This window comes from Engraulis encrasicolus, chromosome 19 (assembly GCF_034702125.1).
Source record: "Engraulis encrasicolus isolate BLACKSEA-1 chromosome 19, IST_EnEncr_1.0, whole genome shotgun sequence".
NCBI lineage: Eukaryota > Metazoa > Chordata > Actinopteri > Clupeiformes > Engraulidae > Engraulis > Engraulis encrasicolus.
Window position 1 is genome coordinate 3,988,583 of NC_085875.1, and position 144,179 is coordinate 4,132,761.

The 144,179-nt window shown below is 45.6% G+C and overlaps 4 protein-coding genes across 11 annotated transcripts; 1 reads left to right on the top strand and 3 right to left on the bottom strand.

Moving 5' to 3' along the window:
* Window positions 1–321: 321 nt before the first annotated feature.
* Window positions 322–66,823, bottom strand: LOC134434842 (uncharacterized). 2 transcript variants are annotated; one of them, XM_063183469.1, is made up of 14 exons: window positions 66,223–66,823; window positions 60,607–60,648; window positions 59,677–59,848; window positions 59,292–59,372; window positions 58,825–58,905; window positions 55,969–55,999; window positions 52,451–52,649; window positions 51,539–51,598; window positions 45,954–46,001; window positions 16,393–16,564; window positions 6,104–6,196; window positions 5,773–5,857; window positions 3,499–3,697; window positions 322–2,716 (listed from the first exon to the last, which is right to left on the bottom strand). In XM_063183469.1, the coding sequence occupies exons 1-14, from the start codon at window positions 66,769–66,771 to the stop codon at window positions 1,085–1,087; spliced, it is 3,444 nt and encodes a 1,147-aa protein (XP_063039539.1). In that variant the 5' UTR covers window positions 66,772–66,823; the 3' UTR covers window positions 322–1,084. The 2 variants fall into 2 exon arrangements, with proteins under 2 accessions (XP_063039539.1, XP_063039541.1); XM_063183471.1 differs by lacking the exons at window positions 322–2,716; window positions 3,499–3,697; window positions 5,773–5,857; window positions 6,104–6,196; window positions 16,393–16,564 and adding exons at window positions 39,997–42,484; window positions 43,429–43,627; window positions 43,918–43,948; window positions 44,268–44,348; window positions 45,217–45,382 and having other exon boundaries at window positions 66,223–66,802.
* Window positions 66,824–69,738: 2,915 nt separating this feature from the next.
* Window positions 69,739–77,591, bottom strand: mgst3b (microsomal glutathione S-transferase 3b). Its single transcript, XM_063183475.1, has 4 exons — window positions 77,275–77,591; window positions 76,265–76,387; window positions 75,383–75,455; window positions 69,739–71,447 (listed from the first exon to the last, which is right to left on the bottom strand). Exons 1-4 carry the CDS (start codon window positions 77,398–77,400, stop codon window positions 71,347–71,349), a joined length of 423 nt encoding a protein of 140 aa, XP_063039545.1. The 5' UTR covers window positions 77,401–77,591; the 3' UTR covers window positions 69,739–71,346.
* A 195-nt stretch (window positions 77,592–77,786) lies between these two features.
* Window positions 77,787–87,283, top strand: rsrp1 (arginine/serine-rich protein 1). 7 transcript variants are annotated; one of them, XR_010031946.1, is made up of 6 exons: window positions 77,788–78,053; window positions 83,948–84,635; window positions 84,952–85,157; window positions 85,509–85,646; window positions 85,826–85,903; window positions 86,235–86,765. XR_010031946.1 is itself a non-coding variant. In XM_063183472.1 (5 exons), the coding sequence occupies exons 2-5, from the start codon at window positions 83,954–83,956 to the stop codon at window positions 87,042–87,044; spliced, it is 1,119 nt and encodes a 372-aa protein (XP_063039542.1). In that variant the 5' UTR covers window positions 77,800–78,053; window positions 83,948–83,953; the 3' UTR covers window positions 87,045–87,283. The 7 variants fall into 7 exon arrangements, 3 of the variants coding, with proteins under 3 accessions (XP_063039543.1, XP_063039544.1, XP_063039542.1); XR_010031944.1 differs by having other exon boundaries at window positions 77,787–78,053; window positions 85,509–86,000; XR_010031945.1 differs by having other exon boundaries at window positions 77,787–78,053; window positions 85,509–85,903.
* A 2,818-nt stretch (window positions 87,284–90,101) lies between these two features.
* Window positions 90,102–98,227, bottom strand: syf2 (SYF2 pre-mRNA-splicing factor). Its single transcript, XM_063183476.1, has 7 exons — window positions 98,168–98,227; window positions 97,472–97,570; window positions 97,101–97,226; window positions 94,238–94,355; window positions 93,162–93,252; window positions 92,851–92,949; window positions 90,102–90,921 (listed from the first exon to the last, which is right to left on the bottom strand). Exons 1-7 carry the CDS (start codon window positions 98,183–98,185, stop codon window positions 90,756–90,758), a joined length of 717 nt encoding a protein of 238 aa, XP_063039546.1. The 5' UTR covers window positions 98,186–98,227; the 3' UTR covers window positions 90,102–90,755.
* Window positions 98,228–144,179: the final 45,952 nt, after the last annotated feature.

Here is a 144,179-nt window from a genome sequence, read left to right on the forward strand (position 1 = left end):
GTATCATTACAGAGTCTTAAACCCATCCATCTTCCTGGATTTGAATTGGTTTGCTCACAGGGAAACTGAAAGGACACTTACCAGTAATGCACAGGGCAGGGATGGGACAAAAAAGGGCGTCTTAGTATACCTGAGCGTTTGCGTGACATGTTATGCATGCAGCCTTTCTCTGCATAAGCAAGCATTGTTCATGGGTACTCCTGGGTATTTCTGAGTGACCTAGTGTCTAAGAAAATACAAAAGCCCAAAAGCATTAATTCCTGAGGAGTGTCGGCCAACCGGGAAATGATCTTTGTGGCAGATCACAAGTCCAGGCGGTGCTCCTTGTCAGCAGAGCATACAGCAGTAATGACAGACACATTTAGTTTCTGTGCAAAATATTTATAGAAAAAATTAGGGTCAGATCGAAGAGACACACTCAGGGACAGCAGCAAAATGAGGCTTCTTTTCACAAACCAAAATCAAACCCATTCTCCACCCAATGTTGTATTCTGATCAACTCATGTGCATCCAAGCTATTTTCTCTCCATCAGAACAAAGTACAGTAGAATAAAGTAAACATTTCTTGTATATAAACTGTCCACAACATAGGACATGGCAAATCCAATTCAGTAAAAATAATATGTCTGTTGGATACGCGTCTTTCTTTTTTATTATAAGGGTATGTGTCCTTATGTGTTCTCTTGAAATTGAAATTGGAATGAAGCCGCAGATACTGACGAATATACTGTACACATAAAGGCCACACTGGTTTCCTACAGCAGGTGATGTATGGTGTGAAAATTACTGTGAACACGTTAAGTAAGAGTTTGAAAACAAACGTATCAAGATCCTTGAAACAAAAAGGCAGGCTAACAAAAAAACTGAGGTAGGTGGATTCTTATCTAAAAATAATGACATCAGAATAATCAAGTAGTTTTTCAGTAAAAGCCAAAGTAGTGTACCAAATACCAGTACAATTTTCTTAACATGTAACGAATAAGACTTGTCATCATGCAAGGCATATAACGAGTCTGCCATACCTAAGTGAACTTTGGATGAATTGCCGTCAGTTCCAGAACCTGCAAATGCTGCAAACAAAAGCCTACTCTTGGTTCTCCTGTTCAGCTGTGGCTGTCTTGGGTCCGTGGTGTCGCTGGACGTGGTTCTTGAGGCTGACGTTGTGGTTGAAGCTCCTCTCACACTGCTGGCACTTGAAGGGTCTCTCGCCTGTGTGGAGGCGCATGTGTGACTTCAGGTGGCCACTCTGGTTGAAGGAGCGATCACACACTTCACAGGTGAACGGCTTCTTTCCAGTGTGAAGCAACTTATGTCTCCGTAGATGATTCATCTCCTTAAATCCCTTGTCACAGTACTTACAAAAGAACCGGTCCTCCGTCCAGTGAGTCTTCCTGTGAACGCTTCGACTGTGGCGGTCCGCGAAGCGTTTGGGACATTCACGGCAGTAGAACTTCAGTACTTCTGCCTGATGGCTTTCCTCGTGCTTGACTTTGTCCACCGTTTGTCTGAACCCCTTGAAGCAGAACTGGCAATACACCAGGCGTTCCTCTTTGTGGATGTACTGGTGTGTGTGTAAACCAGCCTCGGTGCGGAATCGTTTCTCGCAGGTCGCACAGATGAACGGCTTCACCTTGTGTTCGCAAACATGCACCCTTGCAGTATTGCGCTTGATAAAGAACCTGCCACAGTCCGTGCAGAGCTTTCGTTGCCACTGGTTATAGTGATGCTCTTCCATGTGAGACTGCAGGCTGTAGGGGTCGCTGAAATACACGGCAAACGGCGGCTTGCTCGGTACAGACTCGAGTTCACAGCCTGTGTTGCCATCTTGGATTTCTTCATTTGCACTGTGTGGACCCTCACTAGTGGCACCCAATTGGTTGTTTTTACTGTGTGGAACTTCAGTAGAGGCACCTGATTGGTTGTTTATACTGAGTGGACCCTCAGTAGTGGCACTTATTGGTTGGATATGGCCAGTCTCGTCCTGGTTGTCATTGGTGCTGGTTGGTCCCTCAGGACTTCTACTGGCCTCTTCCAGGTGACTAGTGGTGAGTATACACTGGAGACTACAGTCGATCTGTTGGCCACTCGATCGTTCAGCTTCTCCCTCAGGTGTGTTGGTGCAAGAGGCCTCTCGAAGGGGTTCCTCAGAATCGCAGGTGCTCTCGTCGCAGGTTCTTCTCATGCCAGCGGTGGTATGCTGAAGATTACAGTCAACCTGTTGGCCGCTCGATTGTTCAGCTTCTCCTCCCTCAGGTGTGCTGGTGCAAGAGGACTCTCGAAGGGGTTCCACAGAATTGCAGGTGATCTCGGTTCCTCTGATGCCAGTACAGTCCTCGTGAGGTTCTGTGTAGCCACAGAGAACGCAGCAGTAGAGCAGAGGGTGTTTGTGTCTGAGGCAGCTTTTGCTTACCTTCAACCTGCACTCACTGCACCACACCAACAACTCAGAGGCACATTCCCCATCGTCGTCATCATCATCATCATCATCATCTTCTTCTTCTTCTTCTTCTTCACAACTGGACCCTTCGCTGTCATCGGAGGACTGGCGAACAAACTCCCTGGTAAACTCCTCTACGCCTGGAGCCCACTCTTCGTCGCTATCCTTCCTCTTCCTCTTTTTTCCTGTTGGCTGTTTCTCCTCTTCTTCCTCTTCCTCCATATCCTGATCACTCTCCTCTTCCTCTACTTCATTTCCATCCTTCTCCCGCACTTCCTCCTGAATCATACAAAGTCATTTTAGTTCATTTCTCTGTAACACTTTAGAATAACTACCTATTCACAGCTTTATAAACACTTCATTAACATTTAATAAGAATGAACATTTAACAACACATATACAAATGTTTGTAAATGACTAATAACCAAACTATGACTGCACAGTGGAGTGGAAATCAACTTCTACTGTATGAATTTATATGGTTTCATGCCTTCTGGTGTTTGGAGGAGAAACTTCCAGGACTGATGCGACTGCGCTGTGTCTGCTGTGTTAACATAGTATTTCTTGCCCATTTGTAAACATTTTGTTGATAATTACTTTAGATACTTATTACTAATAGGTAGTTATTCTGAAGTGTTACCCATTCATCTGATACAGTGTTAAGGCCTTCAGTTTACTTGACATATCTGGTAAGTCATATTTGTGCTCAAATCCTACAGGCCAAAAATTATTACACAACCTTTGATTCATTAAGATCTCAATTAATTTTCTAAATGTATTAGAACTTATAAATATCACTGGATCATTTTTTCATCCCCTGTGTTCAAACTAACATGCAGTCTACATTAGAGTCCTATAGTCTACATTATGAGACCTACAATACTGGTTACTAGTGGAATTGATAGCAGCCAATGTAAGTGAATATACACAAATATCAAGGGAATTGTGTGCAATTACATTTCGCATTGTCAGCAATGCCTGGACCAGAACGAAGGTCAGCTTGGAACAGGAGGTGATGAATTCATTCATTCATTCATTTAAAAGCACACACTAGGACTTACATTTTGAACATCAGCCAGTTGCGAGTGACTCGCCCACGTCACAGTGAATTGACAGGTCCAGCACATCTGTGCGACGGAGAAGACAGCTCCCTCACGGTGAGTCACCAGGCTGTACGCTTCACCTTTGCACCTCAAACACCTGTCAAACAGCTGCAGCAGGCAGGACACTTTCACAGTCGCCTCCTCATTCAGACCAGTCCTGTAGACACAAACACATAAACATCAGGGCTTGATATTAACTTTTGCTCAACAGTCGGTGTGGCTAGTAGTTCTACTGAGTGACTAGCTATTCAGTCTTTCTACTAAAGGAAGATCAGTGCCATGAACTTAGTGAAACTACACTGTGTTCAGAATTATGCACACCTGATATAAGGTGTTGGGCACCTTCGACCACACCCCCATCTTATTATACAAATATGCATGACCTGGAATGCTTAAATCCAATAGGTTTTCATGTTCATATAGATTGCTGTTGGGAAATATGCATAAAAAAGACAATATGGTCAAAAAACATGTTTGCCTAATAATTATTAGGCAAATTTGTTTTCTTCTGAGAAAATCGGCCACAAAATAGATCTAACAAACTCTGAAATGTCTATGAACAATTTTGAAGTGTTCTAGTGGGATGTGGCTGTCTTGAAATTAGCAAGATGTTGGTCACATTCGCACAGAACCATCAGATGCACCGTTACAAAGTCATCAGTCTCTTGAGAAATGTCACTGCCAAACATTGAGAAGAATTTAATGTGAAACTACAAAAAATGTATTACCCTGCGGTCCTATCATATTCCAGAACAGAAACCAACACTGAGTGTCCAGAAGAACAGGGTATTGAGCGCTCAGAGACATGGCCAAGGTAAGAAGGGATGACACCAGACAACCATTCAACAAGTTAATTAAGTCAAGACTGGGTCAAACATACCTGGGGAGTTTTCAAAAGGTATTATGGACTTGGGAAAGTGACTCTTGACAGACCGGGTGGATGAACCCATGCATATTTTACGAAGACAATGGTATTTATGCAGTAATCTGCTGGTATTAGAGTGGAACTCAGGAACTGATCTGAGTGTGCACATTACTGATCTAGCCATAGGCTCATCAACCTGGTCCATTAACAGTCACTTTCACTAGTTCATAAAACCATTGAAAAAACTGTCTACTCTAAAGACATTTCTTGACCCAGTCTTGACTTAAGTTTCTTCTTGAGTGGTCTTCAGGTTTCAGCCTGTTTTACCTTGGCCATGTCTCTGAGTGCTGAATACAATGTTCTTGTGGACACTCGATGTAGGTTTCAGTTCTGGAATATAACAGCACTGCAGGGTAATAGTTTTGTGGTAGTTTCATCTTCAATTCTCCTCAATCTGGCAGTTACTTTGTGAGCACAGATCATGTGACACTGATGGCTTGTAACGGTGCATTAGATGGATGTGACCAATATTTCAAGACAGCCACACCCCTCTAGAAGACTTCAAAATTGTTTATAGTCTTAACAGAGTTTGTTAGATCTCTTTTGTGGCTCATTTTCCCAGAGGAAAACAAAGTTGCCTAATAATTATGCACACTCATTTTGCCCTGATATAGGGTATTGGGCTCCTTCGATCACACCGTCTCTTATTATACCAATATGAATGACCTGGAATGTTTAAATCCAATAGGTGTTCATGTCCATAAAGGGTGGTGGCGGACAATATGCATAAAATGGACGATATTGTCAAAAAACTTGTTTGCCTAATAATTCTGCACACAGTGTATTTTAGACAAATAGAATGAGTATGATCTTTCTTGTTCATAAATATAACCAACTGATATTAAGGGGCAAACAACAGGATAAACTGTTATAAGTCCCACCCAAGAATAGGATGCCTGCCAAAATTACTTTATCCGATTTTTGGCCGGTTGACAGGTGACAATGTCAAGCCCTGATACACATACAGCTGACTCACAGTAAACTTTTTGAACTGGGCAATCATAGCAACCACTGGAAACGGGGGATAAAAATCACTGCAGACAAATAGAGTTGAGTTCTATTTATTTTATTTTAAAGTTATTGCTGGGATTGGAGCCGTCTCACCACCCAGCCGAACCACCATTTGGTCATACATTTCCAAAAAGTTCTGTGCAGAACCTGGACTAAGCTCAGACATAAAGTTCAGACAGACAGACAGACAGACACGGCTAGATGTACTGATACTTGTCTGAATGACACACTACACCTCATCATAACCCACGTACACACACGCACACACACACAAAATCCACAAAAAAAGGACTTACTTGTCTGACTTGAGAAAGGACAGATTCTGGTTCTCTGTAACAAGCGAATTCTTCCCGCTTAGTCCAAAGATCTCGAACCCCTGATCTGAAACACAGACATGCTACCAGGTTAACTAAAAGCCGGACTGTGAGACCAGTCAGTAGTGCACTGATCTGTATGAGGTGTTGGGAGGGAGGTTACTAAAGTTCTAGATGTGCTACCGGCTGGCATGCATTATATTATATTATATTATATTTATTACATTAAAGCATTTATAACAGTTATTATAACAGTTGAGAGAGTGTGCGCGCGCGTGTGTGTGTGAGTGTTAATGCGGGAGGTGGTGCGTACTTTTTGGTCCAGTTAGCTCATTTTTGGCCATGGAAAGGAGAAGGTCTGTGCCGTTGCCCAGGGACATCACCGGCATCGCAGGAGTCTGGGTTTCTGCAACACACACACACACACACACACACACACACACACACACACACACACACACACACACACACACACACACACACACACACACACACACACACACACACACACACACACACACACACACACACACACACCAACTCATCAACTGATGCGAGAGAAACAACCTGCTACTCAACGTTAACAAAACAAAAGATATAACTGGACGTCAGGAAAGTCAGAACCACCAACACATATCAAACTCATCATCAATGGCAGTGCTGTGGATGATGTGAAGTCTGTGAAAAGCACAACATTCATTGACACACCACCTCTACCAAAAAGGTAGACAACACTTCACTTCCTGCGGAGGATGAGAAGAACTGACCTCCCCACATCTGCTCTCACCTCCTTCTACAGGCGTGCCAATTGAGAGCATCCTGACCAGCAGCCTCTCTGTCTGGCACGGCAGCTGTCTAGCTGCAGACAAGAAGGCACTCCAGAGGGTCCAGAGATCACCCCTACCAGCCATTCAGGAGTCAGGACCTTTACACTTCACACGGTTTCAAGAGAGCAGTGAACATCATCAAAGACGAGAAGAAGGAAGGTCCGCACACTGTTGCTGCTCCCAGTTTATTATACACAACGTTTCGACCAGTCGGGTCTTAGTCATGTGGGGCTCAATTTATTCTCAACCGTATGTCTCCAAAGGTCTCCTCACAGAAGGTCTCCTAAAGGGGGCGTCCACCTGACATCACATGGATCCCGGATAAGTACGAGCTTGAAGTACAGTTAGGGCCAGAAATATTTGGACAGCAACAGAATTATCATCCTTTTCCACCCTATACCCCACCACAATGGATTTGAAATAAAACAAACAAGCTGTGCATTAACTGTAGACTCTCAGCGTTAATGTGAGGGTGTTGAAATCCATATCGCATAAACAGGAATGAAATAGCAACGCTTTTTGTGTGTGTTGCCCACTTTTCAAGGGATCAAAAGTAATTGGACAGTAGGATTGTCAGCTATTTTCCAGTCAGATATGTGTTATTCCCATACTACACCATCACCAAGATACAATACAAGGTCTTAGAGTTCATTTGAAGTGTTCCATTTGCATTTCCATATATTTTTACGGAATATCCATGAGATCCAAAGTCCATCTGTCACCATCAGTGATGCAAGCCATCATAAGGTGGAAAAAAATCAAAACAAACCCATTTGAGAGATGGGGAAACATTGAATATGATTAATTAAAGAGTTCAGAATGTTGGAAAAAGGAAATACCAGAGCAACACCAAATTAGCTGGCAGATGTAACGGTCTCGCCCACTACATTTTGGCTTATAGTCGGGCAGGATTGGCATAGGAGCAGAGACACTGGTTTCATTTTTTTAGGTTTTTGTTTTGTCACTCTTTGTAATAGAAATTTGTCATATGGTCAATGGTTGAATGAGTGTATGTATGTGGTTGGTTGAAAGTGAGAGCACCACTGAATAAGCGCTGTGAGTTTGTGTTTTTCCTGTAGAAGCGGAGCAGCAGCCGAGGTTGGGAGACCGCCCCTCTCTCGGGATTTGGACCAGCCATCCCTGTGAGTTTTTGCATTTTCCAAATTTGTCTTGATCGGTTTCCGCAGCATGTCGCGGGACGCACAAGAGGTTAGGGATGAGTTGGCTGAGGTAAGAGCCGAGAATGAGCGCTTAAAGGCCTCCCTCGCCCAGCGGGCCACAAGTACGAGCACAGTAAATGGTAGCGCCCCGGCAGGGCCCGCTACAGAACGTTTGGTCTTTGTCCCAAGGGAAAAGAAGTGCCCATTGTTTAGGGGAAATGGGGGCATAAGTATCGAGGCGTGGAAGGAGGAGGCGGAGGCATGTATGCGGGCGCGCCATTTTTCTGCTGCCGAGAGAGCCTATTTTCTTTACGATCACTTGGATGGCGAGGCACGGGATGAGATCCGCTATAGGCCGAGAGAAGAAAAAGAAAACCCAGAGAAAATCTTAGAAATTTTACAGGAGCTTTACGGTTGCCCACAGTCATACGTGGCCTTGCAGGAGGCGTTCTTTTCGAGAAAACAGCAAGAGGGAGAGACACTGCTAGAGTTTTCAATCGCATTAATGACCCTTATTGATAAGGTTAGACGAAATGCGCCTGAGGGAATTCTTAACGCTGACGTTCTTCTGCGTGATCAGTTTGTGGAGCATGTTAACGAGGGCGCCTTGCGTCGTCACTTGAAGAGTTTCATTCGGACCACGCCGTTAGCCACTTTGATCGCGGTGCGTAAGGAAGCCATGCGTTGGGAACGGGAGGGCGCCGCCGAACCGCAGCGGCCGCGTAGCTTTTCCTTGTCTTCACTTGATCGCTCCCTTGGGGTCCCTGGTACCTCTTGCGCCGTAAGCATGGATCCCCGTGGTGGGGCGCCGACCAGATCTGATATGGAGAAGTTGCAGGCCGACATGGCGAAGCTCATGGAAATGGTGCAAAATCAACAGGCTCAGTTGCAGCATTTTTCTCGGGGTGCGGCCACACAGGGGGAGCCACGGAGGCGAGGTCGGTCTCCTCGGGAGGGACCCCTTGTCTGCTGGCGCTGTCGTGCGACAGGCCATATTGCTGCGGATTGTGACGGAGAACGAGTGGTGGGGCCCCCACAAGCACCCTCCCGTAGAGGCTCCGGGTTTTCGGAGAATGGGCCCCTCCAACCGAACCAGCCCTCGGGAAACTGACGCCCACCGGACTGAGGAGTCACAGTCCGGGGGGGGCCTCTCTTGGCTCACGTAATGCCCTTCACCCTCCCAATGCCGCCGAGGCGTTACTTTCTAACTGTCCACATCTGCTCGTCCGGATAGGTGGGGTTCAGGTCCCCTGTCTCATTGACACTGGGTCTATGGTGTCCACCGTCACTGAAAGTTTCTTCGCTGCCAACTTCGAATCTTTGGGGCAGGAGCGTTTACGCTCATGTCACTGGCTGCAGCTCCGAGCGGCCAACGGCCTAGAGATTCCTTACTTGGGCTACTTGGAGCTGAATATTGAGCTTTGCGGGAAGAGTATGCCTGATTGCGGTGTTCTGGTCGTTCGCGACCCCCCAGGGGGCACGGCTTCCGTGGTCCCTGGGGTTCTTGGTATGAATGTTATCGGCAAGTGTTATAAGGAACTTTTTGGGCGGCACGGTCCCACGCTTTTCGATCTCCCATCAGTGTCAACTGCCCCTCGACCGGTGCTGAAAGCGCTGCAACACTGTCATCAGGCTGAAATCCGGCCCACCCCCGAGACCAGCGGCGTGGTGAATGTCCGGGGCCGTGCGCCATGGCGGGTTCCGGGGGGGACCATGAAGTTGATTCCTGCCACCTGCCCTGAGCAACATTCAGGGCTTGGAACCCTCTGAGCCGACGGACCGGGGGTTGCCCGGGGGGTTGCTGGTGTCCCCTGCCTTGGTGCAGGTGACCCGTGGCTTGGTGCAGATCCCTGTAGTTAACGTCGGTTGTACGGACGTCCTGCTGTACCCTCGTACTAGACTCGGACAGGTGAATGCTGTGTCGATCATCAGCTTGCCACGGGACGTGGTGGAGGTCCGTTCCGTGGCCGCCATTACTGACCCTCAGGCGCCTGCCCCGTCGCCTTTGGAGACACAAATCCGCGCAGTGGACTTGTTACCCCTGCCTGCCGAGGAACAGGCTGAGGTCCGGGCCCTGCTTCTGAGGTACTCTTCGGTCTTCTCCGCCCATGAGGGCGACTTGGGTTGCACTTCCCTAATCTCGCACGACATCCCGCTGTTGGATCCGACACCGGTCCGGCAGCGTTACAGGCGCATTGCCCCCTCCGACTACGAGGCCGTAAAAACCCATATCAACCAGCTCCTCCAGGCGAAGGTCATCAGAGAAAGCAGTAGTCCATTCGCTTCTCCCATTGTCCTAGTCCGGAAGAAGGATGGGAGCTTGCGACTCTGTGTCGACTATCGCCTGTTAAATGCCCGAACTCGGAAAGACGCCTTTCCGCTTCCTCGGATCGAGGAGACATTGGACATGTTGGCAGGTGCCCGCTGGTTTTCTACGATGGACTTAGCCAGTGGGTACAACCAAGTCCCCGTGACAGAAGGTGATCGGGCCAAAACGGCATTCTGTACCCCCTTCGGGTTGTTCGAATGGAACAGAATGCCTTTTGGCCTGTGCAATGCACCAGGTACATTTCAACGATTAATGCAACGTATGTTCGGCGACCAACAGTGTCATTCCGTTCTACTGTATCTTGACGACATCGTGATCTTCTCGTCCACCGTGGCGCAACATCTACAGCGCCTGGAGATGGTCTTGACCCGGTTGCAGTCGGAGGGGCTGAAGGCTAAATTAGGGAAGTGCGCGTTCTTTAAGCCGGAGGTTCAGTACTTGGGACATGTGATCTCTCAGCACGGTGTCTCTACCGACCCTGGCAAGGTGGAGGCAGTGGCCACATGGCGGCGACCTGCCAATGTGTCGGAGCTCCGATCATTCCTAGGCTTCGCCAGCTATTATCGACGATTCGTCGAAGGATTCGCAAAGCTGGCCGCGCCGTTGCATCGATTGGTGGCCACATTGAACGGGAGCCGTTCCCGTCAGCCCTCGGGGCAGCAGTTTCTTGATGCATGGTCAGAGGATTGCGAAAGAAGTTTTGAGGAACTCAAGGGGAGGCTCGTGTCGGCGCCGGTACTGGCGTACGCGGACTTTAGCCGCCCATTTATTCTTGAGGTCGACGCCAGCCATTGCGGACTGGGCGCGGTCCTCTCGCAGGAGGTGGACGGCAAAGTCCGACCGGTGGCATACGCCAGTAGAACGTTAAGACCTACAGAGAGGAATATGAACAATTACAGTTCTATGAAGCTCGAGTTCCTCGCCCTAAAATGGGCCGTCACCGAGAAGTTTCGCGAATATCTCTTGGGCCAGAAGTGTGTCGTGTACACTGATAATAACCCCCTGAGTCACCTCACTACTTCCAAACTCGGGGCGGTCGAACACCGGTGGGCCGCACAGCTTGCATCATTTGATTTTGAATTAAAGTACCGCTCGGGTAAATCTAACGGTAATGCGGACGGCCTGTCGCGGCAGAATCAGCCAGACCAAGAAGACGTGAGTGACCTGGTTCCGGGTACAGCGGTCCCTAGATTGCTGCAACATGTAGCGGCTCAGGGAGATGGCGGCACCGCCTCTCAGTCCAGTGTCTCGGGGTTGTTCCCCCACGCTTTGCCGGTTCTGCGCACTCTGCAAGCAAGCGACCCCGGTGGTCAGCTGCAACCGGCCGCTGCCCGGGGGGGTAGCATCACCGCCTCTCAGTTGGTTGTTTCGGTGCTGCCCTCCTACCCTTTGCCGGACCTGTGCGCTCTGCAAGAAGGAGACCCTGTTATCCAGCCGATTCTGGCCTTCTGGAAGGCGCGTCGGCGGCCTACTCGTGAGGAACGGGAAGCTCTGTCACCCTTGGCCTTGATCCTGTTGCGGCAGTGGAAACGGTTTGTGGAGAACGATGGAGTCCTTTACCGGAGAGTGCTACACCCCAGTGGCCGTGATGAGTGCCTCCAGCTGGTTTTGCCGGCTGCCCTGCAATCAGAGGTCCTAAACCAGCTCCACGAGCACCATGGCCACCAGGGGATTAATCGAACACTGGAGTTGGTTGGGCAACGGTGTTACTGGCCCCGCATGTTTGCGGAGGTGCGCCGATGGTGTGAAAAGTGCCTTAGGTGCCAAGAGTCCAAAGGGGAGCCTCCTCTAGCCGCCGCGCATATGGGCCACCTACTGGCATCTCGGCCCAACGAAGTGGTAGCTGTGGATTTCACGCTTTTGGAGCCCACGTCGGGGGGGGTGGAGAACGTTTTAGTCATCACGGACGTCTTCAGTAAGTATTCCATCGCCGTCCCCACCCGGGATCAGCGGGCCTCGACGGTCGCCCAGGTCTTGCTTGTGGAATGGTTCTACCGGTTCGGAATTCCTGGTCGGCTCCACTCCGACCAGGGGCGCTGTTTCGAGGGCACCCTGATTCAGCAGCTTTGCGGGCTGTACGGGGTCCAGAAGTCCCGAACCACCCCGTACCACCCGGCCGGGAACGGCCAATGTGAGCGATTTAACCGCACTCTACACAACCTCCTGCGTACCCTACCGGCCTCTCGGAAGCGCGACTGGGCAACTTGCCTGCCGCACGTAACCTTCTGTTATAATACCACCCCGCATCAAGCGACAGGAGAATCGCCACACTTCCTTATGTTCGGCCAAGAGCCACAGCTACCCGTAGACTTCCTCCTGGGCCGAGTTCGGCCACCGGTCCATGGTCGAGTGTGCGACTGGATACAGGAGCATCAGGCCCGGCTTCAAGTGGCATTTGATGGGGCTCGGGAGCGTTTGGCCGCAGCGGCGGAATATCGCAAGGACAGACACGATGCACGGGTGAAGACTGCTGTTTTAGAAGTAGGGCAACGGGTATATGTACGCAACCTCGGCGTGCGAGGTCGAAATAAAATCCAAGATGTGTGGAACTCCCAGGTACACATGGTGGTGCGTACCCCTTCGGAGACCGGAGCCGTGTACACGATCGCCCCCGTCAACGATCCAACGAAGCTGAAGCACGTTCACCGCAGCATGCTGAAAGGAGTGGTGGGCCCCCTGGGGTCGGGCCCCCCGGGGTCGGGCCGACCAGGCGAACCTACCCCTGTCGACTCAGGGGAGCTATCGAGCGAAGAAGATATCCTTCTTGGGGAGCAGGTGGGCGATGCTGACTTGGGTGTCCCAGCAGAGCCCCATGCACCCCAGGGTGGCACCTCAGGAGGAAACGAAGGGCAGCGTCGGACTTCGCAGGCTTCCCCCAGCAGTTCGGCCGCTCAGCTACCCGGTCGTGGCACTAGCAGCAGCGAGGTGCCCCCACGCCGGACTTTCCGGTCTAACGCGGGACAACACTCTAATCCCCATCGGCTGCCTGGTGGGGCGACTTCAAACTCTTGATGGAATTTTGGATCTGGGAGTGGGGGGGAAAGCGTACCTGCATCGTCGGGCCGACGATTCAACATGTGGGGGGTAGATTGTAATGGAGCGCTGCTCCTTTAAGGGAAGTCTGACGCTGCGGCACACGTCACCACGCCGCTCGTAGAGGCTTATGGGAAGTCTCTTCATAAACACTGCCAGTGGCTAGTATTCGGTAAGCCTGCAAAGTTCCCCTTTGCGCGTTTCATCGCCACCGGCGAATGCTGTGGTTGCTTCTCCCCTCGCCGTCGAGAGGAGTGCGGTGTCCAGTTCGGATCTAGGAGATGTGGACCATTTCTTGTCCTCGTGAGTATGTGGACCATTTCTTGTCGCTGTTTATGTGCTAGCCAGCAGCCAGTGGCTAACTTCGCGTCTGCTGTGCTATAGGTTGTGATTCCAACTTGGCGTCTCTTACTTGGCTAGAGTGATCTCTTGCTTCTCCACTGGCAAGGACTTCGGTGGACAATACCAACGGTTACCTTGCGCCTTTCCCGTCTCCTGCACGCCGGTATGTATTATAGTGGGTTAGCTTGTGCCTTTACCCAGCTCTGACTGTTTGTTTTCTTACCATGGTTGCTAACGACGGCCATTATTATGGTTTCAGCGTGTGGTCGCTACCGGCGCCTTGGCCGTGTACCCCTGTATTGGCACTCCGACTGTGAGAATTGCGCTGCGCATCGGTGCACCCTCATCTCCGGGTAAGGTAACCTCTCGGCAGCAGAATCGTATGATAGTGGGTGTCCTGCTAGCTTGGCTAACGCTCTCCTCCTCCCTCGCAGGTTGTATCTGTGTGGCCGTGGTCAGACACACCACGCGTTTAGGTGCACGAGCGGCGATTTTAGCCCCGGTTGTGTGGTGCCTCTGGAAGCCAGGAACCCGTATCTCGGCTGCTGCTCCGGCCTTGGGAAATTGGACATACGTGCGTGTGTGTGCGTTGGCGCGCTTTAGTTCAGTGTGTGTGTGTGTGTGTGTGTGTATGCGTGTGGGCGCTCGGCTCGGTGTGAGCTAGTGTGTAAGCCATTCCACAGTGTGTGTGTGCGTGTGTGTGTGTGAGTGACGAGTGAGTGTGGGGATACCTAGGGGACTGCACTGAGCTGAGCCTCTGGGGTGGGTTTACCTCATGTTTTGATTTTCGTTTACTTTCGTTTGCTGTGCCTAATTTCCTTTTTTCATTATTTCATCCAATTATCTAATTTCTTATTTAACTGCATGTATTTACTGGATTTTGATTTATTTTGCATGGTTTGCTGATTTCTTGTTGTTTCTGTTTGCCGTGAATTATTTCTGTTTGTTGTGAACTATTTCTTTGCTTTTTCTTTTGTTAATCCTGAGGTGTGCCATTCGCCCCATTGTGTTAGCCGTGCCAGCCCCTAGTGGCAAAGTCTGCCAACCTGAGTGTGGGTTCTAAGGCCTTAGGCCTACCAGGTGTGTTGTCTATTGTGAATTAGCGAACATACTTTGGGGCCGGTGTTTACAGATCCGCGGGTGTGGTGGCAGCACACCCACCCCTGCACTTTGTGAATTGTGCGTACCTTTTTATATTTTATTGCAAAGAGTGAGAGAAATATATTTTTATAACGCAAAGAATAATAAAGATTTGAATTATTAATTGTCACCACTGTCTCTGCCTCCATTGTGCACGAACCTGTGTTTGCCTGGTAATCTATTGTGCGGGTACATTGTGTGTTGGTCCGGGGTATCTGTAACTACCCCTAATTCATTTCCTCCGGGGGCTCCACCCCCGGGGGTGGCGTAGTCGAACTACTTCCTGTAACGGTCTCGCCCACTACACAGACATGGAAGACAAATGCTGTGGATGACAGACAATATTCTGTATCTGGTGAACAAAAACACATCTCCCAACAGTTGGCCAGATGTAGAACAGTGTCCAGGTGAACGGTGGAGACATGTCCAAGGCAACAATCCAGAAAAAGATCAAAAACATTGAGGAACACTTCACTATAGGAAATACAGAGGGTTCACTAAAAGATATAAATTATTGATTGCATAAGAAATAGCAATACCAGATTTGGCTTTGCCAAACAACGTCTTAAAAAGACTATAGGTTTTCAGCTACATCCTATGGACAGAGGAGACACAAATCATCTTGTACAAGGGTAATGGGAAGAAATGAGTATAGAGAAGGGAAGGAACTGCTCATGATTCAAAGCATACCACCCAATCAGTGAATCATGGTGGTGGTAGTGTCATGGTGTGGGCATGCATATCTGTCAATACGATTATCCCCTTGTATTTATTGATGATGAGGACTACCGACAAAAGCCACAGGATGAATTCTGAAGATTTTCAGGCTATATTATCATGTCATATTAAACCTAATGGTTCTGGACTGATTGGACAATGCTTCGCAGTGCAGATGGACAATGACCCAAAGCTTCATCTGAAAGCCACTAGCCATTTCTACCCCAGAAAAGTGGAATATTATTCAATGGCCCAGTCAATCACCTCACCTGAGTACGGTTGAGCAAGCATTTCACTTGCTGGAGGCAAAACTGAAGGGAAAATACCCTAAGAATAAGCAGGAACTGAAGTCTGTTGCAATAGAGAGCTCACCATAGCATCACCAGGGATAAAACCCAGTGTCTATTGATGTCTATGGATTGCAAATTACAGGCTGTAACTGACTGGAAAGTATTTGCAACCAAATAATTAAAAATTGAAAGTTTGATGTATAAATACTAGACTGTCCAATTACTTTTGGTCCCTTAAAAATGGGGTGGCACTGATAGAAAATGTCATAATTCCTTCACAGATTGCTCGATTTGGACGCAAACACCCCCATATTAAAGCTGAAAGTCTGCTGTTAATGTCCATCTCGTTTGTTTCATTTCAAATCCATTGGGATGGTGTACAGCACCAAAAACATGAAAATTGTGCAGATGTCCAAATATTTATGGCCCTAACTGTATCTTACTCTAATAGGCCTGGACCACTTCAAATTCATCCGAGGGCCATTAAAGTCCTCCGAGGGCTGTACTATGAACACAAACCAGGATTTTCCCCTTCACTTTAGGCCTATATTGAAGGCAGCCACATATTAAACAAACACCACCTTCTCTAGGTTCCCTGAATATAACTTAATTGTATTACAAATGCATTTTCTAAGATTCCTTTACAAAATATGTCGTATTTCATGTGAAGATGAATAACATTAAAATTATATCAGGGTCCGGATAAAGCGGCCCTCGAGACATAGGTTCCCCACCCCTGCTAATAGACGCTCTTTGCCATGTACCTTTGCTGCGGAAATTTGGACCAAGCGTTCTCATGGAGAGCTGGGTTGTCACAGAGGCGACTGCAGGACGCTCGGTTTGGCATGCCACAGGTTTAGTCCTCATGAGAAACGGCTGGGGCACAGTAGAGCCGTCCGCATCCTCCTCAGTCTTCACCTGGACATCCTCTTCAGTCTTCACCTGGACACACACATTACATTATTACATCACATTGCACTTAGCTGACTCTTTCATTTATTCAAAGCGATATACAGTTATTATTTGTCAGGGTATTGGTTACCGTCCCTGGAGCAATATGGGGTTAGTTGCCTTGCTCAAGGGCACTTCAGCCATGGATGGAGATGGGAGGTCAGGGGGGATTCAAATCTGCTGGAACCCCTAGATCAGCGGTTCCCAAACTTTCCCCCCGTGCACCCCCTTTTACATTTCAATGTGTTCCGCGCACCCCCTAAGCGAATGTTGCACAGCCGCACATTTTGGGCAATCCTCATTTCCAATCGACCTGGCATTTTTTTCTGCCATCATTACAATGAAACTTGTTGCATGACAGATACAGATGGCTCCTTCCAGCATACGATTCATCAAACAATTAAAATTACCTGACGTTCATTAATGTTGGATAAAAAAAACACATCCACCATTGCTGTATTCAGCTCGTGCACCCCCTTGTGACAGGCCGCGCACCCCCAGGGGTGCACGCACCACAGTTTGGGAAACCCTGCCCTAGATTGAAAGACCAACTCTCTAACCACTAGGCCACAGCTGCCCACACACAACAGACAAGAGTGAGTGAACGAACAAATAAACAAATGAATGAATGGTTTGTCTGGCAGGCAGAATCTCTTCACTGATGTGACTGCATGTCAGCAATGACTATGATGATGGCGACACCTTTGAGATTCAGACATGCATAATGCAGAGCATGCCAACGACACTCTCCCTATCCCCCATTGACAGACAAATGCCTAAGGATTATCGCCCCATCACACACTGCAGACCCTTTGGTCTCTCAATCTGTCAAATGTCTGCATTGAGCACCCCATCATGCCTAAAACTAGAGCTGGGCAATATGGAAAAAAATATACATCACAATATTGATTTGGCCTACTTAATTTCATGGCAACAATTAATAAATAGTTAATACCACAATTAGGCCTGCATATTATGTTTTCTGTCATTTTCTTTATTTTGTCTTGTTTCATGTTTCTTTAAAATTAATCTTTCCACCCTTCTCTTTACAGTTCGGTCTATTTAGGCCTACTTGCCAAGTCTTGGGCTAAACAGTCCTTCCCAGAAGTTCTGTTGCCTGTCCATGTTGTAGGTATTCAATTAATGAATTGGCTTCAGGAGTCGCTCATGAAAGCGAACCCTCCCAAATGATGTAGCCTACAAAAAGACATTTGCACCGGAGAAAGATTAATCAGAACACAGAATGGGCAGGTTTTGGATAGACAAGTTTTTGGTGCACCGAGCACGAACGCAAATGCAGGCTACTCAGTGATGTATAGGCTAGGGCAGTGGTTCTTAACCTGGGGTGCGGCAGAAATTTCAGGGGGTGCGCAGAATTTTGATTCTGTTGAGGTTGTGACCAAAATTCTGCTAGCAAACATCATAATAGGCCAACTTAAGATCAAATTAAAACTTATTTTGGTCCCCATTTAAAGTAATTATGGTGTTGATTAATGTCTCAAGCAAGAGTCATTGTAATTAATCACTTAAATAATTCTTTAGTGTGTATAGTGTGTAGAAGTTTGGGTTGGGGGTGCGCGGCTTGTCTTCGGCACAGGGAAGGGGGTGCGTTAAGACACAAAGGTTAAGAACCACTGGGCTAGGGGATGGGCGTGAGGAAAAGTTTGGGAAGCACATCTGTGGAGGCCCAATTGGGAAACTCAAACTCCCATTTGTCATTGTGACAAAGCACTACAGCATACAAGTGTTCACTGCACACAACGAAATTGCATGTATACCTCACCCGTGAAAGGGGGCAGGCAGCCCCCAATGGCACCCCAAGGGAGCAGTGCGGCGGTACGGTAGAAGCCTACCATGCTCACGGTACCTCAGTCACGGAAGAGGATGGGGGGGGGTGCACACTGGGTAATTACTCCCCCAACTAGGCCTACACTAAAACTAGATAGAGCTCTGCAGGACTTTGTCCATTTACAACTTTATCATGTTTGAAGCAAAGTTGCACGGCTAACATGGCTGATAACAGATAAAGACTAATAATAGCCGAACGTATGACTTACGGTGTGGAGGACAGATGATGGGGCAGCAAGACTAGGCACTGATCCAGACTTCAGTTTCAGCAGTTTGGCAAAACCTGCCCTGTACTGCCCCAGGTTATGAAAGCATTCCACAGAGAAATGTTTCGCGCAAATATAAACGTTCCTGGGTAGATGTACATGATCAGCGTAGACAAAATTAAGCCACTGCGTTTTCGTGGGCTCGGATGATGGAAGCTGAAACAGGTTTTTCTCTTCATCGTCACATCCAGGCACCGTGCAGTTGCCGTGGAACAATCGCATGGGAGCCATGGTGCCTTCTCCGGCCTAGACAACACCACCGCACGTGGCAATATATGGGTTCACCGTAAGCAAGATGTTGTGAGGAGGGGCAAGACACGGCAGCCAACCAGGTGAGACATTTTCTTGACCGACATCAGTTTCCAACAATCAGAGGTCGAGTTATGCACCGCTTGTGTCGGGCTGCGGGCAGTCAGGAGAAAATAGACAACACATTTCAGAGAATCATTGATATTTGCAATATAAATTCAATCTTGTAATTTGATTTTTTTTGTTCAATGAGGCAGAAATGTTGTAAATGTGTAGGCCTGTTGCTATAAATGAAAAAGATGCAACAGACCTAACCAGTCACTCTTACCTAATAAATAAACAAATATGCCGCTTTTGGAAATAATAAAAAATAATAGTAATAATAGCCTAATGATATTTTGTCTGATTTTTGAATGGGCCACACGTGTTGCTCTGCCTAGACTGAGTGTGGGGAAACATAACTGATTTCTCAATGGAGGGTGGGGTGTCAGAGAAACACGAGGCCACAAGAAAAAGGAGAGCACAGTATTAGTCTGAAACGGGGGAAGGATTGGGATACGACCCAGGCTGGACCTGACCCTTATAGCTGACTTACAATAAAACATAAGCACAATGGGATGGTTTGGCTGATGGAGCACACAATTACACTGGTTTGTAAAACAAACAAAAAAAACATTATTTATTATTGTATCATTAGTCCTAGACCCATTGTCCTGGATTTGAATTGGTTTGCTCACAGGAAAATCGAAAGAACACATAACCAGTAATGCACAGGGCAGGTATGGGACAAAAAGGGGTATCTTAAAAGTTATGCATGCAGCTTTTTTGGTGCAAATTGCGAAAAGCAAGCGTTGATGCACCTGGGTATTTCTGAGTTGCCCGGTATCTCAGAAAATACAAAACCCAAACAGCATTAACCCCTGAGGAGTGTCTGCAACCGGAAAAGGACCTCTGTGGGAGATCATGTCCAGGCGGTGCACATTGTCAGTAAAGCACACGGCAGTAATGAGAGACTCATTCGTGTGCAAAGTCTTTTATAGAAAAAAGTTGAGGGTCAGCGCGTAGAGATGAAAGACACAGAGCACACTCTGGGACTGCAGCAAAGTTTTTCTTTTCACAAACCAAAATCAAACAGTTCATTCTCCTCCCACTGTTCTGATCAACTCAGGTGCATCCAAGTTCTTTTCTCTCCATCAGAAGGTACAGTAGAAAAAAAGTAAACATTTCTTGGACATAAACGGTCCACAACATATGACAAGGCAAACCAATTAAGTAAAAATAATGTGTCTGTTGGACAGTGTCTATTTTTCTTTTTTTATTAAAAGGGTATGTGTCCTTGTGTGTTCTCTTGAAATGAGACCTTGAGTTTGGAATAAAGTAGTTGATGATGATCATGCTGATACTGATGAATATACCGTAACATAGTGTTTCTCAACGAGGGCAGTATAGCCCCCCAGGGGGCATTGGGGAGACCTAGGGGGCGTTGAGAAGCATAAAGTTGAGAGGGGGCGGTGCTTAGTTGTCATTGAGGGCATTAGTCCATTTCTTTTTTTCAATCAAGGGGGCATTGGCAGGCTTATCATTAGGTCAAGGGGGCGTTGGCGGGCTTATTATGAGGTCAAGGGGGCTTTGGGAGGCTTATCATTAGGTCAAGGGGGCGTTGGCAGGCTTATCATTAGGTCAAGGGGGCGTTGGCAGGCTTATCATTAGGTCAAGGGGGCGTTGGCAGGCTTATCATTAGGTCAAGGGGGCGTTGGCAGGCTTATCATTAGGTCAAGGGGGCTTTTGGAGGCTTATCATTAGGTCAAGGGGGCGTTGGCAGGCTTATCATTAGGTCAAGGGGGCTTTTGGAGGCTTGTGATGGGGTCAAGGGGGCATTTGTTCAAAAAAGGTTGAGAACCACTGCTGTCACACATACACACAGGCCACACTGCTTTCCTACAGCAGGTGATATATGGTATCCAAATTACTGTGAACTGATCACGTTAAGTTTAAGAATTTGAAAACACATATCAAGACCCTTGACTCAAAAAAGCAGGTTGGCAAAAAATGTGAGGTAGTTGGATTCTTATCTCAAAATAATGAATTCAGAATAATCAAGTAGCTTTTCAATAAGTCAAAGTAGTGTACCAAATACTAAAAAATTAACACGTAACAAGTAAGACTTCATGCAAGATATACAACAAGTCTGCCAGAACTAAAAAACAAGTCAAGAGAACAATAAGATCCTTGAAACAATGGTAAGAATCATTTTCTGAGGTAGATGGCTTGGCTGCACGCACGCACGCACGCACGCACGCACGCACGCGCACGCACGCACACGCACACACGCACACACGCACGCACACACGCACACACACACGCACACACACACGCACACACACACACACACACACGAGATTGCTGATTGCCATCTTAAAGTGGTAGTTCGCTATTTTAGACATTAAGCCCTGTTTGTGTGACTTCTGGGGTGAAGTAGAGATGTTCTCATCACAATTTTGACATTTGGTGCTGAACGGAGCATTTGGGTATCCAACACTGCAGCCCCCCCACCTTTACATTGACTCCAATAGAGCACTCAAGCAATCGATTATAAAATGGCATTAAACTTTTGTTTGAGAAGACATGGAACTCACCGTGTGGTCAGTGGTAGACAGCGATAAATTGACCTGAAAATTGCTGCGAAATATGCCTTCTAACTGTTGTTTAGCATTTGGCGGACCTATTTTTCCCCAGACGCCGTTGAATAGCAGTAGACATCCAGCCAGTAGGTAGCGATAGTGTGTTGTTTATGTAGACATCAAGGAGCAAGGTAGAACGGCTATCTTTGAGCGGGACTGGCTAAAAAAACTACAGCTTGCATACAAACCATAGATAGTAACGTAAACAAACGCACCCCCATTTCCGGTCGCGCGGAGTAATACTAGTCAAACCAATACAATCAATGAAGACGGACAATAATGAATATATCTTCTCTGGAAGCGTATTTCGCGGTGATTTTCGAGCCAACGTATCGCTGCCCACCTCTGACCACTCGGTGAGTTTCATGTCTCTGCAAACGAAAGTTTAATGCCATTTTATGATCGATTGCTTGAGTGCTTCATTGGAGTCAATGTAAAGGTGGGGGGGCTGCAGTCTTGAATACCCAAATGCTCCGTTCAGCACCAAATGTCAAAATTGTGATGAGAACATCTCTACTTCACCCCAGAAGTCACACAAACAAGGCTTAATGTCTAAAATAGCGAACTACCACTTTAAAAGTGTCTGATACCCATAAATGCGACAACTAACTGGGTTACGGTTAAATTAATAATTTCACGTAAACACTTTCAAAAACTTCCAGTTGGATGTTCCACAACTTTCAAGCAGTTTGGATGTTATGGAACATTCTGCTGTTCTGGAACACACGTGGAGCATGCCTGAAGACTCCTGCCAGACTTCTCAAAGATCAATCAGTTCTGAAAAGCATAACATTTGCGTTGACTGTGTTACTGTTCTCCAAGTCCTGTTAAGCAAAGCAAAGTTCTGATATTGTCTTTTCAAAGTCTATGTGGATGAACTGCGGTCAGTTCTGGAACCTGCATGCATGCTGCAAACAAAAGCCTACTCTTGGTTCTCCTGTTCAGCTGTGGCTGTCTTAGGTCTGTGGTGTCGCTGGAGGTGGTTCTTGAGGCTGACGTTGTGGTTGAAGCTCCTCTCACACTGCTGGCACTTGAAGGGTCTCTCGCCTGTGTGGAGGCGCATGTGTGACGTCAGGTGGCCCTTCTGGTTGAAGGAGCGATCACACACTTCACAGGTGAACGGCTTCTGTCCAGTGTGAAGCAACGTATGTCTCTGTAGATGATCCCTATCCTTAAATCCCTTGTCACAATACTTACAAAAGAATCTGTCTTCCGTTGAGTGAGTCTTCCTGTGAACACTTCGACTTTGGCGGTCCGCAAAGCGCTCTGGACATTGACAGCAGTAGAATTTCAGTGCCTCTCCCTGGTGGCTTTCCTCATGCTTGACTTTGTCCACCGTTTGTCTGAACCCCTTGAAGCAGAACTGGCAATACACCCGGTAATCCTCTTTGTGAACGTACTGGTGTATGTGTAAACCCGCCTTGGTGCTGAACCGTTTCTCACAAGTTGCACAAATAAACAGCTTCACCTTGTGTTCGCAATCGTGCGCCATTGCGCCGTTATGCTTGAAGATCTTGCCACAGTCTGGACAGAGCTGCCGTTGGCTGCTGGGGCGGTCATGGCACTGGTCTATGTGAGACTGCAGACTGTAGGGGTCACTGAAGTACACGGCAAACGGCGGCTTGCTATTTGTAGACTCAAGTTCACAGCCTGTGCCGCCATCTTGGATTCCACCATTTCTGGTATTCCTTTGGCTGTTTGCACTCAGTGGAATCTCACTAGTAACATGTGGCTGACTGCTTGTAGTGAGTAGACCCTCAGTAGTGCCACCTGATTGGTTGCTTTTAGTGTGTGGAATCTCAGCAGCAACACTTGATTGGTTGCTTAGACTGTGTGGACCCTTGCTAATGGCATTTATTGGTAGGTTATGCTCAGTCTTGTCCTGGTTGCCATTGGTGCCGTCTTGTTTTCCACTACAAGCCGGTCCGTCAGTACCTCTACTGGCCACTTCCAGGCGACAGTCAGCCTCAGGTGTGCTGGTGCCACAGGCCTCTCCAGAGGGACAAAGGGGTTCCTCAGAGTAGCAGGTGCTCCTGGTTCCTATGTCGCCCGTATGGTTGGCGTCACAGTAGACGCAACAGTAGAGCTGAGGGTGTCTGTGTCTGAAACAGCCGCTACTGGCTTCCACCTCACACTCACGGCACCACACAAACAACTCTGGGGCACGGTCACCATCATCGTCATCATCTTTGTCAGAATCTTCATCAATGGACCCTTCGTCATCATCGGAGGACTCTCGAGCAAATTCCCTGTTTAACTCCTCCATGTCTGGAGCCCAGTCTTCGTCGCTGTCCCTCCTCTTCCTCTTTGATTTTCTTTGTCGTTTCTCATCCTCCTCATCTTCTTCCTTATCCTGATCGCGTTCTTCTTCTTCTTCTTCTTCGGTTTCCTCACTCTCCTCCTCCTCTCTCTCTGCCTCCCGATCTTCTTCCTCCTGATCTAGTCCTTCTTCCTCTATGTCCTTCGCTTTTTTTTCCTTATCTGCTTCTTCTTTGTCTCCTGGTGCCTGAATGAAACAAAAAAGTTTTAGTTCAATGGTCTGAATGTAAAAAGGTGTCAGTATGGTAGACATGTCTGATAATGCTGTCGTGTTAATAATGGAGAAAGAACTATATTGCATACAAGTTTCAAATTGGCAATTGTTACCAAATCATATGGTACAATCAAATGCTCACACGTGCACGCAAACACACATGCTGTGATAAATGGGGGCACATATCCTGTAGGTGGCGGTAACACAACATCTATGAAAAACACAGGATACCAGACTTAAGCTAGATTTATGCTTCGGATGCATATCCTCTGCGTCCATCCGTCCTGTGTCTATGTGCGACCATGCCCCCCGAGCAGAGGCTCTGTGCCTGTCATCGAGCGCCTCGAAAAAATCCTGACTAGTATTCATTGGACGGACGCGGAGGACGCAGACAAAAAGGAGATTGGTCGTCTCGCTACTTCCTTATTCTTGTGGCAGCGAATGCCGGTAGTTTGCGAGAGCAAAGCTAAATTCTGTTAAAAACTATATTAATGCCTTGTGTGTAAATGTGTGGAAATACACAAAGCTACAAGCTAAGTAACAAACAATGCATCAGTTGAACACTCGTGGCACAATGCCTGCAGTTTTACTACTGAGTCCCTCCACCGAATGTAAACACACATTGGCAGAGTCAACTGTTTGTGCTTGCATTTTCTGCACGTGAAAACAGACTGGGTATGTCAAATAATGATACCAGTACATTGCCTTTGCAGTTTGTGTGAAAATACTTAGCTAACTGGGCTAGAAAGCAACATTGCTTAATAATGACTGCAGCGATTGCACTTGTTGATTTCACATAGAAACCGGAGTGAGGACAAGTAATTGTGGCTTCATCTCACAACTTAAGATAAGCCATTTTTTAATATTACACTAAAGCCAATGGCCTTCGTGTTTTAAACTAATCATATGTTCATATTTAGTGTTAGTTGTTCAATCAGGTTATTAAATTGATGTATTTTATAATGTGTAGAGTGGAAATCATGTGGGGTTATTACAATGTGTGGATTTTGAGTAAAGTAAGCATAAACTATGGTTCTGCAAGAGAGGGAGTCTTTTCATTTGGGGGGTTAAGATACTGAACCGTCTTCAGGCGGTGTGAAGGCAGAAGGACTTGAGGCCGCAGTAAAAAAGATACCAGGAGGTCACCATGACCTGGTTGGCTGTAACAGACTGGTTCCCACCTCAAGATGTGCGAGTACCGGTTTTTAACTGTATTAATCTTGAACATTGTGTGATGATGATCCATTGGTATGCTGGCACAAGTTATGTTGACATCACCCCTTCGTTCTATGACGGAATGTGCACTGTTGAGGTGGTGGGCTATGGCCTTGTTTCGGAGAGGTGTCATATGCTTGTGGCCTAAAGACAAGTGACCTGTTGGACATAGGAACAGCGTCTCCAAGGACACGTGGTACTGTGCCAATCAGAGGAGCAGGGGCACGTGAACATGTGAAGGATGACTGGAAGTGTGTGTGTGTGTGTGTGCGCATGTATAACCCTAGCATCTTTGTCCATTTTCTAGAACCAGGACGAATGGACCGGCGACTCCTATTGTATGTGGCAATGTGTGTGTCTGTGTGTATGAGTGTGTTTTGTACATGGCCATCTGAAAGAAGACTGGGCCTGTGTGGTATGGATGGGTGTTTGTCAATGTCGTTTGTCATGGACATGTAAGGACATGTGAGTGTTAAACTAATGACCAACAGGTAATGACGTGAAGACCTTGGGATGCGCGTGACAAGATAAGAAGATCAACTTCAACTTTTCAACTTTATTGTCCCCAGAAGGGGCGATTAGGTGTGCAGCAAGTCATAAGCACATATAGACAGCAACAACAGATACCACAGGACAGACATAAAGTGCAGTGGTCAATAAAAGGTTAAAATGACCATAAATATAGTTATAAATTCCAGTTGCACACACAGAGACTATTTTGTTTACATATTTTAGTATGTTATGTTATGAAAGTATGTTCCTATATAATCATTGGGCTTAGGGAAATCCAGTGTTCACCTTTGGTGCCGTTAGGGTGAAACCGGGGCTCTGTGTTTTGGCTTCTGTATTTTATGCTTTATTCACTCTGTATTCGCTTAGGAATTTGTATGTATTAAATCAATAATTAATCTTTTAATTTGGACTGAATTTCAAGTTGCCGTTGTTCTGTCGAGATGTGTTGCCTCGTCGAGATGAGCGACCGGTCGCCCTATTCGATAGTGGTGTTCTATCAATTTGCGATGCCTCATCTAAATGAGCGACCTTGATTTTCCGCGGAAGGCGTTTCAATCGGTCCACGTAGGACTGTTTTAATAACCATTACTTTGTTTATTTCGTGCGGAGTTTAGAACGTGCGGCTGCTGACCACTAAAAACCTCTCGTTTGAGCAACTTGAAACGTGCCATATGAAAGAGACTGAGTTGAGTTTGCGCAAATACTGGAGAAAGTGTTTGGGATCAGGGCCTGGCTACGGGTTGTTTAATGTAGTCATTTGCTGTTGGTTTGTTTTCAATGCGACGTGGGCTCGCAAGGCAAATTGTCACATGAAATCATGCTATGGGGATAGGCCTAAACAAGCGCGGTTTAGATATTCCCAGATAGCAGATAGCGTATTGTGGCTTTGTTTTGGCAGATGTCTGTCTTTTAATGACCGGAATCATAATTTCATAACATCCCCACGCCAGTGCATTTCTTACCATGTTCAGGCATTTTACAATGCAGTCGATGCATGGTGGAGGGAGCATTTTGACAGCTCAATTAGAGGTGGCGTTTTTTTCTACATAAATAGTCTACATAATAATTTTCTACATAAATAGTCTTTTCTGTTCGATGTTACAATGTTCGAGGCTGAGTGTGAGCGATTACGGTTAGGCAACAAAAGCAAATGTACGAGGCCACGCTATTTCGCAGATTTTCCAATGATCTGCTGGATGATCCACGCTATTTCCCGTTTTCCCCCCAGGGGATATATCGTAACTTTCAGTCCATGACAGTCGGTGGACAGGCTATAGGCTACCTAGACTATGGATGACTGGTGGTAACCTCAGGATGACATAGGCTACAGTTTGAGTCACTAAAGTTGACAGTCTCAGGGGATCCTGTATCGTAACTTGCGGTCTCACAATTCGATGGGCAATCACCCGCGAAAACCACCACGAGGGTGTGCGCATGCGTGCGCATGCTCAGTAGCCTAGAGAATCACATCTCGACGGGTCGCTCATATAGACAGGACACCGGCTCTACTCCTTTGGGTGCCTCCGGATTTCAGCTGACCCTGGTGGTAGGGTAGCTGGAAAATCCAACACAATGTAGTGAAGGTAATCACGCCATTTCAAATGTGGCTTGTGGCGAGACCTCAATCGCAGATGCATGGAGGCAAAGTTGGTTCGTGTAGTCTAATCTGACTTTAAGGTTAAAGGCTCTAGGCCCCAACTTAGGCCACAACTTCAGGCTGAACACGGCATCTACAGTGTTCATAGCTATGATGATGCATAAACATGACATTAAAAAAATAAGCACACTCTCAAGATGCCAAGCCTTCAATTTCCTTATGTGAGCTGTTCATATAAAGAAACTGAGAATAAAAGCTTGACCTACCTTTTGACCATCCGCCGATTGTGAGTGACTTGTCCACTCATTGATGAAGCGACAGGTCCAGCACTGCTGGGTGACGCGCAGGACAGTTTCCTCGCGGCGGGTCAAGAGGCTGCACGCTCCACGTCTGCACTGCAAGCACCTGTCAAACAGCTGCAGCAGGCAGGACACTTGCACGGAGACCTCCTCAAACAAACCAATCCTGCGGACACAAACACATATTCACCAATAGACAAGACACACCAATAATGCAGCCACTAAGCAGTGCAGTATTATGGGTTAGCAAAGGCAAGTCATGGGTAAATGGTTACTGGGTGTCGGGCCTGTTGCCAAAAATTTAGCAGGTTCAATTTCTGACCCGCCAGGTTGGTAGGGCGTGAGGCGGTATTAATTAACCAGTGCCAAACATTGAGTGTTGTATGTTGGCACGCAGAGCAATGCTTTGCACTATGTCAGAGCCACTGTGTCATAGGAGGACTTAAGATTTGTAAAAACAACAAGACTGCACTGACATTTAAACGTCAGTTCAATGTTGTTGTATATTATACTATACCGCCGTGGGAAAAATTGAGAGACCATCTCAAAATTACCAAAGTTTTACGGGTTTGGTCAATTCGTGTGTGGATGGAGGACCATCAGATCAATACTCTGTCATGACTATTCCAATCTCCAGGCCTGAGTCCCATGGAAAACCCCAAGGGTTGTCATTTTTTCATATGCTGCAGTCATAGACATGGTCTGATAGGCTGACAGAGACCACCAAGGCTAAAATTCTTTTACTTTTCTGCCCATCAACCGCGAATGGAGGGTGCAAGTCTGAACAAAGAAAAAATTGGGAGATGCTGGACTCCCTACCCCCCACCCTGGACCCCTACCAGTTCGCATACCGAGCCAAGCGATCCACGGAGGATGCAATCTGCTCTGCCCTCCATCCAGCCCTCACCCACTTGGACAATAAAGACTCATATGTGAGAATGCTGTTCATTGACTTCAGTTCAGCATTCAATACCATAATACCACAACAACTCATCAGAAAACTGGACAAACTAGGTTTCAGCACCTCCCTCTGCAACTGGCTGCTGGACTTCCTGATGCAGAGACCACAAGCAGTACGGGTAGGGAATAACACCTCAAGCACCCTGACCCTGAGCACGGGGGCTCCGCAAGGTTGTGTTCTCAGCCCCCTGCTGTTCACGCTGCTGACACATGACTGCACAACGACCCACAGCACTAACCATCTAGTGAAGTTTGCGGATGATACAACACTGGTGGGCCTCATCACTAAGGGTGATGAGACCCACTACAGAGAAGAAGTAGACCTGCTGGCCAGATGGTGCAAAGACAACAACCTCCTGCTGAATGTCAACAAGACCAAGGAGATTGTTGTCAACTTTCAGAGGGTCCAAAAACAACTGCCACCACTGACCATCGACGGTGATGCTGTGGAGAGAGTGAGCAGCACCAAGTTCCTTGGAGTGCACATCAGCGACGACCTCTCTTGGACCACCAACACTACATCACTGGCGAAGAAGGCCCATCAGCGTCTCTACTTCTTGCGCAAACTAAAGAAGGCAAGTGCTACACCCTCCATCATGACAACATTCTACAGAGGAACCATAGAGAGCGTTGTGTCCAGCTGCATCACAGTGTGGGGAGGAAGCTGCACGGAGAAAAACAGGAAGACACTCCAGCGTGTTGTGAACACAGCGAAGAAGATCATTGGAGTACCACTCCCCTCCCTGCAGGACATTTACATCGCACGCCTCACCCGAAAAGCACTGATGATCATCAAAGACACAAGCCACCCTGCACACAAACTGTTCAGCCTCCTGCCCTCTGGAAAGAGGTACAGGCGCCTCCGTTCCCGTACCACCAGGCTTGCAAGCAGCACGATGCATCAAGCAATCAAGATACTGAACACTCAACCCACTCTCCCTTCACTGTCAGCCTCTAGCCAGCCAGGCCACTGACAACGCTCCCCCCCTCATCCCCACCACCATATCTGCGACTGAACATTCCACCTGCACTACTACATCTGTGACTGAACTTTCAACCTGCACTAACTCAAAACATACACATGCACACACACACACACACACACACACACACACACACACACACACAAGCACACTGCACTTTCTGCACTAAACCCAAACATACACACACTGACACACAACTCATACTCACACACATACACACACATACACAGGTACACACACACAGACGCACACCGCACTTTCTACCTGCACTAAACACACACACACACACACACACACACACACACACACACACACACACAAACCTTTTTTAATTATTTATTTCTTCAAATGCTACTATTACTATGTCAGAACGCTATAAAGGACTTTTAGAAAAAGCACAACAAAATACCTCCTCTTAATGTATGTTCTCTACAAGTCTTCTGTTGTCCAGTCTTGCACTTTAAATGTCTGTATGAGCAATGTCTACGTCCATACTGTCTATGTCCATGTATGAGTACTGTCTATGTCTATACTGTCTATGTCCTTACCTAGATTAGTCTATGTCTGCATGGGAGAGCAAGAAACGCAATTTCAAATTCTTTGTATGACCAGTGCATGTAAAGAAATTGACAATAAACTTGACTTGAACTTGAACTTGACTCTGTTTGCTCATTCGTAAACGCACACGCACTCCCACACCACTTAAAATAACTTACTTGTCTGACTTGACAAAGGAAACAGCCGTTTTCTCTGTTAAAAAACAAAACAAAACAACAATCAGCATCGTACTACCATGCCATTCTGTGCATTTTCTTAGGTTTCCCATTACGTAAGTGTGTGTGTGTGTGTGTGTGTGTGTGTGTGTGTGTGTGTGTGTGTGTGTGTGTGTGTGTGTGTGTGTGTGTGTGTGTGTGAGTGTGTGAGTGAGTGAGTGACTTACGTTTTGCTCTAGTTCGCTCATGTTTGGCCAAAAGGAGATCTGCACCATAGTCAAAGGAAATCAGGGACCCAGTGTGCTCTTCTTGACCGCAATCACGCATGTTATGAACAGGGTATGTGTGGTCTTTGGCAATAGCTTGTTGCACATCAGCTGGCCACTGCACCGCTGCATCTGAAGTAGACGTGAGGAAATCCGTCTGAGTGGCCGCATCGATCATATTTGGACAACACATGGTGGTGCTGCTGCAAACGCTTACTGAGTTGTGAATAGGTGAGATGAGGTCTTCGTCTTTGATGAGTGGCTGCGAGTCCGATGATTCGCCTGATGTGGTTGCCGAGACAGAAACAGGTTGTCCGTTTAGGAGAGCATCCAGCATTTCTTCTCGGTCTCGTTTTTTAACGCGCATTTCACTCGCTTTCCTGGGGCGTTTAGACTCCTTGTGGGGGAAAACAGACGGAAAGGCATCTGGTTTTAGCTTGCGCTTATAGCCAGTCGCTCCAAGGAGCTCTTTCATCAGTCGCCGTCGACTAAAATCTACGAACGAATCAGGAGAAAAATGCTGCGAACAGAGGTACGGAGCTTTGGGAAGCTGTGTCCGACCACAGGCAGCTTGCCACTTTTTTCTCCTCTTCTTGTCCTCTGGAAATTTGTGTATAGAGACATCACTCCCCGTGTTGCCTTTTGATTGGAAATTACACCCAAAAGCAGCACAGTGTGGCATTTTACTACCAAACCTACGAGCTGCTAATCTAGAAGTGCAGCGGCGCTAACAACAAAGTTTTGCAACTGCGCGCCGTCATTTCCCCCACAGTGCATTGCGCGGGGAAAACATGGCGTCCTCCTTTGGCCAAAATATAGGAGGGAAGATAAACATTAGGAGGGGGATAAATAAACATTATACAACAGTTAAACGCAAATTAGGCATGTGGCATGTTAGAGAGCGCAAGAAGCACTTGTAATGACAGAGCAAAAGGGACGAAAAATAAACCCTTTTGTTTACTCGTTTGAACAACACACACCCGACTAGTGCATGGATTAATCGGGGTTCAGTAGCTCAAAAAACGGCTCAGTTGCACAAAACATTCTTGTTTTTTTTAACTTAGCTTGGTAAAATTACCATCATGCTGATGTAGAACTAGAGCTAGATAGACACGCCACAGTCAGTGGCTGTGATGGTTATGTAGTTTAGTTCTAGTTCATAACAGGCTGCCACCATTGAGAGTGAATAGAATAGGCCTAATGGCTGCCACGGAACGAAGCAAACATGCTGTTTTTGTAACAAAACATTGGATGCAAAACGGTATAATCCACGACTTACCGCCTGTGGGCTGGTGTCTGTTCTACGTGATGGTATTGACCCAGGTCGTAGAATCAGCCTCATAGCAAAACCACGGCTATACTCGCCCATGTTGGTAAACTCGCTGTCCTGGAAATGTGTGGAACATAACACTAGCGTCTTGTTATATTTCGCTGGTTGTGGTGTCCCGTAGATGAACTCCAGCCATTTCTTCCGATCATCCTCCTTCTTTGGCAAGAAATGCATCGACGTCGATGCTTTACTGCCACAAATCGCACACAAACGAGTATGTTCCGCCATGCAACAGTGTAAAAAGTTACTCTCTGAGTCAAGGATAACACGACACAAAGTTACCGTTACTGTAGCTTTACAGAATGAAGTGAACTTCAAACATAGAGGATCGAGTTACAACTCCAGTCTGTGTGCTTCAAAGCTGCTCGCGCCAGATACAAAAACAGGAAAACATAACTGGAGAGATAAGAGTTCTGATTGGCCCACGTCACATCAGTACGGTGGCCAGTGTCAGACAAACAATGCAGAACTACCGTAATCATTTACGAAATGATCTACATCCTCGTCTTTTAATCAATAATATAAACTTGATGGACAAGAGAAACAGAAAGAATGTCCTTATTATTTCATTACCATGAACGGATCCAGGAGTGATCCTTCCCCCCTTTCTTAAATTCTAGCATCACAACTTACTAGGGGTGCACATCACAACTAGACATAACTTATTGAAGTTTCAGGCCTACTGGCAGAAATATGTTAGGCATTGCACGAGAGATAACCTAATGGGATTCAACAAGTCATAAAAATATCAGGAAGTATACGGTAAAATATATAACCAAGCAATACACAAAGATTGAAACAATGAACTTTTTTTCACTGCTTGTGTCCTTTTGTCTCTTCGGTTTTATGGGTTTTATGACAGTTAAGTCTCTTTCTTTACATGTATTTTGGATTGGGCTTGCAAAGTGCGACCTGAACATGTAGTGTAGGGTCTGCCATGCTGGATGGGAACCTGTGGAGGTAAGTCAAGTCAAGTCAAGTTGGTTTTATTGTCAATTTCTTTACATGCACTGGTCATACAAAGAATTTGAAATTACGCTTCTTGCTTTCCCATGCAGACATAGACTAATCTAGGTAAGGACATAGACAGTGTAGACATAGACAGTACTCATACATGGACATAAGACAGTATGGACATAGACAGTGCTCATACAGACAGTTAAAGTGCAGGACTGGACAACAGAAGACTTGTAGAGAACATACATTAAGAGGAGGTATTTTGTTGTGCTTTTTTTCTCTCTAAAAGTCCTTTGTAGCGTTCTGACATAGTAATAGTAGCATTTGAAGAAAAAAAATAAATAAATAAAAATAAATATTAAAAAGGGTCTATCAAGTACACCAGCAGCAGTGAGTGTGTGTGTGTGTAAGTTGGGAGTGAGAGGGGGTGGGGATGGGGGCGGTGGGCTTGGGGAGTAGGGCACTGGTGTGTGTGTGTGTGTCGTGCCTCCCGCTGGAGGAGAGCTGGCATCCCGCCACAGGCTTGGGGTGTTGTGCTCTGTTGTGTGGCTTGTGTGCCGTGTGTGGTGTACTGTGTACGTCTTGTGCCTCCCACTGGGTGAGAGCTGGCATCCTGCCACGCCGGGTCGTGGGCTGGAGCAGAGGTGGTGGGGGCTCTGCCACAGGGAGGATGTGGCGACGGTTTCTCCTGTAGGTCTTGCCTTTGGCCTGGATGGCGTAAGACTGTGGCTCCTTGCGCACCTCCGTCACAGTGACGAGTTTGTCGTAGCCCGTCTCTGTCTGCATGCGGGCGACTTGCCCCTCCTGAGAGGCTGCAGTGGGCGGCTTATTTGTCATAGTGACGTTTCACTGTCAGTCTCTTTTGAAGGAGTCGGTCGTGGATGTGCCCGCTGTCTCTATCAGCAGGCTGCAACAATCTGCTGCTCACAGGAATGCCAGCGTGAGTCTGTCTGGACATGAGGCGTTCAGCAGGGGATCCCAGTGTTGTGTCACGGGGAATGTTTCTCAGGTTCAGTAGGTTGAGGAAAACATCAGTCCCATCTCTGTGAGACTTCTCCATGAGCTGCTTGGCACTGCGTACAGCCCTCTCTGCAAGCCCGTTCGATTGTGGGAACTCAGGACTGCTTGTGAAGTGAGTAAAGTCCCATTGTTTGGCAAACTCCTGGAACTGCTGGCTGGTGTATTGTCGACCATTGTTAGTGAAAAGTGTGTGTGGCACACAATGCACAGAGAAATGTCTCTTGATCTTCGCTATGACTGCCGTCGATGTCATGTTGCGGAGGAGGTTCACTTCGAACCAGCCAGAGTAGGAATCAACAAGGACTTGGTAATAAGTGCATTCGATTTCGCATCAACGCATGCATGCGCATGAAGACAGCAATGCACCCTGGATCAAAATGCTGCATGATGGTTAGATTTCCTGTCCAACTTCGAAATTTCTTCGACGTTGCGTTGACGAGGTGACATGTCACATGGTGTCAAATTATCGCGGGATGAATGCGACTGCAGTCAGATCTTGCAACCTCTGCAGTTGCTTATCCCCTTCAACGCTCGTCGGCGGACTGCCTCCGAGGCCACGCGCCCATGAACTGGTTGGTCAACAACTCACTCACGTGTGTATATGGGTCTTGTCTCACACCTCTACACAAGTTTGCGCAGGTCCCCACTTCAGCTCCTCCTCATTACCTGTCCCCCCACTCCTCACACGTGGTGTGTTAGTAGAGCAAACTGGTGCGAGCTCATCATCTCGTTCATATTTGTGGCCGACTTTAGATGCGCTGTATTTAATAACACCCACATCGTGACAACAAGTTCTCGCTCACGTGCCTTTTGCAACATCGACGCTCGCAACAAAGTCGTACGGGGCTACTGTTTCCCATGCCAATCGAAAATGTCATCTGCCACTGTAGACCATGGGAGGTCTGGGACGGGGTGGAGCTTGAGGGGTTCCTTCTGCTGATGTGGTGTGGTGCTGTTGCATACCTTGCATGGGAGCAGCTCCTCCTTCTGGCCAGAAGATGGCACTCTTGGCTTTGCTCTTGGTCGCGCCGAGACCTGGATGACCTTTGTGAACGATGTTGATGTACTCTTTCTGCAGGGAGCGAGGAATGACTGCTTTGTGGCTTTTCATGATGATGCCGTCTTCCACACTGAGCTCGTCTCTGTAGGGAAAGAAAGGTGTGATGGCGGCCTGCACCTGGCCTTCCCTGAATAGCCACCCTCTGTAGATGTCTGCACTGACGGTTTGTAGCACATCATTCTGCGCGCCGTGTGCCTTTTCAGCTCCTCCGGACAGGCCGTGGAAATGCACTCCACAGTCATGACCTCAAACTCTGTGGCCTCGGACCGGCTCTGTGGGGTCTTTGTGCATGGAGCTCTGGAAAGGGTGTCTGCAAGATACATGTGCTTACCCTTTTTGTAGACCAGACTGATGTTGTAGCTCTGCAGGCGTAGCAGCATCCTCTGTAGATGGGCAGGGGCGATGTGAATGGGCTTTTTCATGATGGTGACCAAGGGCTGGTGGTCCGTTTCAACGTTGATGGGCTTTCCAGAAATATAGGCTGGATCTCAAATGGGACACTTGTGCACTTCGGGCACTGTGTTTCAGTGCGTAACTAATACGGCATGCGCACTGAAACATGAACACTAAAGTGCACAAGTGCACCATTTGAGATTCAGCCATAGTCTCTGAATTTAGCGCAAGCAAAGACAATGGCCAGTAACTTCTTTTCAATTTGGGCATACCGTGTTTCAGTGTTTGTGAGGGCACGTGAGGTGAAGGCTATTCGTCTGCCATTTTGTATACATGCTGCACCTAGACTATGGGATGATGCATTACAGGTGAGTGTGACTAGCTCCTCGACGTTGTAGTATGCAAGGACCGGAGGGCTAGACAGGCAGGCTTTAAGGCGGTCAAAGGCCTCCTGGTGCTGCTTGAACCAACACCAGGCTGTCTCTTTGTGTGTGAGCTGTCTCAGGGGTGCTGCGATCTCACTGAGGTTCTGAATGTACTTGCCGAGGTAGTTGACCATTCCGAGGAACCGCTGCAGGGATGTGACGTCCGTGGGAACTGGCATGGCGTTGATGGCGGCTGTTTTGGTGGGGTCTGCTTTCAGGCCGTCAGGGGTGAAGATGTGTCCCACATAGGACATCTGGTCCGGGCCGGAATTTGCACTTCGCTGGATTTAGCCTGAGGTTGACCTGCATTGCACGTTCGAGCACCTTGTTTAGGTTGGCATCCTGTTCAGCAACACTGCGCCCTCCGATGAGGATGTCGTCGATGATGACTGAGCATGGGTAGCCTGCGAACACCTGTTCCATGGAGCGCTGAAAGACTTTGCTTGCAGAGTTGATGCCAAAGGGCATGCACAGGAATCTGAAACGCCCAAATGGGGTGCTGAACATGATGAGCATTGACGAATTTTTGTCAAGGCGCACCTGCCAGAAAGAATTCTTGGCATCCAAAACAGAAAACACTGTGGCTTCTGACATCTGTGCTGCTACCTCTTCCACACTGCGCATTGGGTGGTGGGGCCTCTTCAATGCTGTGTTGAGGTCTTTTGGATTGATGCACAGCCTGATCTCGTTCTTGTCTTTCTTGTGTGTGGCTACAATGGAGGAGACCCAGTCGGTTGGCACTGTGACTGGTGTTATGACACAGATGCGCTGCAAACGCTCAAGCTCGCTTTTGACTCTGTCTGGCATTGCAACAGAGACGCGGTGGGCGGGGTGGACCAAAGGATGCACATTGGGATCCAACTTCATGGAGTACACGACAGGAAATTCTCCCAGCTCGTCACTGAACAGGTCATCGTACTGAGCCAAGACCTGGGAGCTGAAGTCTGTGTTGCTTTCCACGCTGACCTGGTGGACATCAGGGCTCATCTTGACTATACTCATGTTCTTGCACGCCCTGAAGTACAGTAGTCTGGTCGTATAAGTAAATATAAATTCATTTTTTTGGTAAATTTCCATGAAAAGATAAAATTCTAGCAGGCAGTAGTTTCAGTGAGCAGCATAGTTGCAATACCTACTCTGGACACCAGCATACACAGTGCACCTTTAAACATCTGAACAGGCCTCCCAAGGAAGGAAGCAGATAAATGTACACTTATGTTATAGTCATATTGTTCACACATATTCTTGATGCAAATTGCTTTGCAATTGCTTTTCCTCACCCCTGTTGCCACCAGTTACATACCGCCATTCAGACATACCGCCATTCCGACAAACACCGCCATTCCTACACTTTTTCATACCGCCATACCGAGACCAAGTTGCTTTTAGGGGAGCGAGCATACACCTTCGGCATGTCCAGAGCTGTCCACGCATGTGGTGCTGAAATATGGTAAATCGTGCTTACTTTTTCCCACCGCCATACCGAGACCAAGTTGCTTTTAGGGGAGCGAGCATACTGTACACCTGCGGCATGTCCGGAGCTCTCCACGCATGTGGTGCTGAAATCTGCATAAATTGTGCTCCAAGGGGGTGTCGGATTGGCGGGACGTTTCATGGAAAATAAGATACTGCCATTCCGACAATTGAACGTCAATTTCGAAATGGCGGTTGTCCCCCTAGTTGTCACCAGGGGCCACATCTGAGCGCCCCATTCAGTGTGACTATTTATCACTTGTCCTGGGCCCAACCTCTGTGAACCTTATGCCTCTCTATTTATGTCCGCTTTAAACGTATACTCATTTCTCTACATCTACTCATTTACCTACAGTATCTACTTATTCTCTCTATTGCGTCTAGCTTCTTGCTATTCTTTCTTGTTGTGTCTCTGTCCCTCCTTTCTACTTCACTTTCATTTTCATCTTTAACATTGATGTTTATCCATCTGTTAAGCACTTAGAGCTGCATGCCTTGTATGATATTGTGCTATACAAATACAGCTATTATTATATTATTATAATTGTCAGTGCATTCACATATCCCCAACTCTCACTGGAACACCTTCCTGATACCCACAGTGACAGAGACAGAGGCAAAAATGTAAAACACAGACAGAGAGCAGAAATGTAAAACACTCACGGTACATACTGTAGTAGGCACACATCCATCGTTAATTTAGATCAGTGGTTCTTAACCTGGGGTGCGCCAGAGATTTCAGGAGGTGCACGGAATTTTGTTTGTGTTGAGGTTGCGACCAAAATTCAGCTTTTAAACATTATAATTAGGCCAAATCAAGACCAAATTAGAAAATGTTTTGGTCCCCACGTCAAGTCATTAAAGTATTGATTAATGTCTTCATTAATCAGTAAAAACATTTTTAGTGGGTATATTATATGTGTAGACGTTTGGGATGGGGGTGCACGACTTGTCTTGGGCACAGGTAAGGGGGTGCTTTAAGAAAAAAAAGTTAAGAACCACTGATTTAGATTATGGTTTGCAACGCATACTGTAGACTGTCATCATGCACAGGCGTATGTGTCGAGATGCACTAGGTGTGATCGAGATACCGCAACGGCTGCATCCGCGTTTAGACAGCAATGCATTCTGGCTCAAAACGTTGCATGACGGTTAGATTTCCTGTCAAACCTCAACATTTCGGTGATGTTACGTCGATGAGGTGGCATGTCACAAGGTGTCAAACTATCGCGGGATGAATGCGACTGCAGTCAGATCTTGCAACCTCTGCAGTTGCTTATCCCCTTCAACGCTCGTCTGCAGACCGCCTCCGGGGTCACGCGCCCATGAACTGGTTGGTCAACAACTCACTCACGTGTGTATATGAGTCTTGTCTCACACCTCTACACAAGTTTGCGCAGGTCCCCACTTCAGCTCCTCCTCACTGCCTGTACCCCCACTCCTCACACGTGGTGTGTTAGTAGAGCAAACTGGTGCGAGCTCATCGTCTCGTTCATATTTGTGGCCGACTTTAAATACGCTGTTTTAATCCAGCCCACATTGTGACAACAAGTTCTCGCTCACATGCTTTGTCTACATCGATCGACAAAAATCGAAGTCGAATAAGCTTAATGTCTCTGTGAGTTAAATCATGGTCCTCAACGTCACCGGAAAGCACTTCGGTCACGTGACGGGGTTTACTCAGACAAATTTTACGAGGAAATTATCTGCTGTGCTAGCCTGGTCCTGACCATCCCATAATACTACCATTTAATTTCGTATTCATGTTCTGGCTCCTGTTTTCTGTGGAGCGATTGCAGGAAGCGGGAAGTTTGCACTCAGTTATGGTTTGAAAAGATTGGCCAGCTCTCACCCAATCGGTGACAGTTACTCAACAACATAGCGCAGACCAGAGCCATCTAATAACAGAGTTACGCCACTCCCATAGACCTCTATGGACCAATCTTTCCACAGCAATGGCGGCTCTCATGGAGCCTCACTGAGAATTAACATGGAAATCCCCATTGACTTTAGTTCTATTAGAAGTTACTTAGTTGTAGGAGGTGGCCGTAGAACACAGAAAATGTGGTAAATGTAATGTAATTTGTTTGTACTTAATCTTTGTTTGATATGTGATGGTTCTGTGTTAGTTTCCAACGAACAGAAGTGTACTGTTAAGAAACATTTTAATCTACGCGAATCACATCACCAACCGACTTCCTGGTCCCCGGTTTGCGCAACTCTGTTATTAGATGGCTCTGGCGCAGACCAGTCATTGACTCAGATGTTTACGTCATTGTCACGAGCGTCCTCCCCCTTTTGCCCCCACGTGGGGCGCTTATTGGCTGTTTTCTGGAGAGCGTTAGGCGGCAAGATCCTGCCGCTGCAATCGCTCCACAGAAAACAGGAGCCAGACTTGTAGTGGAGCCAATCCTTTGGCGGAAGTACGTAGGATGTCAAACCCTAACCTTTTAACAAATCAACGAGACCCACCGGGAAATTACCTCTGTGGCAGATCACAAGTCCGGGCGGTGCACCTTGTAAGCAGAGCATACAGCAGTAATAACAGACACATTTAGTTAGTGTGCAAAACATTTTATAGAAAAAAAATTGAGGGTCAGAGCATAGAGATCAAAGAGACAAGGCACACTCACAGACTGCAGCAAAGTTTTTCTTGTCACAAACCAAAATCAAACAGTTAATTTTCCTCCCAGTGTTATATTCTAGTCAACGCAAGTGCATCCAAACTTTTTTCTCCATCAGAACACGGTAGAAGAAAGTAAACATTTCTTGGACATGAACGGACCACAACATATGACAAGGCAAACTCGATTCAGTAAAAATAGTATGTATCTATCCGGGGTATGTGCCTTTCTTTTTTATTATATGGGTATGCATCCTTGTGTGGCTTCTTGAAATTGTACCTCGACTCTGGAATAAAGTTGATGGTGTCCAAATAAATGTGAAAACGTTAACTTTAAAAGTTTGAAAGCAAACATATCAAGATACTTGACACAAGAAGGCAGGTGGATTTTTTTGAAATAGCCAAAGTAGTGTCAAAATACTCAAAGGAAACGAAACGAAAAAGACTCGGAAGACATGTAACGAGTCAGAACTAACAACCAAGTCAAGAAGACAGTGAGATCCTTGACACAATGGCAACAATCATTCTCTGAGGTAGGTAGGTAGGTGGCTTAGCTTGCCTTGACTTGGCTTCACTCACTCACTCGCTTGCTTGCTCACGCACACACCCACTTGCTCGGGCACACACACTTTCTATGTATAATCACCTAGCCAACTGCTTTTGCTAATTGCCATCTTAAAAGTGGCTGAAACCCAGACATTCGACTACCGCTAATATCTGTGTTATGATTCAATGAATAATTTCAAGGAAATGCACTTCTGCATTTACTGTATGTCCAGTCTTATGTTCCAGAACTTTCTAGCAGTTGTAAAAAAAGGATATTCTGGAATATTCTGCAGTTCTGGAACACGCATCCTGCATGCTAGAAGACGCCAAGATCAATCAGTTCTGAAACCCGCCCTGACTCATTCTCGCTGTTCTCTCAGTCCTGCTCTTCAAAGTCTATTTGGATGAGCCGTGGTCAGTTCTGGAACCTGCATGCTGCAAACAAAAGCCTACTCTTGGTTCTCCTGTTCAGCTGTGGCTGTCTTGGGTCCGTGGTGTCGCTGGACGTGATTCTTGAGGCTGACGTTGTGGTTGAAGCTCCTCTCACATTGCTGGCACTTGAAGGGTCTCTCCCCTGTGTGGAGGCGCATGTGCGACTTTAGGTGGCCACGCTGGTTGAAGGAGCGATCACACACTTCACAGGTGAACGGCTTCTTTCCAGTGTGAAGCAACGTATGTCTCCGTAGTTGATTCATGTCCCTAAATCCCTTGTCACAGTACTTACAAAAGAATCTGTCTTCCGTCGAGTGAGTCTTCCTGTGAGCACTTCGACTCTGGCGGTCCATAAAGCGCTTGGGACAAAAACGGCAGCAGAACTTCCATCTCTCTCCCTGATGGCTTTCCTCGTGCTTGACTTTGTCTACCGTTTGCCTGAACTCCTTGAAGCAGAACTGGCAATACACCAGGTAATCATCTCTGTGAACGTGCTGGTGTGAATGTAAACCCGCCTTGGTGCTGAACCGTTTCTCGCACGTCGCACAGACAAACGATTTCACCTTGTGTTCGCAATCGTGCTCCATCGCGGCATTGCGTTTTATGAAGAACTTGCCACAATCTGGGCAGAGCTTTCGTTGGCTGCAGCTGAGATGGTGCTGATCCATGTGAGACTGCAGGTTGTACGGATCGCTGAAGTAAACGGCAAACGGCGGCTTGCTCGGTACAGACTCGAGTTCACAGCCTGTGTCATCATTTTGGATTTCACCATTTATGGATGACGTGTGGTTGCTTTCACTTTGCGGAACCTCACTAGTGGCATCCGATTGGTTGATACTGTGTGGAAGGTCAGTAGTTGCGATTGATTGGCTATTCATACTGTGTAGCCCCTCAGAAGTGTCACGCGATTGGTTATGTGGACTCTCAGTAATGGCACCGCATTGGCTGCTTAAACTGTGTGGATCCTCAGTAGTGGCACTTATTGGTTGGATATGGTCAGTCTTGTCTTGGTTGTCATTGGTGCTGGTTAGTTCCTCAGGACCTCTACTGGCCTCTTTCAGGTGCAGACTACAGTCAACCTGTTGGCCGTTAGACCGTTCAGCTTCTCCCTCAGGTGTGCTGGTGAAAGAGGTCTCTCGAAGGGGTTGCTCAGAATCACAGGTGCTCTCAGTTCCTCTTTGAGCCAAGTCCTTGTGAGGTTCTGCGCTGCCACAGAGAACGCAGCAGTGAAACAGAGGGTGATTGTCTTCGAGGCACCCGTAGCTGACCTTCGACCTGCACTCGCAGCACCATGCCATCTCAGAGACACGTTCATCATCACTATCATCTTCTTCACAACTGGACCCTCCACTGTCATCGGATGACTGACGAACAAACTCCCTGTTGAACTCGTCCACGTCTGGAGTCCAATCTTCATCGCTATCCCTCCTCTTCCTCTTTGTACCTTTTGCCTTTTTCTCCTCCTCCTCCTCCTCCTCCTCCATATCCTCTTCCTCTTCCTCTTGCTCCTCGTCTCGTGGTACCTATGTGATACAAAGTCATTTTGGATCAGTTGTCTGATACAGAGTAGGCTTCAGTGTACTCGCCGTGTTTGGTAAGCGCACGAATGCTGGCATAATCTTAATGCTCAAACCATAGAGGGCATTGTAAGGACATTGTAAAGTAGGTGTTATTTTTCAAAATGTAATATTATTTGCAAACATTACTGTATAACTTTGTCACCCCATCAGGGCTTGACGTTAACTTTTTCGCTTGCCGGCCACTGTGGCTAGTGGTTTTCCCGAGTGACTAGCCATTCAGCTATTCTACTAGCCACAAATTTGAAATTATTTTTTTCTTTATCATGAGGCTGTACATCTAACCTCAGAATATGAGACAATAAAGCAAGAAGATGAAACAATTAGAAACTGAGTAATTGAGCTTTTTCTTGAACTTAAATACAAACAATTGATACACAAGGGCAAAGTGCAGAATATACGCTATTCTGATATGTCATACCACAGAATAAGCTCCCAGTCAAATTGGCTAGTGACACAGAAATTGTTACAGCCAAGTTTTACCAGCATTTGGCCGGTTGGCAGGTGCCAGTGTCAAGCCCTGCACCCCATGCTCTCAAATATACATGAAATCACGTCTGCATGAGACATACAATACATTTCTGGTTCAAGCAGTGCCTGGAGCAGAGCAAAGGTCAGCTTTGGAACAGAAGGCGATACATTTATCTACTCATTTTTATTAATGTATTTAAAGATTTTTTTTGTTTTTGGTCCTTTTTGACTTCCTTTCTGATAAGACAGTGTGAGAGGTGGACAGGAAGCAAGGGAGACGGGGAGGGGTCGGCAAAGGACCCGGGCCAGGAATCAAACCCGGGTCAGCCGCATGGCAGGCGAGTGCCCTACCGGTTGGCCACGGCAGGGCCCATTTTTATGAATGTAATTAAAAACACAGACTACTTGCCAGGACTTACATTTTGAACAGCAGCCAGTTGTGAGTGACTCTCCCATGTCACAGTGAATTGACAGATCCAGCACTGCTGTGTCACGGTGAAGACAGCTCCCTCACGGCGCGTCACCAGGCTGCACGCTTCACCATCGCACCCCAAACACCTTTCAAAGAACTGCAGCAGGCAGGACACTTGCACAGTCACCTCCTCATGCAGACCAATCCTGCAGACATAAGCACGTCATTACATTACGTTACATTAGGCAGACGTTTCTGAAGATTTTTTTTTTTAAAACTTTATTTGATAGGACAGTGTGAGAGGTGGACAGGAAGCGAATTGGGAGAGAGACGGGGAGGGGTCTGCAAAGGACCCGGGCCGGGAATCGAACCCGGGTCAGCCGCATGGCAGGCGAGTGTACCAATCACAGAGTCCTATTCATCATTTAAAAGTTCTTGCAGAGATTTGAGCGGAACACACACACGCAGACAAAATCCACTAAAATGAAGAACTTACTTGTCGGACTTGAGGGAGAGACTCTGGTTCTCTGTAACAAATACAGAAAATAAAAACGTCAGCATAAGTGTAACCATCTGAACAGTCCAGATAAAGTCTCGAACCCATGACCTGAAACGCAGACGTGGTACCAGGTGAACTATAGGCCGGGCTGCAAGTAGTGTACTGGGTCTATACACTAGGTGTCGTGAGGGAGATGAATAAAGTTCTAGTTGTGCTAACTGGCATGCATTACATTATGTGCAACACTTCAATGTGTGTGTGTGTCTGTGTCTGTGTGTGTGTGTGTGTGTGTGTGTGTGTGTGTGTGTGTGTGTGTGTGTGTGTGTGTGTTTAGTTGGGGGGCGTACGTTTTGGTCCAGTGGGCTTCTTTTTGGCCATGGGAAGCTCTGTGCCGTTGCCCAGGGATCTCCACGCAGCAGTCTGGGTTTCTGAAACACACACACACACACACACACACACACACACACACACACACACACACACACACACACACACACACACACACACACACACACACACACACACACACGTTCGCGCGCGCACACGCACACACAAAAGATGAGGGGCCTCCATTCATGTCCAAGAGAAGAGTGTTAGTTTAAAGAAACTCCCGCACACTGACCATTTCGCTGTTCTTTCTTTAATAAACGACGTTTCGGTACTAGACCTTCATCAGGCAATCTCATTCATCTCAACACAGGCTTTTTCAAAACTTGGTTGACAGATAGCGGACCAATCAGGTCCGACGTTACGATCACGTCACTCATTCACAGAAAGACGCACCCACAGTGGTGGGTGCTTTGAGTAGGCTATAGTGTACATGAACACTGTTAGAGCATTGCACAGAAGATGAAAGAACAAAAAACAAAAATAATAATAATAATAATAATAGTAAAAATAAAAATCAAAATGCGTCTTTCCGCTATCTGTCAACCAAGTTTTGAAAAAGCCTGTGTTGAGATGAATGAAAGAGATTGCCTGATGAAGGTCTAGTACCGAAACGTCGTTTATTAAAGAAAGAACAGCGAAATGGTCAGTGTGCGGGAGTTTCTTTAAACTATTGCTGAGTGACCCATGGTGCCATCTCCGACGCACCTGCCAGCTGAGGTGTGCGAAAAAAGCCGAAGTTTAACGTCAAGAGAAGAGTGTTGAAAACTACCCAAAATGCTGGAAATAGTCGGGCACTGCTGGGCTGCATGATGTCAATATGGTTGGCATCCAATGAGTTAACTCTTTTAAAGCTTTTGCCGTGTTTTAGATGAATGCACAAAAAACAAAACTACAAATCCCATGTACCTTTGCTGCAGAACTTTGGACCGAGCGTTCTCATGGAGAGCTGGGTTGACGCAGTGGCAACTCCAGGACGCTCAGTCTGGCACGCCACAGTCTTCATGAGAAACGTATGGGACTCAATGGAGTTGTTCGCATTCTCCTCAGTCTTCACCTGGACATCCTCCTCAGTCTTCACCTGGACACACAACAGACAAGAGTGTGAGTGAATCAACAAATGAACCAAATAAATGGATGGACTCTATTGACCGATGTGTCTGTGTAACGGAGGCTAACTAGCACAGAGTTGGCGTGGAACATTGGTAAACCTCCCTCCGATAGCCTCATACAGTCTCGTGCCGTTGGGCCGAGAGACTAGTCTCTTGGCCCAGCGGTATCGTACTGTGTCTCCCATTGCCGAACCGTTGTAGTTGACGAGGTCGCACGTTCGATCCCCGAGGGGGGTGAACAGGTGCAAGATGACCTCCGTCACATCTGCATTAATTAGAAGATGTGCGCTGATTTTATCCAAATAGGTAGCCTATATCACGACATGACCAGTAGCCGTTTGTATCAGCAATGTTGGCAACGCTTAGCCAGTTAGTATAGGCTATGCATAGGCTACAATTCAGTAATTAAAATGCAACACAGTTTTGTTCCAAGAGGACGATACATTAAAATGTAGCAGAAAGGATGAAGCAAAAATAAGTTAAGAATTTAAAAGGATGTTAAAAGCAAATTAGGTACATAAAAGATGTCTTCACCTGGACATCCTCCTCAGTCTTCACCTGGACATCCTCCTCAGTCATCACCTGGACACACAACAGAGTGTGAGTGAATCAACAAATGAACCAAATAAATGGATGGACTCTATTGACCGATGTGTCTGCAGCATGTGAGGGCTTGATGATGATGACACCTTTGAAGCATAATGCAGAGCATGCCAACGACACTCCCCTTATCCCCCATTGACGGACAAATGCCATCCTATCAGCTCAACTCACTCTTCCATGGCATGTCATGAAAACCTAGATGGAATAGTTCACATTTCAATCACCGTCGAATTTGTGGCTGATCTTAGTGACGGTGAAGATCCAGGCTTTTTTGACGCCAATTTAGACGCAAAACCACCGTTGTAAGCACCGGCATTGACGAAGTCGCTTTCTTGGAAATGCTTTGAACACACACCTAACGACATGGGGTACGACGCTGGTTGTGATCCAAAGATAAATTCCAGCCATATCTTTCTCAAGTCTACACTCTTGGGCAAATTGTACATTGGATAAGTTTTGCTTCCACAAATAGAACACGACCGTACCATTGTCTCAATGAACCGCTCCCAGTGTCCACTCCGCATCTACTTTTCTAGTACTTTTTTACCCTGTAGAAACTTCGGTAACACTTTACTTAAAGCCCATATCTATAGCGCATTATGAGTGCGTTTATAACAAACTATAATGCGCATTATAATTACTTACAACTAGTGGTGGGCCGTTATCGACGTTAACGTGCTGCGATAATGTGAGACTCTTATCGGGCGATAAAGAAAATATCGCACGTTAATCTATTCTCAAAATTGGGTTTGGAGTTTGGGTAGCCTATGCACGTCACCATAGCATTTTTGACAGACGCTTTCAGCGCTCCAGTCGCTTCTCCTCTCCACCTGCTGCTTCAGCAGACCTACTAAATATGAACAGTGTTTGCATGCTGAAAACATTTATCTCTCTACCGTGGTAGGCGTTGTTTGAATGTTTTTATTTTCATAAGTGGTAGACTAGAGAGTTATTGTTTGAGGTGAAGCGAGAGACATTATTGTGTGTGACCCAATGATGCAGTAAGTAAGGTGTGACCAGCCAGACAGCTATTGCCTCGCGCATTGTATGGAACACAAAAAAAACAATCCTGTTCCAGAAATCTTGCCTGTGCCATAATTGCAAAACATTCCGTGTGATATGATTGACAAACTGAAACTGTCAATATCTACTCTCGCTAAATGTTTGTGTTACAATAGCGCATTTGCGAGTCAGTGAGATATCTGCGAGTCAGTGAGATTTCTTTTTTTTTCAAACTGAATTAATTTCGAGTTGTGACTCCTCTGGCATTCTAACTTTGAGAACAACTGTCAAATCACTGTGGGCCAGAGCTGTAGGTTCTACATATCTAGAGCGTAGTAGCCTAGATCCTCCCTCTTTAACAGTCAGTGGCAGTCTCAGTCTCAGTCTCTCTCTCTCTCTCTCTCTCAAATGCTGAATTGTTGAGGTCATTTTGTTCAAATAGCCTAAATGTTTGATAGATGTATCTGTATTTGCCACAATTTACAGCACTGTTCATTTTGAAATTTATTTTTTTGAAGCTGAGATGCATTTTGGAAAAAAGAGATGAGCTCTGGTGTAATGCGCCATCCGTCTTAAGAGGTTTCTTTCATCATTATTTCGCTACCGTGCCTATTCTGAATGAGCCATTTTGATATAGATTAATCTAGATTAATTTCATAATTACAGTGAGATTAATCTAGATTTTTAAAAAAATCTATGCCCACCCTTACTTACAACGTATCATGACTACACCCATAATGTTTCATGATGCTTTATATGAACAGTTAGGAATAACAATGAATCTAGCTTATAATGCTTTATAAATCCAAGGGTGTAATGAATGCTCATGACTGGCTATAAACTACAGGCTGCCTGATGGGGCTTATAGTACATTATGATGCGTTATACCTCTCTATGCACAGACCTGGATGATAAACTGTCATAAGGCCTCATAAGATGTTATAATGTTTCACGTGAGATCATAAGTCGTCAATGTGTGCTCTAAGTAAAGTAAAGTTCATATGGATGCATCTATAATGCACTGCATAATGTACATCTATAATGCATCATAATGCACTATAAGCCCCATCAGGCAGCCTGTAGTTCATATACAGTCATGAGCACTCATAACACCCTTGGATTTATAAAGAATTATAAACTAAATTCATGGTTATTCATTACTGTTAACATAAAGCGTCATGAAACATCATGGGTGTAGTCGTAACGTGTTGTAAGTAATTATAATGCGCATTATAATTTGATATAAATGCACTCATAATGCGCTATAGATATGGGCTTCATAGAAAGTGTTACCGAAACTTCCAACTGTTTATAAAGGGAGGGGCTGGACTGGAGTGGAAGGCAGGGCAGGGGTGCCCTTCCTCCGAGCGCCAATAGATGCATCGACAATGCTCTACTGCCACAGATCGCACACGAGCGAGTGTGTTCCGCCATGGTAGCATCAGGGTTTCTCCAGGGCTCCTCAAGTCGCGCCGTGTCCCCTTCTTTCTAGTTGCGGCAGCTGGCATCCAGAATGTTGCATTGCTGCCTCCTACTGGACTTATCTCCTACAGAACTATAGTCCACCGTACTGTCCAATAGGCCTCTCAGATATAAACTTGAAGAAATTACACCTTCCTTTACACTTGCCCCCACATCCAGCGCACTTTTTAAAAGACAATTCCTCCAAACCACATAGCTTCAGGCATATGGAAATAATATTTCTTGCAAAACAAAAAAACGTGCTCAACTGTCTCCCTCTGCTGGCAAGATTACAGTCCATCTTGATGTGTCTCTGAAGAGAAACAGTGTGCTTTTCAGATGGCATATTCTCATTCTTGTAATGATAACCTCCTCCTTATGTTTACCACTAGTGCAAACTGTATCTGAGTCAGTAACCCTAATAAAAATGGAAAAGAGATCCTGCCCTTTCTGTCTTGCTCCCAAAGCTGTGGCCATTTAACAACATAATTCTGTCACACAACACTCTTTCCTTCAGACTTAGACAGACTTTGGACATCCCCCTTTCAGTCGCCTCCTTAGCCAATGCCTCAACCTTTTCATTCCATCTGCTCATGAGCAGGTACCCACAAAAATGAAACCTTCGCTTCATGTCTACCTACATTGTTGAGTGCCAGTAAAATGTCATACACAAGGTCCTGCCGTCCCTTTGACACCCCCTTCCAAAGACTCTGTAGCCTATAGGGGCCCGTGCCTTCTCACTCCAGCCCTGTCTGTGTCTGCTGTTAAGAGTCTTCACAAAGGGGTGTCCAAGGGACGGCAGGACCTTGTGAAAAGTATGGGATATTTTCGGATCAATAGGCCTAACTATGGGAACGCAGTGGAAAATAAATCAAGGGGAGTTTCCTATGGAAGGAGAGCAGATTGACGAGGTGCCTGTTTTGATAAAGTTAATGACGAGGCAAGGCATTTAGAATGTCGCCAAGATGCGCAGGGTATTTTTTTAAATCTATTGAGATCTGTAAATTTGTAGGAATCATGCCAACTGTAGCATAATCATGTGGGCAAGTCAGACGCGCCTATATCGGACGGGTAGAACATTGGGGCGACTGACTTGACAACCAAATGCGATAGAATTAACGACTGGCTCTTGACTCGACAACCGAATGCGATAGAACTAACAACGGTGTCTTGGTCATAGCAACCTTCAATTTAGAATTAACAACTGCAGTTCGCCAGAAAGTTATGAAAAGAACCTTCTTGTGGCGGAAGGAAGTAGTTATAGGAAAACTCACAAAAAACCTTTGTTTTAGCCATTAAAGCATCAAAATAATTCCTCAGATAAATTTCAGACAGTGTGGCAACCGTGGTATAAGCGGGATAATTGACTTCACGGTGTGCGTATAACAGGAAAAATAATGCACACCGAGGTGTAAGGCCACTCCGCTTCGCGTCGTGGCTGCATCACCACCTAGGTGTGCATTATTTTTCCTGTTATACGCACACCGTGTCGTCAATTATCCCTTACTTATAAATCTACCTGACATGACAGACTAAGTTGTCAATATCGCATCTTGTTACATTTCTCCAATGGGGGCCCTTAGGCTGCAGCCATATCTAGCCTTTGCTTTATAGGCCTATTATATTGTATTATATTTTGCGGAATATGTGTTAACATAGCCTCCAAGGGACAACGTGTTGCTCAAACCACTTTTGCAGGTCTTTTTTTCCCAAGTGAATCAAGTGATTCTGTGACTTATTTGCCTCGGCTCCCCATCACTGAGGGATCACCTTAAAGGTGCACTGTGTAATAATTACCATGACAGTGAAAGTGAAAAAGTGAAAAGTGAAAGCCGATTGGGAAACTCCAACTCCCATTGTCATTGTGACACAGCACTCCACAGCACACAAGTGAACACTGCACACTGCACACAACGAAATTGCATTTATGCCTCACCCATGCAAGGGGGCAGCCCTCAGTGGCGCCCCATGGGGAGCAGTGCGGTGGGACGGTACCATGCTCAGGGTACCTCAGTCATGGAGGAGGATGGGGGAGAGCACTGGTTGCAGGGTGTCTACAGGTTTGACCAAGTCAAAATTAAGACATTTTAAGACTTTTCAATACCATTTTCCAAATGAAATTACGACCAACTCGCAAGATCATACACAGGTTCAAATGAAGCACAAAAACCAATTGGTAATTTACATTAATGTAGCCGTTTGAAAACACAAAACTATACACAATGAAACTTTACACTAAATAAAATTCAATAATGCGTTCTAAATTACACTACATGGCTACAACTCCCGATTTCCGTCGCAAAGTTCATCACATGGCTGACATAATTATTCCTCCCTAAATTAAGCTCCACAAATTTAAGACATTTGGGTTGAAAATTTGAGACAAAATAAGACTTTTCAAGGTCTTATTTGGATAAAATGAAATTTAAGACTTTTTAAGACTTTTTAAGGACCCGCGGCCACCCTGTGGTTGATTACTCCCCCCACAACCTGGCAGGTCGGGAGTCGAACCGGCAACCTCTGGGATGCAAGTCTGATGCCCTAACCGCTCACCCATGACTGCCCTACATGACATGACCTTCACATAATTCCATGTATTCATTATGATTGAGACATACATGGAAAGGGCGATCTTCTCCATGGTCCGCCATTTTGGATTTCCAGAACGCCATTTTAAGCCGAAAAACTTACTGTACTTTGGACATATTAATAAATATTAGTTTATTACTTTGTAAATATTCATGAAAAGACCAAATTTGGCAATAGACAGCACAGTTTCAATGAGTAGCATAGTTGCAATACCTACTCTGGCCACATTTCTACACAGTGCATCTTTAAAGGAGACGAGTTAAGCACCTCTAGTTCTAGTTCTAGAGGCCTAGATGTTTTTGTTCAGAGGGATGTCTAGGCCTACTTGGCAGCTGGCGTCACAGTTCTGAACAAAAGAACGGCCAAATAGTGGTACTTTACGCAGTGATCATGATGCCGTGATTTTATCTGCTTTTAAATAAATGACAAGATTGATAATAATGGGAATGTTTACTACTACATACCTCTGTGGCTTCGGATTCAGCAGTTCCATCATACGTCCTCTCAAAAACATCAGCAAGAACCTACAATAGAAAGGTGAAAAACGCAATAGCTCCAATGACTTTTGGAAAGTATCATTTCAAAACAATGATAAAGAAGTTCTAGTTGTTATATTCCAAGAAATCTGTAATTGGGATCCAGTATCATCCCCCTAGCAACGCATAACCCATAATGTTACGACGAGTCTAAACCCCCCAAAGATACTAGACGTGCTGATAAGATGTGAATACAGTTATATATAGCACAAGTGCCACAATATTCATAAAACGGATGCAAAATGTTACAACACTATAATAATGTGTTGTTTTCTTCAGACTTTAATATATTCCACCCTAAAAGACTACAGGCCTGACGCCCTTAACATCTGTCATGAAAATCTTTGAGTGTCTGGTATGTAAACACCTGTGTCAAGCATTACTTTAGACCCCCAATAATTTGCCTATAGAACAAATAGAAGTGTTGATGATGCGATGCCCCTCTGCCTGCATTCTATCCTTCAACATCTGGAGTGAAGACACACATATGCATGTGTTCTTTTTGTTGCTTTTAGCTCTGCATTTAACACTGTTGTACCTGCGATGCTCATTATCAGTCTACAAGAGCTGGGTGTCAGTACCAGGCTTGTGCGAAATTCAGAATTTCTGAACTTAATTCAATTCAGGAAGAGCATGCTACACGGATCCATGGACTTTCACTAGCTTAGCGACATGCTCCCTCTTTTAACTTGTCTTAAAGCAAGACAATGGCTTACATGACAAATAAGACACTTTACCACCTTTATAAACCCTGGCCAAGGATTTCAACTGTAATAAGCCCCAAAATAGTGGCATACCCCTTTAATGTATTTAAAGCACAGGCTAGGTGCCAGGACTTACATTTTGAACATCAGCTAGTAGTGAGTGACTCTCCCATGTCACAGTGATTTGACAGATCCCGCACATCTGTGTCACGGTGAAGACAGCTCCCTCACGGCGCGTCACCAGGCTGCACGCTTCACCACCGCACCGCAAACACCTTTCAAAGAACTGCAGCAGGCAGGACACTTGCACAGTCACCTCCTCATGGAGACTAACACTACAGACATAAGCACATCATTATATTACGTTACATTAGGCAGACGTTTTTAAAGATTTTTTTTGGTCTGCTTTTAAAAAAAAACTTTATTTGATAAAGTAAGCATGGCAGGCGAGTGCCCTACCGGTTGGCCACATAAGGGCCTAGGCAAAAAAATTTAACCAAAGTGACTTACAATTGAGGACATAAATCATAACCTAAAACACTTGAAAGTGCACAGGAAAATATACAGAACAATAAGGGCAGATGGCAAGTAGGATTTGCTTTTAATGTACATTTGCACACGGTATAGTACACACACCATGCCATGGAGCAAGGGCTGGGAACTATTTTCATTCCAGAGGCCACTTCAAATTCCTGCCGTTTAAGTCCTCCAAGTGCCCCCTGCACTTTAAAGGCAGTCACCTTTAAAACAGACCCCACCCAGTGTTGCCAAATTAGCGACTTTGTCGATAGATTTAGATACTTTTTCACGTCCCTTGCGACAAAAAAACAAATCTAGCGCCTTTAGCGACTTTTTGGTGCATCTGGCGACTTTTTAAAACGCACATTTTCAGTGACTAAATCATTGTTTTTCAACATAATTGTGACTCTGCGCCGCCGTTAGAAGCGTTTCCCACGGCAAAGCAGGGCTGCAGATTAGCTCTGATCTCAAAAAAGTAGTCAGCACCGCCTATTTCTACTGTGGACGAAGGCATGTGGGCACGTTTTCTGTTGATCAGCGCGCCGTGTGTGACGCTGTGACGTCATAACATCATCTAGCGACTTTTCAGCGAGCCAATAGCGACTTTGGCTGATTTTCTTTTGCCAACACTGACCCCACCTTCTCTAGGTCCCCTGAATATAATTTAATTGTATTGCAAATTATGTAATTTCTAAGATTCCTTGACAAAAGATGTCATATTTCATGTGAAGCTGCATAACATTAAAATTAGCATAGGTTCCCCACCCTTACCATAGAGTCTATCCCGGGATTGGGCCAGCTCAGGCAGTAGTGCAGTAAATAGTCACTATTGTGGCAACATGATCTCCAGAATTCCGTGCTCCTGGACACTGATGTTAAAGTGGAAATCACCTCTGGTCAATGTGTGCTGTTATTACAGATAATTTATCCTAATTTTGCATTTTACATGAGAAAAATCAAGTAATTTGCATGATTTGGTTTAATTAAATACAACTATGTGCTGAACCACGATTTTCAAGGCTATTTTAACGTACTCAGTTAACCAGAATGCACTGCGGGTAACTAAGCCGTTGTCGTCAGGTTAACACGTCACAGAATTCGAAGGAATCCTGCTCATTGCTCACTGACAGCAGTCGTGGCTGGTTTTAGGACAAGGCTAATAGGCCTATCCGAGACAGATTGATGTTGAAAATATAGACTGTTGAAAAACAAAAACATAAAAATCGTGCATTTTCCTCATTGGGTCTCATTGCGCTAACTGGCTACTAACAGCGAATAAAAAGCGAATGGAAAAACAAACTGTTGAGAAGTGCTGCTCGTGTTGCAACTGTTGCTGTCCTCAGATTAGTGCTGAAACGGAAAATGAGAAGGTAGCCTAACCTTAAATTTAGCCTATTAAAAATGTTATGCTCATTAAAGAAGGAAGTAGCCTAGCCTATCTATCTCTGCTCATGTTTTATCTAGTTAATCCCCTCAAACCCAAAGGCGAGGCGGACTTTCTGTCTCCGTTCAACCAACTTAATACTTACTTTGGTCAAGTGTTTAATTTGTTTTTTCCGTTCGCCTGTCCCTCAAGAGGAAGTGTGTTTATCATTGATGAAAAAAAAGGCGGCCCTGACTGTCTGGGGAGTGCGCTGGACAATGACTTGACAGCAGATTTCAGTAGCCTTACTCGTGCTTTGTAAATGCAACCAAGTCAAAGTGCAATAGCCTAATGATAGCCGGCACATGCTTTTATTTTTATTATATGCGTTTGCAGAGGAGCACAGCAGCGCCAACAGTGCAAGGAGGATGACGCATGGGTCACGCCTCGTTTGAGGATAGAAATGGTCGCAGCCTCCTTCAGCAATCCATCAAAAAACTTTTAATAATCTTAAATTAAAGGCTGATTTAATTAAAGACAACTTCACTGGGGTGCGCCTATTGTTTAGCTCATTAGGACTCGAAGTGTCCGTGTCCGCTGCAGCCTGCACCGTGGTCCGGACCGGACCAGACCTCAAACAATTCAGCAAGCCTTTTTTTAAAAAGATGAACATTCAACTTAAAAAAAAAAAAAGGCTACACCTGGCAGGCGTAGACATCGTGGACTGGTGCGCTCTGATATCACAGATGATTTGTAATGACAAAGAGAGCTATTAACAATGCGGACAAAACTTTTTTTTTAAGCAGTTGGATTGAATGCACCAAGGCTTTTAGTACTGTGCAGTAACCTATACTTAAAAGATTCTCTCGACAACGTAAATATCTCTATCCTCGAAATGTGTTAGCCTATCTGCCTGGCTGCTGTTCTGTTCCATGCCACCCGTCATACCGAGGTGATTTGATGACGCGTCAAATCAATTCACCCAGCAACGTTCTACTGGAATTTGTAGTCGTTGTTTTTTCTTCCGGTGATTTGGTGACGCTTCAAATCACCATTTCTAAAACAATTAATAACCTTTATATTTAATATAAAGGTATAATATCCAGTGGCAGCATAATCCCCTGTTATAATGTGGTCAAATACAGAGATAGGGCACAATATTGTTTGAAAGGTTAGGGATTATTTTGGTCTGTGCACAGCTAGTATTCTTTCATGTATTATATTAATTTGATAGCCTATCAACCAACTGGAAAAGGTATTTCTCAAAAATATGTCTTTAATGACAGGTTATGGTTAGGGAATGTTTTGGTCAGGACACAACTTCAATTGCTATACCATTATTTTGTTTAGGATTAGCATTTGGTATGTATTTTCTAATAATTGAGTTAACACAGTGCTGTGGGAAGCCACTTCCGTGTGCCCATCACAGAAAATAATTCCGTGTCCAGGAGCACGGAATTTTGGCAAAATCTGTGCACCTGGACACCGATTTCGTGTCCTTAACATCCGTGTCCAGGAGCACGGAATTTTGGAGATCAGGCTGATTGTGCAGTAAATAGCCATTATTTGCTTCTTGAAGGTTGAGCACATACACATCTGACTCGTTTTGGCACAGTAAGCTTCTTGAACATACCAATCACAGCAATTACTGGATATAGGAAAAATCACTGTGCAGACAAATAAACTTGAGTCCTATTCATCATTTAAAAGTTGTTGCAGGGATTTGAGCGGTACACACTCAGAGATAAAATCCACTAATATGAAGAACTTACTTGTCGGACTTGAGGGAGAGACTCTGGTTCTCTGTAACAAATACAGAAAATAAAAACATCAGCATCAGTGTAACCATCTGCACAGTCCAGATCAAGTCTCGAACCCATAACCTGAAACGCAGACGTGGTACCAGGTGAACTAAGTTATAAGCCGGGCTGCAAGTAGTGTACTGTCTATACTAGGGCGACTAAGGGCGACTAATCGTCGACTAATCATGACTAAGTCGACTAACTGTAACACAATTGAAATGAACTTGTGGGCCAATAAAATGACCCCGCGGGCCAGATTTGGCCCCCAGACCAGACCAGAGTTTGACATCCCTGCCCTAAGTCCTTTTTGGGAAAACGTGCCCTCAGCCTAGATCAGTGGTTTTCAAAGTGGGGCCCGGGGGCCCCTGGGGTCCACGAAGGGATGCTAGGGGGGCCGCGGACGATTGACAGAAAAAGTATAGCACATCAAAATAAATAATTCATGAATTGATGTGCACCAAAATAAACCACAATCAATCAGCTATTCCCATTGCAACAGAATCCCCATTGTCTAAAAACGGCACAATAATCTTATTTTACTGTATATATCCCAATGGGACACTGACACACACATAGACTATGGTCCTGAAAGTGGGTGCGCAGAAAAAAAATAGAGTATAGCACGACCCATGTAAGGGGGCCTTGGCTGGAATTTAACGGTACATGGAGGGGCCTTGTCATGGTAAAGTTTGGGAACTCCTGGCCTAGATAGATATATAGATAGGCTAGATAGATAGATAGATAGGCTAGATAGATAGGCTAGATAGATAGATAGATAGATATTTTCAAATCCTGTTGCAAATGTCATGTTTTAGTTTATCATTAGACACTAATAGCCAGTGTTTAGGTGGAATCCGAGGTGAATTGGGGTTTGCCCTTCCTCGTTCTGCAGCGCTCTCCCTCTGCATGATTATCATGGCATCTTAGCAAGCACTACGCACAGACGCGACCTCTCTGTCTCTCGTGCTGTCAAAGGTGCATGAACGATGCCTTTCCGATAGATAGTTTGGAGTTTGGATATAGTTTTTACGCTTGACACTTCTGCATGAATTCTATCAGTGACCGCTGCTGTTTGCATTTCGTTTTCCGCCTGATTTTTTTTTTATTAGTAGCCCTCGTCCGTTTCAAAACTCTCTGCCTTGGTTGAGCGCACGACCTCGCTAGTCGGATGGTTTAGCAAAGGCGAACATTCTACTCTGAAACGTCGGACTGCCTTTCAGCGCACGGACCAAGGGGTGGAAAGCTAGTTAAGCGCTGTTGAAGGACTGGACGCAGTCCCCAAAAACGTTTTATTTTGTGATGGACCAATCATGGCCGTAGCCAGGAGTTTGAAATAAGGGAGGTCCACAATTTTTAAAGGTGCACTGTGTAGGATGGTGCCCAGAGTATCTATTGCAACTACTATGCTGCTCATTGACACTGTGGTGTCTTCTGCCAATTTTGGTCTTTTCATTAATATTTGCTAAGTAATAAACTAATATTTACTAGTATGACCAAAATACAGAATGTTTTGCAGCTGAAAATATCTATTTCTGGAAATTAAAAATGGCGGACATTGGAGAAGATCCCCTTTTTCATGTATGAAAAGTGCAATTTTCCCAGTCATAATGAATATTTAGAATTTGATGGTGGTGTAAGTATTCATGAAAAAATTACTTTTGTGAATGGGCAAAATCAATTCTGGAAATAAACTACTAAAAACATGCAAAACGTATGTATGCAAAAACTGAGATTAAAAAATATATAGGCCTATAATTTTCTCTAAAAAAATAGGGAGGTCCGGACCTCCCTTACCTCATATGTGGCTACGGCCATGGGGCCAATAGGACTAGGATTTGATTTGTTTTCCCTAAGGAATTGTTTTTTCAATTCATTTTGTTTTAGCCTACAGATGGCTGTTCGCACCGGTGAAAAAAACATCCAGCCGCCTCGCCCGATGTGCAGTATGTTACATTTGTTCCACCGCTTCTACCTTCATTACCCTCGGGCTCAGTTCCGATTACATTAGCTGTCGGGAAGCTCGAAGAGAATTTTAAGCATTGTATGAACAAACTAACAGGTAATCTCAAACAGACAGTCGTCATGGAATACATTAAATTATGTTTGGCAGAACTTTCACATCCAACCAGGTTATAGTCGCCTCGCAGACCGTACAAAATGCCACACGACTTCTGTCACGCTGATGTCTGACTGACGCCTGTCACTCAGCTAGTTAACAACTAGCACAATGCTAAGTCAGTGGATGCAACAGGCCTGTTTATCACCGGGTCGTTGCAGCTGCATAAAAATAATTCGCCGAGATTCAAGATCACGGACTAACAGGTTAAGTAAACAAATTAGAAGACACATAAGACCATGTTGTAGGGAGTCCGGAAGAATTACTACCAGGTGAGATGTGGCTTACTACCTTTTACTACCTTTTACTGGCCATTATTTTGGACGTTTTCATTTACTACTTTTTACTACTTTTTAAAAACCAGCGGACACCCTGCTTGGAGTAAATAAGCTACTGTCATGATTTAAAGCCCATTGTGAAATGTAAGAATTTTTTCACTTCCCTCGGCTAGAGGCCGGGAAGGGTTGTCGGAGGTTGGAGCAAGTCTTTTTTTCCCCGCGACTAATCGTGACTACAGCCATCGATTAGTTGACTATTGAAATAATCGTTAGTTGCAGCCCCAGTCTATACACTAGGTGTCGTGAGGGAGATGAATAAAGTTCTAGTTGTGCTAACTGGCATGCATTACATTATGTGCAACACTTCAATGTGTGTGTGTGTGTGTGTGTGTGTGTGTGTGTGTGTGTGTGTGTGTGTGTGTGCGCACGTACGTTTTGGTCCAGGGCGCTTCGTTTTGGCCATGGAAAGGTATGTGCCGTTGCCCAGGGATCTCCACGCAGCAGTCTGGGTTTCTGAAACACACACACACACACACACATACACAGACAGACACACACACATACACAAAAGATGAGGGGCCTCCATTCTCATGTCCAAGAGTGGAGTGTTGAAAATTACCCAAAATGCTGGAAATGCTCGAGCACTGCTGGGCTGCAGGGTGTCAATATGGTTGGCATCCAATGAGTTAGCCATTTTAATGCTTTTGCTGTGTTTGAGATGAATGCGCAGACGTGGTACCAGGTGAACTATAGGCTGGGCTGCAAGTAGTGTACTGGGTCTATACACTGGGTGTCGTGAGGGAGATGAATAAAGTTCTTGTTGTGCTAACTGGCATGCATTACATTATGTGCAACACTTCAGTGTGTGTGTGTGTGTGTGTGTGTGTTGGAGCGCGTACGTTTTGGTCCAGTGGGCTTCTTTTTGACCATGGAAATGTATGTGTTGTTGCCCAGCGATTTCCACGCAGCAGTCTGGGTTTCTGAAACACACACACACACACACACACACGCACACGCACACACACACACACACACACACACACACACACACACACACACACACACACACACACACACACACACACACACGAAAGATGAGGGGCCTCCATTCTCATGTCCAAGAGTGGAGTGTTGAAAATTACCCAAAATGCTGGAAATGCTCGGGCACTGCTGGGCTGCAGGGTGTCAATATGGTTGGCATCCAATGAGTTAACCGTAGTAATGCTTTTGCTGTGTTTGAGATGAATGCACAGAAAACAGAACTACAAATCCCATGTATAGTACCTTTGCTGCGGAACTTTGGACGGAGCGTTCTCATGGAGATCTGGGTTGACGTAGTGGCAACTCCAGGACGCTCAGTCTGGCACGCCACAGTCTTCATGAGAAACGTCTGGGGTTCGATGGAGTTGTACGCATCCTCCTCAGTCTTCACCTGGACATCCTCCTCAGTCTTCACCTGGACACACAACAGACAAGAGTGTGAGTGAATCAACAAATGAACCAAATAAATGGATGGACTCTATTGACCGATGTGTCTGTGTAACGGAGGCTAACTAGCACAGAGTTGGCGTGGAACGTTGGTAAACCTCCCTCCGATAGCCTCATACAGTCTCGTGCCGTTGGGCCGAGAGACTAGTCTCTTGGCCCAGCGGTATCGTACTGTGTCTCCCATTGCCGAACCGTTGTAGTTGACGAGGTCGCACGTTCGATCCCCGAGGGGGGTGAACAGGTGCAAGATGACCTCCGTCACATCTGCAGCATGTGAGGGCTTGATGATGATGACACCTTTTAAGATTCAGACATGCAGAGCATGCCAACGACACTCCCCTTATCCCGCATTGACCAATAAATGCCATCCCATCACACAATGCAGATCTTTTTGTTCCTCACACCTCACAATCAGTCGAATGTGTCCATTAACATCCCATCACATAACATCCCATCCCATCTCTGTCTGTTTCTCTCTCACACACACACACACCTGCTCGACTTACAGTTCTATAGCTCAAAACAGAGACTCATCACACAGAGACACAGTCCTCTCGACCCCCCACCCACACACACACACACACACACACACACACACACACACACACACACACACACACACACACACACACACACACACACACACACACACGTGCTGGGGTGCTCAGCTCACTCTTCCATTGCGTGCCATGAAAACCTAGATGGAAAAGTTCACATTTCACTCACCGTTAAATTTGTAGCTGATCTTAGTGAGGGTGAAGATTCAGGCTTAAAGAGAAAAGAAAACAAACGGTCATTCCCATTAAAGCCTTGTTTTTTCTGATAGCATCGATGAGACTTTGAACCAATCATCCTGGAGGAACTTGTGAAAATGGCAACTCAAAGTGTGAATTCTGTGAAATTTGGTTTGACTAATGAGCTACGGGCTGTGACGTCAAAGAGGAAAGTCCAGAGACAGTTTAGATTAAAGGGGCCCTATTATGCTATTTAGAATAACTTTCATTGTTAATATTTTGCTTTACTGTGGTTAGTGGAGTTAATTTCCAATGACCACGTGTTTTCATGTCCATTATTTTCATCATTGTGTAAATGTACCCTACGCTGCCTGTTTGAAACGCGTGGAAGTGCAGAATTTTAGACAGTCAACATTCTGAAATCTCGGCGCAGCATGGAGCGTTTCATCAAGCATTCTATTACTAATATTACGTCAGCAGCACAGCTGCTTTTGACCTGGAATCCAACTCTGTAGCCTATGTCTAAAGTTGAAAGCCAAATAGCCCACCCAATGTTCACAATTAATCTGAAAAGGATGCATCATAAGTCCCATGTTATTAACCATTACTTTTGAGCGCCTTGCTGTGTTATTTGCTGAAGCCCATCCCTATCCAATGCGAGTCTTCCGTGCATGGCTCCGTTTGATTTCAAAATCGCTTGGGATAATTAGGCTACCATGAGAAAGGTTTGAAAAGTGCAGGGTACAGGCTATAACGTCCGATTTGAGGTTTCATGAAATAATACGCATTGCATATGATGCGTAATAACGCGATATTGCGGCCATATAAAAAAAAACCTAAGCCATCTGCGCTGTCTTGTTTATTTCTGATATCCTGCGCCGAAGGCATCTTTATCTTAAACATTATTAACGCAATAGAAGGGGCCTGATTGGTTAACCCGCTGTCTAGCCTTGCATACAGGCCTAAAGTTGAAGTTATCAGCCAAGCCAAGTGTCGCGCTGGTCGTTAGGTGGGAGTCTAGATCTGCTGTTTACAGGTGGAAATTTGGAGACACAAAGAATATTCGCGGGGAGGACTGAAATCAGATCACCTTTCCTTGTTAATGGCAAGTTAACCTTCACAAGATGGGCTATCCAAGAAGCTAATCATCTGCAATTATTCAGCGAAGTTGTGGATATTTATTTTCTTCGCTCCCGCAGCAGCCCCTTGAGCTCTGTCTGGCTGTCAAAGACGCAATCCGAAATTGAAAGAGTGCGCCCAGTAAGACAAGCGGCACGACTTGTCGGACTCAAACCTATCAATTCAACGTCTTTCAGTGATATCGTGACACCCTATTTGTGATATGAACTCCGTGTTGAAATGCGTCCTGTGGTCTATTTGCAGGCCAGTCTGAATACTGAGCGCAGGCGTTGTTGTTGTTGGCTTTTAAAGATGAGTTCTTGTTTGCTCGTTGTCTGTAGGCCTAATGCACAATGGCGATAGGCTATGCTTCATAAAAATACATTTCAGACCTAGTATTTTCAGGTGCATTGTTTCATTTTAGTAACTGCATTTCTATTCAGTCCCCGGCAGAAATGACGTGCCGGTGGACTGGTTGCGCAATGGGCTGTCCTCGATTGATTGGTTTCATACTGGGTCTTATAATAACGCCTAGGCCTATCTCTGTTTCGTGGTTTTTCTGTTCGCATTTATCGACAGGACAGGAGTTTTTTTAATTATTTTTTTACAATATCCGTTTCAGTTTCAGTTTCATTAGGCCTAATTGCATGCCGCCCGACGACGCGACCCTTTTTTAAACGACGTCAAGCCAATATCCACGTTGCTGTTGCAGATATGATGAACAAAACTGTGTTGCATTTTAATTACTGAATTGTAGCCTATGCATAGCCTATACTAACTGGCTAAGCGTTGCCAACATTGCTGATACAAACGGCTACTGGTCATGTCGTGATATAGGCTACCTATTTGGATAAAATCAGCGCACATCTTCTAATTAATTGTATACTTCAAGAGGCAATAAAAGTGTAGGGTTTTCACATCTTAACAAAAAAGTTATTCTTGTCAACAGCATAGGCCTATGCAAAACGGCCCTGAAGCGAATAGAGAGAGAAAGGAGAGATTCGAGTCTTTCACCCACTTGGAAGTGTTTTGTATTCTCAGTGCGCAACTGAGTTTACGCGTTCGCCTGTTTTCGACCTTCCTCATTCAACTGTTTCTGACCCGTTAGCTCAGTTGCGCACTGAGAATCCAAAACACTTCAAAGTGTAGGCCTACCGGTATTTTATCAATGTAAAATGCAGCTTTAATATCATAATCAAACAAAAAAATATATAGGCCTAACTTGGGCCACAGGTGAGTAGCCTACAGCCTAGACCGATGCTGTAGGCCTAGCCTATTTGATGGAGGCAATTTATGAATTGAAAAAAACAAACAAACAAAAAAACATGCGTAATGGAATAAACTTGTGGATGGCGAAATCCTACACTATCCTTGTAGGCTACACTATTTTTGTACACTGAGTGGTGTATTCACAAATAGGATAGGCCTACATCTCATCACAATACTGTCAAATTCAGATAGGCTATGTGGCTGCTATTAACAAATGCGCATTGGGTGGTCTACTGTCTCTGCAATTAGTAAATGGTCTGTGACATCGTCAACACTCCATCCCATAAGCAGCAATGTTACGTACAGCATGACGTAGACCCGTACAGGAAACAAAAGCTATAGAATGTTGAAAACCCAACCACGCGTTCTCTGGCAGTTGAGAAATAGCGTTCCTGCGGCAGAGAAATTCTCCCCCAAGAGGCCAATTTGTGAAATGCAGCTTTCACCAAGCTTTTACATACAACAGATGCTGTGTAACCCAATAAATGGGTAGTGGACATGAAAAGGCATAATAGGACCCCTTTAAGTCCTGGTTTGCTAGTGATCTGAGAAAACAACACACATTTAATGGACCCACATCTTATAAAGGAACCAAAATTCTGATACAAACATCAGCGTGTCGAAAAACCACATATCCAACCTCATGAGAAAAAAAAAACAGCAGCACAAATCTATTTCAGAGGCACTGATACATCTGCAGAAAGTGACATGTCTGACAGGCGAAGTGACGATTGTTGACATAGCCTACAGTTCGTTTTGTTTATGCTAAGGGTGCTTTGCCATGACCCAAAGATGACGTGGCGTGTGTATTTGTTGACAAATGGGGGGCATTTTGATTCAATTGCGTGATTGAAATGCATGTACATGCAAAAAACATCATCAACTAGAGAAAAAACGGAGGTATTAGGCTGTTGAAAAAACACCCTAGATAGCCTGAGTCCTCAACATATTTTTAGCGTTTATCATTATTATTATTTTTTGTGCTCAAAGTCACAGGTGTGGCGTGTCCCTCTGAGGACGAGGTGTGTCCAAACGTCAGCCACACGTGCACCACAATACTAAAAACAACCCACACAGCAGAGGACTCCGATGCGGAGCCGCGTTCAAGTCACCACATCCGTGTCACTGTCACATTCCTTTTGGTTCCACTTGGTGGATCAGGGTCGCCACCGTGCGCCGCCCCAAATTCTACTGTCAAAACGCGGACCATAATCGCATCCATATCTGATTCACAAACGCGGACGCGCTGTAAAATCTAACGGACGTTGGTACAGTTTTTGTTGGGGCAGACACGACCGAACAGCGCTCTCCAGTAAGTATTGATTTATTTATATTAGGTGATACACAAAGGTACAAAAAGTATATCTGAAGCTTTTATACTATCAATGCTTATTGATATTTCGTAGGATTTTGTTTTATGACTTTAAAAGGTGTATGTTAACCCTAGTTGTTTTCAAAACGAGACAGCTAGTTCATTCATTCAAAGACATGGAGAACTACATTGGCTATTGTAGTATTTCCTAAATGCTGTTAAAATATGATGCCATCCGATACATGGAGGAAGTGCAGTTGAATAAAAATTATCTACATTGTGCCCATTTTAACAGCCTTGTTTACGTTAGCTTGCTAGCCAGCTACTAGCAAACCGGTTGACTGAAGCAAACTTGTGTAAAGTTAAACGTAGGTCTAAGTGTTCAAATACTCTTATGAAACGGCTATATTGGTCTGAATTTGGCTCGTGGTACACTTTTACACGGATTGGTGATGCTCTCAACAGGTTTGGCACCAACTGTGTTTTTAACGGCACAAATCCTAAAGCGGTGGCATCATGTTTTCCTCACGTTAACGAAATCCAGGCTAATTATTTATTAGCAATTAATGGATGGCCATGAACTGCGCCCTCGTCCCATATGCTGTCCATCATTGGTGAATGAATGAAGTAGCTGGGCTCATAGTTTGATACAGATGTCCGTGGTTGGGCTACAAATATCTGAATTTGTTCTTAATCTTGTGCAACAGTAAACAGGTGGAATTACCTCTGGGTCGGACAGGGCTAGCCAGCTGTTACCCACCCTGCTACCGTGATGTCCGCCTGTCTCCCGGCTTTTACGGACCAAGAGTAAGTAGGACATTGTACATCTTATAATATTCAACATCATTACTGTCACGGGATAGAGATGTGAAAGAGCGTTGTCCATTCCATATGCAATGCAATGTCTGATTGTCATCTTACGAAATTTAAATGAAAGCTCTAAGTTTAGCTCTGTTGCCTTTTCAGATCGGAGCGCTGATGTGATGTTTCCCCGTCGACTGATGAGGGAAGGAAGAGAAGGCAGCCACGACACGCGATTGTTCAACATGACAGTGAGACAGAAAAATTATGTCAAGATAAATAAAAAATCATGATGAGTGAAGTTCTTCGTCAGGTTGTGTTTTTTTCGGGATCTTGTTTAAACGGTGTCTAGGCCAGGTCTGTGTTATCTGTAGAATTAAATCTAAATGCTGTTTGTAACGGTTAACTGGTTTAGTGTTCGTTTATTGGGATTATAGCATAATAAGAAAGTAACTTTATGAGCACGGATCCAAAATGGTCCCGGCCCGGAACATCTATGAGTCCGGAATGGGTCCGTAACTGATAAAAAGTAGTGGAACCGTGACGGATGCAATAAGTGGACACGTAATGAGTCCACATCGGATGTCGCGCCTCCGAACCGGGCTCACTGCGGAGGTACGCTTCTGCGCGCGGATCCGTTGCGGGTGACAAACGGGTCCCTTTTGACTCCGCACCACGCCTCCGCGTCGGATGATAGGCGGCGTGCAAGTGGACGCCGATACGGCCCCGTTTACCGGATCCGTTCCGGAGGATGGCCTCCGGATGGTGGACTCCGGGGCGGATCCATTACGGTGTACTTTTGCTGTGTGGGAAACAATCAAACGCTTCAAAGTAGGCCTAGAACTACGCTATATGCATCTCCGTTTATTCGCTAAGCAGTAGCCCAGTCTGTGAGTTGGCTGATCGTCCGAGAGCACCAAGGAGGCTGAAGCGCGATATCCTCCCAAACCCATTGATCAGTTGAATGGCATTTTTTTTTTTAAGTGCATATCCCGAGAGCATTCGCATCGGTGTGGCATGTAATGTGCATTACCCTCTCCTGAAAACAACATACAAAGCAGATGGACAAGGTAAAACGAGTAGCCTAAAGCAAAGCAGTGCACTCACCTGTCTTTGTGCCGGAGCAGTTACAAGGGCAGTTTCAGTCTGCACGCCGGCGATGTCAATTGTTGGAACTGCTTGAGGCAATAGCATTCTCTTCAGTCCAACCATGCCCGCGATCTCCACATTTGCGGTGAAGCACGAGGGGTGGAAATGTGCCGAGCACAACAGTGACCACGAGCTTGCTTCAAAACCAAGCCGGTGCCTGCGTACGAATTGGATCCACAGAGCCCTTGTTTTAGCCTTCTCTTTGTCGGCCACAGTTCCATCATTCTTCACAGAAGGGAACTTGTGCAAAGATATTCCTTCTGTCAAGTAGCCATTTCTGCAACTGGCACCGTTCGGCCCTCCAGCAACACACTGCTTGACACTGCGCTTTGTTTTGGTACTAGCCGCCATTGCTCTGAACAAGGTGGAATGAGGTGAACTTTCCCCTTCTATGTCACGCATATCATTTGCATAAAATTTGCATGTCGCGAAAAAAACACTTTTTGGGAACGTTTTAACATGACTTTTAGGACAAAATATCACCCAGAGTCCCAGACAATATCCCATTTTATTCACAAGGCTTAGAACTTTCAGAATCTGTCCTGGAAATGGTCAAATTCCTTTACTTTGTTTTCGTTTCATAAACCATTTAATCATTAACTTCGACGCAAAACCACGTTGTAAGCACCGGCATTAACGAAGTCGCTTTCATGGAAATGCTTTGAACACACAGCTAACGACATGGGCTACGACCATTGAGAGTCAATGGGTACGACGGTTGTGATCCAAAGATGAATTCCAGTCATATCTTTTTCAAGTCTACACTCTTGGGCAAATGGTACATTGGATAAGTTTTGCTTCCACAAATAGAACACGACCATAATACTAGGCACCTTAAAACTACCACTTACTCTACTGCCTGCCCTTGGCTCTCTCTCTCTCTCCAGCTGAGCACCATTATTGATACACTGCAAATGTACACTCCAGTATATTTTAACTAGGCCAATTTAAAGTCTATACTTTAATTCTACCAACAGAAAATAACAGACAGACTCTCTTTTCCTCCTGCTTCCCTGTTCAGCAGGGCTGGATCCCCACATAGCTGCATGCTGAGCCCCCCATCTAAAGTCTATCCATACCCATGACTGCAGTATGGTCAGTGTTACGCCCCAAGGGGCGTGGCTATCCTCTCTGCTGCTTCTTGGTGTCTATGTGTTTCAGGTGCTTGATTGCTGGCAGGTGACCTGATGACTGATGACCAAATGAGTGGAGATTGGGCACAGGTGCAACCACCTCCTTTAAAAGCCAGTCTGAAGCCACATTCAAGAGAGAGAGGGAGGCAGCGAAGGCAGAGCATGTGTCGCTCTGTTGCTGGCTGGGTTGCTTGCCCCTTCAGGGCCTTAAAACCCAGGATGCCCTTCCTTAACATGTGCCGTTGAATATTTGAAGCATTGTGTGCGTTGGTCCGTTGAATATATTGTGCGTTGGTCAGTTGAAATGTTTAGTCCGTTGGTCCGTTGAATTAGTCCGTTGGTCCGTTGAATATGTGCGTTGTAATATTGGTCCGTTGTGCAATTGAATATTGGAACGTTGGAAACTATGTCTTTTGGGTGCGTTGAAACATGTAAATAAATTATGACTACTAATATTGCACACCTGACTCCGTCCTCCTTTTATGTTTTGGCTACCTTGAGCCAGGTTGTCGTAACAGTCAGCAGCAAAAGGGACTGAAGGTGGCAGCCTGGCGTACAGAGACAAATTTCTCTAGCTCTGAATGAAAAGAAAACCAAAGAGATCATTGCTGCCTTCAGGAGGCACACCTATAGCTTGAATCAAAGAAACTCAAGAGAAAGAACAATCTCTTGGCGGGGAATGCATTGGCCACGGTGTAGTACGGGGGCGTTGCCTGAGGACACGAGTGGATGGAAAATTAACTCCCTTGCGCATGGTCATTGGTCAGTGGGTGCGATGGATGCCATTTTCGTACTCCCTTGCACATGGTCAGTTAGGGCGACACCATGATGGATAATTTGTGGCCAAGTAACGGCAGCTGTTGGTCAGCAGTAATTGCTGGGGGTAATTAAGGACAGCTGACAGACATTCACGCTGTCCTATGACCTGTTCCACAATGAATAACATTTCCGTACTCCCCTCGCCATCATTTCCTACTACGCTGTTATGACGTGAGTAAGCCCTCTTGTCTCAAGCCTCTTTGGCTTGAATAGACCTAGCCCTCTCTGAACCTCACTGTCTCAACAGAGCTAAAACATTGCCTTGGACATTATCCTGGCTCTGAGTTCTTGGCTCTCTACAGATGTATCATTGGCAGTACAGATGTATCATCAAAGTAAGGACCAAAGACTAAAAGCACATTTCACACACACATGGACTGTCTGACTGTTCATCACAATCTCTCGATCCCCTGATCTCCTTCCATCCTCCGGTTGTTGTGCAATAATTGATACAGTGCAATGTGTTGAGCTGAATTCTTGCTGTACTACAGAACAAAGGCCTTGTAATAAATGGTTATATTTGTCACAGAGTGGCCATCTCAGCTGAAATATGTACATTAAGCAAGACAATCTATGCAATAACTTTGGATGACTGATGTGCAATACCAGCCTGAGTATGTCCTTTGTATATTCGTACGCACGCACGCACGCACACACACACACACACACACACAGTATGCCATCTGTTCACTCTATTCTATTCTAATTATTTTCTATTGTATTCTATATATTCTTCACATCAGTCTGCCTCTTGATCCTCCTTTATAGGCCTAGATATACAGTACTCTGAGCACAGCAATTAAACCGGCAAACATAAAGTAATTCCCATTGTACAAAGGATAATATTAGAAAATATTAGATTTAGGGACATTCAGACTCTTGTGTGCATTTATTTTGTATGGGTGAAGAAGTGTGGAAACATTGTGAGGTGGTTTGAGGTGGAAACATTTCATCATGGTATAATGCATTAAGAATATAATTGAAATAGGGAAAGATTTAAATAAATGGTCAATTTATGGAAAAGAAAATCTCCTGTTGCAAACATAAATTCAGACTACACTGAAATAATTTCCTTTGATATCTTTCTTAAATCTGAGTATGGAAATGAATTTTCCTTTTATGAAAACCTAATGCTACACGGATCCATTGACTTTCACTAGCTTAGCGACATATTCCCTCTTTTAACTTGCCTTGAAGCAAGACAACGCTTAACATTGAAAATAAGACACTTTACCACCTTTATAAACCCTGGCCAACAATTTTAACTGTATTAAGCCCCAAAATAGTGGCATACGCCTTTAAGAGTTTACCTTGTGTAATCAAAGAAATGTACGAAATCAACAGTCGGCTATTCGCCCAGGCTAGTAGCCTACGCCAGTTAGTAAGTGGTGCTGCTCAGGGCTCCTCCTCAGTGGTCTTTGCGCACCCTGTGGCAGGCCATGTAGTAGCAGCGTGACGAACACACACACAAATTCGGGCGATCACATAACCTCCTGGCGGAGGTAATAACAAACATAATTGCTACGCTGCAAAATACTTTATTGTTGAAAGACCACATGTTTGTACAGATAGACAGAATATCAATGGCTATTATAGTAAATGACCGTGCACTGCAATAGAATGGCATGATTCATTTCAATGTTCTATTATCTTAAATCATATTCACAGTTTAAATGACCGCTCAGGACGCACTTTCAACTGAAGAACATTCTGAGTTTGAGGCGACTCATCTTAATGAATCCAACAATCAGAAATCCCAACTAGAACTGATCATTCTGAAAGGTAAAAAAACCAACAGTTCAGAAAAGAAGCTCCTTCATATAATTTTTTACAGCCCATTCTATACTGACGTAGAGGGAGAGCTGATGTTTTCAAATGCTCAATTCATTACAGAAAAATAATTAACATGAAAAAATACTAACAAAACTACTTTCACTTTGGTTTTGCCTTTTCCTCAGAACAGAAATAATATGTGCACACAGTTTATTTTCCCAAGCGCTCTTTGCCATTTCATCTTTGTTCCACTTCGTGTTTCCAAATTCATAAACAAGCAAATGGGCTGGCATGTTGCATGAAAAAGCCATCGGTAGTGTTCAGTTATTTCCCATTTTTCATTTGTCAGAATTTTTTTTAAAAACATACCATATATGTTTTCCATCTTTCAGTGGCCCTAAACACAATTCAAAGTGAATAAGCTATAATATTACACCCATTCAATCTTAAAACTGTGTTCTCAGCTCTCACTGCCAAAAACATTCAAGTCAAGTGAGGAAAGCAATCAAAAATATTCCAAATACAACAACGTTGCCACCACGTTGTTCTGCGGACTTCTATTTCACATATGGCCACTTTCCACACAAAAAATAGCAGTCTAATCAAAACATCTAAAGCAAACTGTCCACAGGTCTGATTAAATTGTGTGAATCACTATGCTGTATTACATCTCTGTGAGGATACATCTCTGCAAAACTGAGTGTAATGCTTGCTATCTGCAAGTTACTAGCCTGCCTCTTCTGATTACACAGCTCTTCCAAGCTTCTACTCTGGCTAAGCTTTAGTATCCTGAGATTTCTCAGAGGCCGGACTTCACATACGCATAATCCAATGCCTCTCTATGCTCCTGATCGAAGCTTCAATCGATCAGAACATTTTTTCCCCTGTTGTTGTTACCAGCAGGGCCAATAATAGAACTAGTAAAGGCTTGCCTTTAACTTCAGTCCACAATCACTGGACATGCTGACTGCATGCTGAACATGCTGGATGTTCATTGGAAATGGAAGAAACAGCCAGCTTCACTGACTCGGTTACAAACTTTGGTACAGAGTCACAGGAAGTATGGATGAGCCCTGGCTAATAAGTTACATTACTGATAATTCATTTACTTTGGGAGGTGAAAACCTGGAATGTTTTTTTTCTGATATTACTGAAAGGAACTGTAATTAAGTGCTCTAAACATTTAGAGTTTGGAAGCAGTGCATTGATCAGATCGGGAGAAAAAAAACGGTTATAATAATATATAAAAACACCCTTGATTATGTTACCTTTATCCACATTCATGATATTGAACTTAGATATGTGCCATGCTAATGACAAAGATTTCCTTTGTACGGTTTGTATTCTTTGTAGATGCTTAAAGCACTTTGAGAAGTTGCAAAGCAATAGAAATTGAGAGAAAGATGACTCCAAAGTATCCAATGTAGCCGTAGGCACCACGCATCCTCTTTCCAGGATCTGAATGAGAAAAGCACAACAATGCCAAACAATTGAGAATAAATCAGAGCATTAATTTCCAACACAGTGTATGATTAATAAAAAGCACACACACACAAAAACAGAACATTTCAAAGTAAAATGGATATTAATTAATAATTACAGAAGGTAACACTCGCTTCAAGGGTTCTGATTTGCAACTCTAAAATGTCAAAAAAAACTTTGTTGCCAGTGAATTCGTTCTGTTTCGTTAAAGAAATGCAGATTTTTGCCGCTGTATTTGCATTGGTCCTGTACAGTCAAGCATATAAACCAGTATTTTGTGCTTTGTTTCAATTTGTACCTAAGGTGGTCTGGCTTTAACCTGGCGATGCCATACTTTGTGTGGACGGAGCCAAAATCTTTGGGTGGAGTACATAGTCTGGCGAAACCCTCCTAGCTCGGTTTGCTCACTGTTTAGCCAATTAGCAAACAGTTGAGAGTGGTGACACAGAACTAACCTGCGAAGTCTGTTACTGATTGGTTAAGGTAACACTATTCACACTTTTGTTATTTGTATGCTTTTGCGACACTATATTGTTACAGACATGCTAATGAAGCACAATATGGATTTTAATTTAAATTTGGAAATCCAATGAATTTAAATGGCAGAGTAAGATCAGACCATCTCCCACCCTCCACGGAGATGGAGTCCTATTAGCTTTCGCCAGAATGTTTGACGGACTCAACAGTCGGCTTTCGCCCAGGCTAGTCTGGCTTTGGTTCCCTTTGAACCGAACGTCTGGTTTTTGTTCCCTTGACATGGACTTTTCTTGTGGAGGACTACCTAACCAGTCAGTGAACCAAAGGGTTGTTTGCAACTGATGATGTTGACTGTGTCCTACAGTATTTGAAGTTTGAAGTGTGTGGGATGCCATTACAAGATGCTAGAGCAAGACAGATACAACCATTTTAAACTTCAACAGAGTAGTCTATGTTTTTTTTTTAATTATGATTCATTATTCTCTTTCATTTTCATTATATGTGTGTATGGGTCTGCGTTTCTCCTTAAAGTTGGACCTTGGGTGTAGAATAAAGTTAATGATGATGAAGTTGATGTTTCGGAATCAGAATCGGATACTCTGTAGGGTATGCGGTGATGGTTTAGAGGGCTAACAGAAACGGTTCATAGTAAATTGCTGATAAAGACTATTGGTGGTGGTTCGAGGTGGTGGTTGCCATCTGTGCGTCCTTGCCCATACCAGGCGTAACACTGCTCTTGGGTAATGACATAAGTCTCTCTAACGTTCTTCGTTCAGGGACACCACAAGAGGTTGTGGCAGAGCCTCCAGTGCCGTTTACCCCTGTTAGCTGTGCGTGTGCGTGCCAAAACATCAATCCCATCTGTGTGCGAGTAAAGACCGTTAAGTCTCAGATGTTGCCAGATGCTCAAGTAGCCACCACAGTCATGGTAAGGCCTGGAGTTCGTACGACGTTCAGTTCTAGACTGCACCCAACGCCGCAGCACAAACCTTCCTTCACAAGTTGGCCAGACATGATGCGGGTCCACCCTGTTCCCCTGCTGTCACCGACACAGCAGTTTTGCAGACGAAAGCGCCATCCGCGTCTGGCAACCTCCAAATTCTGCCACTCCAACGAGGAGTTAGATGCTGTTAAGCAGCATGTTAATGACGTGCAGTTGAGGAAACCTAAACCACCCGACTGTCCTGGAAATTCTGAGTTGGTAGTACCACGAGTTGAGGACCCGACAAATCTGAAACGCAGTTACCGGCTCCTGTCCTCATTTATGTGTGCTGCCATGTCTGACCGTTACCTGTTTGAAAGGCTGCCATGGTAGTTGTTGCGTGCCATTTCCTTTTGCTTGGTATCGCCAAATGATCCTTTGACTGACATAGTTGTCAGCTTGATTTAAATGTTATACAAAACAGTCAATTCCATCTGAAATGTCATTTGATGACTGATTTTGTTATTTTTTATGTATGGAATTGTTCCTGTGCACTAATCTTTGCTCTGTCCTTTACAATTCAGTTCATGTCCGGCTGAAGAATTGCCCAAGTTCCAGCCTGATGGGGATTTGAGTAGTTTTACATGCAATTTATGTTTAATGCTTTTTCTGGCTATTTTCTTTTATGGAGACTATAGTCACCATTTTGGGATGGGGGTGTCTTTCCACCACAGTGCTTTTTGGATCTAATGTCTGTTTGTTGTTAATAGCAGGGGGACGTGATCGGTGGTCATCCCATCCACAGACATCCTATAGGAACACTAGATGCGTCGTCTGAGTTCCCATGATGCAAGTCGAACGTCCGCGCATGGCGACCATGTTAGCGCAGCCGGCTGGCTCAACCAATTGCAGTGAGTTTTTGGTGTTGCATACTCTTCAGATGGCCATAATTCCCTCAAATATATTTAGATTTTCGAAAGAGTTGGTTTTTTAAACAGTATAAAAATTCCAAACGAAAGTATTATTGTAATGCATAGTGATGAATATTCACATTATTATTATATTATATTACATTATATTATAATGTTCATAGGTCTAAAATCATGTATAATATAATTCAGTAGGCTTATTCAGGTAATTAAATAGACCCCATAAACAAATGCACAAAGTAATCTTTTATATTTTCAGTAAAATAACAAATAAACGTTCACTTAAGTCTACATTCTACTTTGGTTTCGACAGCTCCACCCTGTGTTCAAAATGAGTCGTGACGCTAAAGCCATCCAGATAGAATTAACTTGTTGCGCTGTAGGCTACATCTCTCTTCCAGTACGTCATCTCTGTCGTCTATAATTTGATGCAATGAATATATCCATGCCGTCAACGTAATGCACAGCAATGATTAAAATGTGTATTAGCTGTAGGTCTATCTAATTTTTTGGACAAATAGGTTAAGTGGGAAGCATAGGCCTACTAGGCCTACTCTCCTGGGCGTTTTACCCCAGTCTACACTTAAGTTTTAAGGAGCCCTACCATTTATAAACACGTGTCAATATTTCAGCGAAGCAACAGAATACATTTTTAAGTATCCCAACGTTTCAACTCTTCAGTTTACTTCAGGTGTAACGGAGGGTCTGTGGAGAGTTTAGGCTGCTCTAATATGGCCGACCTGTGCGGACGTGCTTGAAATACGCGATGACGTATCTAGTCTTCCTATACATGTCTGTGATCCTATCAACCGGATGATCCACACCTGGTTCACTAATTGGGTATACCTGCGGCAGCCCTTCAAATGGACTACCGCAAGACTGCTGGAGGACACACTTCACTCCTGACCCGTTTTTGCCGTCCTGTTTTCTGTGCCTTTGATGCCTTTTTGTCTTTTATTTTGTTTTAGATTATGAGCTTTGATGCTCCATCGCATTCTTTGTAAAACCCCCCTAGACATTCGTCATTAAAAAACCCTTTTTGAGCTTTCGTTTTCTGTCTGTCCCCTTATGTTACCTGATTTGTAACAATATGGTGCTAACTTTGTTCAGATACAACAAAGTTAAAGGGACAGTTTGGTCAATTTCAACATGCAGTTGTAATGCTCACACTACCCTGGACTTGTCAGTGCCTGAGATTTTTTTTTCTTCTTCTTCAACCGTTTCCGAGATCCTGGTCATTGTAATGGGGGCAGCTCTTTGTTTACATTTCAGAAAAACATTTTTATTTATTCCCAAAAACATCCAAAAGGTTATAAAACATCAGCAGACAACTAGCAAACAGCAGTACCTTTTGGGAAAATATTTGGAGTTGGCCTATGTTTCATTTTTTTAAAATGTAAACAAATGCTGCCCCCATTAGAATTGCTCATATCTCGGAAAGGGCTGAGCCGAAAAATGTGGCATCACCAGGTACTGACAAGTCAAGGGTAGCGTGAGCAATACAACTGCATGTTGAAATTTACCAAACTGTCCCTTTAAGAGACTAGATGAAGAATGGTTCCACTGCTTGCCAGTGAGCTTACCTCCAGTGTAATAGCCCCAGGCATAAGAGAACCGACTGGTCACCCATATTGCCCCAAGCACAGATGCGGCAACCTGGTAAGCAAAGCAAGGGAGGAAGAATGTAAAGTACCATATAGGGATGCACCGATACCACTTTTTTGTAAACCGATACTAGTACGAGTACATTAATGCGTGTACTTGCCGATACCGAGTACCGATACCGATACCTTTTACCACCAAAATACAATGAAAATAAATGCATGGCCTTGTTTTTTCCCACCTGTGATATTTTTATTGTCCATTTCCATGTAGATTTAAATGTTATTAAATGTATGAGGTGGCACTTTTTTCCATGCTGCTTTCAAGTCCAAAGAACATGACGATATTTTGCATTGTTTTGAGTAATAGTAGTACTCGTAGCTGGTATCGGCAAGTGTTTGACGAGTACGAGTACAATGAGCAGTATCAGGTGCCGATACCGATCGGTGCATCCCTAGTACCATACCAAAAATTCAAGGCGTGGATGCATTCAAGCCTTATCTCTACAATGCATGTGGTGGTCATTCACCCTTTCAGTGATTCAGCAATGTCCAAAGGTCAAAACCTCTGGCCTCATTCGACTTGGCCTCAGCCTCATGCAATGATAACTGTAATGTGGGCTGAAAATGTCGCATAATAGTTGAAACTTGAATTAGAAATCTAACCATCATCAACATGCAACATTTTCAAATCAGTGCACGTCTGTGCATGCAGATATTCTACAGCAATTATTGTTCTCATAATAATAATAATAATAATAATAATAATAATAATAATAATGCAATGCAATGTAATATTGTCCAAGACAGTTATCAAACCTTTCGTTCTTTGTCATTAAGATAGATGTTTGACTTATAACTTACAGGGTACACCAACGCCGCAATTGTCTGAAAGACGAGCCACTGGGGGTACACTTCCAGGGTGTTCTGGTGGGCTCTCTGAATGCAGTTGAACACGGGCTCCTTGTCACTGTACATGGCCGGATACTGTAAAAGACAGTCAAGTCATGGGGGGATGAGGAGGTAGCTGCTACAGGAAAAACAAGTCGCCCTACTGATATCATCACACTTTAGGCACCTGCTTTGTTATTTAAGTTAGCAAGTTTTCACCAGGCCTTACACTTCTTCCTTCAATTCGGCAACACAAAGGGACAACTGTATGCTCATAATTTACACAAAATCAGCCACTTAACTTTTATACTTTAATAATAATAATTGTAATTGTATAGCACTGTGTCATACAAGGCATGTAACTTTACTTAGTTTACAGGTACATGCAAAACACAGTAGCCTACTGTTATGCACCAATGTACAGGGTCTGCTCACTTAGCAATGCGGATAGGGTATACATATGCATAATACGTATGCATATGTGACGGAGGTCATCTTGCACCTGTTCACCCCCCTCGGGGATCGAACGTGCGACCTCGTCAACTACAACGGTTCGGCAATGGGAGACACAGTACGATACCGCTGGGCCAAGAGACTAGTCTCTCGGCCCAACGGCACGAGACTGTATGAGGCTATCGGAGGGAGGTTTTACCAACGTTCCACGCCAACTCTGTGCTAGTTAGCCTCCGTTACACTCTCCCCCTTAAACCTCACTCCCATCCCGGGTCAGCGGCACCACTGTGACGGAGGTCATCTTGCACCTGTTCACCCCCCTCGGGGATCGAACGTGCGACCTCGTCAACTACAACGGTTCGGCAATGGGAGACACAGTACGATACCGCTGGGCCAAGAGACTAGTCTCTCGGCCCAACGGCACGAGACTGTATGAGGCTATCGGAGGGAGGTTTTACCAACGTTCCACGCCAACTCTGTGCTAGTTAGCCTCCGTTACACATAATCTATTAACCTTAAATTAAGCCTACCTGGACGTCATATTTCTTTCTTGCCCCTCCAACCTTAACTGCTAAGTATCCTAGCATGATCCAGCTGTACAGGTAGGTGAAGATCACAAGGCCAAAATTCGAGGGTAACACGTCGAGAATATCCATCACGAAAGTGAATGTATTAGTTCTAAATCTTCTAAATTTCTTGGTACGCAAAGGAGTTTTCCCGTGCAAGCACAGCCCTTTCCTTCTACAAACAACAAGTGTGAAGTTGCGCAAAAAGTATTAGCGCAAAGGCCGTTCGAAGTCCAAACGATAAGATACATTCTGAATCTCGCGATAAGTGAGTCGTGTTGTTGGAGGGCTGCTTTACATGTTTATTTTCTGATTCTGAATACGGTTTTATCTTTCCATTGGAAATACGGGCAGAAAACACGATTCTTGTTTAAAATGATATGTTCCACATATATATTTCACGCTACCTTGAGTAAAACAGCACGATTTTCTTATCGACAGTGAAACGTGTGGGTGACGTCAGAAGCCATTATATTTCGGTCAACGCCATTTTTAGTCAGACCGATACATTGAGGACCAACAGGAAGGTCGACGTCGATTGATCCCCTCTTCTACTGTCTGATTTTGACATTTTGCGATTTTTTGAAAGGCGCAATAAGTGGAAATATTTGAAGCTTGCGCTGGAAAGTCAGACTTTGGGTTGAAGGTTATAGTCTAAGTACACTTTCTCTGTAGGCTAAGCTTACGTCTTGGAAAGTTCGGCGTGGCTAAGCAAACGTCGAAGGAATTGACGAAACTTGCTGGTAAGTTCTTGTCGTGGCATGACTGGTTAACATTGATTTAATTTGTGGTCACCAACAATTCGACGGGTGGTGGTTTATTGTCAGACCAAAAGTACACTCAGGAGGATATTTCAGGGTAATTCAATCATTTTCTGACATCAATCCTTAGGATATTGTCTATAGGAAATTTACATCTTACTGTTGCCAACCTTTGTACTCACGTCTGTAGATAGGAGATTTCACTGAAAATAGGTTATCTTTATTGATAATTATGGTCTTACAATATTGAGAAAAATGTATGAAAGTCTGCCATTCTGAAAAACAGAGAACATTTAGAATTTTGGAGCACATTTGAGATGGCAACCAGCTGGTGAATCTTTTTCAATAGGCCTTCTGGTCTGTAATCCACTGTGAAGACCCTGACAGGACATTAGGCCTAATTTTCGCAGCCAAAGACTCTGTATGTGCATTTCAATCATTATTTTCAGCACTTTCCTTTGGATATTGCAAGGTGGCCAACTTTAATTTCATTTGTTTTAGTTTAGTCAACCTTTGTAAACATGTATGTAAGGAAATAGGACAGAATAGTGCTGAAAGTAGTTGATCGTTCATGAATATCACCTTAGTACAATGTAATAATGCATGAAAACAAGTCATTTTGGAAAATGGCGGCCATATTGAATTCTGAGCAAAAATTGACGTGGCCCCATGATTTCATTTCTTCCAATAGGGCTTCTGGTCAGTAATCCACAGAGAAAAGTGCGGTAGGACGAAAGGCCTAATTTTCCCAGCTGATGACCTGTCTATAGGCCACGGCTGCCCTGTATATATTATGACTCTCCTGTCCTCCTCTCCTGTTTCTTTTTCAGTATGGATTCCATGGAGGTGGATGAAAACCAGCCTGATGAGAGAAGGGATGCCTTGAGGTATGTTAATGAATTGCACCATAGTTTGTAATTCATTACTGCATCCCGTTTTATATCAGTTAGGAATTGGCAGTTTGGTCACAACTAGTGGTGTTGTCTTTTTGCCCTTCCAGCAGAGGTACCTCCTCTACACCCGTACCATGATTATGCTGTTCCACCACCAGAGGCCAGAGACACCAGAGGAACAACTTGAGGCGGCTCGCAAGCACATCATTGAGCAAGACAAGTTAATAGCACAACTTAAAGATAAAAGTGTTCAGTGTGTCGGGATTCCAGTGTGATGATGGTCAGATGTAATTTTACACAGGATTCACAGTCAACTGTGAGCAGAATCTGTGTCACCTGGGCTAACTATCTATACTTCATGTTAGGAGTAGATTAATGTATGCCTACTTGTTTTCAAAACACTTACCCAGACACCAGAGTCATTCTAGACTGTACAGAAATATATGTGCAAACGCCTAGTTTGTAGGTACTTGACTCCGAAATCTATTCCCATTACAAGGACAACCCAACTTTCAAAGGCCTGATTGGAATTGCCCCGTCTGGTGAGGTGTCATTCGTTAGTGACCTGTACACAGGCTCCATATCCGAGAAGGAGATTACAGAATTGTCCGGCATCCTAGCAATGCTTGAAGAAGGCGATTTAAGTCATGGCAGACAAAGGGTTTCTAATTAAGGAAATGCTATCAAAATTAAATGTCTCCCTTGTGACTCCACCCTTTTTAGGCTCAAGTGGCACTTTCAGTGCAGATGAAGTCACAGAAACACAAACAATCGCAAGACTCAATCGCAAGATAAGGAGAATAAAAGAGTTACACATATTTGATGGCGTCATACCCATGACACTAGTAGGCTCTGTTAACCAGATGTGGGCTGTGAGTGCAATGTTAACAAACTTCCAAGGCCCATTATTCTGATTTTCTGAAAAATTATCAGTCACAAGTGAAATAGGAAACATAGATTGAATTGATGTTTATTTGTACAAATCTGTCATGTTTGAAATGTACATCATATTCATGATATCATCTTATTGTACTAAATGATATTATTTATTATATATTGTATTGTACAATTCCCAGAAATTGTAATAAAGAAATCTGTGAAATGCAGTCCTTTGTTTTGTATACTGACTTTCTTAGCACAGTGCAGGCAGGAAGGAGGAGGGGGGAAAAAAACTATCAAGTTTAGCGTTCATCTCTTGGTCATGGGAAAGCTCCACCTGTAATAGATCAGAAAACAAAACATTAGAAAAATGTTGTTTACAGCATATGGGTCAATGACATTTTTTTGTGGCAGAGGTCAGGTGATGTAATCACAGCTTGTACCATATTATATTAATTATGTAAATTACTTACTTTGAGATGTACAAAATAATATTTTAAACAATCCAGTAGATGATTGAATCATGTTGTGACATTAACGTACACCACCCTGATATGTTTGCCACTAAAAACATCAATGACCAATTTGCAACAGTGTGTAATAACTAAGTCTTTGAGTAACTAACACCAAAGGCACCATGGCACCAGTACAGTAATCATGGACTCTCAGTGTAGGCCTACCGAAACTGACAGAGGGCAGAGGAACACTTTGTAATACCGCTTGAAAAACTGTTTCCAATACAGCAACATGTCACAAAGTAACTTACCAAACAATAGTGTATTTTGTCATTTTGGAAGCCTTGGTTTGTCTGCTATGCTTACTTTCTTATCACCTCACCATGTATGGCCATCTATGATTTTTTTTCCCCCTCCCCTCGAGGTTTACCGTATGTAGCCCATGTTATGCGTGTAGGTTTTCATCGACAACCTCTGTCGATGCTCTTTGATCTGAGTATCTGGGAGGACCATCAACACTTTGCCCTGTCTGGTTATACTATTTGACATGCAACATGCTTCACCATATTAACAACGGCATGTTAAACGCTTGGTGCTGACATTTTAGACAGGGGAAGTGTAGGTTATCAGATCGAAACATGTAGAAAGCAGTTCACTGCAGCACGAACTGAGCAGTGTAGCTAACATGGCTAAAGTCTAATAGAAATCTCATTCTTTATTACTTTACCATTGAGTTACGTTCCAGTGTTCACGGGGTTGGACGTCTGTGTCTTCGGCTGGCGTACTAGCGTTGCGACGAGGCAAGGGCTCAAACATTATGTTCGTATGCCTTCTACAGAGAAAGTTTCTTCCACCCTGGCGGCCTCTTCCATGTCGCGTTCCTTCTTGATAGCGTCGTTGGCGTTGGCCCGTTGCTAAGAGAAACCGGCCACAGTCAAACATGCTTGCACACCTTCTCCGCCTCAACAATCCCGCCCTCTTGATAAACGACCAATCAGATTCACTTTATTCACTCGTGTAAACTCGTGTAAAGTCGTGCTCCACTCGGGAAAAATCTGAACGACAACAGTTGGAACGGTCGTTTCCCTACGTCTTTAACGCTTACAATATGTTGTGTGAGGAAAATGCTGTCAGGCAGCCATCACGACATTGCTAACATTTTTGTGTTAGCAAAAGGCCTCACCACGATGCCATTTTAAGGGTTATCATGATTCACATTTTAGTACACTTTGAAGATGGCGTAGCTTACCGCGTTGCTACTGTGGGGTATTATTTTTTTATATTGATTGATATGGGAAATGGGAATTTGTTTAGATGTTTGAAAAGATTGTTGTTTTTTAAACGTCGTCGCGTTGTCAGTGAACAACTAGAACTTCGGGGGCAACGAGAGGTCACTGGAAATTTCCAGAGTTGCGTAATGTGAAACTCTGGTCATCCTCAAGGGGGCGGAGCAGAGCCGTAGATGGAGATTTGTATATCTCTGGGGCGGTCGAATCCATGTTAACTGTTGTGTAACAGTAACACCAATCTCTTTCGGAACTGTATGTACATTTACAACCACGGCCAAAACCCCTCCAATAAGTGAATTAATCTTACAATTTGTTAGGATTCTCTCGTGTAGTGTTTCTGTACATTGTCTGCTTGGGCAGCTGTTTCAGCGTTCACGAATGCTGTTGGTATTGTTCTGTAATGGAATGTTCACGTTGTATATATTGCACGGGCCCGTTGTCAAGGGTACCACTTCAGTTCCTGAGCTTGAGATAAATGGTTAACTTCAGTCCGGTCTCTGTCGTTATTGTCAAGTTGTTATAAAGTAACCCACAGTAAGTTATAGATAGGACCTATAACGTAACATGGTGTCAGAATAGTGGTGGACAACGCGACGACGGAAAACAAAAGAAACAGACGACGACAGATAGGGACAGACAACGAAGAAAATGAGCCGATCAGCACAGCCAACGGTAGCGGTCGCCCAGCCAACGGTAGCAGTAGCACAGCCGCAGCTAGCGCATTTGCCTCCCCCGAGTGAGTTTGACTTTAATTGTCCGAGTGACTGGCCGAAGTGGATCAAGCGTTTTAACCGCTATAGGATCGCATCAGGGCTCGACAGACAGTCGGATGAGTTTCAAGTAAACGCATTTATGTACTCGGCGGGAGAGGAGGCTGAGGATGTTTTGAACGCGCTGCCGTTGACAGAGGCTGAAAAGACAGATTCAGGGTGTATGCAGGGTTTTAAAAAGTATTAAAAGGTGATAAATTAAAAAGTCAAAATTTAATGGCATTAAAAGTAGTACATTTGCTCAAAAAGTATTAATTTTTGAAAAACAATGTATTTTTTTGTTGCACCATTTTGATTTTAAAAAAATCTTTGTTTATTCGCTGTTTATCACAGTTTTTCCATACACCAGTGATTCGCGCAACAGTAGCCACCTGACCTAGTTCATAGCAGACTTTTGAACAGCACTCTGGAATCGCACTGCTCCCTTTCGGGCGTCTTTTTGCAAAACACGAAAGTGTAATGTAATGTTTAGAAGGTAGAAATTACAAAAGATGTCTTGTTAATACTGGAATCGGAATGTCGCGATGGTTGTAAAAAAAATCTAAAGGTAGTGAAAAAGGGTATTAAATGGTAGTAAATTTGACTTCAAGATTGCTGTATATACCCTGAGATTACAAGAAAGTCACGGAGGCGTTCGAAAAGCACTTCATAAACAAGAGGAACGTGATCTACGAGAGAGCCTGTTTTAACCGTCGAAACCAGCAGCCGGGTGAGAATGTGGAAAGTTTTATTACTGCCGTGCACACGTTAGCGGAACATTGTCAGTTCGGACCTCTAAGGGATGAGTTGATAAGGGATAGGATTGTAGTGGGCATCCTAGATGAAAGACTGTCAGAACGATTACAACTTGATGCAGAACTCACCTTAGAGAAGGCTGTAACGCAGGTCAAGCAGAGTGCGGCAGTAAAGAAGCAACAACCGGTGCTGAGGGGGGCCGAGATGGCAGCAGGGCAGGTAGAAGCCATAAGTAAAGAACATTACGCAAGAACATGCAGCATGTCTACCAAAGGGGTACATGACATCACGCAGGGGTACGTGAGTGACGAAGAAGAGGATTACGCGTTTCTTGGAGAAGTTTGGTCAGCAGGAGAGGATGAGGAATGGGTTGGTGTGGTGGAGCTGAACGGGGAGGAGAATGTATTCAAGCTGGATACAGGGGCGGCTGTCACCGCTATTCCCAGCGCCACCTACTCCACCCGCATCCATGGGGCACTGCAGCAGTCAAGAAAAGTGCTGTACGGGCCTGGGCACCACAGACTTGACGTTGAGGGCTGTTTTAAAGGGAGGATGACATTGAGAGGCAAAACAACTACACAGCTCGTTTATGTTGTGAATAGACTGTGCAAGCCTCTATTAGGTCTCCCAGCCATTCTAGTCAAAGGGCTATGGAAAGGAGGAGGCGACAAGGCCAGGGCGCTGCAGACCGACTGCGCCACACACCAGGAGAGGGGCTACTCTCCAATGTCAACCTGTCCTTTGGCCATTCCTCTTGCATATGATATAACATGCACTAGGTATTGTAGATGGTTTACTAAAGAGACAGCTGCCTTCTAACTGTATTTTTCTTTTTATTATTTGTTGTTTTCACAGATAAACATGAAGACCACTGCTAGAGACATGCAGATTGAGACAGCGCGTCTGAGCGAGGGTATGAGGTTGATCTTTGACCAAGCTGCTCCCTCTGGCTCTTCCTCTTCAAGCCCACGCTCTCGCAGCAGCAGCAGCAGTGGTAGGAGCAGCCGGAGCACCAGCAGAGCCGCTCACTCCTCAAAGCGCCAGAGGAGGCGCTCTCTCAGAAGAAGCTCCAGGTCCAGCAGCTCTTCCTCTGGTTCATCCGTAACGTCCAGCGGCCCGTCTCGCTCCCGCTCTCACCCGCGCTGCCACCGGCGTTCGTCGCCGCGCCACTGCTGCGGCCGCCACTGCCACTCTCCGCCTCGCCACTACCGGGCACGCTCGCGCTCCTACAGCCCCTCCCCAGATAAGAGCCGCCGCCACGGCAGCAGAAGCAGGCGGTATCACCGCTCGTCAGCGAATCGTAGCTACCGCGCACGCTCTCGTTCCTACAGCTGCTCCCCGTCCTCCGAGCGCCGCCGCCGCCACCACCAGAGGAGCTACAGGAGCCGCTCTCGGTCCGAGCGCAGCAGCAGCAGGCAGCACCAAGGCTTTGTGGGCCGGTACCGCTGCAGGTTCCCCGACTCCCCCCGCAGTAGGAGCCCCAGGTCCAACAGGAGCAGGTCCAGGACATCCCAGAGCTCCTCCGTCCATCTCAGTCAAGATGGTGAGTGTTGTGTTGGGACTGTTTGTGATTTACTGGTGGGATAACTGGTCACGTCATGTTTGCTAGTATCTTTGAAGGAGGGGAAGTGATTCACAAAGTTGGTTTTGACACAACTGGGCCCCAGATCAAGTCGTAATAATTCTTACATGGACTTTTAAGGGGTTTTTTTTGCTTTTTCTTCAAGAATAGAGCCACATGGTCCTTTGAATAGATGTACAGTCAGTTTAACGTACCTTTATTTCCTCTGCTGACGACAACTTGTTATTACATGTTACATGTAAGCCTCACTATATCTTCCTGGGCTTTCTTTCCACAGAAAAGAGGGAGCTGTTGAAGATTGCCGCTGAAAACGCAGCGAAGACTGTGGGCGCTGAGCGACTGGTGTTCCCTGAGAGTGTGAAACGCGACCTGCTGTCTGAAGAAAGCGCGTCAGAGCGCGCCACCCCTTCTCCAGATCGCAGCACTCCAGTGCACAGTAAACTGGTGAGCCCAGAACCAGAGTCCCGGCAGAGTCCAACACAGGTGGGTGTCAACACGTGTAGGGAATTACAGCACCTTTTTGTCTGTCTTTTGAAATATGACTGTCAAAATCCAAAACAAAAAGTCATTAATGGACCACACTCCAGAATGAGCCTTATGGTTGTATCCTCATCATGAAATCTCTTTGGGTCGTGTGGCTTGCCACAAGAAAAGTGAAAACTAGTGGAAATGCATAAATTGTTAGACGCCCTCTTTGGGTGGTCACTGAAAAGATTGTTTTTTACTCATTAGTTGTGAAAGAAGTGACATGCAGTACATGACAATGTTGGACATTTCAAACTGACATCTAACTGGTCCGTTCCCATAACTTCCATTTTCCTCTCCTTTCCAAAGTGCATTTGCAGGCCTGTGACTGGCCAGGAACAGGCTGATTATAAATAGTCCACAAATGCTGGGTGTTAAGTACAGCAGAAGCTTTGAGTAATTCAAGTCATCCAGTCTTTTCGTGGACATGTAACGAAACCGGTGAAGGTAAAGGTTTCTACATAAGTAAACAAGAAGTGCGTTTGTGAGTGTGAATGAGTGCATGCCTGCCTGTTTTTGGTGTGAGTGCGGATGTGTTACTTTTTCACAGCGTTGGTATGACTGTCTGTAGGAACGTGCTTTTAGCTTCATGTGCTCTGCCTTTTTGTTTTATTCATCTTCTTCAGATTACATGGTCTGCTACTCTCCAGCACCCTCGGGAGTTATGAGTGTGAGGGGGCGGTCATGTGATGTGACGCCACCGGGTTTGTGGAAAGGGTTGATCTTTTTTTTTTCAAGTCTCATTTGCACAACACTCAAAAAGGAAGCAGATAAAAGTCACACATATCTGTAGTCAATACTGTAAGTACATATCACTTGTATACCATGTTTACGAGTGCATTGTAGACATCTTGGTATAGACCGATTTTATGTAGTTCATGCCAACTCTCACTCACTACATTCACATAGATATCAAATGTATCCATTATCTGACTACATGTAGTATACCAGCAAGATCTTCTACTCTTTCATGCATAACAGAAACGTTTGATGTTTGTTGCTGTTGGTTGAAACGGATGCGTTGTTATTTAGCAGAGCCGTCCTCCAGCTTGCAGAGGAAGTGCAGGCGCTCGGACTGCACTATAGTGACTATCCCTGACCCGAAAGCTTAAAACTGAAGAAGAAACAACCCCCCTTCCCCTCTCCGTGTACCAAAGATAAGTTTGCGTCCTTGATGTGGCGCAAGTTGGGGGATCTGAAACGGCATCATCACAGAGAAGGGGGTTTCCTTTGCTTGTGTTTTTTTTCTTTTTCTTTCATCAGTGAATTTGTATTATTTTTCTTTCATTCATATGTGGACTGTAACTCTATGGTCCAACAAATCTTTGGCTGTCCATTGAACATGATGCAGAAATATGGTCATTGTAACAGACCAACATTTAGATGAGAAATACCTATGCCTCTGTTGAGTTAAAAAAGAAACGTCAGAATGAGGCAAATGTGAATAGAAAAATAATGCTTTGCTCACTTTGTTAAACAAGTTTGTTCCCCATGTTTTGGCAGGTCAGAGAAACTGTGTCGGAGGAAGATGACGAGTTGAGTACCAGGACGTCTCCGAAGAGGAAACCAATCACATTCAGCGTCAATGTAAGTGTAGAACCACACAACACCACAGCAGTTTGATGTGTTTGCTTGTTCTGCTTTATTATTGTGACTGGAAAAAAAGTGAATTTAAAATGTATTTTCATGTCTTCACAGAACGCTTTTGCAAAGCCAACACATGGCAAACCTCATGGCATGACCGAGGCTAAGGTAACACCCAGGGTTGACATCGTTGGCAGCAGAAAACCTTATGGACAGTGGGTTACAGTCAAGACCACAACCTCTCGATCATCCAAACATTAACTCACTTGCAACCCTGCTTTAAATGCATGGGTTTTTGTACATATTGTGTATATATCATGTGTATATATGTATATAAAAGTTGGGGGGGGGGGGTGGAATTCATCTTAGATGTTCTCTTGCAGATGTACAGTATAAACAATTGAGGGATTTGAGAAGAAGGCAAGAAGAAAATCTACAGGTGGGATATTTTTGTGGTACTATTCTGTCTTTAAATAAAGACTTAAAATGTGAATTCAGAATTGTTTCTGGTTTTTCCTTTGTAACCCTTACAAAATGAGTCATCGCAAAACACCACCACACTGCATACTATTTGTTGAGTGTCTGCTTTTAGTCGTGTGGAAGTGAGGCTTATCGGTCACTAGGTGGTAGTAAATTTCCATTCCACATTTTGGTGCTAACTCACCAGTATAATTCTTACTCACCAGAAATGAAACCCCATTGAAAATGAATTGGGTTTTATTTCTGGAGAGTTAAAATTAAACTGGTCAGTTAGCATCAAAACGTGGCATGGAAATCTACGGGGTATATTGAAGAGTGAAGTGAGGGTCACCAGATCAAACAAACAAAAACAGCTGACAGCAAAGCATCAAGGATATCTGGGCTTCTTCCATAACGTCCATGCAATGGCTCAATTTGTGACCCAAATTTTTTCTTTTTTTTTTTCTCAAAGAAAATGGTTATTTCATTACAATATTCTAATAATGTGAATTCTTCAAATCGTGTTTTTTTTTGTGCTGGAAGGCCAAAATGTGTTAAAATGTACAAATGAATTATTGGAATAGTTCAAAATGTGGGCAATGCATCTCTACAAGCCATGATGGTTCAACCTTTTTGATGGAATTACGGAAATAAATAACCTTTTTCATGATATTGTAATTATATGGCCAGTACCTGTATGTAGCCCATGCCCAGACAAGCCGGTGTATAACCTCTGTTCATCACTACTTTTTCTTTGACTACCTCAATGAAAGGTGCAGGCTGCTGTACTTCAGGCCTACTACGCTGTGTGAGTGCACAGAACAATGTTGGAGTAACCGTTTCGCTGTCCATTGCTCGTCCTTGCATGCAGTGGTGTCCATAAGCGTTCGGAAGGAATTATTCTGTCATCACCCTGAGAAGACTTCAGTACAATATCTTGTGTTCATCTTAATGCATCCAGATACTCCGCCACAAGGGAACGCTGCCGCCTAAATCGAGAACATCCTGACAAAACCACAAAAGAATCTTGACAGATCTTCTGAAGATAGGGGGAAAAAATACCCCTCCATGTTTACAGATGCACACAAAGGCCTCCATTGTTGGTCACACACAGAATGCCTTTTCAGTTTGGCTTGAGAAAAATCTTTCAAGTTACCCCTCGCAGGCAAAGTTTATTTGATGTTTAATTTTCTGTTTTAATGCCACGGATACCAAGCATCTGTGCAAGACAGTCACATGAGTTTAATTTTTTATTCAAGGGGTCTGTCTTTGAACTTTTAACAAGTTTACAAATGGAGCCATCTTCTCTTCATCAAATGATTCAACATCTAGACACCATCAATCTTCTGAGTAGCATTTTAGAAAGCCATTTACCTGCATTGTTTATCTGGGGTTTTTTTTGGCAGGGGGGTCTTTGATGTCACACACACACACACACACACCCTTGAGGCCTTTGCTTCTCTGATCATTCATGGCACAGAGACCAAGCCTGCCCAAAAACCTCTGTGATCTAATCAAGTTTGCTATTCAAGATTGAGCATACAGATACCCATCTAAAGATACAATTTACAAGTAGGATGAGCTGTGGGTATGCGTAGGCCTACTGATGTGGTCAGGATTCATTATCGTCTGATGATGAATTAATCAGTAATGTGATCGTGTTACAAAATTGGTCTGCTACACTTTAGCCATCACAAAAAATGCAGGTCCAATGGCAATCCAACTTTTAGGCCTGTAGTCCTCTTTGACTTGTTATTTATAGATCATACAATGCTGGGAACTAATCAAATACCTCTTGCGACTTTATGGATTTACTTGTGTAATCACAACAGACTTAAAAATGAATAGAATGTCAAATTGTAACCCATCAAATGGCAACAATACACTATCTACTGACCGATTTAATCGTTAAAAAATAATAATTTAATTCCTCTCAGAATTGGTGACCGGATTAAGTATCAGAGAGTTGATGTGTTGACTACTCCCTTTCCCCCCTCATCCTGCCTGTCTGTCTACCACACTGGGACTGGGCCATGGAGAGGAGGAAAAGCTTGGCAGAGTTATAAACAACTTATGTCACTAATTCTTTGCACACACCAGCCTTTGAAATCAGTTGTCCCCAAACCAAACTGGTAATTATCTCTGCCCTCCCCAACCCACACCCCTGAGGGAAATTCATAACATTAATGCATGTGGCTCTTACACGCACACATCGGATTCATATGAGTGCACAAGATGTTAAATATATAATAAATAAAAAAAAAAAACACGCACACACACAGCTTTGATTGCGTGCATTCGGCTGCAAGTGATGGAGCTCTTGACTCGTGCCCTCGTCATGCGAGATGTTTAGACTCCCCTCTGCTGCTTCACAGGGGTTTAAATTAAGTCCAACCGCCTCCTCAGGTGACCTGACTATACTGTACAAGCCTTCAGCATGCATTTGACCAGACAAGCGAGAGGGACACATTCACACAGACACAGTTGGTTTAAGAGTGCCGACGGAATACAGACCCAATTATGACGGCATGAGAATCCTCATTGTCTCGTTTGATCTAGTTTCAGGTCACAAGCCCTCTGGTCTTAAGTCAGTTACGCTCAGAGGTTTGAGATGGGCCCGATAAAGGCACTAAATTGAATTGCTGAATTGTTTTCCTCCCTACACCTACACAAATGCATTCTTTTGGCTGGTATTTTTTAATATGGCACACTGGCAAAATACCCCCAGGAGATGAATCATTTCAAACTCTCATGCACAGTTCAAAGCATACCGTCTCTCTCTCGCCCACACACACTAACCGGATAGAAAAGTCAATGTACATACTGGTGATTTCAAATAAAACAATGATAAAGACTAGCTTATTTGCCATAATTGTTTATTGCACGAAACAAACAAGAAATTAAAACTCTAAATGCATTTATACAAATGGCAATGCTCTGCAAAAAAAAACGTAACTGCTTACAAACACCAGAAGGTGCGAGACATTTCTAAATCATTTATGAAGATGGTACAGACTGTTTTCGGAATCAGAGAGGCTTGTTTTCCATTAAAATAATTGACCTGGGGGCAATACTACAAAGCTGGTTCAGGATAAGTTAAGGTTAAGTTAAGAGGTAAATCATCTAATTGAGGACCCTGGAGTCCTCATTTTCTTAGGAGAAACTCTTGTATTAGATGATTTACCTCTTAACTTAAACTTAACTTATCCTGAAAGAGCTTTGTGCTATTGGCCCTACCTGGAGTACAGTGTATGACAGTACTGTATGACAGATGGGGGCGACATGATTCAGTGGGCTAGTCCACTCTACCATTACACCTGGGACCTGGGTTCAAATTCGGCCAGAGGTTGTTTCCCAACCTGTCCCCCTCTCCATTTCTCGACTCATTTCCTGTCTCTCTCCCAGTCCTGTCTGGTTAATAAAAGGTGTAAAAGCCTACGTAAAAGAATGAGAAAATATGGCGGGTGATGGTCCCAGATGATTCTAGAAGTGTCCAGAGGACAGAGTGGATATTTACACGGCAGTTCCTCTCTCCAGGTTCTGTTTGATCTCGGCAGTGTATTTGCCATAGAAGCGCTCGGCCTTCTTATTGAACTTGGCATTGCGCTCATTGATGTAGTCGATGTCTGCGTCGTCGTTATAGGCCCGGCGGCGACTGTATTTGGCACGCTTCTCGATCCTGTTTTGGCAAAGGAGGGAGGGGGCAGAGGAAAAAAGTGAGAGCTAGACAAGCAACAAAATTGTGTGTGTGTGTGTGTGTGTGTGTGTGTGTGTGTGTGTGTGTGTGTGTGTGTGTGTGTGTTCCAATCTCCTTATCAACAAAAGCTTTTCCAGAAGAGTCTTTTTACTTTGCTTGCTGACACATAGTTCATTTGAGGAGTCGACAATACAATGGAACCAGTCAACTTTCCAAGCCCATTGAAGCAGCACGGCATAGCGAGCTGTGACACAGGCACCCCTATCCCCCAAAACTCCCTCCCCTTTCTAAGCATCTTCAAAGCGTGGAGATATGCGTCATGGCCTGGCATGGATTGCACTGGCTAATCTCTCACAGGAGCTATGGCTACAGTGGGACACCCAAAATAGAGACGGGGAGCATAATCGAGCACAGAACACTCATCACTTGGGGAGAGCACGCACACCCGCGCGCACACACACACGCACGCACACACACATGCACACCAAAAATGATGGGTCACTAAATCCAAGAAGAGGTAATTAAATACTGAGACAGTACTACACACAGACAACAGCTCATCTTCACAGAGATTCAGTTAAAAAGAAAAAGAAACCTGGCACGAAGTATAAACTCCCACAGATAATGATTTTTAAAGGGTAATCACTGGCGCCACTGTTCCAGCTTTATTCATTGACCTTCAGGTTGACATTTGCACACAGTCGAGATGCAGTTCTATTAAAATAGCATCTTCCATGACTAATGATGACTTAAGATCTGTCTACTATTTAGACTTAGTCTCCAACACTACACTACATTACCGTTGGCAGACAACCTCGTCCAAAGTGACTGACAGGTATGAAGGTACAGTATTGCTTGCAGTCTTCAGAGCAATGCAGAGTAAGGCAGGGGACTTCCTTGCTGTGTGCCTTCAATAACGCATGTAGCCGCATGCGACCAAGTACACATACTTGCTTAAAGGGACACTGTGTGAGATTTTTAGTTGTTTATTTCCAGTATTCATGCTGCCCATTCACTAATGTCACCTTTTCTCATGAATACCGTACTTACCACCACCATCAAATTCTAAGTATTCATTATGACTGGAAAAATTTCACTTTTCATACATGAAAAGGGGGATCTTCTCCATGGTCCGCCATTTTGAATTTCCAAAAATTAGCTGCAAAAATGACTCTACTTGGACTATACTAGAAAATATTAGTTTATTACTTAGTAAACTTTCATGTAAAGATCAAATTTGGCAATAGGCAGCCCAGTTTTGATGAGCAGCATAGTTGCAGTACCTTTTTTGACCATTTCCTGCACAGTGTCCCTTTAAGGACAACCAGAGCTCTTTGCACGATACTGAAGGCACAATACTAGGGGGCAGATAGCACTCTCATTAATGTTTTCCACCATTGTTTGACTAAAGCAACATCAACATGGAAGTTCAGGAGATCGCGGTTTTGTCAATATTGCACCATAAGCACACACCTGTGTACCTTGCGCCAGGTATTCTCTGCATGCAAAAATTGACATAAAATGTGCACTAAATGTACCAACACACATCCTGTAGCAAGCATGTCCCGGGCCTCAGGTGCATTGCTCAATGGCATTTCAACCATGCATTAGGATATAGGAGACTATCCACATTTTTCCTACTGGATTAAGATTAGGAACCTGCAACCTACCTATTCTGAAAACCAACTCCCACCATTTGTCCACAGCAGAAGGGTCAGTCCCAGATTCGGAAAGTAATAACCCTGCCACAAATTCTGACAGCTCTGAATCCGCGTATCATAACAAGCCCTAAAGACAGGTAGACCAACTACTCAGTAAAATCGTCTGCGTTGGAAGGAAACTGACAGGGTTTTTTTTAACGTTCTGGACCATCACAGCTGCCCACCCAACCCATGAAGGACCAGCACTTACTGTTTTTCCAGGTCTTGCACCATGCGGTCGACGCCCTCCTTTGAGGGCACGTGGGTCCCGTGGATCAGGCTATTGGAGGTGGGGTGGAAGTCTTCTCCACTGAAAGACAAACAGGGACCTTTCATGTCACAAATAATGCTTGCTGTACAGTGCACACTGCATGTCATCAACACACCGTCATATCCGATGCCACTGGCCATGCAACACTTAATCCCCCCCATTATCACCATAAAGTTACACCATGTGTACTTGGCAAAAGTTGAGAGCATAAATAAGTTTACAAAAAAAGAGAAGTGAATAAAGGAACTTACTATTCTTCTCTCTGCCTTTCGTAGCTGTCCATGTCGGGCTTGATTTGCTTGGTGAGCCGCTGGTACTGTCGCAGCTGGGCTTCGGCATAGCCTGACGGGTTTTGGAGCAAAATAAAAAGAGATGGGGGAGAGAGATAGAGTCAGAGGGAGAGGGGGGGGGGAGGACACTCATAATTGCCAGAACCAATGAATAACAGCCACTGCCCCCAAAACCCACCAGCCAAACCAAAATCCCCCCCCCACTCCTTTTTAATTCCATCTCCTTGACGCTTCAAAAGCAACAGCTGGCAGCCATATTGGCCAAAAGATTATACCAAAATGTGCTGCATAATATAGGGGTGGAACTGGTTTTCCAAAACCGGGATTGTACAGGGAGAGTGAATAGGTGTAGAAACATATGGGTGCTCGCTTGATGCTCTCAGTGTAGCTGACACAAGAGACATAGGACAGGTGGGTGGGCTGGCTGGCCGGCCAGAAAGCTTACTGGTGTAATGTTCACTATGCCTTGTTTGACGAAATATAACTTTGAATGTAACACATCTAGCCTAGTGAACTAGACAAACCCGCCAAAATTATTTTGCCAGGCGAGTTAGTCCAGCCTTGTCCATTGTAGGATCGCCACATCAGGCACCAGCCGTAGCCCATCAAACAGTTTATGTTTTCCCTCCTGTTAGAATCTTTGGGGCAGATTTTGGCAGGACGGCGGAGATCACAGCTTGGCTACAGCTCACAAAAAGCAGTCGTTTGATTAGTCATAGCGTAGGTCAAGAGCAGGCAATGCAGAGGCATTTTGAGTCATAATGTCGACAACAGTTAGGTCCCACCAGGCTTCTATTTTCTGGTATGTGCAGACCAAGTTTTCACATTTAGCCTGGCAAGCCATCAGCTGATTCCATTAACGTCACACATTCACCACCTGAGTGTGACACTTTGAGGATGGAGGTGTTCACCGAAACATATCAGAAAGGTTAAAGTTTAAAAACTAAGTCTGAGATACAAGAAGAAAAATCCAGTGATGTTTTGGCTGAGAAACCAGTTTATGTGTGTGGGAAGGGCAGGGTGAGGTGGAGACTAACCGGAGAAGCCCGGGTCTGGATTCTTCTTCTTCTTCTTCCTCTCCCACCGCTCGGCATCTTCTGCACTGATCTCCAGCAGCTTCACCCTGTCGTAGTTCTCACCGCGCGCAGCACAGTCCTACAGCAAAGAACAGGAGGCTTTAATATAGGCCTTACAGAGTTCAGTGTACACTGCAGGGGTGCATTTCTCAAAAGAGAAGTTGTTAGCCTGTTAGCAACTTTGGTAGTTGCCAATGGGAAAATGCATTGAAAACAATAAAGTAGCTAATGTAGTAATGTGGGGGGGGGTGTTAGACTGTATCAGTGACATGTAACTACTATCATTGGAAGTGTTTTTAGGGGCTTTTATGCCTTTATTTGACAGGACAGTCGAAGATGGTGACAGGAAGCGAATGGGACAGAAAGACAGGGGAGGATCGGGAAAAGACCCCGGCCGGACTCGAACCGGGGTCCCCGTGGGTGGGCATGCAAGCCCAAGCGTGCTGCGCCACAGCACCCCCTGTGCTGTTTCATATGAAAGATGAGCAGGCAACAACAGCGTTTTGGTTGACGGGAGACATTTTGGGCAACAAGAGTTAAGTGAAGAGTGAAAAAGTTTGAAGTTGAACTTCAGTGAACTTCAAGGTAATGACCTACGGCGCGGTTTGGCGACAGCAGCAACAGGGTCAAAGACGTCCAAAAAGGAACTTTCATTCAGTGATACCTTCTGCTGACTGTAACTGTAAAAAAACATGATTTTTTAATTGTTTCAAGTGAATGGATGACAGCTCAGGCTTTCATGAATTCACTGGAAAAAAAATTAAATAAAAAGAGTCATGTTTCTTTCAGTTACAGTCAGCAGAAGGTATCCGTTACACTGAATGACAATTCCTTTTTGGACGTCTTTGACCCAACAGCTTATCGAGGGAATGGTTGCATTCCACTTTTGCGCTTTTGTGACTGCTAGTCTGAAATAGTCCAGCGACACTTTCTGGGCATCACATGGGTTTTAGCGCTTTTGGTCTGTTTGGGCAGTTAGAGTATAGACACAAGGTTGAGGAAGCGATAGTTAATTTCCAGAATTTATGCTGTCGATTCACAAATGTTACCTTTTTCCATGAATACTTACCACCACAATCGAATTCTAAGTATTCATTATGGGAAAATTGCATTTTTCAAACATGAAAAGGGAGATCTTCGCCATTGTCCATCATTTAGAATTTCCAGAAATGGACATTTAGCTGCAAAACTTACTGCACTTAGCTCATAGAAGTAAATATTAGCACAGTTCTAGGGTGACCAGATTTGGGTTTGTAAAAAGGAGGACACTTTTTTGGGGGGTGGGGGGTGGGGGGGGGCATCGGTGTATCTGTGTATCTACAGGTATGAAAGTATATATGGGTATGAGGTATGATAGTAGGCCTATAAAGTATCAACGCATCCAAAATGGTCATTTGTTTAAAAGCCACTCGAACTTTTGGGCATGCACATTCATTTGTCTACCATAAATGACAATTAAAATCTCTTCAGTTACGCCTATAGGCCTATCACATAATTTGTGTGATCATATGATGCAGAGTGTGCCTTTGTTACAATCCTAGATAGTAGGCATAACACCTATATTGGAGTAGCTTAACAGCATAACAATGCAGCTCAATTTCATAGGCCTATTCTAATTTCTGCATAAGTTTTTTAAAAATAGATTCACCATCATGTAGGCCCATCTCAGCCATTCCCCACAAAGATGAACAGCATTATAACATTGGAAACTAAATATAAAAACCACAACGTTTGTGGTTTTCAACTGAATTGATAATGAAGTTCTATTAGGCTACATTTTAGGCTTAATATGTTTATATTAATATATTAATAGGCTTATATTATGTTTATGTTAATATGTTTAATATTATTTATATTATATTACTATCTTACCTCACAATTTACCCCTCCACTGTCATCCATTAGGCCTATTTAGCTAGGCTATTTGTAGTTGCATGGTGCTCAGAGATTAGCAATGGGCACTGCAGCCATTAAAAGAGGAACTGGAGTTTTACCTACCACTAACCCATACAGCTTTATCAATGACTGCAAAGGCAATACAGAAGAAGAAGGTGATGAAGAAGAAGCTTAATTTCTTAACTCAGGAATGAGTCCTTCTAGCTCCGAGAAATTGCTTTTGCAAATAACTTGGAAATGACAGATCATGAAAGAATTTTTAGGCTAAGTCTTGTGACAAGGTGTAACAAAACTTGTACCTCCCTAAATGATGGATTTGGTGGTGTTACTAGGCTTACTCCAGTGTTAGATTACCTTCATACCTGGCTTCACACGCGGGATTTTTTTTCTCAACTCCACCGCGAACGTGCATTTGCGTTTCTATCGGCATTGCAGTCCGCAGAACCGGCAGACAGATGCGCTTTCGCTTGTAAACATGGGGCGCACTGTTAGTCCCCTGGGCTACTTCTTTCGGACACACGGTGCGAAGTGGCTAGATTTGATGAGAGGGGCGTGACTAATTTGTGAACGGTAGAGAGAAACCTGGAGTGGAGTCAAATGGAACGGAGTGAAAATTACAGTGCAGATGAATTAGGTCTATATTTCAGGCAGTCCAACAAAATCCCGGATATTTCTGAAATTCCCCCCGGACATTTTTTTTAGGTCTCAAAAGTAGGACATGTCCGGGCAAAATCGGATGTCTGGTCACCCTACACAGTTCATTATTTAGTAAGTATTCATGAAAAGATCAAATTTGTCAGTAGACAGCACAGTTTCCATGAGTAGCATAGTTGCAATACCTTCTCTGCACCTTTAACAATTTGGCCAGCTGAAACGGACATAACAGATTCTAGTCATCGTTATTTAAAGTTTTTATAGTAAAGATCACCTTCTTTTTCTCATCCACCATCAGCTCGTACTCCAGACGTGCTTTCTTTGCCTCCCAGTTAGCTGGCAGCTTCAGCCTTTTGTCCTCCTCAACCACCTCCTGGTGGTTCAGTTTGCGAGCTTCATTCTGCAACAGTGACCAACAAACAAACAGCTCACTAACTATAGGGTCATTGTGCACTAGGGGTGTCATGATAACCGGTATGCCATGAAACCGTGGTCAAAAGTGCTGACAATAATAATTACCACTTGAATTTAAAAACAATATCGTACAGTACTGGATAACCGTATCGTTCACCGTGAGCCTTACCGACCAAGTCTGCTGATGTTGCCACAGACTGATATCTTGGATGCTGAACTGGAAAAACTCACCCTTTTGAAATGAAGTTCTCGGAATTTCCTTAGCCTTTCCTCCCTCTTCTGTGATGCAAGACTTTCTGATGCATCTTCATCAGGAACTGCTGTGGACACCTGCACGGAAGCCAAAACATGAGGATCATGTCACATGACTGTATGAATCCCAACGAAACCAAACAAACAAGGACAAAGATGCGGTGGCCAAGTTCATTCAGCACAGCAGCACTAGTTAACGGCAACATAACGTGCTAGAGCTACCTGGACACGTAGGAAATATATTTTGTTGGTACAACGTAGACGGTGAGTTTGATGAGAGTAGCTACAGATCCTAACGCATCACTAGGCAGTGAGGAAGACTGCCATGCCAACAGCTAACAAAAGGACTCGGGGACACATCGACGAACCAGCTTCATTTCGGATACATACTGGTACTAGTCTTATATACATTGGAACACAGTTCAGTCGACAAAAAGCCACTTCACACGAGTAGGTTACGCGAAGCAAATATTAACCACGTAGCTAATAACATGCTAACTGATCAGCTGGCTAGGTTGGCTACAATTACCTGTCATGTGTACATTTCAGAATTGTGTTCTAAAATATTAGTTACAAACACCACAACAAAATGTTTCGATCAAAAAACAACAACTACAACATTGCAAAAGAGTCGTTAATAACGTCCGTAAAAAGATGAGACGCTGCGTCGCTTACTTCTCCACAAGACGCCATCTTGAAATTTGTAAACAGGAAATGACGTTTCAGTAAAGTACCCCCAGATCCACCTTCTTTGCCCCCACACTCCACCCACCATGTTTTCTTTTCTTTCTTTCTTTAAAAAAAAAAAAAAAAGTATTACGAGGCCTAGTATAAAACTCTAAGGTTAAAAATATGTTTCTCGAATTAATGAGACATGCTCAATATAACCCAAGAGGAATTCACTTGTATAACCTATACTGCGTTGAGCTTGTTATTCTCCATAGACTGAAGGCCTGGTCAGTCCTAACCCAAAATAATTAGTCTAATTAGGTTATTTTTATTGTGTTATATATCTTATTTTTAATGAAAAGAAAAGAAAACACACACACACACACACACACACACACACACACACACACACACACACACACACACTCCAATCGTACTAACCATGCACAGCACAGCCTAGTTTTTACACTCAAGCACAATTAGAGGTTGAAGTCACCAGAAGAGAATGCCGCTATGTGTATCTTGGTGGTTTACACTTGAGAATTAAGGGATATAAACAACTGTCTGAAGAGCATCTTTTACACAGCCTGCTTCTCTAACTAAAATAGATGCACTTCCTGTTTGATTATGTTGTAATTAACTGAGCACTTAAAGAGGATGTAATTAAGTGAGTTTATAGCCCCAGATTAAAGCATCCTCCAGATCACAGGCTATGGTAATGGGGTGATGCATTTTCACTTCAAACCAGATGGAGGGCCATCACACAAATGATGCAAAACAATGTGAAACAGCCAGTTGGTTGGAAACACAGTAGCCTAGTCAGAGGAACCAAATCATATAAAAAAAAAACCCCACCTATCAGCCTAAGTAGCCTATACAGTAAGGAAAAATTATCAGTTTCTGACAGGGATTGCCTGAGCACAAAATAGGTCTATATTTGCACATTTGTGTTCCTTCTTAAGACTCTTAAGAATGAGATGGGTGAGACAGTGCTGTCTGCGGCAGACAGAGGGAAATTGGTTTGTTGTTGCTCTTCTTCACTCTTCATGGCGCCGTAACAGATGTAGCATGGTTTTCACAAATGGGTATAATTCTACACTCTTCAAGTATAACATTGAAGGGCTTTTCCATATAACTCAGCAGCATGTAGAACACTTTGTGTTCAAATGTTTCATGGGATACCAGAGGTGGGCAAAACTTGTACAATAATGCAAACTCAATTTCAGCTCTATTATTTTATTTTATTATTTAAGTGGTATTCAATCTTACTCATAATTTCCACCCCTTCGGAACCTCCTTATAATCCTCCCAATGCCCCCCTTCACCTCATCATAAGACTGCTAACGCCCCCCTTGGTATTAAAAAATAAAATGTCCCCTCCCCCACCAATGACAACTAAGCACGAAACGGCCCCTGGGGGCTGTAGAGCCCCTGTTGAGAAACACTATTACTTGAACATTCTCGCTATTACTTTTGCTGTATCTGTAAGGCAGAGACCTTAGTGTCTACAGCTGTCCAACATCTGGAAAGTAATATAAACATCATGGCCAATAAAATCATTCCATTTCCTTAATTACAATCCCTGTCATTTCCGCACTGAATGAAAAGTTATTAATTCTGGGCCAAAGAAAACATGCGTCTCCTTTGCACAGAGCAGCAACACTACCCTGCTACAATCGGCAAAGGGTACCATGATGCATTGCTTTATTAATCAGCCACCACCCAGTTTTACAAATTCGTACCAAGACACAAACACACACACACACACACACTCACGCACGCACGCACACACGCACGCACACACACACGCACACACACACACACACACACACACACACACACACACACACACACCATCGCACGCACACACACACGCACGCACATATTCTCTCTCTCTCTCTCTCTCTCACACACACACACACACACACACACACACACACACCATTCATTTGCGCCTGTAGCAACTTGGCCGCCAATGATGGGAGACCTAGCCTACAGCTAGGTTTCATCAATGTTTTTCCCCTCTTTCTTTCTCTTCATGCTGTCTCACTCATTTGCAGAGGTTATCAGGCGCCGCCGCTGTCTATGTTGGATCAAGGGACATGCACAGTAGGGCTGGACAATAATCGAAAATCGTGATTTAATCGCGATATCGAAATCGTGATTTAAATCGCAATGTAATAGTGGCAATAGTGACCTGCCTTCGAGCGTCCTTGAAGCTAGAACATGACAGGCTGGTGTTTCTGGCCAGAAACCGGTCCATCTAAGTTTCATGCTATTGCCTCTTACATCATTATTACGATTTCGTTTTATTTTGTTCATACCATACATAATTCAGTCTTTGTTATATTATTTCATTTTGTTATTACTTAGAAGAAAATTCTGCAAAAAATCAATAATCGTGATTAATGATCGTGATTCAGATTTTCACCCAGATAATCGTGATTATGATTTTTTTTTTCCATAATCGTGCAGCCCTACTTCACAGTGTCTTCCCATAAAACTCAACCCTCAAATTGCCGTTCCGCCCCCCTCTCCATTGCACGCCTACTGCTATCCTAATCAGACGTCACATCATATGCCCGGTTCGCATTTTATGCATGGATAAATATAGCCTAAATCATGGCATGTTATCAACCCATTTAAACCGTCTGGTGAGATGTGCAAAACAGCCAAATGGCGGCTGCCCCTCTGGATACCAAGATAGGCGGCAGCAAGAGTGACGTTTGGCCATGCACAAATGGTGTCATTCCTTGAATTGTACTCAGGAAGACTACAGTACATGGGTCACAGGGCTGGACTGGTAATATGACATACAGGGTATTGTTCCGGTGGTCCAACAGTCACTAGGTTTTGTTTGTTTGTTTGTTTGTTTGTTTGTTTGTTTGTTTGTTTGTTTTTACTTAGGGACTGGCCCGTAGTTTAGACAGGGTGGCCCATCGGTCCATCTTCACAGACAGTGGACTGAGTCAAGCAGGATATAGTATGAAAATGGCTTGTATGTGTGAGGGGGGGTTCTGACAATAATGCCTGGGGTGTTTTTTTGGTCCCAGTCTTGGAATTCCCATCCATCCATGGGTAAGGAAACTGGTGGAGACACGAACAACGTTTTTAAAAACCCTGGACGTGGAGGCATCACTCTTGAAGAGCTGTGGACAATTAAACTTCCAATTAAGACTCATTATGTTTTTTTTTTCTCCCCACAGGCTCCAGCCACCAGGGAAGCCTGCTGTTGCCAGACGACTGTAAATAAACATGGTCTTCCACTCTTCTCTAAGCAATGCTAGCTAATTTGCATGCTTATTATAATAATTGCCTCCCGGAATTTAAGGTCCCAAAGACAAGAAGAAGTGGAATACAAATGAAACCAAGGAGTACCATGGTGTCCCTCAGTCTCTGTCCCATTCCAAGTGATGGAGAAAAACAGATTGTTCCGGAATTGTAAACAAAAAGAAGACAGTTGTGGAAGAACTGAGGAAAATGCATACATACACCACAAGAGGGCACTAATTGAACATGAGAAACTCTCTCTCTCTCTCTCTCTCTCTCTCTCTCTCTCTCTCTCTCTCTCTCTCTCTCTCTCTCTCTCTCTCTCTGTTTGTTTTGCTTGTATGTTTGAGATAGTGCACTTTGAGCAATGCATGCACACATCTGCATGAATCAAACACATTCAAACTTTGCTTTTGGGAATCATCAGAGTTCAATGACTGGCTTATTTTGTCACAGATGCAATGATCTAAAACATTTTAGCCAGCAGAGAGACATATTTACATTCTACAGTCCTTTTAATCTCTAATGAAACAAATGTGTTCTCATCGAAAGGGATCTTTATATGCAGAACAATGCTACTCAGTTAGAAGAAAATGGGAAACGAAGTAGAAGAAAAAGTGACAGAAGAGGAGACAGGAAGTGAAAGAGAATAGATTACAAACAACCCAGGCCACTTGGCATCCTAGGCCCTACCGTGGCGCTAACGGTAGGGCACTCACCTGCTATGCGGTTGACCCGGGTTCGATTCCCGGCCCGAGTCCTTTGCCGTCCCTTCCCTGTCTCTCTCTCCCCACTCACTTCCTGTCATGTCTTCACTGTCTCAAAATAAAGGCAAAAAAGTCCAAAGGCCCTTAACCCTAAACCCTGGAAAAAAAAACGTACGTCATTCTACCATGAAAGGATGAGCACTGAAGACAAGCATGAACCTGAATATGAAACTGATACCTCTATTATACAGCATATTTTACATCACCGATGGAGATGGGAGGCAGGGCCAAAAAGCATTATCGCATGTCAGCCTAGTTTTTTTTCCCCCTTCATGTAAGCAAACCGCAGGACTCCAACGCTTCCATGCTGTCCCCTTCCCCTCATCACACATGTGGAGAACAATTCCCTCTTGCACTCCCCTTCATCTCAGCTGCCAGTCCCATCGCCTTCCTCTTCTTCTTCTTCTTCTTCTTCTTCTTCTTCTTCTTCTTCTTCTTCTTCTTCTTCTTCTTCTTCTTCCTGCCCTAAATTAGACTCCTCAGATCTGACTCGGCAGCACAATGGCCTGTTGTGAAGAAGCTGGCCAGCCTTGCCAGCACAGCCTCTGGACCCACAGCAGCCCCTGAACCCACAGCTGTGAGGCAAACACTCGCCCTAATCTGTGTCTTTACCGATGTCGTGTCGATATGAGCTACCTGGCTTAGGTGCCAAGCTATTACAGGTTAATGCACTACAGCAGGGGTATTCAATTAAATGTCAACAAGGGCCAGTTCTTCAAATTCCTCCCAGTAAAGGGGCCGAACTATACGTATGTATTATGGTTACCAACTGTCAATGAAAAAAAAGCTATGGGACACTTCATTGAGGTGGGGGTCTGGGGGACCTCCCCCAGATAGTTTTGCATTTCTTAGATGTAATTTCCTGCATTTTAACGCCATTTGAATAGCCCTGCACTACAGTATACCTACAGGTTAAGTCTATGACAGCTTTTTCTGGGCCCAGGACATCGTTATCTGAACCCCCCCCCCATCCAATACATACAATGTAATGTAAACCCAATCTTGGGTCCCCTCTCTCCCTGGGCTTGGGGAAACTGACCCCTTTATCCTCCTCTGTCAGCTTCCCTGACTGAAATACCAAGCTATTACAATTCACAACAGTAGGGCCGCAAGGGGTTTGGGATAGGCTAAGGCAAGGGTGGGGAACCCATGTCTTGAGGGCCATTTACAGTCCTCGAGGCCATCATATCCAGCCCCAGACATAATTTTAATGCTATGGCTTTTTTAAGTTATATTTTCAGGGGACCTAGTGAAGGTGGAGTCTGTTGTAAAGGCCTTCAATATAGGCCTAAAGTGCAGGGGGAAATCATCTTCAATATAGGCCTAAAGTGCAGGGGGAAATCCTGTTTTGTGTTCATAGTACACTGCGGCCCTTGGGGGACTTCATATACCCTGCGCTGTCAACAGCCTGTTGGTAGCTCATCCCGACGAAGCAGCCCATGTCAAGTCAAGTCAAGTTGGTTTTATTGTCAATTCCTTCACATGCACTGGTCATACAAAGAATTTGAAATTACGTTTCTTGCTTTCCCATGCAGACATAGACTAATCTAGGACATAGACAGTATAGACATAGACAGTACTCATACATGGACATAAGACAGTATGGACATAGACAGACATTTAAAGTGCAAGACTGGACAACAGAAGACTTGTAGAGAACATACATTAAGAGGAGGTATTTTGTTGTGCTTTTTCTAAAAGTCCTTTTATAGCGTTCTGACATAGTAATAGTAGCATTTGAAGAAAAATAAATATTAAAATAGGTCTATCAAGTACACCAGCAGCAGTGTGTGTGTGTGTGTGTGTGTGTGTGTGTGTGTGTGTGTGTGTGTGTGTGTGTGTGTGTGTGTGTGTGTGTGTGTGTGTGACATACACGTATGTCGACAGCACACCGGCGTAGGGATTGTGTGACCCAACATCAAATGGTCCCCTTTCGTTGGGATCCACAAAACGGCCACAGCTTCCTTGTGTCGGATGCTTGGACGGCTAACGTGTAATTTTGGTACGGACGACAGAGGAAATAAAAGAGGCCAGAGGATTTTTCTCTTTTTCTTTTTTTCTGTTTGACTTAACACCATCGCCATCAGGGATTCCATTCCAGCTGCAAAGCGTCTGATTTACTGACTTGGGACAAGTTTCATTGATGAACTGTTGAAAATAAACACACTAACATTAGCCCAAGTCATCCACGATTTGACATAAAATATTATGGTAATAACGACATAATTAAATATAGCTGCAAGCAGCAATGCGGGGCCAAGCAGTAAGTCCGCCTTAGTCGCCATGGCAACCGAAAGAGCTGAGCAGGCAGACCGTCAGAGACATGCATAGTTATTTTTTTACAAGCAGAAATATACCTCGAAATTTGATTTGTGACCTGCCGGTGGCGCTAGCGAGTGAGCTGGAGACCTGAAAGTTCTTGTGGGGAGTCATGGGATAGCCAAGAATGTGTGTGACGATTCCCAAAAGATTCTGACTATGGGTTGCTGAGATATGAGCTCACTTCCTGTTTGGCGTCTGTGTGGAGGATTTTGATTGGCTGTTACGGCCAAACGGTAAAAGATGTAATACAACCCCTTTAGGGATCTCTTCAGAGTGCTCCAGAGATCATGTGTATCAAGTTTTGTGAAAATCAGACTAAATTTGAAGGATGAGGAGCTTTTTATTGATTTTCACCAAATCCAAAATGGCGGGCATTCTATTGTGGCGGATATGATGTCAGAGGGTGCGTTGGATTTGTCTTGGCCCAAGGAATTTAACAGTACTACCAGAATAAAAATTGAGCATGCGGTTCAAAAGTTACAGGCAGAAATGTAGCTAAAACTTTGACCAGCTGGTGGCGCTAGAGAGTTTGAGCTAGCAACCTGAATTTTTTTTTGGTGGGTCATGGGACTGACAAGAAAGACTGTGACAATTTGCAGAAGATTGTGACAATGGGTTCCCAAGATATGACTTCACTTCCTGTTTGGCGACGTTTAGGCTGTTTTTGATTGGCTGACGATGATGTCATAGGATGCGTTGGATTCGTCTTGGCCCAAGGATTTCAACGGTACCACCAGATTTAAAATGGAGCGTACGGTTCAAAAGTTACGGGCAGAAACGTAGCTAAAAATTTGACCAGCTGGTGGCGCTAGAGAGTTTGAGCAAGCGACCTGAAATTTGTTTTGGGAGGTCATGGCATGGACAAGAATGTCTGTGACAATTTGCAGAAGATTGTGACCATGGCTTCCCAAGATATGACTTCACTTCCTGTTTGGCGACTTTTAAGCCATTTTTGATTGGCTGTCACGGCCAAACGATAAAAGATATAAAAAATTCAAGGCATACATTTTGTGAGGGTCAGTCCAGAGATGCTATATACCGATTTTCAGAAAAAAATGTCAAAAATTGAGGGAGTAGTAGGGTTTTTATTGTTTTTCACAAAATTCAAAATGGCGGGAAAACTATCCAGGCGGAAAATGACGTCATAGGGTGCGTTGGATTGGTCTCGGCCCAAGGATTCCAGGGATACCAAGTTTTTGAAAATTGGCCCAGCGGTTCAAAAGTTACAAGCAGAAATGTACCTGCAACTTTGGCCTGCTGGTGGCGCTAGAGGGTTGGGGCTGGGGACCTAAAAATTGCTGTGGGTATTTCTGGGCCGGTCCTTAACGCGTGTGCCGATTTTCAGCATTTTCGACAGTACGGTTCTATGGGCTGCCATAGACTTACAGTCGGAGAAGAAACATGAATAATAATAATAATAACCGTAAGAAAACGTACAAACACTCTAAGGTGCCAGGCAGCTTCGCTGCTTGGCCCCTAATAACATTGTGATTGATAAACCGCATGATATACAGTATTCATGTTGTTAATGATCACACTTTAAACAACGGCTGCTGTTGAATGCGCTGGCTTGTTGACTGAAAAGCACAGTCTCTGGGGAGACATAAAAGACAAAAAGGCATAGGCAACCACTGTGTCAAAAATATAACCCTATAAACTATAATCTTAACCATCACTGAAACATAACATAACAGTGGCCGCCTTTTGCTTCACAATGTGACGCATAGGGGGTACCTTCACCCTTTGCACCATGATACAATGCAGAGGGAGAACCCTTTTCGTCATATATTGAGGCTCGATCAAAGTGTCAAAATATGACAAGTTGGGTGTGAGACTGTGTATAAACTCTTAGCTTTCGTATTTCCATACACACCTGTATGTGTTAAGACAAGGTCCATGTACTTTGTTGTTACCAGAATGGCAATGCCCCAAGTTGTGATATCATACCACAGACGGTGTAATATCGCAGTAGTGTAAATTATGGTAGTAAAGGTACTTCAATAAATGAGGCATTTCGCCAGTGGAGCACCGCGCATACAGCATATTAGCATCTGCTAAATGTAATGTAATACAACTTGCTTTGGGCGGTCATCAGGTTGAAATATGACTTGTATCTCAGTGGAACGAGACCTATAGAGAGAGAGAGAGACGGCCCTTTCCGCCAATCCTCCTCATGGAGGGTGACAGAGCGAATACAGAGGTACTGTATCTTGCTTTCACCCGTTTACACATTAATGAGCCAATCATTTTGGAAACATTCATTTAAGGGGTTAAAATAAGGCCTTAATGTGGCTTCAAAGGAGTACGGCTGCTCTGTGACTTCTGATGAGCTGCAGTCCTGAGAGGAGAGGGGGAAAACCCCATGGAGTGTGAAAGTGGATAATCACTAATGGGAGTGAGACACACAGGGGAAGAAGAGAGATAAAACACACACACACGCACACACACACACACACACACACACACACACACACACACACACACACACACACACACACACACACACACACACACACACACACACGGACACACACACACGCACACACACACACACACACACAGGGGTGCCGACAGGGCGGGGGCAAAGGGGACAGTTATCCCAAGCCCAGGGACAGAGAGGGTCCAGAATTGGGTCCTTATTACATTGTATGTATTGAGCTAGGGAACCCTTTCAGATGACTTTGTCCTGGGCCTGGCCAAAGCTGTCAGCGGCCCTGCACACGCGCACACGCACGCACACACACACACACACACACACACACACACACACACACACACACACACACACACACACACACACACACACACACACACACACACACACACACACACAGTGTGCTCTGCAGAAACCAGATATGGCCCTATTCACCTGGTAACAGCGAAATGGAATGCATTTAGCGCCATCCATTAAACTGCGAAATCCTCAGAGGCAGATATCACTCTTGGTCTTGGACGTATAAGCTTTGTGTTTGTGTGTGTTTTCTCCCAGGGGCTTGACGCAGATCTCTTCGCTCTGCAAGGAGGCCTGATGGGGCGTGGGGTGTTTCCAAACTTCGGCTCTCCCAGCGGCTCTGGCAGAACATCAGTGATGAAGTTACATCCTAAAGTGAGTGTGTGTGCGTGTGTAGGGGATTTGGCAGAAGAGGACGAAGACACACAAAAAAAAGACAAGCGCGTCTCCTCTTTCTTTCCAACAGAATGTAGTGCAGTATCGCATGGCAATGAATGCAATACGCTTGCCTAAATACAGTATAGAAGCATCTTTTAAATTGGCACTGAGCGGTGGAGTGTGGGGATCTCACTGGAGCATGTTTTTGCTCTCCTCCATCGCGATGAAGTCATGGCAGTGGGCCTCCGCTCGTTCGACTGACTTCAACTCGGTCCGCATATGAAATTTATATCTTTAAATCCGCTTGGATGTCATGGTGGATCACACTTGCCTTTTTCCCCCCCTTTGAAATAAAATAAAATGTCTTCACGAGGTCAGAAAAGAGCCATTTGTGCTGCAGTGATTGGCATTCCATGTAGGGATGGTACAAACTGCACCGAAAACCGAAACCGTACAATTCACACACATACCGAACCGAACCGTGCATTCCATCGCAAACCGCAATTCATGTACTGCCCAGAAATATATGTAAAACATATTGTAGACAGATCTAGAACAGATTCTAGGAGTATCTTATCCAGTCTCTCTGATTAAAACATTAGCGTATAAGACCAAATCAGAGGATGACACAATTAAAATCACACCATTTTCACATTATAAGCCTATACAAACCATATGTAGGATATTTAGTGATAAGTCCGATTCTATTAGCCAGTGCACCATTTATCATGAACTAAAAAAAAAGAACCGTAGAGAACCGAAAACCGTGACCTTGGCACCGTGATATGAACCGAACCGTGAATTTTGTGAACAGTACCAACCCTAATTCCATGGACATAGTTCACAGTTTCAGTAGGCTAATCAGAAGAGCAGACATACAGTACGTCGTCAATGGAGTTTTTAAATCAAATTTTGCGCTGCATTTTATGTTAAAGGTCTCTCATGGAGTTCAGTCTGTGTAACTGCATCCGGTCCATGCAGTGATCCACCCCTCTGTGCATTACATCCTTTCTCCATGGTCCGGTAAATGTGCTATTTGTAGTCACACTAAAACAGCAGCCCTTGTGTCCATCACAGGGATGTACTGTAGAACTAAGTAGAACTAGAAGCACTGTGACAGATGTTATTACAACACTAGTAGTGTGATGTTATTTATTTGCAACTATGTAATATCAAACTATTAGTGTTGTCATTACATCCATAACTGCACTTCTTCTTCTACTTCCTACATCCCTGATCCATTCACATATACAGTAGAACGACTAGCGCCTTCGACATCAAGATTCAAGATTCAAGATTTTTTATTTGTCACGTGCTTCCTTGTGCAAGCACAATTGGCAGTGAAATGGGGATTGCAACTGCTCTGTGCTGTGTTGGATGGTAAAAAATAAAAATGATAAAAAAATAAAAATAATAATTAAAAATAGTTATTGTCTTAATTCAAAAAGAAGCGTTGCTGCTGACTGCATGGTGGAAGTGGTGAAGCTCTGACTGAGCTGAGTTGAGGCTGAGGCCCCCCAACAGGAAGCTTTCTGGGACAAATTAAGATGCCGTTTGTGGCGGAGCGCTAGCTCGCTTCTGCTGCCGCCATTGCCATTCCCGGCGGTTAAGCGGGTCTTGGCAGGCGTCAGGCATGCAGTGCCACGGCCATTATAGTGCCATCACAGCCGCGCTCTGTGTCGCGCCAGAGCGCATGATGTCACTTCCCCTGCCGGTCACGGTGGTTTGCCGTTGGCCAACCGGTGGCCGTGACAATTTGTGCCCCCACCAGGAAGTCGGAGGCCTGCTGCCAAGTCTCCGTCCGCATGCACCCTTCTCTGTTTGCAATACCATCCGACCTCCACACCCCCCACTTTCTCCCCTGGACCTCCTTTCCGAGGACAAAAAATCGTGAGGATGCTGCAGGGGGAGCTCAGTTCAATCCCCCCTTCTTTGGGATAAGGAGAAGTTAGAAGCAGGGCTGGAAATTTCCGAAAAATTCAGTTCTGAAAAAAACTGAAAATAGGGGCCCACGAGGGTGCGGGGGCCAACGGCAAATGCCCGCTATGTCAGATGGCCAGTCCAGCCCTGGTGAGAAGTGAAAGAGACGGGTTTTGGGGGGAAGAGGTGGTAGGTGGTGGAGCAAGTGATGACAATGGGGAGGTATACTACACTGCACAAGTTGTTACATCTTTCCCCCTCTGAAATGGCTCCTCCTTGCCCATACTCTCTTTTTGACCTGCCTACAAAACACGACATCACCCCCACCCCTTCCCCTTCCATTCCATTCCGTCCTCTCCCGTCCCGTCCCGTCCTGTCCCGTCCTCCCTCCCCTGCAGCTTTGTAACAGTGCAGGGGACCATGCAGTGTGATGCTGTGTGTGGGTAGATCCCAGGTGAATGCCTGGCCAGCACGGTGTGGTGCAACATGGTGTTGTACTGTAGTACAATGTTGTGTAGTGGGGAGTGGGAGTCGGGGTGGGGGTTTGACCTGGTGTACGAGGAGCCAGGGGCGCGAGTAGGGTAATTGTCCCAGGGCCCGTATTGGTGGCGGGGGTCCTATACTGCGACCTTGTCAGGCTGTATGGGGGGGGCCTTACCAGTGCCCTGCCTTGAGGCCCTGTGTGCAATTGTTCCGTCACTGCGAGGAGCCTTGCAGAGCTATGTTAAGCCATGCCGAGCCACGGCGGTGGTTGGTTGATGGATGGCCCTCCGAAAGGAAGTGTAATGCAGCACAGCACAGCACAGCACAGCACTGGCGATGAGAGAATGTGGAAATGTACTGATGGCAGCAGGCCCGACTGGCCTGGACCGGGGCCGCACACAGCCACACAGCTACACAGCTCCTGCGACCGACCGCTGCTTTTATTCCATTGCCAGGGCCCAAGTGTGGCGGAACAGGAGCAGTGGGATGGCTTCAAGAGGGGCTGGAAGCTGGAAGGAAGGAGGAAGGAGGAGAGGTCCGTACAGAGGTCAGATCCATCATATCCAGGGACAGCGAGTAGCAGGAGTACCAGGCCAGGGGGAGTAGTGTAAGCAGATGAGACCTTTTTTCAAAAGGAAAAAGTTTACCGCGCACTTTTTGTTTGACTTTATGCTCTTTTATTCAGAGCGAACAACGTGTTTCGCCTCTGTGCGTCATCAGGTTTGCTCAGGCATTACCTTTTTCCCAGTTTGTTTTCATTTTAATTTTAAGTTGTTCATCTAGAGTAGTGTTTCTCAATGGGGGCTCACTCACCTTTTAATTCTAAAGGGGGGCATTGGCAAGCTTATGAGGTCAGGCCGGCGTTGGCAGGCTTATAAGGTCAAGGGAGTAATGAGCATTTGCTCAAAAAGGTTGGGAACCCCTGATCTAGAGGTACCTACCTTTGCCACTTCAGATGTATGGTCAGATTCAGATTCACAAAATATAATTTGTCCCATCAATGGACAATTTAGGTTGAGTACAAGGGCAGATTACAAGGGCAACATGGGAGAGTCACTTCTTTACACTGTTTCACAGTTTTACAGACATGAAACTTGCATGAACATTAATGTACATGGATGAACATGAAACTATTTGAAACTATTGCAGAGAAATTTCATTGGACACCCACTGTGCAGAAATAAAAGACCACATTGCACTACAGTGCATTTTAAAGTATAACTTCCTACAAAAACTCACATGAACCTTTTATATGTTTGAGGTTTGTATACCCAGGAGTGGATGTCGGTCTGTGACTTTTTCCATGGTCTGATCAATATTCACGGAAAAAACTTTAATAATAAAAGAAACTAGCAGGGCACTGATGACTTTATTCTGCACTAGTATACTGTTTCTTTTATCTAGAAAAGGGGGAAAAATAGAATCTGACTAACGATTAAATGCACCCAGCATGATCGATCGCTCGGCTGCATGTAGGGGAACTAGTCCCAAGAAAGTCATGAGACAGCGTGATGATGAGGTCAGACACATTTCATGGAGCGCAGCAGAAATCAGCGTGTAATCAGCGTTCGTCTCCATCTTCGCCTCCTCCCCTCGCCTCCCCGCCTTGCCTCCCTCCTCCCTCATCTTTTCCCTTGCCTCGTCTCCTCATCCCTCCTCATCCACGCCCTTGCCTCCTTGCTTCTCACCTTCCCTTCTCCTCACCTCTCTCCTCCTCTCCAATTTTGTCTCCCTACTCCTTGCCTCCAATCTTCGAAACTCCCTCCCCTCCTCATCCTCCCTCCTTGCCTGGCCTCTCCTCCTTTCCTCCCCTCTGCTACCTTCCTTGCCAAGGTACGCAAAATCAGTGTAGGATTGCCACTGCCTGCCCCCATCCCATATCGCCTTGTGCACCGCTGCTGCTGCTGCTGCTGCTGCTGCTGCTGCTGCTGCTACTACTGCTGCTACTACTACTGCTGCTGCTGCTACTACTACTGCTGCTACTGCTGCTGCTACTACTACTGCTGCTACTACCGCTGCTGCTGCTGCTGCTACTACTGCTGCTACTACTACTGCTGCTGCTACTACTACTACTGCTGCTACTACTGCTGCTACTACTGCTGCTGCTGCTGCTACTGCTGCTACTACTACTACTGCTGCTGCTACTACTACTACTGCTGCTACTACTGCTGCTACTACTACTACTGCTGCTGCTACTACTACTACTGCTGCTACTACTGCTGCTACTACTGCTGCTGCTGCTGCTACTACTGCTGCTACTACTGCTGCTGCTGCTACTACTACTGCTGCTTCTACTACTGCTGCTACTACTACTACTGCTGCTGCTACTACTACTACTGCTGCTACTACTGCTACTACTGCTGCTACTGCTGCTGCTACTGCTGCTACTACTACTACTGCTGCTGCTACCACTACTGCTGCTACTACTACTACTGCTGCTACTATTACTGCTGCTGCTGCTACCACTACTGCTGCTACTGTTACAACTGCTGCTGCTGCTGCTACTACTGCTGCTGCTGCTACCACTACTGCTGCTACTACTGCTGCTGCTACTACTACTGCTGCTGCTGCTACCACTACTACTGATGCTGCTACCACTACTGCTACTACTACTACTGCTGCTGCTGCTGCTGCTGCTGCTACTACTACTGCTGCTACTACTACTGCTGCTACTACTACTGCTGCTGCTACTACTGCTGCTGCTGCTACTACTGCTGCTGCTGCTACTACTGCTGCTGCTACTGCTGCTGCTGCTGCTGCTACTACTGCTGCTGCTGCTGCTACTACTGCTACTGTTGCTGCTGCTACTACTACTACTACTGCTCCTGCTGCTGCTACGACTACTGCTGCTACTACCGCTGCTGCTGCTGCTACTACTGCTGCTGCTGCTACTACTGCTTTCCCAAGCTCATATTTTCACAGTCGAGTGCATCTGCTTTATGAGCCCTGCCTGCCTGCCCGCCTGCCTTCCTGCCTGCTCTCTGTGGCGTGGCAACCGTGCCAGTCGTCGTGGTCACAATAAAAGCTAATCATTTCAATTTCCTTGTATCTCATTTCGCTCGCTCACTTTAATCACAGCCTGAAGGGAGGCGCCAGTGCTGAGACTGCCAAACAGCATCTGTGAAAGAATTGGGTGTGGGGGGGAAGAGAGATGGAGAGAGGGGGGCAGGCAGAAAGAGAAAGGGGAGAAGGAGGCAAGAGAACTAACAGAGGCTCAAATCATCTTGAAAGAGAGTGCAATAGCCCGACTGACGGCTGGGAAATGATTGCTGTGGATGCATATAAGATGACCAATGAGGACCCCTATTGTAAACCTGTTACAGTTAGAATGCCAATGCCCAGGCAAGTAGTAATATTATAGTAAACAATGTCTGGAATTAATGTTGTAGCAATGTTGTACTAATGTTTCTTTCAACAAACAATGAGGTATTCCAGAATGTGCAGTCCACTAAAACCCAACTTAGGTAACACACAACATGTTTAACTAGAATTTCAAAAGCTTGTCTCTCTACAGACATTTATAGGAAAGCCAAAGGAGCATACCCAGGGAGAAATGAGGGCACAAACATTCGTACTGTAGTAGTAACGTCGGAAAGCCACAAAAATATTACCCACTCACCAGTTTTGAAGGCCTGTGAAATGTCGTTGTAACTATGTGTGTCAGGTTTTCTTATCCCTGCGTCAGGTCAAAAATAGAACGGCTCTCAATCACACCATTACTGTCGCAATAATGACGAGGGGAGGGATTTGAGCCAGAGTCAGAGTGTTATTCTGGCATGAAGGCAGTTTTCCCGGTGGGCCAGCAGTCCTCAGGGGACGATGATACTTGTTGTTGTTGTTTTTTCCCTTGAGGGGACCCTAGATGAACTGAGCCAAACATAATATGGTAGAAAAACTGGGGGCCAGCCCTGCCGTGGCCAACCGGTAGGGCACTCGCCTGCCATGCGAGTGACCCGGGTTCGAGTCCCGTCCCTGGTTCTTTGCCGACCCCTCTCCGTCAACCTCCCAATTCGCTTCCTATCAAATAAAGTTGAAAAAGACCCCAAAAATCATTTTTTTAAAGAAAAAAGAAAAACAGGGGGCCCATGTGTGAGGGGCAGGCCTATGCCAAAAACAGCCTGGGCCATTTTTTTTGGTCCCAGCTTAGCCCTGATTTGAGCCCTTGCCATTGTAGGGTCATTGGCTTCTTTGTAATCCATCGCAGAGTCGAAGAAACAAAGCAAATGAGCCCAGACGCCGGTGAGCTGGGAAATTCACTTAACCCCTCGTCAGACACAGCCGCTGCCTTAAGTTAAAGCACATGCGGGAGTCAACAGGAGAGCTGAGGAGTGGGGTGGAGGGTGGAGGGTGGAGGGTGGAGGGTGGAGGCCCCCCCACCCACCCCCACACCACTGTCCGTCACACCCCCCGACTGAGGAAATCACTTGACCTCAGGAGGATCCATCAGCGTGTGACCCCGTCGCATCCTACCAACACAGAGATAACCAAGACCACATCACACACACATGCGCACACACAGACACAGCTGCATGCATGCACGCTCATGCACAAGCACGTACACACACGCGCACGCGCACACACACACAGACACACACAGACACACACACAGACACACACACAGACACACACACACACACACACACACACACACACACACACACAGACACACACACAGACACACACACACACACACATACACACACACACACACACACACACACACACACACACACACACACACACACACACACACAGACTTACATCAAGGGGCCAAAATGAAATATTTACACAGACTAATGGCCGGACAAGTCAGTTGAACGCAGAAAACCAGAACTCTCCACTTCTCATTTCTCCCTTCCTCCATTCATCCTCACTCATCCTTCACTTTGTCTACTCCTTTTTTTTCCTTTTCTACTGTCAACTTATCTCCTCTGTTGTGCCATCTCCTCTCTGCTCTCCTCTTCTCTACTCTCGCCATCACCTCCCCTCCCCGTTCTCTTCTATCTCTCCTGTTCTGTTACATATATCAACTTCATCCTGCTATTAGGGGTTCTATCTCATTTTAACAGCTCTCCTCTCCTCTCCTCTCCTCTCCTCTCCTCCCCTCTGCTCTCCTCTCCTCTCCTCTCCTCCCCTCTCCTCTCCTCTCCTCTCCTCCTCCTCCTCCACCTCCTCTCCTCTCATATCCTCTCCTCTCTTCTCCTCTCCTCTCCTCTCCTCTCCTCTCCTCTCATCGCCTCTCCTCTCCTCTCCTCTCCTCTCCTCCCCTCTCCTCTCCTCTTCTCACCTCTCCTCTCCTCTCCTCTCCTCTTCTCTCCTCTCCTCTTCACCTTCCCTCTCCTCTCCTCTCCTCTCCTCTCCTCTCCTCTCCCTCTCCCTCTCCTCTCCTCCCCTCCTCTCCTCTCCTCTCCTCTCCTCCCCTCCTCTCCCCTCTCCTCTCCTCTCCTCTCCTCCCCTCCCTCCCTCTCTCCTCTCCTCTCCTCTCCTCACCGCACCTCTCCTTTCCTCTCCTCTCACCTCCCTCCCCTCTCCTCTCCTCTCCTCCTCTCCTCACCTCCCCTCTCCTCCTCTCCTCTCCTCATCCTCTCATCTCCTCTCCTGTCCTCTCCTCTCCTCTCCTGTCTCCTCTCCTCTCCTCTGCTCTCCTCCTCTCCTGTCTCCTCCCCTCTCATCTCCTCTCCTATCCTCCTCCTCTCCTCCTCTCCTCTCCCCTCCTCCCCTCTCATCTCCTCTCCTGTCTCCTCTCATCTCCTCTCCTCTCCTCTCATCTCCTCTACTATCCTCCATCACTACTCCTCTCCTTTCATCCCCACTGCACTGCACTCCTCTGTTCCTCTCTCATCATCTCCTCTCCTCTCCACCTTTCTCATTTCAGTGGTGGCCTTGGAGGTGTGACCACATTTCTCCTCTAGAATGCAGTCCGCTCCTCTCCACTCCACTCCACTCCGCTCCACTCCACTCCTCCTCCACTGCACTCCACTCCACTCCTCCTCTCCTCTCCACTCCACTCCTCCTCTCCTCTCCTCTCCTCCTCTCCTCTCCTCTCCTCTCCTCTCCTCTCCTCTCCTCTCCTCTCCTCTCTCATCATCTCCGCTCCTCCTCTCCTCATTTCAGCAGTGGCCCTGGGGGGTGTGTGACCACATCTCTCTGAAATGAACATGCCGGAGTCACAACAGCGGTCAGACGACGACCGGTGCGGGGCCTCCGTAATGGGCACAGGAGTGTACCTGGCGCGCGGCACGGATGCCATCCGAACTGAAAACGGAAAAGGCCTGGGCGGGCGCTTGCTGCATTTCTTTGACTGCATGTGGTCGGTCTGGCTATTTACTGGATACGTGTGGCTTGTGGCTTTTTGCTTTTTTGGCCCATTAGCTGGGGCCGCTTGTTGTTGTTGCTTTGCTGCCTGCCTGCCTGCCTGCCGGATGGGATGGCGTACCGTAAATGCCTCCTGTCGGCTGGCCACACGGCAAGAGGCCTGGTGGCCGCAGAAACCCCCGAGACACAGGCAGATGGATGGAAGTCTCTTCTCTTCTCTTCTCTTCTCTTCTCTTCTCTTCTCTTCTCTTCTCTTCTCTTCTCTTCTCTTCTCTTCTCTTCTCTTCTCTTCTCTTCTCTTCTCTTCTCTTCTCTTCTCTTCTCTTCTGTCAATCCTCTCTGTCCACTTTGCTTTCTCTCGCTCTCTCTCCTCCTGCCATCCACAATTCCTCCATACCTTCTAGCTTTCTTCTCTTATTGTTTCCTTTCCCCGTCCATCCATCCATCCATTCTCTTCCAAACTCCATTTATCTCGCTGATGTCACTGTCTGTACCAGTCTCCCCCCCCCTCCTCTCTCTCTTTCTCTCTCTCTCTCTCTCTCTCTCACCATCCATCTTTTCCTGCTAGGCCGGCCAGGTTAGCCCCGCTGCCAGTTCAACAGCAGTTTCAGGCTGCCCCACGTGGTTCTACTTACCACCGCATGCCTCTAGTGCCACATGTAGCCATTGTTCTGTCGAAATGGGCTGCTTCATTGTAATGAGATACCAGTAGGTTGTTGACCTCAAAACCCTAACCCTGACCTTAACCTCTGATATGAGCAGTTTGTAGTACAGCTCCATGGGTATAGGCAGCTTGGAGACTTGGTCTGACCAAGAGCATAACAATTAACATTTCCCAAACGGCATGGATGACCTTGGTTTGCTTATGGCTGTTTGCTTACCGAGTGGGAGGAGTTCCCTTATTTTCGGGAACTCAAAAAGTACTTGCATTGCTCTTAACCTGACTAGTTGCAACGCTGAAAGTGTTGCGTCACTAGGAGGACACAGCCTGGCTAGTACATCAGTCTAGTCTGCAGTAGTGGTGTGGATCGGCACTGCCTTCACGATCCGATTCGATCACGATTCGGGAGGTAGTAGATCCGATTCAATTCGATTCTATTAGATCCAATCCGATTCGATTCAATTCTACAATGCATTGCAATGCATTACATTTCTACTGAACGCAAAGCAAATGTTCAGCCATGATGAGGAAATACAAGTAGTCAGATACTGAGCAACAATTTATTGGCTGTTTTCTGTATCAGTCTGTATCAGTCTTGCAATGTTTTGAAGTGTTTTTATTTAATTTAACATTCATTTGCTCCCGAAATATCCATGGAAGTAATTGAAACTTAAAACAATTGCCGGATTGATTCTGGAACTTGCCGGATCTGGATCTGGATCGTCCATGCCCCGGATCGATTCGGATCGCCGAATCGATTATTGTTGACACCACTAGTCTGCAGACAGATTGACATGGACCATTGTGACACAAAATCTGTGCCAGTGTCAGGGTCGGGGATTGCTTTGGTCCAGGCACAGCTTATGCTGCTAGCATCTTTCACTTAGTAGAAGAATTTGATAACGTATCAGCCAAGTAAAAACATTTTTCAAACGGATTCCGTTTCACGGACAGGTTAGGGTTCGGGATTGTTTTCATCTGGGCACTACTTTGGCAAATCCGTGACACTGCCACACAATTCGTGTCACAGACGTCCCTGTTCATTTCACAGAATTCTGTGAGATCAGGCTGTCAAATCTTGTGCAAAAGTGGCTTTTATTCTTTACTTAACATATCTACATCCATATTGCTCTCCTTTCTACATGTCTATTTTCTGTAATTCAGTACCAAAGGGGATCAACAATTGTTATGATTTTCTGTAATTTATCTATTGTTCATTTTACACACCCAAAAGACATCCATTCAAGCTCATTCAGTACTCTCTCATTCTCTTCTTTCCAGCATTCTCCACAGTTATCATTCTTCCCTTCTTTCAGATTTTATCTCCTTCTTTTGTATTGCTCCTTCTTTTTCGCTTATTGCAATTGCTATTCTTATGTTCTCTAGGATTTGTATTGAGTGGATTTTTAAGTTTTGTTTGAACAAGTGATCACCATTGTTCATCAACTGATTCTTTTGATCATGTTGAAACGGCAAAGAAATTATATCATGTGACATTTATGTAATGTCACGTAATTTAGGCTATGTTGTTATGTCATCTGCGTTTTTTTACGAGACATATAGGCCTACTAGTCATATTAAGACAGACGGACAGAATTGTGCAGGTTTGGCCCGAGGAGTATCAGGTTTCATTTTCGGGAATGGATATTCTGTGTAATTATATTGCAAAAATATAATTAAAATAAAAAAATGCCAACCTTTTTTGCATTGCTATGTTGTGTGTGCTTTAAAACAAATCAACACAAATAAATCTCTAATACCAACAAATCTATTTGAAGCAAGTACTTTTCAAAGATGTTTTCTTGGAATGAGATCCCACTAGCTTTAATCCTTGTGACACTCAAACCTTCTTGACTGACAATAATCAATTGCCGAGAAGTGGGTCCAAGGCATTATTGGAAAATGCAACCCCAGTCATTAATGGCAGGTTATGAGGAGAGGATTTCAGATACATTTTGAGTGTCCATATGTGCGTGCGCTATCACACATGCACACACACACACACACACACGCATACACACACGATCGCATGCACACACACATGCACGCCCACGCACGGTCGCACGCACGCATGCACGCACGGTCGCACGCACGCATGCACGCATGCACGCATGCACTCACTTTGCTTCCTCTCTCTTTTTCTGCATGTCCATTCCTCTATTTCTGTACACATACACGTGATTTGGGTTTTGCGATGATGATTCTAAAATTGTAGCATTATACAATTCACTTGGTTTAATATAGTATATCTATTTTCACACATCGGAAATAATTAGTAAAAAGCCCTCATGCTCATCACCCCACCCCCACCCTACCCTACCCTCCCCTACCCTACCCTACCCTACCCTACCCTACCCTACCCTACCCTACCCGGCAAAGAACGTCACTGAAGAAATGGAGGCAGGGGGGGAAACATCATTGTCATCATTTGATGGAAATTTCTATTTCGCTCCATGGAGACTCTGACTGTTGCTATAACAATATCAACTGCACTGCAATCTCTGCTCTGAGCTGGAGACAGAACATAATGGCCGCTCTTAATTTGCCCTTCCAGTCAGGGACCATGATAATTCTCTTATTTGCACGAAATTTTAATCCCTCAACCCGGACACATAATCATTGCAAGGGAGAGCAGAAGGTACCTGGGTAATGGGCTTAGCAGAAATTAACCCGGTTAGCCGAGAGCTCTGTTTGAAAATGAGAAAGTGCTCGATGCTCAAAATCAATTTCCCCACGTCCAAATTACTCCCACTTTGGCTTAGGATTTCACCTAAATGGCCAAAGCTTAAAACACTGATACTAATTTTATCAAATTAGAGCCCCCGATCATATAGTTCAAGTTATTCTTAATGCTATTTGGTTTATTTATTGACATTCTGGAGACGTGCAAAGCTGTGTGTGTGTGCATGTGTGTAGGAGAGGGGGTAGAAGGAAAAACCTGTAATGCTCGCTATGCAGAGAGAGAGAGAGAGAGAGAGAGAGAGAGAGAGAGAGAGAGAGAGAGAGAGAGAGAGAGAGAGAGAGAGAGAGAGAGAGAGAGAGAGAGAGAGAGAGAGAGAGAGAGAGGGAGAGGTTATCTGAACCAAGGTTATCTGCATTGGTGCACATGTTGTATGTGATTTGAAACACATTACCACACACAAACCTGTGGTAGTGCTTATTATTCTTTAAAACCTGCAACACTGCCCCTCAAAGTGTCAACTTGTCAACACAGCCGTGTAAATAGTCATGCTTCAGTGAAGCTAGTGTTTGAGAAAGGCAAACAAAAAAATCCCTCCTCGTTCACACTGCTGAAGGAACCACTATATGCAACACAGTCCACCCACCACACCATAATGACACGTCTGTGTGTGCGGAAAAGGGGTCGAGATGGAGAGCCAGTGTAAGGTGACCCCCGGGCAGCTCTGCTCACGGCTGGGTAAGGCTGGGGGAGGCAAGGCAGGGCTGGGTAGGGCTATAGCTGGGCTACGGCTGGGCTGGTGGACTCGAGACAGGGCTGGGTTGGGTTGGGACGGGACGGGGTGGATGGGGCGCCCTGCCCTGCCCTGCCCTGCCCTGGCCTGCCCTGTGGCTTTGTGCCTGTGTGGTGTGGATGCAGTGGCAGCGGCTATAGATCTGTGGAGGCTGTGGGTGCAGGAGGCAGACCACCTGAGCAGGCCACATCATAAACAACCCGGGGCCGCGTGTCACCTTCTTTCCAACCCAGACGCTTCCTTCCACCCACCACTGCACTGACCACCCTGTACCTCCCCTACACCCCACTCCACCCACCACTGCACTGACCACCCTGTACCTCCCCTACACCCCACTCCACCCACCACTGCACTGACCACCCTATACCTCCCCTACACCCCACCCCAGCCCACCACTGCACTGACCACCCTGTACCTCCCCTACACCCCACTCCACCCACCACTGCACTGACCACCCTGTACCTCCCCTACACCCCACTCCACCCACCACTGCACTGACCACCCTGTACCTCCCCTACACCCCACGCCACCCCCACCGCCACCCTACCCCCAGTCTTGGAGCTACCACCACAAGCTCGGTTCAGCACAGGACACCACCGCATGGCTGCCCCGACCCAGAGGCGTAACACCAATTTATGCACCCATATGCAATCAGCTCCCATGGACCCCCTCCCCCCTCCCCCTTCCTCGGCTTGGTTTGAATACCAGGAGGGTCAATATGGGGCGCCCCTCAACCTGGAGCCCTGGTGACTCAGTCAATGCAACTCTGATGCAGCAATGGTGTTCGATGGTATTCGAAGCCCTGCAGGTAGCAGTAAACATGGCCTTGACCGTGGCACTGTGCAGTACTGTGGACTCAGTGCTCAATGCTCCCTCTGCATTACTTACTGTGTGGTGTGGAGGAGGGGTGTATGGTGGTGTGTGTGTGTGTTGGGGGGGGGGGTTATGGGTGGAGATAGAGTAACGATCCGTCCTCTGGAGCTATCTCTCTGCCGGCCCCGAGAGCCGTCTTGCCTTGCCTGCCCAGTGGGTCAGCGTAACAACCTTTGTCAGCTCCTCAGGCGTGAAGAAGGTGTATTGTAACCATTTGGTACCAAAACGGGCCCGGCTTTCCCGATATTGACTCAAACACAATGAGGACGGCAGCAGGGGCCGGCCGGCGCGGCCCAAAGTGACACTAATGGAGCGCTGATGACAAAACAAAGGCGAGCGTGGGGACCACTTTCCAGCCTTTTTAATTCTTAATGCCGCCGCCTCGGGTTTCAGCCGTTGCCCTCTGCTGCCCGCTGCCCAGCACTGCAATACTGTTTGCCAGGGCTGGACTGGGGGAGAAATTGGGCCCTGGGCACTTTTGGATTAAAGGGGCCCCTCATCATTAGAACTGACTCTCACCGGTGGGGTCCCGCACCTTCGTGGGCCCCTAATTATTAAAAAAAAATAGGGGCCCACGAGGGTGCAGGGCCCACCGGGAAATGCCCGCTATGCCAGATGGCCAGTCCAGTACTGACTGTTGCAGGGGGAGAGAGGGGGTGAAGGGGGTGGGGCGGTAACGAGCCCTGCAGCCCCCCCACCCCTCCCAGGACGGATCAGCGTCGGGATTAGGATTTCCTCGCGCGGAAATGGTCACGTGATTTACTGTTGCTGCCAGAGCGCTACAGGTGCCCCTGCGCTCGGGCGCGCGGGATAAGATGACTTTGGAGACACTACACCTCTTCTCCACCTCTCCTCCGCCCCCCTGCCTCAGCCTCACTCTCCCCCACCCCCTCCTGTACCAATACACACACATAGTGCATGCATATACAGTACACACATACGTACACACACAAAAGCGCACTACACACGCATACACATACAATACCCACACATACACATACACAAACGTGTGCAGACACACACACGGACACACAAGCACACACACACACACAAACACACAAAAACAGGTTAATTTATATATATACACACATCCACAGCAGCAGTAGTGCCGCTCCATCTCTGACACACACACACACAAACACACAAAAACAGGTTAATTTATATATATACACACATCCACAGCAGCAGTAGTGCCGCTCCATCTCTGACATGTAGGCTGAGCCAAAGGGCAGTGTGTGTGTGTGTGTGTGTGTGTGTGCATGCGTGTATGCGTGCGTGTGTGTGCGCGAGTGTGCGTGTCTTAGCTCCCTGCGTCCTGCATTTCTAGCGTGTGTGTGTGTGTGTGTGTGTATGGTGTGGGTGTGTGTGTGGTGTGTGTGTGTGTGTGTGTATGGTGTGGGTGTGTGTGTGGTGTGTGTATGGTGTGTGTGTGTGTGGTGTGTGTGTGTGTGTGTGTCCTGAGCTCCCTGCGTCCTGCATTTCTAGGGGACGATGGGGGTATTGGAGGGACTGACCAGCACGTCACCCTATACTTTGGAAAACACACTTTGATGGGGATGAAATATTAATGGGAGAATTATATCCTGAGAGCTGTATCGCTGTTACACGGGAACATGTAAATCGGCCCCAATCTGCCAGGGAATTGAAAGGGGAGCAATTATGTTCTTAGCCATTTATTGTTACCATTTATTTACTCGTGCGTTGTTTGCCCGTGGCATTGGGCATGTCATTTTTATGACTGTAATGCCGTCATATCGATACATGTTTGACTCTTAAAGGGGCACAAAGTAGGATTAAAGCCGATGCTTAAATGAGTCATTAATATGTGAACGGTGACTCCCCCTGATCACTTTTGTGGTCCGCTGTCAGAAATTCCCACATACAACTTTGTGTAGCCGGACAAGCTTTAGAGAGAAAAAAATTACCATAGCCTCTTACTACAGATGGGGTCGCCGGCGGGCGGCCTATTCACTATTTGCTGAAAATACTCAACTACATCATAACAACATTGCAATGACAGTGCAGAGAGCCTTAAGTAACAGATTAAGACATAGACATTACAATTTTGGTGACAGTAAGGTTATTACATAGGTGCTGCGCAAAGGGGATGAGAAAATCTGACTAAACATACCACAGGAGACATAGGCCTATTAATACTTGTATCAACTATAGGTAGTCTATGATGAAAAACATTCAGTCTGCGAGGGGAGTTAAACAGCATGACAGTGCAGTTTTTGAGACAGGCATGGTGGTGGGCATCAAGCAACCTCTGACTTTACGTGTGAACATTCATTGTTTCCTTCGCGCCAATGAAGCTGAACTCTAACTCAACATGTGTCACACCACTGTCTTTGGACCTCACAAGGTGTGCATTTACAAAGTAATAACACCAATAAGTCAAAAAGCAGTAGACGTGCAAGAAATACCTTAGTTTGCATTTAGACTTGCTTTCCATGTAAAGAGAAAGTGTCGGGTGTTGTTGATAAACTGGCATGAGAAAATTGTGATTAATTTTATGACTCATCTGATAAAACCTCTTATACCATTTTATCTGTGTCTATCATCAGACGAGAGATGACAAAGATATAAACTAGCTGAGTGATTTAATTGTTGTTCTTTGATTGAGGAGGTATCTGTTTGTCTGTGTGTCTGCATTCCTGAGCGCTTGGTTGATGCATGCCCCAGCCCAGCCAGAGGGAATACCCAGAGGCGCATCTTGTCACCAGGCTAGGCAGGCAGCTGCTTGGGGCCCCCAAGCCCCTGGATAGTGAATAACAGCTCACACTTTGGCAAAATTCTTTCAAATGTTCACAACTTTGACATTGGGGCCCCGGCTGAACCTAGAATGGTCTCTGGGAATACCAAGCTGGTATGCCTCCACCTCTTCCTAACTTCTCAGGAACTGTCTGCTCTATGCGTGTGTGCGTGTGTGTGCACGCGTACGTGTGTGTGTGTGTGTGGGCATTCGTATGTGCATATGCAGGGCTGGACTGGGGGATAAATAGGGCCCGGGCACTTTTGGATTTAAAGGGCCCCCCTCATTATTATTAGTGGCGGAGAACTGACTCACCGGTGGGCCCCGCACCGTCGTGGGCCCCCTATTTTCAGAAATGTAAAAAAAATAGGGGCCACGAGGGTGCAGGGCCCACTGGGAAATGCCCGGTATGCCAAATGGCTAGCCCAGCCCTGTGCATATGTGCATTCATGTGCGCATGACTGTGTGTATTAGCATGAAGATTCACGCCTGTTCTTTTGTATGATATCTAGTTTAGTGTGAAGTGCACGGCATGCATAGTCCGTCAACATAGTCTTGACCAGCGGTGTCTGTGTACTTTATGACACAGACATTATAATTACATTACACTTTGGTAGTGTATGCACTGTTGCCATTGTGTGGTTTCATAATGCTTGGTGTTGTTTCAGGTCATAACGGTCAAAGTCAGTACAGTATTAAGAATCTCCAATGGCTTCGCTTAAAATGATAAGTGTGAAGTTATCTTAAAGTTTAGACCTACTTTGGTGTCATGTTAAATTAAAAGAGGTATGAAAATGATTTCTTGATACATACCAGAATTAACACATCCTGTATGTACATATTCTACATAAGTTTTCTGATCCATATAAAACACCCAGGCAGTACAGTACAGTATGCACTGAGTGTGGGCATCCACAGTGGATGTGGCTTCATCTACACACGTTGAAAGTTATTTAGGTTGTGGCGACAGACAGCACAGTCAGGAGAGTGCAGGGTGGGGGGTAGGATGGGCGATGTAGGTCCGGGTGGAGGAGGTGGTGGCGGCTGCTTTCACCTGAATGAGGCATTCATGTTGCGGCCGCAGAAAAACGGACAGGGGAGGGGGTGGCAAAGGAGTCATTTGTCCAGGGCCAGGGGAGAGAACCAGGTCCTCATTACATTGCATTTATTGAGTCGGGGGGCCTTTTAGATGACTTTGTCTAGGGCCAGGCCAAAGCTATCAGCAGACCTGTGTGGCTAGGCCGATTTTAAAATACTCTAGAGTGGGGTCCTGCCAGCCAGCCAGCCAGCCAGCCAGTCGAGCTACCTCAGCTCACGCCAGTCTGAGACCGAGGGCTGGACTGGTAATCTGACATATAGAGCATTTTATCGGTGGGCTGACAGTCCTCAGGGGCCGATACTTTTGTTTTTTCATTTGTTTTCATTTTTTCCCTTAGACTTCCACCCACAACTAAGATAGGGTTGTCTATTGGTGAATCTTACACATACAGACAGTGGATCGAGCCCATCGTATTACAGTATAATATAGGCCTACTAATACTGTATGTAAGCTGCTGGTCTAGGCCAAAAATGCCCAGTCCGATTTTTTGGCCCCACTTTAGCGCAGTCTGAGACCAGCCGAGCTCACAGGCATTGCTAGGCCGGCCCAGCCCAAGCCCGGCGCCACCCACATTCTAAACAAACCGCTCATTTCAGGCACGATCAGCACCGCCGACTGGAACAACAAACCTGATGCAAGATAATGGTTAACCAAAAGTATGAGGCGAGGTTTTTTTTGCGAATAAAACAAACACTGAGAAACACCTCCCACACAAGATGAAGTTAGGCCTCCGAGCTGCCTGCCTGCCTGCCAGCCAGCCACTGAGGGCTGTTTGATGGGGAGATCAGACGTGGGGAGCCGACACTGCTACACTGATACAGGCAACACACACATATACACACACAGACACACACACACACATGCACGTATGCACACACGTAAACAGACAGACACACACACAGACACACACAGACACACACACACACATACGTATGCGCTCAGGAAAACAGACACACACACACACACGCACGCACGCAGGCACACACACACGCGCACGCACGCACGCACGCACGCACACACACGCCTCAGGGCATTGCTGATTCATCATCCCAAACCGCTTTTCCAGTGCCGTCACGCAGCAGCGAGTGAGCGCGTACGTAGCCTGCATCACCTGAATCATCATTCCGACACTCACAAACCATACAATTCTAATGAGGTTAGGCAACTCACCACTAACCTTTTCTTCTCCGCGTACCTGTGGTTTCTTAATCATTTTTAATTTGACCAGATCTAAAGGTGTGATGCACAGCTGTTTGGCAGGCGGTGTAGTCAGCGTGAGAGCGGGGCCACCACAGAGTTTTTTGGCAGCCTGGTGTAGAACAGCTTCGGCGGTTGATCATCTCAAGAGTGTGTATCAGACATGTGTCCAAATGGCAATTTGAGATACGAGAGTGCGTGCTGTGGGGGCTCATCATGACTGTGTTTCTAAACGGGTTCAATCCACATGCCCCCACCCCCCACCTCCCCCACCCCACCTCATCAGGCTCAATTTAACTGATGCGACAGATAGGGAGATCAAACGTTTACTGATATTATGAAACCAAAAGTGGTAGGAAAGAAGTAGTTTGGATTCCACATGGATTTGGATCCAGATCTACATGTATGGCTGTTCACAGGCAGTGTCAAAGTAGACTCCAGACCTGTCAGTACGTACAAACGAGGTCAACATCCCTGCCAGAACAAACCATTACAAAATCGCTGCTGTTAGATTAGATTAGATTCGCCTTTATTGTCTCTACAGGAGAGACATTTTGCGTGGACATGACAAGGTGTGATTTACATTGAACCAACAAAAAATAGACAAAACTTGGGTACCACAGAGGGAACACACAGGAAACATACAGTATATGCTGAACAAATACATGTAAACATAGACATGTAAACATACAATATATAGGGAAGCCATGGGTAAGCGGTTAGGGCATCAGACTTGTTGCCCAAAGGTTACCGTCTCGCCAGGTTGGTGGGGGGGAATAATACCAACTCTACCCCATCCTCCTCTACGACTGAGGTACACTGAGCGTACCGTCTTGCCGCCCTGCCCCCTTGCACGGGTGAGGCATAAATGCAATTTTGCTGTGAGCAGTGTGCACTTTTGTGCAGTGAAGTGCTGTGTCACAATGACAATGGGAGTTGCAGTTTCCCAGTTGGGCTTTCACTTCCCTTTATATATGGCTATTTGTGCACACTTTTGTGAGTACATAACCCATTTGACAAATGCATTTGTTTGACTATGAGAAATGGTTAATCATTCACCAGTGTATTTAACTCTCACTGTCACAATTCAGGAGGGTACTCGTGTGGTCTGGAATGGGTTTTAAATGGTTACCCAATCCCTGTGCCTCTTTTTCCACCGATAATGATGCTGCATGGTTTGTGCGAATATGCTGCTTCAATTGTGTCTGTTGAATACGACGGATTAAATATCAAGTTCCTACAACAACTGGATTTGATGAGTCACATGCTGAGAGAGCCACCACAGAAAGAAGAAAGAAAGAAAGACAGAAAGGCGATGTTTATTCAGAAAGTTGGAGCCTTGCAACATCATACTCCCCATAAAGACCCATCCATAACTGCCACAAAAACACTCTTTAGAAGCCGGACTGTGGATGACAGCTTGGCTGAATTGGAGAGTGGGGGGTATAGAGGGGGGCGGTGGAAGGGCGGTGGAGTTGGAGTCGAGTCTCTGTTGGGGTTTTCGAGAAACTGCAAAGTGCAGATCATCTGCTTGAAAGGCACTGTTAACAGGACACTCTGCAGTGCCAAACCGCTTCAAACAGCAGTCAAACAAGATCCATATTGTTCCTGCGCCCGCCTAAAGTGGCCATAACCCCAGCCCCAGCCTCATAAACAACTTCTAATTGCTTTAATTATCGTATAATTTCAAAAATATGGTTTAATATGAAGACTACCCCTTTTTTATTTCCCATAGCGAGGGGGGGAAATAAGCCTCGGTCTGGGCCTAACAAACTCAATATGTTCATTATGTAAACACCTTTGGAGGGCGGGGCGGAGGCTCAGAGGCGAAGAGGATGAAAAAAAAATGAAGAGAAAAAAATAGCCCACTAACACCGAACTAAAATCGACACTTGATGGGGTTGTTTGGTGGGAAATTTGGAACTTTCAGAGAACAAAAAAAAAAACAGAGCACAAAACTCAATATGTAAAGAGCAAAAAATAATTTTGATTAATTAAAATCATAATAGTATCTAGAATAACAATGAATCTGAGTCTTCACAGAAGGGTGGAAAGTTGTAACTAACAATTTGCTCCTCTGTTCCAATATGCTATTGTTCTCCGTAAGTGTACCAGTATCAAGAATAAAACATGAATCAATTTGAATTTTAACAGGATGGGGAAAACTTTGTAAAATGAGTAAAAAATGTTAATAATGAGCTGTTATGTTTACTGCTCTGTACTGTGGTGCTCTGTGGTGTAAAAAAGGCTCTCGGGCAGAGCTGTGTGAGTGTTTCCCAACTGCTTCCTTCCTGACTGGAGGGGCTTATGAGACTGATGGTGGAGAGACCCCCATCCAGGCTGATGACAGGGCTCAATGGTGAAGCCTGTTCTCTTCAGCTCCTCCAGGAGAACCACCCCCCCCCCGTCTCTGAGGACCAGCTGAAAACACAGGAGAGCCCAACACGGGAGATAGGGCAAAGAAAATAAACCACAAAAAACACGGAGCTCTCCCCCCCATGTAAACATCTCCCTCTCTCTCTCTCCCTCTCTCCCTCTCTCTCTCTCTCTCTCTCTCTCTCTCTCTCTCTCTCTCTCTCTCTCTCTCTCTCATTTCTGTCAGTCTCTGCTCAGTCCCTTTCCCTCCACGTTGTGTGTCCTTTTTTAACACGTCTGTGGCTAAGCCATAACATGTCTCCACACCTAGGAATCCGTTCCGTGTCCCCCCCACAAAAGCCTCAACGTGGTGTACCTCTGCTCCGCTCCTTGAGCAGTGGTAACATATTGCATCAAGCTGCATTTAAAAAATACTCAACAACTGGCCACATGTGGAGAACGCATAATGCTACATGGAAAGGCCAACGCGGCCCTACCGTGGCGCATATGGTTTGCTACTGGTTTGCTATGCGGCTGACCCGGGTTCGATTCCCGGCCCGGGTCCTTTGCCTACCCTTCCCCGTCTCTCACTCCCAACTCGCTTCCTGTCACCATCTGCTGCACCGTACTATCATGAATGAAGTCAAAAAGACCACAAAAAAATAATAAATAAATAAAAGGCCAACACATGCTCCATTTTCCATGCAAGTGCACTGGGAATAGCCAGAGTTGACACCCTCACACAATTAATGAATTCAGCTTTCATTAACATGGCGCTTGAAAGGAAATGAGAAAGAGAACAACTCTACGCATCTTCAGCGCATGCAGACAGATGAGTATTATTCCTCCGTCTCCTACATATACCCCCTCCCTTCTTCATCTCCCCTCCTTCTTGCCTTTTGCACTCTCTCCGTGGGGTGAAAGAGGGGGAAAAGAAATATGGCTTTCATTTGCAGTCAAAGAACCTCAAAAAAGAACACGTCAGAAATTCAGATGTGATTTTGAAGCTCATAAAAAACACATACACACTCTACATGTATGTGCGCACTCACTCACACACACACACACATGCACACGCACAAACACACACACATACACACACACACACACATACACACACATTCAGAGAGAGAGTGTGGCATGTACTGTATACACACACACACACACACATGCACACGCACAAACACACACACAAGCACACATGCACATGCGCACACACACACACACACACACGCACACGCACACGCACACGCACACGCACACGCACACGCACACACACACACACACACACACACACACACACAGTATGTGTGGACTGTTTGTGTGTATGTGTGTGTGTGTGTGTGTGTGTGTGTGTGTGTGTGTGTGTGTGTGTGTGTGTGTGTGTGTGCACGGCAGGGGATGGGGGAGCAGGGTAGTAAGGGGACCCAGGGCCTGCTGCTGCTGCTGCTGCTGCTGCTGCTGCTGCTGCTGCTGCTGCTGCTGCTGCTCCACTCCCCCTGCTCTGAGAGCTGTGACAGAGAGGGGAGGTCGAACTCGGAACGATGATGTGAAAACTTAATGGGCACAAGGTTGCCCCAGCCGCCGCTGCCGCCTTCTTGACGCAGACGGAGTGGAGGGGGGGACGAGGGGACGATGGAGGCTTGAGGATGGAGACAGGAGACTGGGGCTCGGCTTGCTCCGCTCCGCTCCACTCCACTCTGATGGATGAGGCGTTGGGTGGATCTCGTCGCCGCCTGACAACTTCTGGGAAAAGAGGCACGCCAGCCGCCTGGGCCTCTGATAAAGAAATATGACGCGTGGCGGAGCAGGACGGCAAAGACTGGACGACCCCCCCCCCCACACACACACCCACCCATACCCACCACTCACCCACCACCCTCATCATCATCACCACCCGACTACCTTACTCTTCTAACAGTGCCTTTTCACCGTCTTTTCACCACTCCCCACCTCCTTCAGCCTCCTTTCTGCCCTGAACTCCACTGCACCACTCCACTCTACCCTCCCTCAGCCACCCGGACAACACCCACTTCCTTGCTCCACTGCACTCCACTCCAAACCATACCTACCCCATGCCCCCACACCCCGTTAACCCTTACACCCCCCCCCCTCCTCCCTCAACCTCCTTATTCAGCTACACTTCACTCTACCCCTACCCAATCCCAGTGGTGTAGTCTACGTAGAACGCAGGTATACGGAGTATACCCACTTCTACATTTTAGGGACTTCAGTATACCCACTTCAAATTGATTGATCCATTGTTTAGAATAGCATACATATAAACAGTATACCCACTTCAAAAAATGCTCGAATATACAGTATACCCACATCAAAAAAGTAGACTACACCGCTGCCCAATCCTACCCCAGACCCCGACTTTCCATCAGCCCCTTTATTACAATATACACTGACCTTCACTCCAGTCCAGTCTCTTGTGCCCCAGTCTATCCAAGCCTGCACCGCACTGCCCCTATCCAGCCGACAGACCCGGGCTGATGGATATGCTAGTTTGTCTTCTATTGAACATGGGCCCCTCTCCTAAATGCTGAGAAGTTGAAACAAGACCTCTTGGCTGTGGTTTGACTTATTTTTTATTTTTTTTCAATCTATGGCTGTCTGCAGAATCCTATAAAGTATAAATAGATGTATTGTTAAAAATGTAATTACAACACTATTAATATTATATTAGCTGCAACTACTGGTGTTATTGGGTCAAAGACGTTATTTTGGGTTCAGACGTCAGGTGGCGCATTGGCACATAATGCCCATAAATTAATTAGTAATTGGTGATTGATATGCTGCAATGATTATGCTTCTTAGAAAGTCCACTAAAAACAAACAAACAAACAAACAAACAAACAAAATCCAGTCAATAGTGGCACTGGCTGTCGTTGCGCCACGCGTCCTGACGTGTGTTACTGGTGAAACGTCACTGACCCAATTACATCTGTAACAGTAGTTCCACTTCTACTGTATACTGTACAACGTTGACTTGACAGTTTCTGCAGCAGACAAAGTGTCCATAATGCTGACAGGTGGGGAGGTGTCTAGCATAGTCTTTGAGGAAGACTATGCTGGAGGATTTACTATATAATGGCAACAACCTTACAATGCTCACTCTTCCGCCAGTGGAACGCTGCACTGGTCATTGAAAATAATGAACTGCCATAGTACTAAACTACTACGACATTACATAGAGCCTTTAGTAATAGTACTTTATGAAGTAAGTCATTGTCATTCTGGTAATAGGACATGCATAAAAGGGTCCTTGTCTTTAGCCTCGCGATGCCATCCTCTGTACTCCAGCCAAAGATTTTGGCTCCGCACATCGTCTGGCAAAAGCCTCGAGCTCGGTTCTCTCAGTGTTTCGCCAATCAGCAAACAGTTGAGAGTGGTGACGTAGAACTCACCCGCGAGCTCTGTTACTGATTGGTTAAGGTAACTATATTCACACTTTCGTTTTGTTATTTGTATGCTTTTGCGACGCTATAACGTAACAGGCATGCTAATAAAGCACAGTATGGGTTTTAATTTGAGTTTGGAACTTCAATTAATTTAAATGATAGAGTAAGATCAGACCATCTCCCATCGTCCACGGAGACGGATTCCTCATGGCTTTTGCCAGACTGATTGACGGAGTCAACAGTTGGCTATTCGCCCAGGCTACCTTGTCTTGCCTTAAGAGTATTACGATGTCTAGCCTGCTCACCATGGGCTTTTGCTCCTCCTCTGCTCTGATGTAGAGTATGCAACAGTAGCTTAAAACACACTGCACAGTAAACGGCAAAAACACCCCAGGGCTTTCTAACAGCTACCCAGCAAGAAGAAAAGCAGTCTCAACCCTGTAAGACACGGCCCCTGTTGTAAATTAATTGTTACCAAAATGGCAATGACCAAGTTGTAATATTTTACCAATGGCCCAGTGTACTGTCATAGTGGTGTAGTGCTGTGGTAAAGGTTTTTAAGTGACTATTACAGAGTTACACTGGTGGAACGATGCACATTAACCCCTTAGCGCAGAGCCTATGTTATAACAGTACTGTCTCCAAAATTGTAATGGCTATGTTTTAATCTGTTACTTAAGGTTCTCTGTAATATCATAGCAATGTTGTTATTATTGTTAGTATTTTCAGCAAGTAGCGAATAGGCCCGCCGGCGACCCGATCTGCAGTAAGAGGCTACAAGGTTATGAGTACATAAGGCTTTCTCTCATTCCAACCATCCTACACAGCCAGAGGTGTATAAAGTAGAGGAGGAGGTACTCTTCCTGATGCAATTACAACATCATTTATACACCAGTTTATACACCACTCGTTAGGCCTACCTAATGAGGTAATTACACTGCAAGAATAATTCTGCTCTCACATTATACACAGGGCTCTAAATTAACTTTTTCCACCACCAGCCAATTTGGCTAGTAGACATTTTTTCTTACCAGCCAAACAGAAGTTCAACTAGCCATTTTTTTAATCTTGCCAAAATAGGCTATGCATTAGTCTAGTTGTGTGTGTGTTTTTTAATATTATTATTATTATTATTATGGTTATTTTATTCAAATTTCCACAACACATAAACACTATAGGCCTACATACTAGGTCTATAATAAGCATATTATATATACCTTTTTAACTTCTGCTTTATTTTTACCTTATTGTTTACCTCTGAAAACAATGAATCACATCACACAAGCCACACACACAACAGACCTTTAAACCAAACACACAGCCAAACACTACAAAACCTCACACTCCAAGGAAGGAGAAGAGATGAGAGGAAAAGAAGAGGAGGAGAGGAGAGGTCCACACACACACACACACACACACACACACACACACACACACACACACACACACACACACACACACACACACACACACACACACACACACACACACACACACACACACACACACGCGCGCGCGTTGTGCAATAATGGATATAATGTGTGCCTATTGTGTGTTTATGTGGCCTACAGTATGATGCTATAGGCACCATTATTTCCTCCAGGAGCTCTTCTCTACCATGCGCGACAAAATAACAAGAAGCCTACGCTATGTTTAACTAAAAGCAAATAATATCACGGAAAAGTTCACTTCCTTTGTTACTTCCATAGCGTACGTAGCGCACGTAGCCTTCTCGCACGGGCATAAAGTCTGCCCTTCTTTCCGATGGCGTGGGCTTTCCAACTTAGTTGCGCCAGAATTTAAAACATTTCAGACGACAACTGACAGCTACGCTCACACTACTCTGACAGCCCGTTCTCCTCCTCTGCCCTTGTCGCAATTTCGTTCCACAACACTCCTGTTATTGAAACTCTTCGGTCAGGTCCTCGCAGCTTAAAAAGGCAGCCTGTTAGAGCAAGGTGTGTCGGTGTCGGTGAATGCTAATAGTAACAGTAGGCATAATAGTGACGTTAAAAGTGGTGGAGCGAAAGACAGGTGCAGGGGAGAGTTGCACAAGAGCGCACAAGAGCTCTGAAATGCTTTCTCTCCTGGCGCGCGCAACAGCAGCATGGAGTGGCTGCTGCGTCGGAAAGCTCACTGTGGGGTGGGGTCATGACGGAAGTGTTTATGGGTAATGTAGGAAACATCGCCGTATCGTTTTTTTACAAGCCGCCGTTTACCGTTCACAATTTACTGTAGGCTACTCGGGCGCTACTAGCCACATGGGCGGGTAGGATTTTTTTCCTACCCGCCAAAATTAATTTTCACCCGTGTTTGGCGGGTTGGCGTGTGTTAATTTAGAGCTCTGGTTATACAGCTCTGCACACATTCCAAGATCTACTGTTCGCACATATACAGGGAAGCCGACAGGTAGGTCAAACGGATCAGTTGTCATGGGCCCAGGGAGAGAATGGGCCCATCATTTGGACAAAATTACATAGTATGTACCATAGTGAGTGGTGGGCCCTCTCAGACGACTTTGTCCTGGTCCCGACCAAAGTTTTCAGCGGCACTGCTCCTATGACCTGGGATAGACGATACATTTTTCACCCTCCCCAGTGCTTGCAGGATGCCGACCTGTTCTGCAACATTGACAGAAAGCTCCGGGAAAAAAACCCTCTCTCCATCACTTTCATCCAGGCCCCATTGCCGTCAGTGCCATCAGAGATGTTTTCATCCCTGATCACGAGTCCCTAATTGCTAACATCTTCTGTGACGATGACATCAGCCGTGCCATCAGAAGGCTGGTGATCAGGCCCATATGGGGGATGCGACGCTCGTTGTGACGTGACTCACCAGTGTCTCTACTTGAGTCAGTCAGTCAGTCTGCTTGCCTGCCTGCTCTCTCACTGACTTGAAGCATGGCCTATATACTGTACCTCTCGTCTCATTTAGCTTATCTAACCCGCTCATCGCTCCGCTTCACTTCTCCCGTCTGCTCTACCCTCAGTCTTCCTGTCTCGCTGCATTACGCTGCCTGGCCATTACCCTATTTCTACCCCTCCTAGCAATGCTAGCCATGCAAAGTCAACAAGAGACCAAGCCCGTTTTATAGCTTAGCCTGACCACCCGACACGCGAGCGTATTAATCTGGTATCAATCTGGTATCAATTCGGCTGGCTGCTGCACGCTAATGTGCGCACAACGAGGGCAAGTCCTGGCTAGCCACTTCAGTTCCTCATTTTCTACTTTTCCACCGTATCTGTTCTTGATTTCCTAGTGAAGAACCGTATGTGGTGATGGAAGAGAAGATTGGGCTTGGGTGTGCGTGTGTGACGGTGGCCGACCTAAAGGCCTACTGCTTTAAATGTAGAATATGTCATTTCAGTTGTTTCAAAATGTGTGCTGCTCATTTACAAATTTGATCTTGTCATGAATATTTACTAAGTAATAAACTAATATTTACTGGTCTGACCAAAGTGCAGTGAGTTACTGTAAGTTCTTCAGCTCTCAAGAGAATGCACTTAGAAGTTGTTATTTTGCAACAAGAGGCCAAATAAACAAACACGCTAACATTGTTATGTTGTCATTCACCCTTTTACAGACAGCTTACATGCAAATATGAGTAAGTCAGTAAACATTGTTATTATTATTATTAATAATAATAGTCAATATTGATAATAATAATATAAATGTTGCCCTTCTATATAGTCCAAATCATACCATTGCCATCACACAAGACTACAAAGCACCCTTCATGAACCTTGCAGTAAATAAAGCGTTTTATGGTTTCTTGGTTTGCATTACACCGTATGGGGAAAAGCCCTGAAGCCAAGAGTCAAGCCTTGTGACCAGACAAGTGTGACCTGGGAGCAGGGCCACTGACAGCTTTAACTGGGCCCAGGACAAAGCAATCTGAAAGCCCCTACCCACTCACTACATACGATGTAATGGGGTATGGGGACCCAATTTTGGGTCACCCCCTCTCCCTGGGCCCGTGACAACTGACCCCTTTGCCCCCCCCCACCCCCCCCACCCCCCGTCAGCTTTCCTGTTTGGGAGTCTGACAAATCACTAATATGGCTTTAGTGAAGTTGTACTAGACCCATGTTTTCAGCAAACGAATATAGCTTGATTTGATGTGGGTCTATGGCTAGGCAAACATGGGGCTGGAATATGGAGACAGAGCAGGGAAGGTGTGTAGGTGGGGGTTTGGTAGGGTTGTTGGGGCTGGGGAGGTGTGTGTGTGTGTGTGTGTGTGTGTGTGTGTGTGTGTGTGTGTGTGTGTGTGTGTGTGTGTGTGTGTGTGTGTGTGTGTGTGCGTGTGTGTGTGTGTGCGTGCGTGCGTGCGTGCGTGCGTGCGTGTGTGTGAGGTGGTGTGGCCCGGGACAGTAAAACACACATCCATCAAATAAATAAGCCCTGCAGGACAGTCCGTCTGTGCACGGGCAGACTGATGAGGCACTTGAGAAGATACCTTTGAAGGATATTTATACTCCAAGATGGCGAGGGGCGGAATGGGACAGAATGATCTGGCACTTTCCCTCACACGTCATTCCTCATGCTGCTTGCCCTATATCGCATCGCCTCTCTCCCTTTCATTCCTCCAAGGAACCGCTTCCCAAAAGCCACTTGGCCAAGTCTCCAGTGTTGCCAGATTGGGCGGGTGCCCGCCAGATTGGGCTACTTGGGATGAGCGTCTGCGGGTAAAAAGGGGAAAATGGCCATTTGGAGGTTTTTTTCAGCCGTTTTGGGCCCATAGAAGTGAATGTAATTTGTTGAATTTGGGCAGAATTTAGCGCATTTTGGTGGTTTTTAAGAACCTTTTGGGCGGGATTTGGTCAGACACATCTGGCAACACTGGAAGTCTCCTCGCCACGCTGTTGTCCCATGGAAGGTCGTCTCCCTTTGCACTCCACACCCCCCCCTCCACCCTCACCATCCCTCTCTTCTCCTCCTCTTGCTCCCCCTACCCTCCTCCTCCTCCTCCTCCTCCTCCTCTTCTCCATCCCCCCCTTCTCCTTCTCCAGTCGCACTCCACACATGGACTCATTGATCCAGGGGAACAGATTCATTTCAGATTCCTGTTACGATACATCTCATCGATCTCGCCATCTCCTCAGATTAAGCATTTGAGTAGAACACTCTTGACGGTGGTAGACTGATCAGAGGCGAGACTCCCACCGGACCTGCACAGAGAGGAGGAGGAGGAGGAGGAGGAGGAAGAAGAAGAGGAGGAGGAGGGGCTGAGGAAGAAGAGGAGGAGGAGGAGGATGGGGAAGAAGAGGAGGAGGAGGAGGAGGGGCTGAGGAAGAAGAGGAGGAGGAGGAGGATGGGGAAGAAGAGGAGGAGGAGGAGGTGGAGGAGGAGGAGGAAGAAGAGGAGGAGGAAGAGGAGCAGGGGGGATGGATATGGTGAAGGGAGGATGGAAAGAGGAAAGTGGACCACAGGAGAAAAAAATGAAGCAAAAGTGTGATAATGACAAATAGCAGTCACTGCTTCTACTGGGACTAATAGGAAAAAAAACTCCTGACGACTTCTGTACTAATAGGAAAAACCTGTAATCTCTCGCCTGACATTTTTATTTCTACAAGGGATTTGAGAAAAAAAATACAGCAAAAAGACGTTTATTCAGTTCTTTATTTACTATCCCTGTCTTAGCACTAGTAAACCCACAGCTTCCTCGCCCATTCAGCCCATCTCTCTCTCTCTCTCTCTCTCTCTCTCTCTCTCTCTCTCGCTCTCTCTCCACCGCTAACCCCTATCTCTCTCTCTCTTTCTCCAACTCCAATTTTCCTCCCTGACTCTCTCACTCTTCCCTGTGGATTCAGCCCATCTCTCTCTCTCTCTCTCTCTCTCTCTCTCTCTCTCTCTCTCTCTCTCTCCCTCTTTCCCCATGCGTTTGGCCTTTCTCCTCTGCTCTCGCCTTTTCCTCCGGAGTCCCCGATGCAGCGCGACTTGAACTGAAGAAGGAGCCCACCCCAGGGGTTGAAAGCCTGACTCCCGGCCAGGGCCCGAAAGCTGTTTTCACTCAAAACATTGTCAGCGTGCCCAAACATGTCGGAGGAAGTTATTTGTAACAAGGGGGGATAGGGAACTATCCTTAAGATCTGTCATCGGGAAGCAGCCAGGGGAAGAGCTGCAGCGGCGCGCGCCACTGCTCGCCCGCACGGCACGGCACGAGCCAATCAGGCGACCGGAAGGGAAAATAAACAGAGATGGGTGTGTGGAAGAGGATGGATGGCACACAGTAAAAAAAAATAATCTGTGTTAATTCAACAGTTAGAGAGTCACTTTAATATCTTTTAGAGTGTATTTGGTCCCAGAGTACTCACTAAGTGTTGAAACAACACTGTGCTTTTTTACTGTGATGGAGGGATGCTGCACTCATCTGCACACGTGTGAGAAGGAAAGAGAAGAAAAGAAGAAAAAGGCTTCTGCTTGGTTTTTTTTGTGCTGATGGGGCTTGAAGGACTCTAGGAGTGCTGCTGTGTGACTCATCCATGTCTCCTGTGGTTGCTGTGGCCACTGGCTCCCCTTTTCTCCCCTTCCTCTCTTCTCTCTCTCTCTCTCTCTCTCTCTCTCTCTCTCTCTCTCTCTCTCTCTCTCTCTCTCTCTCTCTCTCTCTCTCTCTCTCTCTCTCTCTCTCTCTCTCCTCTCTCTCTCTCTCTCTCTCTCTCTCTCTCTCTCTCTCTCTCTCTCTCTCTCTCTCTCTAGTCTTCATTCCATCCCTCCATCTCTTTTTTGCCACCTCTCCTCATGATGCCTCTGTAATGGTTCAGGACTCAGTCAGTCAAAATGTACTTGTATAGCACAACAACCCAACTACATAGTTGACTCAAAGTGCTTTCATTCACACACACACATTCGCACAACAGCTTGGGAGGCTGCCATGATGGTGCTTAATGTTTGGGGTCCAGTGAGAAATTGCTTGCACACACACACACGCACGCACGCACGCACGCACGCACGCACGCACGCACGCACGCACGCACGCACGCGCACACACACACACACACACACACACACACACACACACACACTGTATGTGTGCATGCACGCACGCACGCTGGGTCATTTCCAAACCCTACCCCATCTTTCTCTCCCATCATTTACTGTCTACTATTCACTGTCCTGTTGAAATGAAGGCATAAAATCCCAAAAACAAAAAAAGAGCCTCCCATCATCTTATAGTAACACAACTGAAACACCAGTGTACTGATAATGTTTTTTGCTGTTATGCATTTTGCACTTAGTGGGCTGAAAAGAAATGTGTGTGGTGTTCAGAAATTGCTTCAGTAAGGCGGGCACAAAGGGGTCAGTTGTCCCGGTCCCACACTCTCAGAAATAAAGGTACAGAACTCGTCACTGTGGCAGTACCCTCAAGGGGTGTACCATTGCGTCGCTTGATTGGTGCCCCAAAAAAGAGGTGCGTTCAGTGTCTTGCAATGTCAGCCAATGTGCATCTGTCACCCCTTTTATGAGGTACCACCCAAGCGACGCAATGATACTCCCCTTGAGAGTACTGCCACAGTGACGAGTTCTGTATCTTTTATTTCTGAGAGTGCAGGGAGAGAGGGGCCCTGGAAATGGGTTTTCATCACATTGTATGTAGCCTATTGGGTGAGGGGCCCTTTCAAATGACTTTGCCTTGGGTCCAGCAAAAGCTATTAGCGGCCCTGATTACACGTGTTTAATCTAATTTAATTGCAACTTGAGTGTAAATAGCATTACTGACTATGAAGACCCGGCTGTAAATAGCATTTATGACTATTTACACCCAGGTGTAAATAACAATGTTCCCTATTTACACCTGGGTGAAAATAGTTTCTGCCTTAACATTAAATTCGGTTGAAGGTGTTTGTTCTTAGAATGAGTGTTTTTGCAGTTCAGTATCCTGAATATGAGGCTTATCCCGGTTGTGATCAAATTTGGGATAAGGCATTCATAAATATAAATATGAGTAGGCCTATATATAAAGTGTTACCGGTATATCCCGGTCTACATTCTTGGGCGTTACAGAAGAGTTCTCTTCAAATGTGTGTAACCTGGATACCAGCAACAACATTTTATGGGAATCTTTGGTATTTGGAATAAGGTGTTTCAATGCATCAATATCCCGTTTTCGGTTACTCCACCGGTTTCTCAAAATCTTATCCTGGATACTGAAGTTGGGAAAAGGTGTTAATACGTCCAAACACCGTTTTTTTTTTACCGGTTACTCAAAAAAGGGGAAGTACTTGAAACAGAGATTCTGACCATTTCTGGCACTTTGTGTGTGCTCCCCACAGTGGGGAGACTCTGACCTAACAGTAAAAATGCGAAAAATATGATTTTGATTCTCTATCCCCTTTAAATATCCTGATCATATTCGGGATACTGAAGTGCATATAACATACTCATTGATGAATTAATAAAAAAAATGAATAGATTAAAAAATATATGGATAAAAAGATCTTCCTCTGGACGCTGACTCACCCCAGTCTCTCTCTCACATGCAAGCAAACATTATTAGCCTAATATGCACGCACACACACACAGACGCACGCACACTGCACACTCTGGAACTGTGGGCAGTATTTCGGGTGGGTGAGGTTGGTAGGTATGCCATTCTGGACGTAGTGTACTGTACAGTATAGTGGCCTCTTCACAGACCCAGACCTGACACGACCAGGCAAGCAAACTAGGCTATTGTCTAGGGCCCCGTGCCTGAAAGGGGGCCCCCACTGGTAATGAGAGATCACGTACTTGTACTCAAATGACAGCATTGACAATTTTGTGAGTGTGGCAACACATAAATTCAATGGTGGAAATGTGCAATGATACTAACTGAACCCTCCCAAGTGAAAAGAAGAAAAGAGGGCCCCAAGTCCCTCTTTGCCCTAGGGCCCCCAAAAACCTTGCAACGGCCCTGCAGAGCCCTGGGCCTGTCTGGGTGGTCCTTCCGTGTGGTCAGGCCACTGGGCAGCAGCAGGGCTGTAGGTGTGGAGGGCTGCACTCGGAGGCATGGCTGGATTGGCCATATGGCATACAGTGCATTTGCCCGGGGGACTGTTGATCATTTTGGCCTTGCCCTGCCCTCAATTGGATCAGTCCTCATGCCACTACAGCAGGCCTCTTCGAGATGGTCAGATATTAGTAAAGCATTTTGGATGTTAAGGTAAAAATAGCTCATGTTGCGTGAGTCAAATTTTGTCAAAGGCTTCAGTGTCTCTCAATGCCAGGTGAGCCAGTCTTTGCTAGAAATGCCCGGGCTGATTTTTCATCCCAGACCGGCCCTGCTTGGAGGACGAGACAGACAGCGACGCGGGGAGGAGAGGAAGGTGGTACAGCACAGAGCAGTATGCATCTTGGACCGACCATGCACGCCCACACATGAAGCCTCTGGCCATATACCGACGCACCACACACACTGATAAACACTCAGATGCACACTGATACACACTCACACACAGATGCATACACAGGCACAGCACAGACACACACTCCTTTGCATACATGCATGCACACAGGCATGTGCATGCACACGTTTGTACATGCACACTTACACACTCACACACACACTTGCACACGTGCACACACACGCGCACAGACACGCATACGCATGCACACACACTCACACTCACACTCACACACACACACACACACACACACACACACACACACACACACACACACACACACACACACACACACACACACACACACACACACACACACACACACACACACACACACACACACAAATGTTTGTGCATCCACACACAGACAAACACACAGGCAGACAGATACAGAGCTACACACACACACACACACACACACACACACACAAACACTATACATACAGTCACACACCCACAAGGAGTAAATATTTGGCCTGAGACTGCCGGATGGTGGTGGGGCTTTCTCTGTCTAAACTAGCTTACTCATGAGCTGGGCATGCACAGCCAGCCACACACACACACACACACACACACACACACACACACACACACACACACACACACACACACACACACACACACACACACGAGTCTGAGAGCAAAAGGAGATCACTGGAGTCCTGAGGAAACCTCAGCCACTTTCAGAGGCCATCGGCTCTCCCTTTGCACTCCTCCGCTATCACCCCATCTCCACTCCTCCTCCTTCATCCTCCTCTATCACCCCATCCCCACTCCTCCTCCTTCATCCTCCTCTCTCATCCTCAGCTGCACTTCTCCATCTCCAGGCCTTCATCCTCAGATCCCCACTCTTCCTCCCTCCTCCTCAGCTCCACTCCTCCTCCTCCCTCCACCTTCATCCTCAGCTCCGCTCCTCCCTCCACTCCTCCTCCTCCCTCCACCTTCATCATCGCCACCACTCCTCCCTTATCTCCTCTCCTCCTCCTTCTCCCTCCACTCCAGCTCCATCTCTTCATCTCAACTCCTCCTCCTTCATCATCACCTCCACTCCTCCTCCTCCCTCCACCTTCATCATCGCCACCACTCCTCCCTTATGTCCTCTCCTCCTCCTCCTCCTCCTCCTCCTCCTCCTCCTCCTCCTCCTCCTCCCACAGCGGCACTCCTCCACTTCAGCTCCATCTCTTCAGCTCAACTCCTCCTCCCTCATCCCCAGCTCCACTCGTCCTCCTCCAGTTCCGGTTCCAGCACCCTTACCTTCTCTCCACCTCCATCTCCACTCCTCCCCCTATCTCCACTCCTCCCCCTATCTCCACTCCTCCTCCCTCATTCCCAGCTCCAGCTCCATCAGTGCCACTCCTCATCTCATCTCCACTCCTAATCCCTCACCACCTCCTCCTCCTACGGGATCCCCTCCTCCTTCTTCTCCTACCTCAGCTCCACTTCTCCTTCTCCTCCCTCCTCTCCTCTCCTCTTCCGTCTCCCCCCACCCCACCCCACCCCACCCCACCCATCTCCACTGCCTCTCCTCCCGCTCCAGTATCCTGATTCCTGACTGAGAGCCCTGTGGTGAACATAGAGGCTTCTTTGCCTCTAAGTTGTGGCTAGCATGGGCAGAGGGGAAAAAAATAAACACACACACACACACACATTTGCGCACACACACAAACACGCATGCATAAGCACATGGACAGACACACATACACACACACACTGGTATGCAAGAAAATGTGCGTGAGCACACACACACTCAGACACACACACACACTCAGACACACACACACAGACACACAAGCACACACACACGCACGCAAGCACACACGCAAGCACACACGCATGCACGCATAAACACACACACACACGCACACACACCCCTGTGACTGAGATCTGGGCAGGCAGGGCTGGGTGGGCACTGGGCAGGCGTGCACGCCAACTGTGGGCAAGACTGATAGACCTACTGCCCACTGCTATGCACGCCCGCTGCCATGTCAAAAAGTGTCATGCTGTAAGTGTGCTGCTATTTACGTTTCCGAAAATGTTTTCAGAAGGCCCCAAAAAGATTCCGCTTTTTCCCTTTCTTTACCTTTCGGCGGGTGGCCTATCATCTCTCTCTCTCTCTCTCTCTCTCTCTCTCTCTCTCGCTCTCTCTTGCTCTCGCTCTCTCTGTCTCTCTCTCTCTCTCTCTCTCTCTCTCGTAATTTTTTCTTAAAAAACGTGTGTGCAAAAGAATCTGCTGAAAAGCTCCATTCAAGGAGGGCTGCTGAATCAAAGATTTTCTTGAACGTCAAGGCCACCTCAGTTCAAGCTTTTTCCTCTTGATCTGAGAGAAATCAGCAGTTACGAGTGTTTCCCCCTGTCTCACCTCTATACATAAACCAGGCCCTCTGATCTCCCCATTTAGCAGAGTCTAAACAAATAGAAAAATAACATTAAGCTAATTGTGTTTAAAAAGCGCACCCAATCTGCAAACATTCATTCATGGATGAGGCGCTTTGACCCTCGTGTAGGGAACCTCGTGAAAACTTTCCATTTCCTGTGAACATGGAAATGTATGTAGGCCTATACAATGTTGATATCTTCAATTTATTCTTTTGATGTCTATCATGAAGGTGGAAAGACACCTTTGATTTCGATG

What these genes read in the sequence shown, in the direction of transcription:
- LOC134434842 (XM_063183469.1), bottom strand. Translation starts at nt 66,771, where the DNA reads ATGGGATATTGTCTGGGACTCTGGGTGATATTTTGTCCTAAAAGTCAT. An exon ending in GAAGCGCCCTGGACCAAAAC is followed by an intron (nt 56,000 to 58,824) that starts GTACGTGCGCAC and finishes TATTTGTTACAG; the next exon opens with AGAACCAGAGTCTCTCCCTC. An exon ending in TGAGCTAACTGGACCAAAAA is followed by an intron (nt 5,858 to 6,103) that starts GTACGCACCACC and finishes TCTGTGTTTCAG; the next exon opens with ATCAGGGGTTCGAGATCTTT.
- syf2 (XM_063183476.1), bottom strand. An exon ending in TGGTGGATGAGAAAAAGAAG is followed by an intron (nt 94,356 to 97,100) that starts GTGATCTTTACT and finishes TCTTTGCTGTAG; the next exon opens with GACTGTGCTGCGCGCGGTGA. An exon ending in GTGCAAGACCTGGAAAAACA is followed by an intron (nt 90,922 to 92,850) that starts GTAAGTGCTGGT and finishes TTGCCAAAACAG; the next exon opens with GATCGAGAAGCGTGCCAAAT.
- mgst3b (XM_063183475.1), bottom strand. Translation starts at nt 77,400, where the DNA reads ATGGATATTCTCGACGTGTTACCCTCGAATTTTGGCCTTGTGATCTTC. An exon ending in TTGCGGCGTTGGTGTACCCT is followed by an intron (nt 75,456 to 76,264) that starts GTAAGTTATAAG and finishes TTTGCTTACCAG; the next exon opens with GTTGCCGCATCTGTGCTTGG. An exon ending in CTGGGGCTATTACACTGGAG is followed by an intron (nt 71,448 to 75,382) that starts GTAAGCTCACTG and finishes TTTCTCATTCAG; the next exon opens with ATCCTGGAAAGAGGATGCGT.
- rsrp1 (XM_063183472.1), top strand. Translation starts at nt 83,954, where the DNA reads ATGAAGACCACTGCTAGAGACATGCAGATTGAGACAGCGCGTCTGAGC. An exon ending in CGTCCATCTCAGTCAAGATG is followed by an intron (nt 84,636 to 84,951) that starts GTGAGTGTTGTG and finishes TTCTTTCCACAG; the next exon opens with AAAAGAGGGAGCTGTTGAAG. An exon ending in CCCGGCAGAGTCCAACACAG is followed by an intron (nt 85,158 to 86,702) that starts GTGGGTGTCAAC and finishes ATGTTTTGGCAG; the next exon opens with GTCAGAGAAACTGTGTCGGA.